Consider the following 121,896-nt stretch of genomic DNA (forward strand, 5'->3'; position numbering starts at 1 on the left):
GATATAGAAGTCATTTGCAGAATTGCGAGAAGAGTTTATGCTGCCTCAATAATTTTTTCATCGTTATCTACAATTACGACATGCCCTTGATGCGCAGTCTCAGGCTTGTGACTTGACTGTTGGCTCATCTGTGGTAGTTGATTAACTGTTCACTCAGATTTCTACTAAGGGTGTGATATCTATGTTGTATAGGGATCTACTGTCCTCTTATCATGAGGCCTATCCATTGAATATTAAAGATAAATGGGAGTCTGATGTGGGTCCCAAGTCGGATGAGCAGTGGGCACAGATTGTATCTATGACCCCGCGGCTTGCAGTGTCGGAAGCTCACTGGGTGTCCCAACTATTTTTGCTGCATGGGGTGTATCGTACTCCAGCATTTTTGCACAGGATTGGGGTGTGGTCGGATTCCTGCTGCCCCCGTTGTTCCTTGTCCAATGCTCACTTGCTTCATGTGATGTGGGACTGTACTCATCTCGCACACTTCTGGAACGAAGTGGGACTGCTGATTAGACGAGTGTATGGTTGTCGGGTTTAGTCTGTCTGCTTTGACATGTGTGCTGGGATACCTGGAGGTGTTAGGTGCTGGGATACTGGGATATGTATTGGAATCAGCAGGATTTTATACCAAGCTCGTAAGTTGATTGCCCAGCATTGGTTGCAGGTTTCACCGCCTACTATTTCTGAATTGATAACAAAATTAAATCCTATTATTAGACTGGAAGAAGGGGTAGATCTTAAGAGAAAAGCCATACGAGTCCATATGGGCAGGGGCGTACCTAGAGCATTTGGCACCCGGGGCGGACCCTTCGTTTGGCACCCCCCCCCTTAATTACACCCCCTCTTTATTTACCCCCTCCTCCCCCCCCCCTTAATTAAACCCCCTCCCAGGAGCGGACTGACAACACTCAGGGCCCACGGACCAAAAAAAAGCAAGGGCCCCTACTAGGCTCTGCAGCTCGTCAATCTTCTGCCACGCCCCTATTCCACCTAAATCCCACACACAATAAACTAAAATTTATATATATAAGAAACACTTTAACATAGGTAAATTTCCATGACCAATAATACTGGTATACAAGGAGTAAATATATACCACCACACAATAACTGGATAATACCGCCATATTGTACTGAATAAAACCACTATACACAGACCACTATACTATAAAGGATCTGTATAAGTGATTATATACAGGACCATATGGCGGTAGATATCAGCTATACACAGGATCTGTATACCATATAAGTGATTACAGTTACATTTCGGGACTCACAATTACGTATTTTCTGATCAGTGGCGTCCTCTTTCCTTTTCTTCTCCGTCCGGATAAGACCGCCATGTGAATCTTTCCAGTGGCCTCCCCTCCTCTACACAATCTTTCCATCTATAGACCCACAAACTGTAATAATGCCCTCCTTGGTGTCCTGCACAGTAAAAGTGCAGGTAGGTAGGTAGCCAGGTAAATAGGTAACTAGGTAGGTAGATCAGGAAGCCAGATATGTAGGTAGGTGACATGTTAGGTAGGTAGAGGGCTAGCTAGGTAGTTAGGCAGCCATGTATGAAGGCCAGGTATGTACATAGTTAGGTAGCTGGGTATGTAGGTAAGTAGTTAGGCATCCAGGTATAAAGTTAGGTAGCCCCCCTTCCCTGTAAGTATAGGCAGCAGAGTTAAACCCCCTTCGCAATAGGTATAGGAACAAAGTTAACCCCCCCTTTCTCCTTAGGTATAGGCAGCAGAGTCCCCCCCCTTTCCCCGTAGGTATAGGCAGAGTTAAAAAAAAAAAAAAAACTCCCCCCGTTTCCCATAGGTATAGGCAGAGTTAAACCCCTTTTTCCCATAGGTATAGGCAGATTCCCCCCCCCCCTTCCCAATTGGTGTAGGCAGAGTTACCCCCCTCTTCCCCATTGGTATAGGCAGAGTTACCCCCATCTTCCCCATTGGTATAGGCAGAGTTACCCCCCTCTTCCCCATTGGTATAGGCAGTTACCCCCTCCCCTTTCCTCCCCTTTCCCCATAGGTATAGGCAGAGTTACCTTCCCCCCTCCCTCTTCCCCATAGGTATAAGCAGGTACACCCCCCCTCTTTCCCATAGGTATATGCAGTTACACCCCCCCCTCTTTCCCATAGGTATATGCAGTTACACCTTCCCCCTCATTCCCATAGGTATATGCAGTTACACCCACCCTTTCCCATAGGTATATGCAGTTACACCCCCTCTTTCCCATATGTATATGCAGCTACACCCCCCCTCTTCCCCATAGGTATATGTAGAGTAACCCCCCTCCCCTTCGGTATATGCAGTTACACACACCCCCTTTCCCATAGGTATATGCAGTTACACCCCCCTCTTTCCCATATGTATATGCAGCTACACCCCCCCCCCCTCTTCCCCATAGGTACATGTAGAGTAAGCCCCCTCCCCTTCCCCATAGGTATGTGTAGAGTAACCCCCCCTTTCCCATAGGTATATGCAGTTACACCCCCCTCTTTCCCATATGTATATGCAGCTACACCCGCCCCCTCTTCCCCATAGGTATATGTAGAGTAACCCCCCTCCCCTTCCCCATAGGTATATGTAGAGTAACCCCCCCTCCCCCATAGGTATATGTAGAGTAACCCACCCTCCCCTATAGGTATATGTAGAGTAACCCCCCCTCCCCTTCCCCATAGGTATATGCAGAGTAACCCCCCCTCCCCTTCCCCATAGGTATATGTAGAGTAACCCCCCTCCCCTTCCCCATAGCTATATGTAAAGTAACCCCCCTCCCCTTCCCCATAGGTATATGCAGAGTAACCCCCCCTCTCCCCTTCCCCATAGGTATATGTAGAGTAACCCCCCCTCCCCTTCCCCATAGCTATATGTAAAGTAACCCCCCTCCCCTTCCCCATAGGTATATGTATAGTAACCCCCCCCCCTCCCCTTCCCCATAGGTATATGTAGAGAGTAACCCCCCCTCCGCTATAGGTATATGTAGAGTAACCCCCCCCTCCCCTTAGGTATATGTAGAGTACCCCCCCTCCCCCATAGGTATATGTAGAGTAACCCCTCCCCTTACCCATAGGTATAGGCAGAGTTGAGAAAAAAAAATAAAACGGGGATGCTCACCTGATATCCCACGCAGCGATCTCCTCAGCTGCAGGGCCTGCGTCTTCTCCCTCCACAGTACAGGCGCCGATGAGTGACGTCACCGGTGCCTGTACTGCGTGCTGCGTGGGGGCGGAGGTCACGTTGCCTCTGTGTAGCTGCAGATGCGGCTCACACAGAGGGGACGCCTTCTCCTGTATGTACGTGTATCGCGCATACAGGAGAAGGCACCGCTGTCTGCTGGGGATCTGGGACGAGTGTCCCGGATCCTCAGTAGTGGTGGTGGCGGCGGCGGGTCAGTCCGCCCCTGGCAACCCCCTTGTGAGCGGCACCCGGGGCGGGCCTCCCCCCCCCCCCCCCTTAGTACGCCACTGCATATGGGGTCCATGGATAGATACCCCTGGTTTGCCCTCCACCTATTTGCCGAGGAATCCAATGGACGTGTTTTTTGGGAGGGGTTGGGAGGGGGGTCTAACCCTTGATTTTGTCTGTGTTTTGCTCAATGATTGTTCTCACCTTGTCTGTGCCCCTATTTTGTATTTGTCTTGGTATGTTGCTCACTGTCTGAGTCCCTGTTCTCAGTGTTGGGGTTCTGTGTGCTTCTTGTTGCTGCCCCCTCTCCCATACTGTTTGATGTTGTACTTTCTTCTCATATGATGTTCCTTCCTTATATTTGATTTTGTATGTTGACATGCTTTTGCCTTTTGTCTGGGGGATGATCTTTTATACTGCACTGTATTGTTTCAAACATGATTCTTTTTGTTTAATCTGCTGTGAAGGATGGACACTGGGATGTGGGGGGTTGGGATGGAGTTTCTGCGTCGGTGGGGTTTTCTGGGTGTATGTTTTTCTTTATTTTTGCGTGATGTATATTTTATAAAATGTTTAATAAAAATTTCTAATTTAAAGTGGTACTCCCATGGAAAACTTTTTTTTTTTATTAGATCAACTGGTGCCAGAAAGTTAAACAGATTTGTAAATTACTTCTATTAAAAAAAATCTTAATCCTTCCAGTACTTTTTAAGGGGCTGTATACTACAGAGGAAATGTTTTTCTTTTTGGATTTCTTTTATGTCACGACCACGGTGCTGACCTCTGCTGTCCATTTTAGGAACTGTCCAGAGCAGGACAAAAATCCCCATAGCAAACATATGCTGCTCTGGACAGTTCCTAAAATGGACAGCAGAGGTCAGTAGAGAGCACTGTGGTCATGATGTAAGAGAAATCCAAAAAGAAAAACATTTCCTCTGTAGTATACAGCCCCTAAAAAGTACTGGAAGGATTAAGATTTTATAATAGAAGTAATTTACCAACCTGTTTAACTTTCTGGCACCAGTTGATTAAAGAACAAAAAAGTTTTCCACGGGAGTACCCCCTTTAACGACGCAGGACGTATATTTACGTCCTGCGCCGGCTCCCGCGATATGAAGCGGGATCGCGCCGCGATCCCGCATCATATCGCGTCGGTCCCGGCGCTCATCAACGGCTGGGACCCGCGGCTAATACCACACATCGCCGATCGCGGCGATGTGCGGTATTAACCCTTTGGAAGCGGCGGTCAAAGCTGACCGCCGCTTCTAAAGTGAAAGTGACCCGGCTGCTCAGTCGGGCTGTTCGGGACCGCCGCGGTGAAATCGCGGCGTCCCGAACAGCTTGCAGGACACCGGGAGGGCCCTTACCTGCCTCCTCGGTGTCCGATCAGCGAATCCAAGATCCTGAGATCCAGGCAGGAGCAGTCAAGCGCCGATAACACTGATCACAGGCGTGTTAATACACGCCTGTGATCTGTGTAAAAGATCAGTGTGTGCAGTGATATAGGTCCCTATGGGACCTATAACACTGCAAAAAAATTTTTTAAAAAAAGTGTTAATAAAGGTAATTTAACCCCTTCCCTAATAAAAGTTTGACTCACCCCCCTTTTCCCATAAAAAAAAATAAAACAGTGTAATAAAAATAAACATATGTGGTATCGCCGCGTGCGTAAATGTCCGAACTATAAAAATATATCATTAATTAAACCGCACGGTCAATGGCGTACGCGCAAAAAAATTCCAAAATCAATCGATCAAAACAAAAATCATACCGATAAAAACATCAGATCACGGCGCAAAGAATGAGTCCCCATACCACCCTGTACATGGAAAAATAAAAAAGTTATAGGGGTCAGAAGATGACATTTTTAAACGTATAAATTTTCCTGCATGTAGTTATGATTTTTACCAGAAGTGCGACAAAATCAAACCTATATAAGTAGGGTATCATTTTAACCGTATGGACCTACAGAATAATAATAAGGTGTAATTTTTACCGAAATATGCACTGCGTAGAAACGGAAGCCCCCAAAAGTTACAAAATGGCATTTTTTCGTCGATTTTGTCGCACAATGATTTTTTTTTCCTTTCCCCGTGCATTTTTGGGTAAAATTACTAATGTCACTGCAAAGTAGAATTGGTGATGCAAAAAATAAGCCATAATATGGATTTTTAGGTGGAAAATTGAAAGGGTTATGATTTTTAAAAGGTAAGGAGTCCTTAAGGGGTTAAAGAAAAGGTGGTGGTTCCTTTGAATTAAGTTTGCCCAGTTGTTTAGTTTATTTATTTTTTATATATATATATGCTAATAAATTATATGCAAAATATGTTCTTCCTGTAGCCTACAATTTGACAACCATTTAAGGCTGGGTTTACACACTACAGCCATGAGGTGATAGTGTACCACAGGTTCAAGAAAAGTGCTGCAATGCTGTTTACATTGAGTTTCTACAGTTTCATGTCAAATACAAGTAATGCACAGAGTTTTGCTGCATGGTTCTTCCCTCACAGCACAGTACCTCCCATGTCCACAATGTGTAAACCCAGCCCTATAATCTTCAATATAGTTGATGTCTGTCCTTACGGTTGGACCATGTTTTATCTCTTGTGTACCAATTCTACGTAACATCTTACAGTAATTGTGGACTGTGCCATTTCCTCTCAATGCAAATAGTTGATCTCCCTCTTCTGTGTAGAAAACTTTACATGTGTTTCCATGGCTGATCTCCCTGTTGTGTACCCAATTCTCCATTTCTCTGACCATTGTTTATCTCTTCTTTTGTCTACCAACCTCTGCATTTGGTTGATCTCTCTTTCCTGTGCACCAAACTCTACACACCACGTTACTATAGTTGTGAACTGTGTCATTGCCTCCCCCATTGGATTCTAGATATGTGAACCAGCATCATTACACCTATTTGGGTTTAGGAAATGCCATCAGTCTGCATTTATGGGGAATTTCCAAGCTTTATTTTTTTTTCTTCAAAGACCTACCTATTTTTATTTATTTTTTAGTCTTATATTTCCAAGTCCTTTCATGGGGACAAATACAAATTCAGACACATACAAAGCAACATCCTATCAAACTTAGGACTGTGGTTTATTTTGTGCTTTACTAACCTGAAAACATTAACTTTGTGCCCAACAAAGAGAACCTGCCCTTATAAATCATTTCCTTATGTGATTTGTCTGTGTTGTATACCAGGATCCCAAAAATATTATCATCATCTTTGGCTCTGTTATATACATCTTGGCAACAAATACTTTCTTGATGTTATGCTTCTGTCATTGTATACATTTTTATGGATTGACGTGGTTTACCCTTGTGTTTTGTATAGAATTACAGCCTGCCAAAGAGAACATGAGAGCTGTTTACTTAAAAGATGATGTCATATGAGGCTGTTTAGTGTTATTCATGCCTGATGTGTGTTCTTTCTGTACTTCCTCCCAACAGATCATAGCAGAGCAAGTCCATAAAATATCAGCTGGCAAAGTAAATATTACACCTATTATAGTGTGTCATCCTGATCTATTTGTTTTGTAAGGTAGTGAAGCATAAATAAAATTGAATAAAGCCACAATTCTCTGCCAACAAATAAATAAATATTACATTCTTGGGCACATCATTTGCTTTAGGCTAGGTGTACATCTGCAAGGCCTCCATTATAAATTCCATTTAACAGCTGTAAACATGGCTGGCCAGAGCCCAATGGACCCCATTGACTGTAATGGGGTTGGTGGGTTTTCGGTATGGTGTAAGTTAATTTGTCAGGATTTAAGCTGGCAAAAAAATACGGCATGCTGTCCAATGAGAGCCTCTAATGCAGATATGAACCTAGCTATAGTGCCCGAATAGTCTAATATTTACAAGAGTCCATCAAGACAAGAGTCCATCAAGTTCAGCTGAAACCCTACTGTGTTGATCCAAAGGAAGCAAGAAAAGTGGCACTCTGAAATCTCATAGTGTTAGGGCCCTTTTGATTTACACCTGTAAACTCGCTTATTGAGTCTTTACATGGTTCAACCAGTTGCAGGCCAGGCCACAAACGATCACTGGATTCTTTGTGCAGTCTGTTATATTCATCATTGTCAATTGTGCTTTCCCTGTTTACACAGGGCGATGTGCGACCGAAAACAATGATCTTCAGGACACAGGGCGTATGGATACGCCATGCATTCCGTGTCCTTAAGGACCGAGGGCGTATCCATACGCCCGTGGGAAATCCGGTCCCCACCGCAAGCCGGTTGGGGACCGGAGCCGGATGCCTGCTGAAATCATTCAGCAGGCACCCCGGCACATCTCCCAGGGGGGTCCTGAGTCCCCCCCATGTCGGCGATCGGAGAAAATCGCATGTCAATTCAGACATGCGATTTTCTCCAATTCCGGGTTGATCGGCTCTCTGGTGACCCGATCACCCGGAAAATAGGGCTGATCGGAGCTGTCAGCAACAGCCCCGATCAGCCTAAAGGATAGGAGTGAGGTCGCAAAGCTGTGATCTCCTCCTATCCCCTGGCATTAGTCAGAACGGAGTTCTGACCAATGGCAGCGCAGGACAGGGGGTTGCCATGGCAACCCCCCGTTCTGCCTGCCCCTGGATGTGGAGGGGATCTGGGAAGAAGATGGAGGCCGTACCTGCAGGAGAAGATGCCTGGGGACCCAGGATCTTCGCTGGAGCCTGCTGGATCTTTGCTCAGGTAGGGAATCGACAGTGGGGGGGGGGGGATCTTTACTGTGGCAACCACTAGGGGGGCCAAACTGCAACTCCCAGCATGCCCAGACAGCCAAAGGCTGTCTGGGCATGCTGGGAGTTGTAGTTTTGCAACATCTGGAGGGTCACAGTTTGGAGACCACTGTTACAGTGGTGCCCAAGCAGTAGCCCTCCAGATGTTGCCAAACTACAACTCTCAGCATGCCTCGACTGCCCAGGCATGCTGGGAGTTGTAGTTCTGTAACATCTGTCCCTTCAGATTTAGCAATTTTCATGAAGTTTTTGAAAATTGCTGCTCTACTTTGAAGCCCTCTAATTTTTTCAAAAAGTAAAAATATGTCCATTTTATGATGCCAACATAAAGTGGACATATTGTGTTTGTGAAGAAAAATAAAATGTATTTGGAATATCCATTTTCCTTACAAGTAGAGAGCTTCAAAGTTAGAAAAATGCAAAATGTTCAAAATTTTCATGAAATTTTGGGATTTTTCACCAAAAAAGGATGCAATTAACGCCAAAAATTTACCACCAAAATAAAGTAGAATATTTACTAGATCTATTCTCTTGGTAGGAGACATGCAGATCTGATTTATAACACAATCATGCTGGGAGGATTCTGACCTTCCCTGCCAGCTACACAATGTCAGTCTGGCTTTGAGTCCAGCCTAACTACTAGAAATACTTTGTAAAATACTCTTTTTCTTAAAGGGGTATTCCACCCTTAGACATCTTATCCCATATCCAAAGGATAGGGGATAAGATGTCTGATCGAAGTCTGATCTATCTCCGAGATGGAGACATGATGTCACGCCACACTCCCTTTATTCATGTCTATGGGATTGTCTCTTAGACATGAATGGAGGGTGTGTGGCTAGACGTCTTGTCTCTGTCTTGGAAACCCAGCATCTCTGAGACTGGAACAGCACAGAATGCCGGGTGCTGCACGGAAATTGTGGAGGGTCCCAGCGGCGGGACCTCCGCGATCAGACATCTTATCTCCTATCCAAAAGATGTCTAAGGGTGGAATACCAATTTAAATATAGTGTTTCTATGGTAGAGCATCCCTGTCTCAGATGTCTTATTTTTTTTACTCAAGGCTGAATGGGTACTGAACTAACAACGGAAAAGGCTTGCAGTATGCATAACATTTGTTTTCCTATCTCTTACCATTTTTTGTAATTATAGGATTCCATAGGAGAAACATTAGATCCATTTGGTTTAGCATATAACAGATATCTGACAATTTTAAATAAAAATGTTTAACACAAATATGACTTGTTTTGGCAGTACAGTAATAAACATTGTGACTCGTCCAGACTAATACATAACATATGTCTTATACCTTCATCTAGTTTTATGCAGTGCAGAGTTTTTGTGGTTATTTTAGGGGGTTTGGATAAAATAAAACTGATAATGTTATTCAGGGATCCAGGAAGAACTTTTGGTTTATTTGACTTTGTATATAACCCATATTTAACAATTTGACACTAGCAATAATATTTGTTTACACCAATATGACTTGTTTTGGGACTCATGCATACTAATACATAACATATGTCTTGTACCTTCATCTAGTTTTATACAGTGCAGGGTATTTGTGGTTCTTGGATGAAATAAAACTCATGATGTACTATCCAGGGATCCAGGATTCGCTTCTGTATAATATTTCTTGGGACTGTGAACTCTTTAGTGACAGCAGCACGTTGTTGCTTCCATTGGATTCCTGGAATTGTAATGTCTGGATCCATAGACTCTGGGGATAATTTGGCTCTGACTAGGGGGGTTACTAGCTGCCAACATAAGTGAACTGGGGACACGAGTTGTAGAAGTGGCTGGAATTCAACCTCCAGCATCTGGCTCTAGAGGGTCAGAACACCAAAGCTGTGTTTTCATGCTCTCCCTCAGCACGGACTGTCAACTTTCCATTGTCAAGTATTAGAGAGGCAACAATACCAACATAGTCCATGGGAATGTTTCCTCCTTCATGTGAATGAAGCACATTAAAGTTGGCATAAATTTAATAGCCCAAGAGATTATTGTTTCCGTCACTTATTAAAAAGCCCACAAACAGCATTAGTTTTTAAAATGAGTTCCTCATGTAGCAAAGTGTCTTATGAAAACTCAGCAGCAAACGATGACATCTATTTCTAGACATGCATGTCTTTAAATACAGCGCTGCTTGTATCCTGAAGCGAACCTGTGACTGTGACGGTGCTGTCTTTATTATAGCTTTATAAAATCTGATACATTATGTTAGTTTAATCAATATGCCAACTTTGCCCATAGTTTAAAGGGGTTGTCCAGTTTCATAGAAATGAAGCTTAATTATCTTATTGTAAAAAGGTATACAACTTTCTAATATAATTTAAGCCTTATGCATAAAAATCCAAAAACAAGTACGTTAGCGGATCAAAATATTATTTTATTAGTACAAAAGCAAGCATAAAAACTGCAAAAAACTTTTTAAAATCAGAGCAATAGTAAATAAAGATACTGTCGACAGTGGACAAGAACTAGCATGCCCTGAATGAAGCAGTGAGTGAAACGTCAGGTTCAGCGTGTGGCTAAGTATATTACTCTCCCACTGGGGATATATTTCTGTCTATTTATGTTAGATTTTTTGTTATTCTTTTACTATGTTTAAAGCACTTGCATGTATATTTCGGTCTTGATGTGGGGATCATAATGTTACGCCGAGCACTCCGGGTCCCTGCTCCTCCCCGGAGCGCTCGCGGCGTTCCTCTCTCTGCAGCGTCCCGGTCAGACCCGCTGACCGGGAGCGCTGCACTGACATTGCCGGCGGGGATGCGATTCGTATAGCGGGACGCGCCCGCTCGCGAATCGCATCCCAAGTCACTTACCTGTCCCGGGCCCCGGCTGTCATGTCCTGGCGCGCGCGGCTCTGCTCCTTAGGGCGCATGCGCGCCAGCTCTCTAAGATTTAAAGGGCCAGTGCACCAATGATTGGTGCCTGGCCCAATTAGCCTAATTAGCTTCCACCTGCTCCCTGGCTATAATACCTCACTTCCCCTGCACCCCCTTGCCGGATCTTGTTGCCTTGTGCCAGTGAAAGCGTTTAGTGTTGTCCAAAGCCTGTGTTTCCAGATCTTCTGCAATCCTCATTGACTACAAACCTAGCCGCCTGCCCCGACCTTCTGCTACGTCTGACCTTGCCTCTGCCTAGTCCTTCTGTCCCACGCCTTCTCAACAGTCAGCGAGGTTGAGCCGTTGCCAGTGGATACGACCTGGTTGCTACCGCCTCAGCAAGACCATCCTGCTTTGCGGCGGGCTCTGGTGAATACCAGTAGCATCTTAGAACCGATCCCCTACACGGTCCACGCCAATCCCTCGCTGACACAGAGGATCCACATCCAGCTAGCCGAATCGTGACAGTAGATCCGGCCATGGATCCCGCTGAGGTGCCGCTGCCAAGTCTCGCTGACCTACCCACGGTGGTCGCCCAGCAATCGCAGCAAATTGCCCAACAAGGACAGCAGCTGTCGCAGCTGATCGCCACGTTACAGCAACTTCTGCCACTGCTACAGCAGCAACCATCTCCTCCGCCAGCTCCTGCACCTCCTCCGCAGCGAGTGGCCACTCCTAGCCTCCGCTTGTCCCTGCCGGACAAGTTTGATGGGGACTCCCGACTCTGCCGTGGCTTCTTGTCTCAATGTTCCCTGCATATGGAGGTGTTGTCGGACCAATTTCCTTCAGAACGGTCTAAGGTGGCGTTCGTAGTGAGTCTTCTATCTGGAAAGGCCTTGTCTTAAGCCACATCGCTCTGGGACCGCAATGATCCTGCCACAGCCACAGTCCAGTCCTTCTTCGCTGAAGTCCGTAGTGTCTTCGAGGAACCAGCCCTAGCTTCTTCTGCCGAGACTGCCCTGCTGAACCTGGTCCAGGGTAATTCTTCAGTAGGCAAGTACGCCATCCAATTTCGTACTCTCTCTTCCGAATTATCTTGGAATAACGAAGCTCTGTGCGCGACCTTTAAAAAAGGCCTATCCAGTAACATCAAGGATGTGCTGGCCGCACGAGAGATTCCTGCCAACCTGCAAGAACTTATCCATTTGGCCACCCGCATTAACATGCGTTTTTCTGAGAGACACCAGGAGCTCCACCAGGAAAAAGACCTAGATCTCTGGACACCTCTCCCACAGTATCCTTTGCAATCTACGCCTGTGCCTCCCGCCGAGGAGGCTATGCAAGTGGATCGGTCTCGCCTGACCCAGGAAGAGAGGACTCGCCGTAAGGAAGAAAATCTTTGTCTGTACTGCGCCAGTACCGAACATTTCTTGGTGGATTGCCCTATTCGTCCTCCACGTCTGGGAAACGCACGCACGCACGCACCCAGCTCACGTGGGTATGGCGTCTCTTGGTACGAAGTCTGCTTCTCCACGTCTCACGGTGCCCGTGCGGATTTCTCCTTCTGCCAACTCCTCCCTCTCAGCCGTGGCCTGCTTGGACTCTGGTGCCTCTGGAAATTTTATTCTGGACTCTTTGGTGAATAAGTTCTGCATCCCGGTGACCCGTCTCGTCAAGCCGCTCTACATTTCCTCGGTCAACGGAGTTAAATAGGATTGCACCGTGCGTTACCGCACAAAACCCCTCTTAATGTGCATTGGACCCCATCACGAAAAGATTGAATTGTTCGTCCTTCCCAACTGTACCTCTGAAGTCCTCCTCCTGTGCCTGGTCTCCCCAAGGCCTATCGGGACTGTGCCGTGCCTCCTCTTAGCCCCCGTCCTGGTGACACCCTGTCCCGTGCCAAGCTTCACCCTCTGCCCTCCCTCCCCATTCCCACTCCTGCTGTACTGCCTGCCTTTGAGGAAACCCTACAATCGCTCCCAGTGTCCTCGTCCCAGGTGAAGCAATTGCCGGACAAAAAAAGGGGGAGACCTAAGGGGGGGGGGTATAGTTACGCCGAGCGCTCCGGGTCCCTGCTCCTCCCCGGAGCGCTCGCGGCGTTCCTCTCTCTGCAGCATCCCGGTCAGACCCGCTGACCGGGAGCGCTGCACTGACAATGCCGGCGGGGATGCGATTCGCATAGCGGGACGCGCCCGCTCGCGAATCGCATCCCAAGTCCCTTACCTGTCCTGGCCCCCGGCTGTCATGTCCTGGCGCACGGCTCCGCTCCTTAGGGCGTGCGCGTGTCAGCTCTCTAAGATTTAAAGGGCCAGTGCACCAATGATTGGTGCCTGGCCCAATTAGCCTAATTAGCTTCCACCTGCTCCCTGGCTATAATACCTCACTTCCCCTGCACTCCCTTGCCGGATCTTGTTGCCTTGTGCCAGTGAAAGCGTTTAGTGTTGTCCAAAGCCTGTGTTTCCAGATCTTCTGCAATCCTCATTGACTACAAACCTAGCCGCCTGCCCCGACCTTCTGCTACGTCTGACCTTGCCTCTGCCTAGTCCTTCTGTCCCACGCCTTCTCAGCAGTCAGCGAGGTTGAGCCGTTGCCAGTGGATACGACCTGGTTGCTACCGCCGCAGCAAGACCATCCCGCTTTGCAGCGGGCTCGGGTGAATACCAGTAGCATCTTAGAACCGGTCCACTGACACGGTCCACGCCAATCCCTCGCTGACACAGAGGATCCACATCCAGCTAGCCGAATCGTGACACATAACATGATCATAACATGACTTCCTATGTACATTACTTTGTTATGTGAATTCTTTAGCCACCGCATGTAGTTCTTGTCCACTGTCGACAGTATCTTTATATACCATTGCTCTGATTTTAACATTTTGTGCAGTTTATATGCTTGTTTTTGTACTAATAAAATAATATTTTGATCCACTAACGTATGTGTTTTGGGTGTTTAATTGACTTATCTTTACGTTGGATCATTTATTGTATTGGGGATTCCCTTATTGTTTATGCATAAAACTGTCAATTGTCTATATAGCAAATAATTTATATGTATGGGCTAACTTGACATTTTGTTCCTATGCAAGAGGCCATTGTATTTTAGTTCTCCACATCTTTAACATCTCAGCTTTTCGCCTTTGAACAGTGACATTCCTATTAATCCAGAGGCTAAAAAGTTGAACAAATGCTCACACATGGCAAATGCACTGGTGCCATTTTATACATGTCTACTAGTTTATATAAATGTGTCCCAATATACCCACCATATAAAGTATGTAAGCTAGATATATCGGCAGTACATTTCATCCATCCTCAGGAATGGGCACTCAACCATGTTGACAATAAACCATAAACTGTAGTAATGGAGATTGCTGCGTTACGTTTAGCAGCCATTAATGGATGAATAGTGGAGTCATACAGTATATCAAATATAAAAAAGAGGGATCCATATAGTGAATCTACATGAAGTAACCACCATGTTTATTAAGTGTATGTATTAACCTCAGAATTGATGGTCAAAGCAAAAGTAGAGTTTTTAACCCCTAGAGAATACATTATGTAAATGTACGATATGATGCCCTAGTACTTACATTTACGTCATGAACATGAAGCGAGCATAGAAGTTGCACTCACTTCATGCTTGGCGGGTCCAGGCTGCTATCAGCTGGGACCTCTTCGATAATGGCAGACATCAGGATCAGCTGATCAAGGCATCTTAAGCAGTTTGAATCTTAAATCAGACTGCAGAGCGACTGCAGGGCTTGATGACTTAAAATGGCAGCTGGAGGTCCCTTTACCTGCCCCGTGCCTCTCTGCTGCAATCCTCTTGTGTGGTCTGCCTTCTGGCAAGTTCTACAAGTGGACCATCAATCGCATAGCACTGAACAGTAATAGAAAACAAAAAAATCCCCTGTGAGAACTTAATTTAAAAAAAAGTAATAAAATGTTTTAAAAATGTGACTAAGCCCCTTTCCCAATAAAAAAAAAAAAAAAAAAAATCACCCCCTTTTCCTATTTAATAAATGAAAAAAAAAACATGAATAAATTGACATATTTGGTATCGCCATGTGTCAAAATGTCCAAACTATTCAAATATGATGTTAGCGATCCCACACGGTGAACTGTGAAAACCAAAAAAATACCAAAATTCAAAATTGCTGATTTTTGGTCATATCACATGCAAGAAAAAAATGTAATACAAATTCCTATTATTGTACTCCTTGAAAAAAAGGCAAACTTTTTTTTTTTAACAAAACCGCTATGCTTAAAATTGTCCATCATTAGCGGTTAGTGTCCAGCTACGCCCTGGTGCATTAAGTCCAAGACAGCAAGGGCTTACATTTCTTCCCAATGTCTTCCAGGGTTTAAAAGTCGAGGAGGAAAAAATTAAAACGCAAAAATGAAAATTGACTGTATCATCAATGCCAAAATTAAGTGTCATTAAGGGGTTTGGGTGGTTTACAACTTTGTTGGTGCCCACTTCAGTAACAGAAGGTGTGCATTCACATGTCTTTGTTTGGTAACAATGAGTGAAAGAAACTATTGGGAACTGTTGTGAACACTTCCATTTGAACTTTTTGTTGGGATAATTGTACAAAAGAACAGTGATGATGAAAGTGATAACTACAAATGTATAACATGCAGCATAAGATACGCTAATGCACTTCAAATTACCTGACTGTAAACATGCTCCTTAGGGTTCTTTCACACTACGTTTGTAGTGTACGGTTGCTGGATCCGGTTGGGAGGGGCGAAAACCGGCCGCTCCGATATCCCAGCCAGATCCGTCCCGAACCCCATTCATTTCAATGAGCCGACCGGAGTCAAACGCTGACGTAGTGTGAAAGCACCCTTAATCTGTTTTTAATTCTACAAGATGTGTCTAAATTCTACAGAAATATGCTGTATTTATAACTTTTCCCCACAAGGTAGAATACTGTTCATTTAGTGCCACATATAAATCAGTGCCCATCCATTTTAAAAGCTTACAAATATGATTTGGGTTTACAGCAAATACTCGGCCTTCTGGCTAATATCAAGTGTAGTACCTTTCCTGTAAGTTGGCGGCATGGGAGACCACCAAGGCAGGATGGGGAACCACACAGCGCGGCATATATACAAGGGATGGCTGTGGAGAGCAGCAGTTGTCCCTGAAGCGACCTGTTCCTGCTGGATCTGGCCTTTAAGGGGCTCTCTGCTGCTAGACATCTTATTCCCTATCCAAAGAGGGGAGGCATGGCCGTGATGTCACGATCACGCCAGCAGCGTTCTGAAGGGTGCTGGAGCACAGGAGTACCCCTTGATGGTCTGGGTAGAGTAAGAGCAGGGTGGCAGAATTTACTTGGGATTTGCAACTCCACCTCAAAGATCGCAGCACGCACTTTTTCTCTCACTCTTCTGGGCACTCACCTTTTATATACCGGCCTTCTGGCTAGGATCGGGTAATTTGTATAAATTCAGCCAGATGTCGGGACTGTATTACACTGGGCACATTCACTTTATTTTTTGTTACTGTGTCCACGTTTTGTGTTCTGTTTGAGTCACATGAATTGGTCAGGGTGCAGTAGCTCTTCTGGGTGTCCCTGCTGCCGGTCTAGGGGAAGTGTGTGTGACCATTAGGTTCCTCACCTCCCTGCCATACCCCGGGCATCCTTGCTTCGGCAGGAATGCCAAGCCAGTATTACTGGCTCCTCGATGACAACTTGGTCCTCACCCTGTTGTTCACCAGGAGAACTTTCAGTCCCTGAGTAGCTTCGGCAAAAGGGGACATTGTACCTGGAACCTTGCAGGTGCCTTTTGGCTGAGAAATGAAGGCTTTTGTTTATGGGGGGGGCTCTCTCCTTTCGGAGAAGGATTTGCGATGGACTGCATCCTAGTGCATGTTTTGCATTTTTTTCTGCACTTGGGTGACTTGAGAGCATGTATTTCAGTTCTTAAAAAAAAAAAATTCAGACAAAGACATCTGATTAGGTTATATTTACATCTGAGTTACTATTTCCCTTTTAATATCCCATTATAAGGACAGAAAAAAAAACAGAATAAGAGCAGTGCCAGATCCATCACAAGACTGATGATAATGTTACATCTTCAATGTAATTTCCACCATTTGTGATGCAAAGTTCCGTGCACTTTGCAAGATTTGCATAAAGCTGATGCAGTAACTCCACATATCTGTCAATTTTAGGGCATTCATTCATTCACTGTTGGAACATTTCAGGGAGTTCTTCACCTTGCCTTTCAGTTTGGGGTATTAATTGGTCTCTCGACATGGTGAGTATGTCTCAGCAATTACATGATCATCAAAGAAAAATAGTCCCAACACATGAGCTTTCAAAACATTAAAAGGGTTATCCAGGAAAAAACTTTTTTATATTTATCGACTAGCTCCAGAAAGTTAAACCGATTTGTAAATTACTTCTATTAAAAAATCTTCATCCTTTCAGTACTTATGAGCTTCTGAAATTGAGTTGTTGTTTTCTGTCTAAGTGCTCTCTGATGACACCTGTCTCGGGAACCGCCCAGTTTAAAAGGAAATCCCCATAGCAAACCTCTTCTACTCTGTGCAGTTCCCGAGACAAGCAGAGATGTCAGCAGAGAGCACTGTTGCCAGACAGAAAACAACAACTCAACTTCAGCAGCTGATGATAATTATTGAAAGGATTAAGATTTTTTTAATAGAAGTAATTTACACATCTGTTTAACTTTCTGGAGCCAATTGATATAAAAAAAAAAGTTTTTCCTGGAATACCCCTTTAAGTTAGTTATAGTTAGACACCATGGGGGAGATTCATCAAAACCTGTCCAGAGGAAAAGTTGCTAAGTTGCCCATGGCAACCAAATTTCTTCTCTCATTTTCAGTGGCCTTTTCAAAAATGAAAGAAGCGATCTGATTGGTTGCTATGGGCAACTTTTCCTCTGGACAGGTTTTGATAATTCTCCCCCCATGTACATTACTCCAATTGCTTAGTTGAAGGTAACCCAAAGCCACATATTACAGCCAGCGCTTACTGCTGATAGTAAAGGCAAAGCCCCTCTGCTTCTGTACCATCCATTACTATTGTGGCAAGAAAACCGCTATTAGGGCAAACATATAAATCCATTTTTGTGAAAGGGAATAATATATAACGCATTCGGAAAGTCTTCAGACCCTTTCACTTTTTTCACATTTTCTTATGTTTGTTAAATTTTGTAATTACAATTTCCCCCATCATTCAGCACTTAATACGCTATATTGAGAATGTGAAATTAGAATTTTAGAAGTTTTGCAACTTTAAAAAAAAGAAAAAATATTGCATAGACATAAGTATTCAGAACCCTGTGTGACAATGTACACCCGCCCCCCCCCCCCCCCATCCAAACTAAGTTATCAGTAAAGATCGTTGACAAAGAACCAAATGAAAAAACAATCACCTCCAAAGAAGGGTGGAACTCAGGCGCTGAAGGACCAGGCAAATCTCAGGACAACAATACATTTATTCCCAGTATACAACGCCTTTCGCGCATGTACGCTTCATCAGGCATATGGACAGGGGAACAAGAAGCACTTTTTATACACTCCAGACAAGATTAACCCCTCGTTGTCAGAAACAATCATCCAATGGGGGAGTGACAAAATACAACAAAAATTAACACTTCACTATGTCAGGTTAATCATCACTCAACCCGTAGCAGCAGAACATAAAGGTGCACTCTAACTTAAAGTGCCAACATGCGCTAGTGGTAAACCCCAAATATTTACAAAGTCCATAAGGTGCATACAATATAATAAAAACATATAATATATTAAAAAATATTATAAAAATACAGAAATTACAAGAATACAAAAAAAAATATACAAATAATGAATCAGCGAATATTCTCAATAGTTTCATTCAGTCCGTTAGGAAATAAGGTGCCTAGCTTGAAGATCCAAAATGATTCCCAATTTATGATTCCCGATTAATCATTTTGGATCTTCAAGCTAGGCACCTTATTTCCTAACGCACTGAATGAAACTATTGAGAATACTCGCTGATTCATTATTTGTATTTTTTGTATTCTTGTAATTTCTGTATTTTTATAATATTTTTTAATATATTATATGTTTTTATTATATTGTATGCACCTTATGGACCTTGTAAATATTTGGGGTTTACCACTAGCGCATGTTGGCACTTTAGGTTAGAGTGCACCTTTATGTTTTGCTGCCACGGGTTGAGTAATGGTTAACCTGACATGGTGAAGGGTTAATTTTTGTTGTATTTTGTCACTCCCCCATTGGATGATTGTTTCTGACAACGAGGGGTTAATCTTGTCTGGAGTGTATAAAAAGTGCTTCTTGTTCCCCTGTCCATATGCCTGATGAAGCGCACATGCGCGAAACGCGTTGCATACTGGGAATAAATGTATTGTTGTCCTGAGATTTGCCTGGTCCTTCAGCGCCTGAGTTCCACCCTTCTTTGGAGGTGACTGTTTTTCTTGTGCCAATTTTGTGGAGCGGCAGCAGTGGATCACTATTACACACCTTTATCCAGCGCTAATTTACATTGAGCGTCTTGCATGATTTGGCGTTATTACACTATGGAGCGCTCCTTCTTTGTCTTTTTTAAAGAACCAAATGGTCATTCTGGCTAAGCTCCAAATATCCTGTGTGCAGGTAGGAGAAAGTTCATATAGGTCAACCATTACTGCTGCACTCCACCAATCTGGGCTTATTAGCAATGGACAGGAAGAAGCTTCTCCTCCGTAAAAGCACATGAAAGCTAGGAGTTTGCAAAAAAGCAACTATAGGACTCTCACATTGTAAGAAACAAAATTCTCTGGTCTGATAATTCCAAGATTGAACTTTTTTGCCTCAAGTCTAACCGTCAAATCTGTAGGAAATCAGGCAATGCTTGTCATCTGCCCAATACATACCTAAAGTGAAGCACTGTGGTAGCAGCATCATGCTGTAGGGGTGTTTTTTAGCGGCTGGGACAAGGAGACTGGTCAAGGTTAAGCAAAAGCTGAATGGAGCAAAGTACAGACATATTCTTAATAAAAACCTCATCTAGAGTGCTCTGGACATCAGACTGGGCTGAAGGTTCCACTTTAACCCCTTAAGGACCCATCCATTTTACACCTTAGGACCCGGGCATTTTTTGCACATCTGACCACTGTCACTTTAAACATTAATAACTCTGGAATGCTTTTAGTTACATTCCGAGATTGTTTTTTCGTGACATATTTTACTTTAACATAGTGGTAAAATTTGGTGGTAACTTGGTTGGCATCCTTTCTTGGTGAAAAATCCATACATTTTATGAAAAATTAGAAAATTTTGCATTTTTCTAACTTTGAAGCTCTCTGCTTGTAAGGAAAATGGATATTCCAAATAATTTTTTTTTATTCACATATACAATATGTCTACTTTATGTTTGCATCATAAAATTGACGTTTTTTTTACTTTTGGAAGACACCAGAGGGCTTCAAAGTTCAGCAGCAATTTTCAAATTTTTCACAAAATTTTCAAACTCACTATTTTTCATGGACCAGTTCAGGTTTGAAGTGGATTTGAAGGGTCTTCATCTTAGAAATACCACATAAATGACCCCATTATAAAACCGGCACCCCCCAAAGTATTCAAAATGACATTCAGTCAGTGTTTTAACCCTTTTGGTGTTTCACAGGAATAGCAGCAAAGTGAAGGAGAAAATTCACAATCTTCATTTTTTACCCTTGCATGTTCTTGTAGACCCAATTTTTGAATTTTTACAAGGGTTAAAAGGAGAAAATGTATACTTATATTTGTATCCCACTTTCTCTCGAGTAAGCTCATATCTCATATGTCTATGTAAATTGTTCGGCGGGCGCAGTAGAGGCCTCAGAAGCGAAGGAGCGACAAGGGGATTTTGGAGAGTACGTTTTTCTGAAATGGTTTTGGGGGGGAATGTGGCATTTAGGAAGCCCCTATGGTGCCAGAACAGCAAAAAAAAACACATGCCATACCATTTTGGAAACTAGACCCCTTGAGGAACGTAACAAGGAATAGAGTGAGCCTTAATACCCCACAGGGGTTTCACGACTTTTGCATATGTAAAAAAAAAAAAAAAAATTCACTAAAATGTGTGTTTCCCCCCAAATGTCACATTTATGCAAGGGTTAATAGCAGAAAATACCCCCCAAAATTTGTAACCCCATCTCTTCTGAGTACGGAGGTACCCCATAAGTTGATCTGAAGCGCACTACGGGCGAACTACAAATTTTGCTCGGGGGGGCATGTCGCATTTAGGAAGCCTCTATGGTGCCGGGACAGCAAAAAAAAAAAAACCCACATGGCATACCATTTTGGAAACTAGACCCCTTGAGAAACCTAAGAAGGAATAAAGTGAGCCTTAATACCCCACAGGTGTTTCACGACTTTTGCCTATGTTAAAAAAAATATAAATTTTTTCACTAAAATGTGTGTTTCCCCCCCCAAATTTCACATTTTTGCAAGGGTTAATAGCAGAAGATACCCTCCAAAATTTGTAACCCCATCTCTTCTGAGTATGGAGGTACCCCATAAGTTGACCTGAAGCGCACTACGGGCGTACTACAATGCTCAGAAGAGAAGGAGCCCTATTTGGTTTTTTGAGAGCGAATTTTGCTCGGGGGGCATGTCGCATTTAGGAAGCCCCTATGGTGCCAGGACAGCAAAAAAAAAAAAAAAACACATGGCATACCATTTTGGAAACTAGGCCCCTTGAGGAACATAACAAGAAATAAAGTGAGCCTTAATACCCCACAGGTGTTTCACGACTTTTGCCTATGTTAAAAAAAATATATATTTTTTTCACTAAAATGTGTGTTTCCCCCAAATTTCACATTTCTGCAAGGGTTAATAGCAGAAAATACCCCCCAATATTAATTTGTAACCCCATCTCTTCTGAATATGGAGGTACCCCATAAGTTGACCTGAAGCGCACTACGGGCGAACTACAATGCTCAGAAGAGAAGGAGTCCTATTTGGCTTTTTGAGAGCAAATTTTGCTCGGGGGGCATGTTGCATTTAGGAAGCCCCTATGGTGCCAGGACAGCAAAAAAAAAAAAAAAACATGGCATACCATTTTGGAAACTAGACCCCTTGAGGGAAGTATGTACTGTGTGGTGCTTGGTGTAAAAAGTTTAACAGTAATAGGGGAAAAAAAAGCTGCGGCCCAAAAAAAAAAGGGGTGGCAAATGCAGCTCCCTGAACCCCCAATAGGACCCGGGGTAAGGGATAAGACCCTAATAGGACCCTGGGGACCTATTAGGGGGTCGGAGGGGGGGGGGTACTTTTAAAAAAAACTTTTTTAACTTTTATTTAACTTTTTTTAACTAATTTACTCCTACCTTTCCCTGCAAACCGCTGTCCCTATTCTAAGGCTCCTGAGGGGGCTCCGGAGCTCTGAGGGGGGATCCACGGCTTCTTCTCACTGCTGCACCCGCTGACTGAATGAAGAGAGCTGGTGCAGCAGCGGGAAGGAGCCATTAACCCCTCCTCTGCCGCTCTGCTATTGGCTGGACGATCGCCAGCCAATAGCAGCGTTGCTGGGGCGGTGACAGTATTGTCACCGCTCCCCAGCAACGGCAGGTGATTTACGGTGAATTGTACACCACCGATCACCATTTAGTTCTGGGTCATCGGGTCACAAGTGGCCCGAAAAACCCGAATCGCTGAAGATTGCTTGCGTGATTTCGCAAGCGATCTCCGGCGATCGCCGACATGCGGGGGGTCCCGGGACTCCCCTCGGCATTTGCACGGCATGCCTGCTGAAGGATATTAGCAGACATGCCGTTCCGATCTCTGCCCGATCTCTGCTCTGCTCAGGGACCGGAATACGCCAGGACGTCACAGGACGTCCTGTGTCCTTAAAGCCCAGGGTGTCAGGACGTCCCCTGACGTCCTGGGCCCTTAAGGGGTTAAACAAGACAATGATTCCAACCACACAACCAATAAAATAAGTGATTAAGGACAACTCAGTGAATGTCCTTTAGTGGCCCAGCCACAGCCCTGACCAATCAAGCATGGAGAAACCTGAAAACGGTTGTCCACTGACATTGTCCATAGCCCCAACCGATGTTGTCCATGAAACCAAGCTTTCACACTGCCGTTAGCAAAATTACTGCTTATGCCGTCTTTTTCTCCCGCAATTCCCGTCAAAAAATAACGGTGCCCGGCAGCCCCCATAATAGTAAATGGGAGCCGCCGGGACAAGTTGTTGTCCATCACGTGAATGGCCGTTAAAGTCACCAAAAAATAAAAATAAAGACACTTTAACAGCCGTTCTCGACGGGGAGCAATGTCAGTGTGAAAGGGGCCTTACAGAGAGGATCTGCAGAGAAAAATAACAGAAAGTCTCTAAATCCAGGAGTGAAGGTGTCCCGATGCTTACATAAGCCGCACCACACAATCTGCTATCCCACCCCTGTGGACACCATGGGGGAGATTCATCAAAACTTGTCGGCCAGTTGCCCATTTCAACAAACCAGATTGCTTCTTTCATTTTTAAAAAGGCCTCTGAAATATTAAAAAAAGCAATCTGATTAGTTGCTCTGAGCAACTGGTCAACTTTCCTCAGCCCAGGTCTTAATGAATCTCCAACCATGTCTCCTCCACTTCTGTACTATCGCAGGTGGCAACAGTTTCTGGCGCACCCCATAGGTTGCTCATGTGTACAGACTGTCTGTTTAAAGGGGTAATCCTTTCAGTAATTTTTAGCTGCTGTTTGCTTCAGAGGAAAATCTTTGTTTTTTTAATTTCTTGTACACATTTTGTTGTACACAGTGCTCTCTGCTGACACCTGATGCTCGAATCAGGAACTGTTCAGAGCAGTAGAAAATCCCCATAGCAAACCTATGCTACTCTGGACAGTTCCTGACACGGACAGAGGTGTCAGCAGAGAGCACTGTGGACAACACAAAAAAAGAAATTCAAAAAGTAAAGAAATTTCCTCTGTAGCTTACAGCTGCTAAAAAGTACTAGAAGGATTAAGATTTTTTTTAATAGAAGTAATTTACAAATCTGTTTAATTTTCTGGCACCAGTTCATTTAAAAAAAAAAAAGTTTTCCACCGGAGTACCCCTTTAAGGATCCGTGCACATCCCTGATTCTCGTCCCTCTCCAGTCTCTGCCAGGTAACTTCTATATTGTAATGTGCCTCCCTTTTTGTGGTGCCTGAGCAATATTGTAGTATGTACAAGCAACAGTGTCTATTCTATTTTTCCTGCATACCCGTGTCTGACCTTCAGCTGATCCCTCTTTCTCCTGCAGCCAACTCAGCTAAGGCCCCGTTCACAATACGGAATTCCTGCCGAATTTCCGGGCGGAATTCCGCGGTGTGAACTTTAACATTAGTGGGAACGGGTTTCCGCGAGACCCGTTCACACTGCGGAATTTCAGCGGCGGACATTTCTGCCGCTGAAAGTGTTCCGCGCAAAGAAAGAACATGTTCATTCTTTGCGCGGATTCCACAAGCACTGCATAGCCGTCAATGGTGACGGCTCAGTGCCCCGCGGCCCTAGCGCCGAAGTACATTCGTCGGCGGCAACCAGGCGGAAGCTCCGCTCGCAGAGTTCATCCGCGAGAATTCCGACGTGTGGACGCACCCAATATGCAACCATCTCAGCTCTGCTATGCAGCCTTACCATCTACAATATCAGTTCAACACGGTAAGCGAAACAGCAGGTCTACATTTGGGGCCTTACAAAAGGGTCTGAATACTTATGTCAATGCAATGGAAAAAATGTTTTCCAATAATCTAGCAAAGTTTTCTTTTTTATTATTCTCATTTTACTTTATCATTATGGGATATTTAGTGCAGAATGATGATGGGGAAAACGAAATTTTTTCTTGTTTTAGCACAAGGCCTCAACATAACAAACTGTTGAAAAAAAGTGAAAGGGTCTGAAGAGTTTCTGAATTCATTGTATATATATGTAAGGGTTAACAGAAGTTGTTAACCCAATTTGTGGGAGGGGTCTTGCCATATTTAAGCAGCAGCAGCTCTCTTCAGGATACTGCTGGCTGTTCCGTTCCCCCTCCCACCCTCCCCTTTTATTTACATTCTATACAGTGGGTATCCCCCTTCTTTTAGGATACCCTATACAGCCAGCCGGGCACACATCAGGCTAATAGGTCATAAAACTCTATCCTACATGTTATACGTAATGTAACCCGACCACAAATATATATATATATATATATATATATATATATATATATTTAAAGTTAATTTTCAGCATGTGTTTTGCATTAGACAGAGCATCCAGATGACATATAGATCTTCCTGTCATAGTCCGAGTTTAACTGGGGACATGTTGGACAGAACATAGATTGTGTTGTTAGAATGTTATACATCATTTAGATCTTACGTGAAACATCATTCTGCTTTCCCACATCAGAGACGAGGGATTCTCAGAATGCTGGTGACTCTGCTTAGTCATGGTTTGGAACTTTTGCCAAGGAGAGTTGTCCTTACGAATGTAAGGTAATAATTAGGTTTTTATAAGTCTCTTGTACCAAATGTGTGGGGAAATATATGGATAAAACACTATTTGCATCTTTACAAAGTATGCATACTGTATTGTCTGTTGGTTATGTTGTAATGGAGGCAGGGTGTGAGTTACAGGGCAGATGTTGTTACCCTAGGGGCAGATGGTATTAACGCCTTGTGTTCATGATGCCAGGGCATGGTTTAGCCTTCACCACCTGAAGGTATACTGCTGGATCCTGGTCTAGGCACGGGGGCAATGAAGACACTGACGCCAAGTTACGGACAAAGGTAGCTTTACTGAGGGTAGACAGTTGTTACAGTCTATGCAGTACAGCCAGGGCCCAAGGAGGTGACCAGTGACACAGAGACCTCGCAGGTTTTCTGGGACTTGTAGTAGGCAGGAGAATTTAGTGCAGGCCACGCTGAGTAGACAGAAGACTTGACTTGACTGACAGGACAGTGACTTCAGCTTACTTGCACTTGACTTGAGGCTGCAGGACTAGACTTGTGGCTGCAGAACTTAACTTGAGGCCTACAATGTTCTGGACACACACACTAAGACGACTTAACTGCACTGAACCTCAGGACAAAACAGAGAAAAGCTAGCTCCACCCAGGGTTTATATGGGGGAGACTAGCAGGGAGCCCATAGGTCACCTTTGGGGTCAGCTGGTCACTAGTACCTCCTGGGTAACAATCGCATGGTACATTAATTAAAGGGTCACTCCGCTCCCCAGCATCCGCAAAATTCCACCTCACACCGGAACATTGAGTTCCTGGACGCTGTTTGCGGGCTTCCGTGTTCAGGCCCGCCCCCTTGTGACGTCACGGCCTGCCCCATCAATGAAAGTCTATGGGAAGGGGGCATGATGGCCATCACGCCCCCTCCCATAGACTTGCATTGAGGGGGCGGGACGTGATGTCTCATGACGGGGCGTGGCGTAACTAGGGGGCGGGCGTGAACACGGAAGTCCGCACACAGCGTTCAGGAACTCAATGTTCTGGATTCTGGGGAGTGGAGTAACCCTTTAAAGATTCAACACACAATATAATACACAACATATTTTCATGGGGGAAACAACTGCAAGGAGCCCTGGGGACACTGAGGGACACTGCCTGACAGGGCAGGAAAGGTACGGGGAAACACCATCCCGTACTGGGCCACCACAGTTACACACACTTACATTGGTAGAAAATGTAAAAGTGCACTGTCAGATTCAAAAACTTTTTATATGTTGTACATCTTGGCAAAACAATCTTTCTAATATACTTCATAAGAGAATTTTATTTTATTTTTATAGAAATCATGGCTTGGACAAGGCATGGACAAAGTCCAGTAAGTCTGGGTGAGCTGGCACTCCTCTGTGCTCTCTCCTGTCTGATAGTACTCCTCTGTGCTCTCTCCTGTCTGATAGCACTCCTCTGTGCTCTCTCCTGTGTAATGGTACTCCTCTGTGCTCTCTCCTGTGTGATAGGACTCCTCTGTGTCCTCTCCTGTCTAATAGGACTCCTCTGTGCTCTCTCCTGTCTGATAGTACTCCTCTGTGCTCTCTACTGTCTGATAGCACTCCTCTATGCTCTCTCCTGTCTGATAAGACTCCTCTGTGCTCTCTCCTGTCTGGTAGCACTCCTCTGTGCTTTTTCCTGTGTAATAGTACTCCTCTGTGCTCTCTCCTGTCTGATAGTACTCCTCTGTGCTCTCTCCTGCCTGATAGTACTCCTCTGTACTCTCCCCTCTCTTATAGGATTCCTCTGTGCTCTCTCCTGTCCTATCAGACAGAGGAGTCCTATCAGACAGGAGAGAGCACAGGGGAGTCCTATCAGACAGGAGAGAGAGCACAGAGGAGTGCTATCAGACAGGAGAGAGCACAGAGGAGTGCTATCAGACAGGAGAGAGCACAGAGGAGTGCTATCAGACAGGAGAGAGCACAGAGGAGTCCTATCAGACAGGAGAGAGCACAGAGGGGTCCTATCAGACAGGAGAGAGCACAGAGGAGTACTGTCAGACAGGAGAGAGCCAAGAGGAGTGCTATCAGACAGAACAAAGCACAGAGGAGTGCTATCAGACAGGAGAGAGCACAGAGGAGTGCTATCAGAAAGGAAAGAGCACAGAGGAGCGCTATCAGACAGGAAAGAGCACAGGGGAGTACTATCAGACAGGAAAGAGCACAGAGGAGTACTATCAGACAGGAGAGAGCACAGAGGAGTCCTAACAGATAGGAGAGAGCACAGAGGAGTGCCATCAGACAGGAGAGAGCACAGAGGAGTCCTATTAGACAGGAGAGGACACAGAGGAGTCCTATAACACAGGAGAGAGCACAGAGGAGTGCTAGCCCACCCTCACTTACTGGACTTTGTCCATGCCTGTGCTTTAGCCTGGACAAAGCCATGATTTTTAGCTATCTCTGTATTAAATACATTTTTTTTCCATAAGAAAAATCTGTTTCCACAGCCTCTCATCATATATAGTACTAGCATTAGTACAGGCCAGGAAAATGTAATTTTTTGCATTTCAACCCCTTCAACATGTTAGCGCAACTGGACATATGCATACATCCTGGCGATATCCTGCTCAGCGCATTTTGCTGCAGGAAAATGCTGGCAGGACACGGCTGTCATAAGCCTGCAATCGCACAGTCAATGATGTATACGTAAAAAATCCAGTCCAGAATTGCATATTTTTGGTCATTTTGTATATTCTAAAGAAAATGTATAAAAAGAACCATAAAGTCCCATCAAAACAAAAATGGTACCAAGATGGTCAACTAGAGATCACGGCGCAAAAAAATGAGCCCTCACACATCCCCGTATGTAGTACGTATGCCCCACAAATAATATTTTTTTTGTTTCGCCATAGCTTTTGTGGTGAAATTATTGATTTCATTGTAAAGTAAAAATTGGTGGTGCAAAAAAACAAGTCCTCAGAGGCCAGGTCCTCACGGCGTTAAGGTAAAACAGGCAACATCCTTAAGGGGTTAATTGTTGCCTCCTCTGCTTCTAAGAAACACAACTCTTATTTTTTCATCTACAGAGCCATATGAGGGCTTATTTTTAGCAGGACCAATTTTACTTTGTGCAGACACCATACATTTCACCCTAAAATGTACTGCAAAACAGAATACAAATTGTATGTGAAATAACTAAAAAAAATGCTATTTTGCTAATTGTCTGGGGGGGTTGGATGTATTTTTACACCATTCACTGTGTGGTAAAATTAACATGTTATCTTTATTTGGTAGGTTGGCACAATTACAACAATGCCTAATTTGTATAGTTTTTTAAGATTTAAAAAGATAAAATTAAGTATGCTTTAAATTGCCCTGTTTTGTAACTTTTTTTTAATCTATGGAGCTGTTTGGGAAAATTTTAGTTCTGTAATCTGTAGTTTTCTTCCAGTACTGATTTAGCGAAGTTCACTTTACATTAGATTTTTTTGGGGGTGGATGTAATGTGACAAATGAAATTCTGGCATTTGTTATTTTTCCTTGACGCCATTTACTCTGCAGGGACAATATTGCCATTTTGCAATAGTTCAGATAATTCCACACTTGGTAATACCCCAATTTTTTTTTGTTTTTGCATATTTTTATGTGGAAAATGGAAAAAGGTTAGAATTTTAATTAAGGAAGGGGTTCATTTATATTTTTCAAAAACACTTTTTTAATACAATTTTTTAATCTCTCTAAAGAAAAATGTACCGCATCAAGCTCTATCAATAGCAGAGTTCCGGCAGCCTCAATGGCCTAGCAGAGGCCTCGCCTAAGGCGTTCTGAACAACTGCACCATCAATAACACACAAAAAATGCTGTTTAAATGGCGCTTTAGTGGCATGTAAATGGTTAATAGCCAGCACTGCAGATCGCTTCGCTCCAGCTATTAGTGGTGGCCCTGAGCTGCTCATGTTGCTGCTCATGGTGTTGAGTTTTGGGTCCCAGATGCAGGAAAAGGACTGCAATGGAGACCTTGACATCAATACCATGACACAGGCTAAACATTCAGAGGAGATGCTCTGCCTCCTCCTCATATCAGTGCTGTGTAAGACATAGGGAAATACCACCCATTGATTTAAAATGAGTATGGCAATTGCTGCCCCTGTCCCGTGCTTTAGGTTGGAATTCCAATCCCCCCGACCAAACTCCAATATTGTATGTTGTGCCAGCATACCATCCACACCCCTATTACTAGGCCTCATGTCAAAATCCCCCCCCTTCCCAATCTCCGCTGGGTGACTTACAGCCTCACTGCTGCTGCTATCATCTACCAACCCGACAGCAACCAGGACTCTTCCTATAGCTGTCCACCACACCATGTTCAATCTGGCTGAGCTACAAAGATTCTGTGTGCACCACTGATATACACTACATTTCCACTTTAGAAATAGTGGCCAAAGCTGCTGCACAATGGTGGATTTATTATAGGGCCAGTACCTGTCTTCAGCTCCCCGGCTCCTCCCTCTCTCCCAAGAAAACGCATCAACCTTTGCTGTCTCAGGAAGCTTGGCTGGAATTTGTCTCTCAGCCTCAGCCGAGCCCCTGAGTGATGTAATCACCTCTTACCAGGCCATATAGCAATAAAAGAAGAAAAAACTGTGGAGCGGCTGCAGTTTCAATTCTATGACCATACATTTCTCACTCGAGGAACAGAAAAAAAATAAAAAGAGAGAACTTACACTCAGTGAGTGGCCAAAAAACAGACCACTCACAACTTTATCTTGCGTTGAATTATTGTTTTAGAATAAGGAGAACTTCTGTGGTTGCCGCTCCACTCATCTCTGGTGGAATATTACCACCCGATCTATACACTGGAATGAAAGGAAAAAAACAGGAGCGGACACACCTATGTTCTTTATGTCTGCATACACACTTTGAATACTTTCACCGGTAGAACTTACTTCACCGAGGGGAGCTGAGTCCGTCCTGCTCTTCTTGTGCCGGTGAACTTGTGGAATATGCCCGCCTACAGGTGAACTTTAGAAAAGAAGGAAGAAACCTGAAGCTCACCTGTATGCGGGCATATTCCACAAGTTCACCGGCACGAGGGGAGCAGGACGGACTGTCGTGGAAATATTAAGTTGTCACATTGCCTTCATATTGTGCGATATGGCATAGGTTCATGTGTTGTCGACTGGTTGCCATAGCTGCAGATGTGGCGATTTGTTGATGGCACATAGAGGTGTGTCATATCTTCAGTAGGCTGAATCATGTGTAACCTAATGCTGACTGTATGTATGGGTGTGGCTCTGTACTGTATGTGGGAGTGGCTTTGTAAACCCTCCCTTTTGTTAGGCATAAATAAACTGGACACTGAGCTCCCCCAGGGATTTTCTCTCTATGCTGGAGGAGAAATCAGTTGTAGGACCACTGACTTCTGTCTGTGTTTTTCCAACTACTGCAAATTCGCTATCCGGGGAAGACACCACGGACATTGAATCTTATTACAAGTCTGGATTTTCTACAACATTTTGGCGAGCCAGGTAAGAGATGCCGGACTCAGCTCCCCTCGGTGAAGTAAGTTCCACTGGTGAAAGTATTCAAAGTGTGTATGCAGACATAAAGAACATAGGTGTGTCCGCTCCTCATTGTGTTTTTTTCCTTTCATTCCAGTACCAGGCCATATAGAAAGCTGCTATTGTATTCCATTAATCTATGTGTTCGGCTTTCTAGAGCCACAAAAGATGCCTGAGGCCATGTTAAGGCCTCAGGCTGCCCTAGAAACCCATCAGCTGATTGGGCCACTAGACTCCAGGGATGAACAGAATTTACTGTCCCCACTTGCTATTCATTGCAGTATCGGCATGGGCGCCTATATTACTATATTATGCTTCCTTAATTATTATGTGGGCATACTCACTTCTCTATACAGCTGTGGTGCTCACAATCATAATAGCCGATAGCAGGAATCATATGGCAGGCCACTTTTGGCAGTAACACTAAGTATTATTCCCATACCACCACAAGAATCCACAGAGCAAGCAGCTGTCATTGAGAGAAAACATCTGGATAACCAGACTGTAGCTTATTTAGTCATAAACAATTCACATATAATAATATTCATATGATCAAGTCAGCTGAAGTTGGACTACAGCCCATTTGTCTGACTGCAGACAGATATTGCTTTCTGTAATAGAGGGAAACGTTACAAGGACATGTAAATGGTTTCAATCCCGCTAAAATGTCATTGTGAGAAAAAATTACAATGAAATGAAACCCAACCATAAAAGCACTCAGTGTAAATCCTCTTACAAGTAGGATCTGCTTATGAAAAGAACCTTATATTGTATCCAGCTGCGTGATTTTTGTGTACAGCACTGTGTATTGCATTGTGTACAAAGTAATCAAAACCTTGGAGAGAAAACACATAGGGTAAATCTAGTTTGACAGTAAGGTACAAGATCAGAAAAATATAGCTGCTTTCTTCCAGAAATAATGGCACTTCTGCCCACAAAATGGTCCTGATTTACTATTGTAAACCCAAATGGTCCTGATTTACTATGGTAAACCCGACATGTTTTGTCAGGTTGTGTGCCAGAAAAAAAAAACAGACTAACCCTCCATTTTACTGAGAAAACCCCAAAAAAGGGTGTGGCCATCTGGGAAAGGGGGCATGGCTACCGAAAAGGGGCGTGTCCCAAACATTTTCACAAAAACTCAACATATTCATTAAGGTTTCCACATAAAATGCGGGTTGCGACATCATATACGTTTTATACACTTAAAAAGTGTATACGCTAACGGATGCTAAAAGGAAATACACTTTCTGAAACTAGAGAGGGCAGGTGCCATATTGCAATGATCACGATATGGTATCTATTGTCTTAGAAGGCAAACTTTAGAGGGGAGGGTAGAAGTAGACAACCCCTTGCACCCCTCAATGCTCCATAATATATACAGTATGCATCAGTACATGGGTTACTTCATCCTCCATTATAGATATATGCATTGTACTAATCTCAGGAGTACTGCCGCTGTACCTGCAAGATTATGGAGGCAGGAGTATGGCTAGTAAATATGTATGGGTTCCTGGCACAACTGTTTGAATTAGTTAGAACTCAGATTCCATCAGTTTAACCTTTGAGATGCTAAGGTCAATAGCCACTGTGGCCTCTCAGAGTTTATACAGAGGGAGTTTCATTGGCACCCATAATGCATGATCTATGATGCGAACATCATGGGGTTGCATTCAGGGCAGTACAGGCAAGGTGGGATTCAGCCAGTTCTTCCTGGTTTCTCAGTGCTGGGCGTTATTAAAATAAAGCAGGTTTGGAGAATCTGGGAATAGCGGGATCCCCACACCAGTTCCCCCTGTATTCAATTTGTTGTTGGCAATGTACACTGCTCCAAAAAATAAAGGAAACACTTAAACAACACAATGTAACTCCAAGTCACTCACACTTCTGTGAAATCACACTGTCCCCTCAGGAAGCAACACTGATTGACAATCAATTTCACATGCTGTTGTGCAAATGGAACAGACAACAGGCAGAAATTATAGGCAATTAGCAAGACCCCCGTCCCAATAAAGGAGTGGTTCTGCAGGTGGTGACCACAGACCACTTCTCAGTTCCTATGCTTCCTGGCTGAAGTTTTGGTCACTTTTGAATGCTGGCGCACCACTCTAGTGGTAGCATGAGACGGAGTCTACAACCCACACAAGTGGCTCAGGTAGTGCAGCTCATCCAGGATGGCACATCAGTGCGAGCTGTGGCAAGAAGGTTTGCTGTGTCTGTCAGCGTAGTGTCCAGAGCATGGAGGCTACCAAGAGAAAGGCCAGTACATCAGGAGACGTGGAGGCGGCCATAGGAGGGCAACAACCCAGCAGCACAACCGCTACCTCCACCTTTGTGCAAGGAGGAGCACTGCCTGAGCCCTGCAAAATGACCTCCAGCAGGCCACAAATGTACATGTGTCCACTCAAACGGTCAGAAACAGACTCCATGATGGTGGTACGAGGGCCCAACTTCCACAGGTGGGGGTTGTGCTTACAGCCCAACACCGTGCATGAAAACACTAAGATTGGCAAATTCGCCACTGCACCCTGTGCTCTTCACAGATGAAAGCAGGTTCATGCAGAGCACATGTGATAGATGTGACACAGTCTGGAGACGCCGTGGAGAACATTCTGCTGCCTGCAACATCCTACAGCATGACTGGTTTGGCGGTGGGTCAGTAATGGTGTGGGGTGGCATCTCCATGTGCTTGCCAGAGGTAGCCTGACTGCCATTAGGTACTGAGATCCTCAGACCCCATGTGAGACCATATGCTGGTGCGATTGGCCCTGGGGTTCTCCTAATGCAAGACCTCATGTGGCTGGAGTGTGTCAGCAGTTCCTGCAAGAGGAAGGCATTGATGCTATGGACTGGCCTGCCCGTTCCCCAGACCTGAATCCGATTGAGCACATCTGGGACATCATGTCTTGCTCCATTCACCAACGCCACGTTGCACCATAGACTGTCCAGGAGTTGGCAGATGCTTTAGTCCAGGCCTAGGAGGACATCCCTCAGGAGACCATACACTACTGAGCCTCATTTTGACTTGTTTTAAGGACATTACATCAATGTTGTTTCAGCCTGTAGTGTGGGTTTCCACTTTGATTTTGAGTGCGACTCCATATCCAGACCTCCATGGGTTGATAAAATTGATTTCCATTGCTAATTTGTGTGTGATTTTGTAGTCACCACATTCAACTATGTAAAGACGAAAGTATTTAATACGATTAGTTCATTTGTTCAGATCTAGGATGTGTTATCTTAGTGTTCCCTTTATTTTTTTTGAGCAGTGTATAAAAGCCCCTGGCTCCCGAACCCCTTGCTTAGTGCTGGCTTTAAGATGTGGACAGTGTGATTACATAATGATGCTGCCTAAATCCCTATCAAGTTGCAATGCCTGGCTAGCTGAGACCAGATCCTGCATCTAGTGAGAACAGCACAGGAACAAAATAGGATGGTTGAGTGCCCTGGGTGGGCTTATGCCACGTCGGCGTTTCGTGTGCGGTTTCTATGTTTTTTTTCTTGTAATATGGTCCATTTTGTGAAACAAAAATTACATTTTTCTTATGGGAGCTGGAAGTACCCATTGTATTTTTTCTGCCCGGTGTGTACATGAGAAGCAGCACTATTTCTGCCAGTTATATAACTTGTTTATGGTATTTTTCTGAAGATTTCTGTTTTTACAGACTTCATCTCTCTCTAACTTTCAGTTCTCCCAGAGCTGGTGGGCAGGGCTCCCTCTCCCCCCTCTATTGACTTGTAGGGGGAGATTCATGAAAACCTGTCTAGAGGGAAAAGTTGCCCATAGCAACCAACCAGATCACTTCTTTAATTTTTCACAAGGCCTCTGCAAAATGAAAGCAGCAATCTGGTTGCTATGGGCAACTTTTCCTTTGCACCGGTTTTGATAAATCTCTCCCGTATTGCTTGTCTTGCAGACAGAGGACAAAGGGGGGGGGGGGGTTATTAACAGCAATTTTGTCTAAATATATATTACAAGTTTTCTCATATTAATTTGTTCTATTGATCTATGTAAAGTTTTTTTTTTTTAATCATGCCTGCAGCACAGTACCAATAAAAACACAATTGTAATTTACAATTGTGAGAGTGTGAGGGAAATATATTGGTAAGGAAGTCAGAGTTAGGGATCGACCGATTATCGGTTTGGCTGATATTAGCGGATGATATTCACGATTTTCTAAGTTATCGGGAATTACCTTCCCGATAATGCGGGCGCTTTAAATCAGTCAACTGCAGCGGCTTTTGCAGAGCTAGAGATAGTCGCTGCCGCCCACTTCTCTCCCCCTGCCTGTCCTGGGGTTCTGAGTCCAACCACCGATGCTGCCCGATTGCCTCCCCCTGCCTATCCTCTGGCCAGAGACCGCAATGAGGCTACTGCTCCCCCATCTCCAATTTTATAATTACTTGTTCACAGGGTCTGCACTACTTCTGGCTCCTGCGGCGTCCTGCGCTGTTGATGACGAATGACATTCTCAACGCAATGTCACCGTCAGTGGCCCGGCGCACAGTGACAGCTCAGGACGCCGCAGGAGCCAGAAGTAGCCTGGACCCCGGGAACAGGTAATTATAAAACCGGGATGGGGGAGGCAATGGGGCAGCGGCGGTCTCTGGCCAGAGGATAGGCAGGGGGAGAGAAGCGGGTGGGGGCGGCGGCGGTCTCTGGCCCCGCAAAAGCCACTGCAGTTCATTGATTTAAAGTGCCCGCTTTAAATCATTGATCTGCAGCGGCTTCTGCGGGGCCAGAAACTGTTTATCAGGGTATACCCGCACAGACGCACCCTCATTTTACCAAGGATATTTGTGGGGGGGGGGGGGAATTAAAATGCATGGAATATCGGTATAAGTGATCAGTTATCAGCCTGAAAGTTCACAGGTTATCAGTATCGGCTCTAAAAAATCTATGGCCCAGATTTATCAAACTGTGTGAGGGAAAAAGTGGAGTGACTTTCCCACAGTAACCAATCACAGCTCAGCTAAGGAGCTGAGGTAAAGTGAAAGCCGAGCTGTGATTGGTTGCTGTGGGAAAATCTCTCCACTTTTTCCCTCACACAGTTTGATAAATCTGGGCCTATATCGGTTGATCCCTAGTCAGAGTTGTGTTTACATATTCAAATTTTTTCGTGTTTTTACAAACTTTTATTTTATTTTTTACATACAGTAAATAATTATAAGAAGTTCCCCTTTTCTCACTTGAACGGCCCCCTCACAAAAAAAGTCTATACTAGTCCTCGGAGCTGCTAGTCCATCTTGTAAAGACACAGCATAAATGAGCTATTTTTCAGAGGGAATGAAATGATGAGTTTGGCATGGAAAGAAGCATTGTTTTATGATAAGATATATTGCAAAATATCTTCTATTCTGTTGAACTATTGATTTATGCAAAGTTTGTTAAAATTACATGAACCATTTATAGTTATCTCTTAACTGTTAATGTATTGGCATATACAAATATGCCAGTATATATGTGAATATTATATTAGCATAAATACCTACAGGAAATTGTTATATTCAAGGCAGTGGTAGTTTGACTCCTGACAAAGGCAAACAGAATGACGATAAAACTGTGAAAGATTCTTGGAGACTGACTTCTAATCCAATAATTAAAGAGGTACTCCGGTGGAAAACTGGTGCCAGAAAGTTAAAGAGTTGTAAATTACTTCTATTAAAAAATCTTAATCCTTCCAGTACTTATTAGCTGCTGGAAACTACAGAGGAAATTATTTTCCTTTTGGAACACAGTGCTCTCTGCTGACATGACCACAGTGCTCTCTGCTGACAGATGTCAGAGAGCACTGTGCTCGTGATGTCAGCAGAGAGCACTGTGTTCCAAAAAAAAAAAAAAAAAGTTGCAACAATATTAAGCAGCAATATAAAACAAATTCAGTATAAAAAAAAAAAAATAGAATATAATTGGGTTGATCACACTGGAACAATGACAAATAAATTACTACATGTTGTAACAAGTATTTACGAAATCATAAATATTATTCTTGTGGAATGTCATCCTCTTCCATTTGGGTTTGTTCCTGTGTCTCAGCTTCTGGGTCCCCAGGAAGGATACCAGTAATTGTCTGAATGAGCTCCTCAATCTGCTCTTCTGTCAGCCTTTCTTCACTCTCCTCCACCATCTACATAGAAATAGAAATGGGCAGAGATTATTGAAATTTGTTTGTAGTACCCAGGAAGACAGGAATCTGGTAAAGCTGGGTAACAATCCCTGGCGGAGCCACAATGCCAGTCATTTTGGTTGCCATTAAAATTTGCCAGAAGCATAATAAAAAATAAAAATAAAAAATAAAAACACAAGAAGGACACAATGACCTATATTTATGTATATAGTCTTGATCTATTTGGAGAATGTTTTATAAATTAAAAGGGAACATTTGCCTCTTGAATCAATAACCACAGTTTTTCTTATTTCAAAGCTCAGACTCAAGATTAATCCCTTAAAGACACAGGCAATTTACATTTTTTCATCTTTGCTTTCACGTACTGCCAGGTGGAATGGTAAAGAAAACCTCCACAATCCAATTTTTGGAGGTTTCATTTGTAGCGTTTACCGTGCATTAAAATGTTAGCTTGATTTTGTAAGTCAGTGAGTACAGTGCTAAAAAGCGATATCATTTTTTTTTTTTTTTTTTTTTTTTTTTTAGAAGTAGTTTTTTTTTTTTACCATATTCTAACAGCCATAACATTAGTTTTTTTTTAAAAAAAAAAGAGCTATGAGAAGCATGGCAGGCACTATTGCATAAAATAGGTTGACAAAATCTTGCATGCGGATGGGGTCTAAAGGATGCAGATAGGTGTGTGCAAGTGACCACTGGGAATGCATATCTATGAGGCAGTTCCGTACAAAATACACTACACAAGTAAAGAAAAACAGCACTCACACAGGAAAGTGTAAGGTCCTCTTTTATTGAGGGGACATACCCAAAATTCTTCCCGGCTGTGGTAGGGAGACGCGGTCACCAACAGCTGACTGACCTGTTTGAGGCGAGGCAAAGTTACGGTTACTGACCGCGTCGCCCTACCACAGCAGGGAAGAATTTGGTTGTCACGTCAATAACAGAGTGCACGGTGCAGCAGAATCCCACTGAAAACAATTGGAGTCTGCTGCAACGGAAATTCAGAGCAGAATTTTTCCGCCAGATTCTGCTCGGAAATTCCATAGTGTACATAAGGCCTTTTACAGACACAAAAATTCAGGCATAATTTGTGTGGGGACCCTTATTCTGAACTCACACATGTCTGCTGATACCCCTCCCTATATGGAGAATGCCAGCTGTTACACAGCTAAGTAGATTACAACAGTTTTGTACGTACCAGTTGAATTTCTACAGCTGTCATAGGTCGGTGGTTAAGTAGCTGCAGTTTTTCTGCTCTGTGGAAGCAGGAGAATCATTATTTCTTGACGCTGTTTTCATTAGGTGCTGCAGTTTTACAAATGGCATGAAAAACAACAAACTGTCTGTCTACAACTTCCCTTACAACTCTATCCATATATTTATACACCTTAGTCAATAACTACTACCTGCTTTGGCCACATTTTAAACTATTAAAACACATATATACAAGATGTGAATTCGAGATTTACTTCTTTAAAGCTGATAATTGAATAAAGAGCATGTAGCGGCATTATTTGCAGTCCTATAAACAACCACAGATATGTAGCACTAGGCTCAATAAACTCAGCTTTGCTAAATCTGGCAAACTCTACTCGCTACAACTGTGTAAAGCCCAAACAACCCTCATATTATTATTAGCGTAGATCACGGTTTCCCCGTTTTACTATTTCTAAATTGGAAAGAACTGATTCTTTCAGGGGAGATCCATTTGGTGTAAGTATGCAAAATAATAAAATAACTGTCTAATGACCTCTATAGGTAGCTACCCTGTATGCAAATATCAAGCCCACTAAAGAACCTTGAAACTTGACTACAGATGTCAGACCAGAGGCAGACATCAGCAGACAGCACGGCTCAGCATTGTTACTCCTCATAAGCACAGATCAGGGTACTTGATGGCTGGGGAACTCTTGTAAGGTACCAATTCTCCTTGCAGAATTACAGCTCGTGTAGGGAGTCTTACAGTCACTGATCCATGGAAAAAAGTATGCAAACTAGCTATCTTCTGCACTGTCTACAGATTGTTTGCCCATTATCGCCTTTCAGGGCCCACATATAAACAGTTTTTCCACAAATTGGTATTTAAAATGTATTTACTCCATCCCGACCCATGACATACACTTACAGCATGGGTTGGACGAGGGAGAACTCTGTATACACTTTCTGGCAATAACAGACATTGTAGACTACTCCAGTGCCGATCATTTAACTCTTTGACTGTTATTATAGATTGTGACTATATTAAACGGTGCTTGACATGCATTCCTGGTCTCTAGTAGCCAGATTGGCATCCGGTGATTTAATCATAGTGCTTGCCTTGAGTTGCTAAAGTGGCAGGGTGTAACAGTAGACCCCCGAGCTAAAAGATCAATTTAATGCGTATTAGGGATCGACCGATATAGTTTTTTACCGATAACTTATATCGATATTCCGGTATAAGTTAACAGCTATTTATCCCCCCGGCGACACCGCTGCAGATCATAGATTTAAAGCGGGCGCTTTAAATCAATGAACTGCAGCGGCTTTTGCGGTGCCAGAGACCACCGCCGCCACCCGCTTTTCTCTCCCTGCCTGTCCTGGGGTCCCGAGTCCTATCACCTCCACACCCCGCCCGCACCGCATCCCCCCCCCCCCACCGCTCCGGCCAGAGACCGCCGCCGCTGCCTCATTGCCTCCCCCATTCCCGGTTTTATAATTACCTGTTCCCGGGGTCTGCTCTACTTTTGTCTCCAGCGCCATCCTCCTGAGCTGTCACTGTGCGCAATGACGGTGACGTCGCGTTGAGGACGTCACTCGTCATTGCGCTGCGCACAGCGTAACACAGGATGGCGCAGGAGCCAGAAATAGCGTGGACCCTGGGCCCCGGGAACAGGTAATTATAAAACTGGGGATGGGGGAGGCAATGGGGCAGCGGCCGGGGCGGTGCGGTGGTGCAGCGCGGCGCGGTGGTGGAGGGTGCGGCGCGGTGCATTATTGGATTATCGGCAAGGTAATTGCAGATACCGATAACGCCCAAAATCGTGAATATCGGCCGATAATACCAGCCAAACCGATAATCGGTCGATCCCTCATGCGTATGCATTAAACTGACCTAGAAACATAGAATGTATCGGCAAATAAGAACCATTTGGCCCGTCTAGTTTTCCCAATATATGTTGAATACTATCAATAGTCCCTGGCCCTATCTTATATGAAGGATAACCTATGCCTGTCCTATGCATGCTTAAAGTGGTGGTAAAAAAACAACATATCCCATATTCACAGGATAAGTGTCTGATTACGGGGGTCAGACTGCTATGACCCCTCGCAATCTCCTAAAGGGACCCAGCTTGCTGAGAGGTGTGTGCTGCAGACGCCACATGCTGTATTCATTCTCTATGGGAGTGCCGAAGAGACCCAAGTGCTGTACTCCGGTATCTCCAGCACTCCTATAGAAATGAGTGGAGTGTATGCAGTCTGCAGCACACACTTATCTTAGGGAGCCGGGTTTCCTCAGGAGTTCAGACACTAATCCTCTATCCTGTGGATGAGTTGTTTTTCACAGGACCACCCTTTTAAACTTTGTCCTTGTATTTACAACAATCACTTCGGCAGAAAGGCTACTCTATGTATTCATTACTCTCTCAGTAAAGCAATACGTCCTGACATTACTGCTATTACTCCCTTACATAAAACTATGTGCATTGTGGTATTTTATTTTTTTTTTTTAAATATACTCTCCTCTGTTAACGTGTTGGATCCCTTTATGTATTTAAAAGTTTCTATGATATTCATCGCTCTCATCTTTCCTCCATTCCAAACATATTGAGATTCTTTAACCTTATCTGCAACCCATGTGTTAGTTTAGTAGCTCTTCCCTGAACTCTCTCTAGAGTATCTATATCCTTCTGGAGATACGGCCTCCAGTACTGCGCACAATACTCCAAGTGAGGTCTCACCAGTGTTCTGTACAACAACATTAGCACTTCTCTCTTTCTACTGCTAATCCCTCTCCCTGTAGTGGATGTGATGTAAATATAATATAATATAATATATATATGACAAAGCCCACCCCCATGCTACTCTGCTCCTTGCTTTCCCTCCTCCCGTCAAGTAGAGGAATTTCCTGTTCTAGCCAATGCCTAAAACCTTCTTAAATATCTGAGACAGAGGGCATACCTTATATGGTATGCCAAGGCTAAAAACATCTCCCTAGTGAGGGCGGGAACTTATGCTAATTGCAATGTCTATATAAACTGGATGAGTGCCAAATAAATTGGAAGAAGTATGTCACTAACAATGTAGGTCTGTGTGATTTACTTATTGTGCATGCACTTAATCTAATAAAGAAAATAACCGATTTGGCCAGGAGTTAGATATTTACTGGGTCACTGATAAAATCCATATCATCCCTATACAACCAAGCATTCTGCTAGCATTTCCTATAAGCAATCGAATGGTTGCTTATAAAAGGCACTCAATTCTACATGGTCAACAGGGTAAACAATTTCAAAATCCAAATTTGCTGATGTTTGTTAACATCACAAACCAGAAAAAAAAAATCGGAATTAAAAGTCATCAAATAGTGGTCAGAACATGGCAATAAAGATATCGGCGAGTACTTAAGAAAAAGTATCGGTGCTCGTACTCAGTCTTAAAAAAATGGTATCGGGACAATATATATTAGGGATGTCCAGATACCATTTTTTTAAGACCAAGTACGAGTACTGATACTTTTTCTTAAGTACTCACCGATACTTTTTCAATGTCATGTGACATTTTTTTTCCCTTAAGGGTCTGTTCACATGGGCAGAACCACAGCGTATTTTACGCTGCGGATCCGCCGCTGATGGACCACTATGTGTTACCTTTAGATGTGCCTGCTTGGAGCGGCAATACGCCGCAACGAGCAGAAACACTGCAACGTGCGAGTCGCAGCACGCATGCGCAGTGTACTTGCACATTGCGGCTGCTCTCGGCCTAGCTCATGGAGCAGGGGGAGCGGCCACAACGTTTACGAGTACACCACTCATATGTGCGGCGACTCGCACATTGTTTCAATGTGTCTGCTCCTAGCTACGTATTGCCGCTCCAAGAAGGCACATCCAAAGGCAGCATGTAGTAGTCCTTCAGCGGCAGATCAGCAGGGTAAAATACACTGTGGATCCGCCCCGGTAAACTTACCCTTAATGGGGAAAAAGGGGTGTTTTTTTTTTTTTTTTTTATAAGAGAAAGGGCTTTTTTATATTAAAAATATATATATTCAATTTTTTTTATTGGGAAAAGGGTTAATTCACAAGAATTTTTTTAAATTTTTTGTCCCCATAGGGGACAACTACATGCAATATCTAGATTGCATACTGATCAATGCTATGCCATAGCATAGCAGTGATCAGTGTTATCGACGATTGAACGCACGGAGCAGGGTAAGGGACCTTGTGCAAATAAAAATAAAAGTACAAGTACTTGTGCAAATGTCTAGTATCTGTCCCAATAACCTGTATTGGGACATCCCTAATATATATATATTTTTTTATAGCAAAACAAAACAAAGGTTATCCAAACTTGGTATAGTTAGAATTGTACTGAGCTGTAGAATAAACTTGGCATGTCAGTTTTACTGTACAGAAATGCCCTTACAAAACTGCACAGATCCAGTTTTTTCATGTCGCAGATGCAGTGTGCCAGGAGTCAAAAAACCCAGCCAATCTAATACGGACGTCCTATCTAGGCAAAAGGCCACCAATATTCACAAACTAAACAAAGAGTAATGAAAAGGGATTTTAGCAGAGGTAAACAAAAGATTTGAACTCTACCTAACAATGGCCTAGTTATCTAGTCATAAATATCAATAATTGTATAAATATTAAAAAGGGAATCTTACACCAGGATCACCCACACTAACCGGTGATATCGGACGGATCGGGCGGGGGAAAGTATTGCACATACAGCACCTGGCCCCATTGCGCAGAACAAGGAGTTGACATTATGAGCAATAAGAAGGATATCTCCTGTATGGCTGCACTGATTTTTGCCCAGTATGACGCATTATGAAGAGGATCACCCACACTACCTATATATTCAGGTATGTGCGGGTGACCCTGCTTTCAGATTCCTTTAAAGAGGTCTTAATGAACAGCATCCATTCTGAGAGTACCTACAAAACCTGCTGTATTTCCTTTTACTCCTTTATTTCCTTGTATACAATCTATGGTCTGTACAAATTTAGTACAACAGCTAAAACATTAGGGATTTCACATTTAGATTAATATAATAGAAGGAATATAGTTAGGACAATTTTTTATATTTCATATTTATTGCTAGTTTCGACTGCAAGGAAGTCACATGCTGCATTATGGGATTTACGGCATCGCTGAAGTACGGTCTACTTAGCTGGGCACTTGCCATGCACTAGATGTGTGGGTTATTAATGTGATAAGACAAATTCTTTTAAGCACAGTGAAGGAAAAGAGTTATGCAAGAAAAACTAAAAAGGGTGAAAGATTTAGAATTTAACAGACAACCTTTCATTCTGCAAGACATAAAGCGAACACAAATGTGTTTCTTAATGTCATTCATTCATGTTTATATGGCATAACAGATGACTAACTGCCCTGATATCTGTTCCATATCACAGCACACTACATGACATGTCAAAAGCCAGAGCTTTTGACAGCGTCGAATAGAACTTTTTGTGGAGTGTTATGCGCCATATGGGATTTGGCCCAATATTTTTGAACTGGGTTCACATATTATATGCTGCCCCGCGTGCCAGGGTTAGAGCTAATGGACTGTTGTCCCACTCCTTCCCGTTGGGGCGTAGTACTCGTCAGGGGTGCCCTCTATCCCCCCTGCAATAGAACCACTGGCGGCATTGGTCAGGGCCTCCCCCGATATCTGGGGGTTTTGTTATGGGACTCTGGAAGAGCGTATTGCTCTTTATGTGGACGACATGCTCCTCTTTTTGAGCAATGCTCCGCAATCGCTACCTCCTCTAATTAGTCTTATTGAATCATCTGGTTGTTATTCCGGCCTGGCTATTAATTGGGATAAGTCCACACTACTTCCCCTAGACCCTCTCCCTTCGATACCCGTGGTTGCTAGGGTTGGGCTCCCCATAGTTTCTAGGTTTAAGTATTCAGGTGTGTTTGTTACAACTACTCCCTCTAACTATGTCTCTCTGAATCTGCTACCATTATTAGACCGTCGTTGCCAAAAAGGTAGCTCCATGGCGCAAGCTCCCCCTTTCTATAATAGGCAGATCTAATCTGGTTAAAATGGTTCTTATGCCCTAGTTTCTGTATGTTCTGTATAATACCCGTGTCTGGATCCCTATACATTTTTTTCATAGAATTCAGTCTTTATTTAGAGAACTTATCTGGAATGGTAAGTTGGCTAGGATCCGCCTAGAAACTTTACAGCGTGGTAAGGAGGCGGGTGGTTTGTCTATTCCTAACCCATGGTTATATTTTCTGGCATCGCAGATCCAACAATTGAAGGGTTGGGCACGGTTGGACACTATGGGGCGTACAGGGGCTTTAATCTCGCAACGTATTGGTGGAGTGACTCCCCTCTCTCTCTTAGAAATAGCGGTTCAGACGCGTCCCCCAGACTTTCCTCCTACTTTTCTACCCCTCCGTAAAGTATGGTTGAAATTTAAGACTCTCCTACATTATCCTGTTTTTGTGACATACTCACCGTTGTGGTAGAATCCGAGTCTTCCTGAGTTGACTTCCCTGCCTGATATCGCTCTGTGGCTCTCCTATGGGATCCTGTACCGCTCCCAGCTGTATGATGGGCCAACGCTGAAGTCATTTGCTCAGCTGCAGGTAGACTTCTCTACCACATTCTTTTTTTCTTTCGTTACCTGCAGTTGAGACATGCACTTGATGTGCAGTAACGGGCGAGTGACCTGACTGTCGGCCCCTCATTGGTGGTTAACGAATTGTTCACCCGGGTCTCTACTAAAGGAATTATATCGGTATTGTATAAGGAACTATTATTCTCTTATCATGAAGCCTTCCCTTTACTTGTTAGGGAAAAGTGGGAGACAGATGTGGGTCCCCTGTAGGATGAACAATGGGCACAGATTTTAACTATGACCCCGCGTCTGGCTGTGTTGGAAGCTCACCGTGTGTTCCAAATTTTCTTGTTGCACCGGGTGTACCGCACCCCTGCATTTCTACACAGAATTGTGGTGCGCCTGGACTCCTGTTGTCCTAGATGCTCTAGGCCTGATGCCCATTTGCTTCATATGATATGGGACTGCGCTTCTCTTGCACAGTTTTGGGCTGATGTGGGTCAGTTGCTCAAAAGAGTAGTCGGGTGTCCAACTACTTTGTCTGCTAAGTCGTGTATTTTGGGGTGTATAGATGGTTTGGATGAGGACAGTGGCCTATGTATTGTTATCAATAGAATTTTATATCAAGCCCGCAAGTTAATTGCACAGCATTGGTTAAGAGCCTCTCCGCCTACTGTGTCCGAAATCATAACAAAATTAAACCATATTATTAGGTTAGAGAAGGTGTGTATCTTAAGCGGAAGGCTTTGCATAAATTTGAGCTTATATGGGGACTAGAGATGAGCGAACTTACAGTAAATTCGATTCGTCACGAACTTCTCGGCTCGGCACTGGATGACTAATCCTGCGTAAATTAGTTCAGCCTTCAGGTGCTCCGGTGGGCTGGAAAAGGTGGATACATTCCTAGGAAAGAGTCTCCTAGGACTGTATCCACCTTTTTCAGCCCACTGGAGCACCTGAAGGCTGAACTAATTTATGCAGGAAAAGTCATCAACTGCCGAGCCGAGAAGTTCGTGACGAATCGAATTTACTGTAAGTTCGCTCATCTCTAATGGGGACCTTGGATTGATACTCCAGGTCTGCCGTCGATATACTTACGGAGGAACCCTATGGGTATTGTTGGGGGGAGTGAGATGAGCTACCTGTCTTTCTTTTCTACCGTGTTGCTCTTGTTTCATGTGTCTTGTTCTCCTGTGTCAGTCTCGTACTGTTGTATGTTTTATGATAGTGGCGCTCTCTTTGAGCTTCTGAGTGGGACCCCACTTATACTTTTTCTGTGGTCCCTTGTAGATGTCCTCACCTACACCCTTTGCTGACTGTCTAGAGTGGTGACGCTCCTTTTTATACCTTTGTAGATAACTTATTATTGGTTAGTATATCATGGTTGTATTTTATCTATGCATGCATTCTATGGCACTATTTTTCTATGTTGCAGTTTTCCCTCCATCCTGTGGCTTTGGTTTATTTTGTGGTTTGTTTATAAAAAAAACTAAAATGTTCAATAAACATTTTCTGATAAAAAAAAAAAAAATCATGACATGCCAAAAGTCTTTAGCAAGCATGCGATATACCCATATGGACCACTGGCTCAATCCCTTACTGTCCATGTTAAAGTGTACCTGTTTACAAAACACTTATATAAATGTAGATAATACCATTATATGTATATTTGCAATATACATGGGTTATGAATGTGTATATTTTTGTCCCTACAGCTATTGCCTGTGAGTCCCTGAGAATACAGGTGGTGTGGGTGGACAAGCAGGGGTCTGTTCACTGAGGCTCTTTGACAGGGTCCCTGCTCACACAGCAGGATGATTGACAAGCTATGAGCCTGCACAGAGCCCTGCTTGTCCTGCCCTCACTTCCAGTATTTGGATTCCTCAAAGACATACAGGCAAAAGCTGCAGTTACAGTATTTTTTTCACCCAAAAATATAATTTTTTTAAATCAATGTGTATTACCAATATGCATATAATGGTATTCTCTACATTATACAAAAAGTTTTTGTTAATGACAGGTACACTTTAACCCCTTGGGGACAAAGCCCATTTTGACCTTAAGGACCAGGCCAATTTTATTTTTGCGTTTTCTTTTTTTCCTCCTTGCCTTCTAAAATCCAGAACTCCTTTATATTTCCATCTACAGACCCTGTGTGTGATAGTTTTCTCACTATTCTTATGTGATTTTCCCCCCAATATTTATTTTTACCAGCATAAAAAATGACTGGTCTCAGATTTTTCCCAGGTTGCAATGCGGCCGAGACCTGACTCACTAGTCAGCTGATGACAGGGAGCCTGTCTGCTTCAATGGGTGGAGCATCCAAAAAAACATGCAAGATATAATGCACCTAAGAGAACAGGGATTAGAGTAAAGAATTATATAGGATATTTGGTGTAAAGAAATTTGGGGAGGTGCCCAGAGTGTGGCTACCTATAATTTATATAAGGTACCACAAAAAACCATATATGAACCCCGTGGCATCCTAACTGTTCTCCCCCCTTTCTCCCTGTTGTGTCTTTGCCCTCTGTTGTTTAGTGTTGTGGTTTCTAATACTCCCCCTGTCATCTGCCTACTTTTCCTTTCTTAGGTTCTCGCTTTTCTTACCGTTCTATTGTTGTGCTAGGTAGTGGTTGAGTCCACCCTTTCCCTTCTCTGTCTTTTCTAATGACAGGTGCTTACTCCTCTGTCATTTTTACAGTACTGACACATTTGTTGATAGCACCAATATCCTACTTCATGTGATACTATATTCGGCTTACTGTTCCTAAAGGCCGACCTGGTGATTATGGTTCTGTTATCATTACTTGAATTGAGATGTCGCTCTCTTTGCTATATTGATTCTTTTTGTTGTTGTTTATTTCTCTACTCAAAACGATTAAACTTTAAATTGGAAAAAAAAAAAAAACATATATGAATCCCAAATAATAAAGGTGCTGAGAAAAAGCCTATAATATAGACTTCAATTAGAATAAGAACCCAAAGAAAAAAGGAGCTATTTGCACAGATGTATATAACAAATATCTTTATTAATGCATAATGCAAGACATAATATAAAAATCATTAAACTAGACAGGGAGGAATACACAAGAAATTGGCACCTGGGACTATTGTACATGAGAATATGAAACTATGTGGATCTAGTAACAAAAAAGGATGGGGCTAAACTACTGATATTCACATAGCAGCAAAGTATACCATTACAGATATAATAGTGCACAGTAGTAATGAACCATTAAAGTGCCAGTGCAAGACGAGGTAGGTTGCTAAGGGTTTAGGCACATCAGAGCTGAAAGTGCAAAGATGTTACATGGATACCAACCACACTACAAGGAGAGTCCGAGCGTCCCAGGATGCTGACACCCCAACACATGTTTCGGTCCTAAGATCTTCGTCCGGGGGACAATGGCTCCACCCGTCAATGGGTTCAATGGGTGTAGCAATCGCTTGGTGGGAGAAAGATCAATCTGCAACTAATGCAACAGCTGTAGGCACCCTAATTGAAAACCACAGGTTTTTGAATGGATGCAGCTCATTTATGTTTCAACGGGTGGGGTGGCTGATGTGTGGGGAGGAGGAAAATTGAATTATGGGATTTGTAGGCAAAGAAGAAAACTCCAAAAGGAAATGCCAGTTCACAAAAAGCTAGCCACAATGTTCTGGTAATCTCACAACATAGCCATTTAACCCCAAGACAAGCGCAGATCCTTCCTAAGCATGTCCATTACTGTCTGCCAGGTATGTACTAAAATCACCTTATTGTGGATAGCCCCTTTAAGCACGAGGCCAATTTTATTTTTTGCACTCATTTTTTCCTCCTCTTTTTCTAAAAATCATAAAGCTAAAGACCCATATAAGGGCTTGTTTTTTGTGTCACCAATTGTACTTTGCAATAACATTACTTATTTTATAACAATTTGCGGCGGAACAAAAACAAAAAAATTAAAAAAACAAACGACATTTTGTAACTTTTGGGGACTTCCATTTCTACACAGTGCACTTTTTGGTAAAAATGACACCTTATCTTTATTCTGTAGGTCCATACGGTTACAAAGATACCTAATTTATGTAGGTTTTATTTTACTACTTAAAAAAAAAAAATTATAAACTACATGCACCAAAGTTAGTAGGTGTAAAATTGTCATCTTCTGACCCCTATAACTTTTTTATATTTCTGCATACAGGGCTATATGAGGGCTCATTTTTTGTGCCATGGTCTGTAGTTTTTATTGGTTCCATTTTTGTTTTGATAGGACTGTTTGATCGCTTTTAATAAAAAAAAGATTTTATGGTATATGACGTGATCAAAAAGGCACAATTTTGGACTAGTATTTTCTTACGTAGACGCCATCGACTGTGTGGTTAAACTACGCTTATATTTTAATATTTCGGAAATTTACGCAAGCAGCGGTACCACATGATTTTTTTTATTTTATTTAAAAAATGGGAAAGGGGGGGGGGTTTAAACTTATTAGGAAGAAAGAAAAAATTCACTTTTCTAAACTTTTTTTTTTTTTTACATTGCATGTTATAGCCTTTATGGGGGCTAAAAAAATATATTTTCTGATTGCATATACTGATCAATGCTATGCCAAAGCATAGCATTGATCAGTGTTTCCGGTGCTCTTCTGCTCCAGTCTGCATAGCAGGCTAGGAGCAGCAGATCACTGATCGGACGTCGAGGAGGCAGGTGAGGACCCTCCCCCGCTGTCCTCTCAGCCGATCGGGACATGACGGTTTCACCCCAATGGTCCCGATCAGCTCCGCTGAGCTGCCGGGATACTTTTACTTTCGGTTTAGACGCCACAATTAAACTTTGATGGTGGTGTTTAAAGGGTTTATGCTAGGCATCGGTCCGATAGGCATTGCCCAGCATTAACCCTGGGTCCTGGCTGCTGATAGCAGTCGGGACCCACCTGGTTTGAAGGGTGCTCAGCTCATGACCACGCTTCAAACCCCGGGAACAGGATGAGGGTGTACAGGTATGCCCTCCATCCTTAAGTACCGGGATGTGCATACTTATTCCAAAATCACCATTCCTGGTCTTCTAATTTGCTAAATCGTAGGTAGTGAACCTTTTATCTTCATTACTTTTTTCATTTGGACCCATACCCTACCTACCAAGGCACAAAAATCTTAACACTATTCCATTCTCTTTCAATCACTAGGAATGTAATTTTAGTATAGTACACACATACCACTAGTCAATGACATGTTGTAACAGCGCTGTCTGCTTATCTCTCTGTTCTGAGATCAAGTCTTAGATATGTGTAGGTGATGGTAGCGAGTAGACTGGTCACAGGAAAGAGAAACACAGCACAGATCCATGAAACTTGGAGCAGAGCTATTTGAGGGAAAAAATTGCCAACCACCACTGACCACCCCACAGCGAGTCCATTACACTTCAGCTCCATATGGGTCTCCAGATGATTTTTATGGTCTCCAGAGAAAAGTTTAGCAGACGAGTGACCGTGGGGTTATTCCTTCAAGGCGCAGGGTTCAAACTGTGGCACCTTTGTTTACTGAACTATGATTGTTTGCATACAAATGCCACCCCTCACCCCACCTATCTTACAACATTTTTCATTAAAAAAAATTAAAATAAAGTCAGATAAGCCTTCAGATAACCGGTGAGCACTTACTTGGTTAGTTTATGCCCTTTTAGGGCAGTTAGGAACTCCTGCACTATTTCAGGACTTTGCCGTTGACAGGGACTGTTCGATAAGTATTTTAGCGTCTAGAAAAAAGATCAAAAATGTTATACAAATGTATTTTACACATTTTAACATTCAAAATACCTAATACCCTTAGATATAATAAATATTCAGAGTAGTCAAGGGCAATGATCAGGCCTCTAATGTCAAGTGCAGCACTAACCTTTAGCCCCACTGGTAGAAAATGCTATATATTGCCTGTTCTTGTAAAAGTGAATCACGAATGGCATGCTAGGTTAGAATTCAGGAGGTGCACCACAAAGTCTTTATGCAGTCAACCTAATTTATATGTATAAAACGCCTCTTCCTCCTAGATTTTGGGCTAACTTCAGTGCTGTTTAGTGACTGAGCTGTCATACCGATCATTGTCATTATTAATACCAAGGATCTACCTAGTATTCATACTGTGTGTTGTGTTGTGAACTGACTCACTATTATTGGGGCATTCAATAGGTCTGTTTTACATTTAATCTAGCCCTGTGGTTTTGTGGTTTCCAAGAGGGTGTGCTATAGCTTATACCTTTTGCTTGTTGTATTTGTAATAAAGATTATTTAATTTTTACATGTATACTCGTGTGCTTTTTTTTCCCTTGCTGTCAAAAGTTTTCATCAATCAAGGCCTCAGTGCCGAGGTCCCACTGACAGCTGATTATCTCCCTGCTCGTTCTGCTGATTGGTGAGGGTCTCAGCACTAAGACCCTGATTGATAAAAACTTTAGAAAAGTTTTTTTTTTTTTTTTTTTTTTAAATGGACTATGGAACTCTCTGCCAGACAAACTTGTCATGGTGAACTCACTAAGAGTCCAAAAGGGGCCTAGATTACTTTTTTTTAAAGTAAAAATATTACAGGTTATAGTCACTAGACTGTGGAGAAGGATTATTGATCCTGAAATTTATTCTGATGCAGTAGCCTGTAGTCAACAATTGGTGGCCCAATGCATATACAGATTTAATAAGGTGGCCTTAATCAAATATAATTTATGTTTTTCGGACACAGACCAAAGATGGATATCTGTGAACAACTCTTGAACAGCTCAAACATTCTCTGGGTTTATATGCATCTGAGGACATATCCTGCAGCTGTACATATCCTGTCATTACTTTTGTCAGTTCATGTCCCCACTAACCCTCAAATTGGTGTAGTGAACCCACAAAAACAGAAGAGAACATACAAACTTCACATGGATGTTGCCCATGGTCCCATTCATACCCCAGGGCAACCTGGGCCATTGTACTTAAAGGGTACTTCCATGGAAAACAATTTTTTGGAAGGTCTTTCCTTTTTGAGTTTCCTTTCTGTCTAACCACAGTGCTCTCTGCTGACACTTCATTCCATTTTAGGAACTGTCCGGAGCAGGAGAGGTTTTCTATGGGGATTTGCTCCTACTCTGGACAGTTCCTAAAATGGACAGAGGTGTCAGCAGAGAGCACTGTGGTCAGACAAAGGAAATTCGAAAAGAACTTCCTGTGGAACATACAGCAGCTGATAAGTACTGGAAGGATTAAGATTTTTTTAAATAGAAGTAATTTACAAATCTGTTTAACTTTCTGGCACCAGTTGATTTAAAGTTAATTAATTAATTAAGTTTTCCACTGGAGCACCACTTTAAAGGGGTACTACCATGCTGACAACTTATCCCCGATCTAAAGGATAAGGGATAAGTTGCCTGATCGCGCGGGGTCCCACCGCTGGGGACCCCCACGATCTCGCACGCAGCACACTGCTCTCATCAGGCCCCAGAGCAAACATCCGCTCCGGGTCTGATGACTGCTGATTACAGGGGCCGGAGTATCGTGACGTCACGCTCCGCCCCCTCAATGTAAGTCTATGGCAGGGGGCGAGACAGCTGTCTCGCCCCCTGCCATAGACTTACATTGAGGTGGCGGAGTGCGACGTCACACGGGGGCGGAGCTGTGACGTCACGATCACTGGCCCCATCATCAGACCCAGAGCGGATGTTCGCTCTGGGGCCTGATGAGAGCGGAGTGCTGCATGCGAGATCGCGGGGGTCCCCAGTGGCAGGACCCCGTGCGATCAGGCAACTTATGCCCTATGTTTTAGATGGGGATAAGTTGTCAGCACGGTAGTACCCCTTTAACATTGTACTTAGGAAATACTACATCCATGTAAATACATGCAGTCATTTTTTTCTGTATAGACAGTCTTTATGTGACTAGAGAGACTTTACAAAATGCTGATGTCTAATAACCTGCTGCAGATGTAGATTCTCCTACTCCGATTACTACCTCTGGACAAGAGATCGCCCACCACAATGCAGCTGCAATACAAGCTAAAGTTCCAAAGGCGTCTAAAGGATATTCCAATTACAACCAGAGCTAAACACACAATATCTAATAACATCTTCTCCCCACAAGCTTTGCTGCAGCAAACCAAAACCTTTACCCTATACGGTAATCTTTTAGCTTGTTTTACTTGGAAAGATAAGTAAATGCTTGTTTTCCAATGGAGAATGGAGGTAGTCTGTAATTCATGTACCTCTAGCAGACCTTATTACACCATACCTGTATGGTAGATACTGTCAAGATATCACGGGGCATTGATCCAACAATAGCCCTAAAAGCAGCAGGATCCCCCTGAGGTGCTGGTGCTACTTGTTTACAGCTACCAATAACATTTGGCTCCCCCCAAGAGAGATCTGTGACAATTATTCCATGTCCAATCGTCACTTTCTCCAAGTGCTCTCATTTTGCAAAAGTAGATTGGCAGACCCGAGCTCAGAAATTTAGCCTCATAGCGCGAGGTCCTGATTTGGTGACTAAGAGCCCTTTTCTCATTTTAGTTATTTTACCTCTCCTTCCCCTTAAAGGGGTACTCCGCCCCTGGCATCATAAGATGTTCGATCGCCGCGGTCCCGCTGCTGGGAACCCCGGGGATCGCCGCTGCGGCACCCCGCCATCATTACTGCACAGAGAGAGTTCGCTCTGTGCGTAATGACGGGCGTTACAGGGGCCGGAGAAGCGTGACGTCATGGCTCCACCCCTCATGACATCACGGCCTGTCCCCATAATGCAAGTCTATGGCAGGGGGCGTGACGACAGCCACGCCCTCCCATCGCATAGACTTGTATTGACGGGGGCAGGCCGTGATGTCACGAGGGGCGGAGCCGTGACGTAACGATGCTCCGGCCCCTGTATCGCCCGTCATTACGTGCAGAGCGATCTCGCTCTGTGCAGTAATGATAGCGGGGTGCAACAGAAGCGATCCCCGGGGTCCCCAGCAGCGGGTCCCCGGCGATCTGACATCTTATCCCCTATCCTTTGGATAGGGGATAAGATGTCTAGGGGCGGAGTACCCCTTTAATTTCCTGGGTCTCTTTTCCTTCTCCTTCCTCTTTATTTGATTGGGTGAAAGCTATTTCTTCTGCCCCTGCACTGTTCTTGATAGCATTTATTTATTAGGTGTCCCTTAATGTTAAATTAGTAGTCCAGTATAACAAAAAACGTATCCCCTATTTGCGCAGTGGATCGGGGATAGGTTTTGTTATACTGATAACCTCTTTAACCCCTTGAGAACCAGGCTAATTATATTTTTGCATTTTCGTTTTTTCCTCCTCGCCTTCTAAAAATCGTAACATTTTTATAATTTCCTCCACAGACTAGTATGAGGGCTTGTTTTTTGCATGACCAGTTGTCCTTTGTAATGACATCATTCATTTTACCATAAAATGTATGGCGCAACCCAAAACATACTATTTGTGTGGGGAAATTAAAAAGAAAAACGCAATTTTGCTAATTTTGAAAGGTTTCGTTTTCGCGCCATACCATTTACGGTAAAAATGACATGTTCTTTATTCTATGGGTCAAAACAATTAAAATGATACCCATGATTATATAGTTTTCTATTATTGTTGCGCTTAAAAATAAAATCGCAAACTTTTTAACAAAATTAGTACGTTTAAAATTCCTCTATTTTGACGACCTATAACTTTTTCATTTTTCCGTATAAGCGGTGGTATGAGGGCTCATTTTTTGCGCCGTGATACCACATTTGTGCATATAAAACTTTTATAATAATTTTATTTTTATTTTTTATAAAATGTGACAAAAAAGCAGCAATTTGACTTTTTTTTTTGTTTACGTTCACCGTATGGGTCAATAACATTATATTTTAATAGTTTGGACATTTACGCACGCAGTGATACCAAATATGTTTATTAATTATATATATATATATATATATATATATATATATATATATATATATCAATTTTGTTTAATTTTTTTTACACTTTTTGGGGGTAAAATGGAAAAAAGGGACATTTTAAATTTTTATTGAGGGAGGGGATTTTTCTAAATTTTTTTATTTTTTATTTTTTTTACACTTTAATAGTCCCCATAGGGAACTTTTTATAGCAATCAGTTGATTGCTAATACTGTTCAGTGCTATGCATGGAGCATAGCACTGTTCAGTGTTACCGGTGCATTGCCGTAGAATGAGATTTGCCATAGAATGAGATGGTCCGCCTCCATCACATCCTATTGGCTCTCTCTTGTCACGTGACATATTTAAACGTCACGCATCGATGCGCACAGTAGTGTCAGTTTGGCTATCACAGGGAGAGGATCTCCTCTCCCTGTGATAGCTGAAGCTGTACGGAGCTCTCATGGCCTCTGTGGCCCGACAGAAGTTCACACATGTACGCAGCTCATACGGCTGGCTCATATACATTTACTGTTGATCCACAGCGCTATCGGGATCCCGATGCCCGATGGCGCTGTCATCAGTGTGCGTCCCCGCGAGCGCCCCACGCCCGCAGCTCTACTCCCTGTCCCCCGCAGCTCTACTCCCCGTCCCCCGCAGCTCTACTCCCCGTCCTGTTAACGCTCAGGGAGCGGGGAACAGAAAGTAGAGCATCGGGCGCAGGTAAAGTTATTCGCGTAGTGCTGCACATGCGCAGTACTACTTTACCTGCGCCCGATGCTCTACTTTCTGTTCCCCGCTCCCTGAGCGTTAACAGGACGGGGAGTAGAGCTGCGGGGGACGGGGAGTAGAGCTGCGGGGGACAGGGAGTAGAGCTGCGGGCGTGGGGCGCTCGCGGGGACGCACACTGATGACAGCGCCATCGGGCATAGGGATCCCGATAGCGCTGTGGATCAACAGTACATGTAATAATAGAGTAAGTGTATATGAGGCAGCCGTATGAGCTGCGTAAATTTGTGAGCTTCTGTCGGGCCACAGAGGCCATGAGAGCTCCGTACAGCTTCAGCTATCACAGGGAGAGGAGATCCTCTCCCTGTGATAGCCAAACTGACACTACTGTGCGCATCGATGCGTGACGTTTAAATATGTCACGTGACAAGAGTGAGCCATTAGGATGTGATGGAGGCGGACCATCTCATTCTATGGCAAATCTCATTCTATGGCAATGCACCGGTTATCTTCTGCTCTGGTCTTCTGGTCTGCTCGATCTCCGACCAGAGCAAAAGAAGCCGGAAAGGCGGCAGAGGCAGGTGAGGGGACCTCCCATGCCATGGGCGATCATATCAGCATAAAATGTAGTCACGCTGCTGCAGATGCCGTGATCTGTATTGATCATGGAATCACAAGGGTTAATGGCAGACATCCACGCGATCACAGATGTCGGCCATTACCAGCGGGTCCCTGGCTGCTATCAGCAGCCGGGACCTGCCGCACATATCCCAATCATCACTCCGATGCTAGCGGTCATATACAGGCCGTAAATGTACGTCCTGGTGCGCGAAGTAACGCCGCACCAGGACGTGTATTTACGTCCGTGGTCGTTAAGGGGTTAATATTACATGTTTTTACTATTGTTTCACACGTGGCAGTAGTGTTGCAGCAGAGCCATATCATACCATTTACAGAGCTTTCTGAATATAGCCACTGATGAGAAAGGCCACATGGTGGAGCGCCTTTATGGCAGCGCTTTCTAACCAGTGTGCATGCAGCTGTTGCCGGGAGCATGCTGGGAGTTGTGGTCTTTAAACAGCTATCGGCATACTGATTGGGGAACACTGCTCTATGCTATCCATAATAAGGTAGTGCAGACTTTGCTGCGTTTTTGTAAAACTTTTCAGCTGATGTTCTGCATCTGTTTGTATGGACAAACACGGCTGCTGAAAAATATCTAACAAATGACCTCCGTGCCAATATGTAAAAGCAGATAATATAACAGCAATGGTCATCTGCTTACCCTCCTATTGTCAAAGCATAAATTATTTCCATCTGGATAACGGGGGAGGAGGTAAAGATCTGACTGCAATAAAGCCATCATCTAAAATGCTCTACCTTTTGGGACTAGCTAATGCTAGAATTTATTTCCACACTGATTACATATATACGATGAGCAAAAACAAACATGGGACGCGTATGAATACCATACATATTCTATTGTTCAGGGAAAACCAGTAAAATAATTAGTGACATGGCGCCCTCTACTGGGTTTGAATACAACATCAAGAAGAAAGAAAGCATTAAAGGGGTTATCCAGGAAAAAACTTTTTTATATATATATCAACTGGCTCCAGAAAGTTAAACAGATTTGTAAATTACTTCCCTTAAAAAATCTTAATCCTTTCAGTACTTATGAGCTTCTGAAGTTAAGGTTGTTCTTTTCTGTCTAAATCCTCTCTGATGACACCTGTCTCGGGAAACGCCCAGTTTAGAAGAGGTTTGCTATGGGGATTTGCTTCTAAACTGGGCGGTTCCAGAGACAGGTGTCATCAGAGAGCACTTAGACAGAAAAGAACAACCTTAACTTCAGAAGCTCATAAGTACTGAAAGGATTAAGATTTTTAAAGTAATTTACAAATCTGTTTAACTTTCTGGAGCCAGTGGATATATATATATATATATATATATATATATATATATATATATATATATATATATATAAAATTTTCCTGGATAACCCCTTTAATGAAAGAAGGATGTTACTACTTAAAAAGTCTTTGGGGCTATGAATGTATTGTTTGCTCATAGTGCAAAAACACCTGGGTTCTAAGGGTAAAGTGTAACTCTTCTTCCCATAGTGTGGACGCATGGCTATTCTAGGATTCCAGAGCTCACCTCATACATGATCGTATTCAGATTCTGCTGTCCAACGCTGTTCTTGTTTTTCCTTCCATCCCTTTGCTGTGCTTTTAGGTCAGTAAGTAACTGAAGTACCTTATATACAGGAAAACAATAGACCGAATGCAATAACTGTTACTATGTATTAGAATCCTGATTATTCAATAACAAAATGCCAAACAGATTTGGCTTGTAACAGAGCATAGCAGATCTTAAACTGTACCTGTCATCAGGGAAATCTTTTGACATGTCCAGTTGACGAAATTTGCTCGGCGGTGGTCCACGTGCTCCTCTCCCCGCCTGTGTCACATGATTGAGACAATCTCATACACTTAAAGGGGTACTCCACTGCCCTGCTTCTGGAGCTCCGCTCGCCAGCGTCCGGGAAATGTATTGTTCCAAACGGCTGTGTGCGGGCTTCCGTGTCCAGGGCCGCCACTCGTGATGTCACGCCCGCCCCCTCAACGAAAGCCTATGGGAAGGGGGCGCGACGGCCGTGGCGCCCCTTCCCATAGACTTTCGTTGAGGGGGCGGGCGTGACGTCACGAGGGGGCGGGAGTGACGTCATGATGGGCGGCCCTGAACACGGAAGCCCGCACCCAGCTGTTCAGAACAATAAACTTCCGAACGCTGGCGAGCAGAGTACCCCTTTAAATGAAGACTGTGTTTCGATCAGGTGACATGGAGCCGGGAGAAGAACGCGCTGAGCGCAAACTTCTGATCGGCGGAGGTGTGAACACTCAGATCCCTGCCAATCATAACTTTTGACACATTGCTAGGACACTTCAAAAGTTTTTCAGAATGACAGTGCCCATTTAAGGATCCCATTTTTTTCCCCTGAAAATTTAATGGATGTATTTTTTTATTATTTTTTGGGGGGGGGGGGGGGGGGGGGGGAGGGGGCATTGGTGGAGATTTATCAACACCTGTGCAGAGAAAAAGTGGAATAGTTGTCCATAATAACCAGATTGCTTCTTTAATTTTTTTTAAAGACGTCTGAATAATAAAATAAGCAATCTGATTGGTTGCCATCAGCCACCGCACCACTTTTCCTCTGTACAGGTTTAGATAAATCGACCCCATTATCATGGGGGATTTTGAAGATTACAACTTAGAACTCATCATTACGCACATATTTGCAATTCATAACAAAAATTAATTATGACATTTTGGACCAACCTGGACCTTCATCTGATACATCTCTGAGAAAATATATACAGTGCGAACAATCAGTAATGATGTCCAATAATATAGAACACTTATAGACATGACATGCAACATAATGTCAGATCTAATTGTCTGGAATGCATAAGCAGGCAGGGGTGTGGAAATTTTATTTAAAAAAAACTACTTGTCCACAGGACTAAAATGGAGCAAAATCTACTTGTCCCTCATGACGATCCACTTGTCCGGCCAATTTTCGCTTTAATGCTCTGATTTTTTCCTCCTCGCCCTATAATAGCCATAACTACCTACTATAATGATACCTTTTAATTTTTCAATAACATATTCTCCGAACCAAAAAAATATATAAAATTATATATATTTAGGGAAGTGAAATTCAAATAGTAAAAGATAATTTAGCAGATTTGGTGGTTTTTCTTTTCTGCGCCATTTACCTTGTGGTTGAGGTAACATGTTAGTTTTATACTTTAGGCGCCTGATTACAGCAATACCAGATTTGTATCGTTTACGTCATGTTTTACTAATTCTAAGCTTTTTCTAAGTTTTTAATTGCCATTTTTTAACCCCTGTAGCTTTATTTTTTACTGCATACCAGGCTGTATGAGGGCTCATTTTTGCGCCATAATCTGTTTTTTGTATCGGTACCATTTTGGTATTGATCTGACTTTTTAAATCGCTTTTTAAATTTTTTTTCTGCAATATTATAAAAATTGCAAATCTGTGGTTTGGTATTTTTTTACATTTACCGTACGGGATACATAATGTTATATTTTAATAGGTTGTACAATTACGCACGAAGCGATACCAAATATGTTTATTTTTATTATGTTTACATGTTTTTATATAGGAAAAGGGGGTGATTTGAACTTTTAACATGGAAGGGGTTAATGCAGCGGTCTTCAAACTGTGGCCCTCCAGATGTTGCAAAACTACAACTCCCAGCATGCCAGGACAGCCAACGGCTGTCCTGGCATGCTGGGAATTGTAGTTTTGTAACATCTGTAGGGCCACAGTTTGGAGACCACTGGGTTAATGTGTCTTTCAAACTTTTATAAAAAATTTTTTTTTGTTAACACTTTATTACACTTATAGGAGGAATCATTAGATTCCTCAGACAGATGAATAGATTCTATTGAACTCTATTAATCTGTGTGCTCTGTGATCTAGTCCAGCCAGGCTCTATCAATGACAGAGCGGGACAGCAGGGAACAGAGGTAAGCCCTCCGGCTACCTCCATAGTGGATCTCCCCCGCGATCGCGCTGCGGGGGGGCGATCCACCCCACTAGCCCACCAGGGAGTATTCACAGATCCCTTTAGACGCCGCTGTCAGCGGCGATCTAAAGGGTTAATAGCCAGCCGCAGCCTGCTGGCTATTAGCGCCGGCCCCCGGCTATTGAGAACAGCCGGGGGCTGCAGAGTATGGACCGGGCAGGAATGCAGAGCCCGCTCCATACATACTGCAGAGCGCCGCATGCATCTCCCCGTGCAGACGCGCCTCCTCCCCTCAGCTCTCTGAAGCTACAGCTGGGGGGAGTGAAGGCAGAGGACGCAGGTCTGCACGGGGAGAAATAAGCCACGCCCCCTCATTTCCCCCCGCACGTCTGCAGAGCAGGGGATAGAAGACAAATACACAGCTTCTCATCTCCCCTGCTCTGCTTCCGAGGACACAGGTTTTTACAGCCGGCGCTGCAGAGTATGGAGCGGGCAGGAGTCGGCAGCCCGCTTCATACAGACTGCAGAGGTCCAGGCCACTTGTCAGGTCCGGCCCTGCTTGCCTGAAGCCTGGCTAAGGGCTGGACAAATTCACCTGCCCGGCACCCAGAACTGCTTGTCCCGGGCGTCGGGCGATAGGAATTCCACATCCCTGGCAGGGCATAATGTATAGCATATTGTACAGCTTATATAGTTACACTGTGCAAAAATACTATGGAAAAAGAAAAAACAAATAAAAAACAAAAGGCAAAGCAAGAAACAAAAGGCAAAACAAGATTCATAGCATCACATCTCAAAAGGAAATATTATAAGACTTATAGTATTGCCTAATAGGAGCAAAATGAGATCAATTGTAATGGAGGGCAATGTGTATTTAAAAAAAAAAAAATGTGATTGACAACAGAATAACCATGTTGCATTGTGATCTCTGTACATAAGTATAAACCACTGTTATTGCTATATGTAATGTCTAACTTATTGTTCCCACTGTATATATTTTATCACAGAGATGTATCTGATGAAGGTCCAGGAACTTCAGATACATCTACAAATAAAACTCACATATTCTCCAATATTTGAGTGCCAAGGTTCTTCATCACTACATTATTAAGGATTGGGATCATACTTGAGCATCATATAGAAAATAAGAAGAGAGTGTTGTATTTATTGTCTATTACTTATCACCTATCCACAGGATTACTGAGGAGTATTTAAGTGGTGGTCGGTCATGGAATGTGGGAGCAGGACCTCCATTAGAATGGGTGTGGGGAAGTGAGGAAGGTAATGTTGTTTTCTATTAAGCAACTGCCAGAGCATAATTAAAGAGTACCTGTCACTAAATAAACTTTAGGCACCGCTTGTCCTCAGCGCACAGAGGCCTGTGGGGTATGCGTGTGAGCACAGCGCTCCCACCTGTCTGACTGATTGGCGTGGAGCTGGGCTGCCCATGAATATCCTAATCTCCCCAGCAGGCCCGCCTCCTGTGCGTAATTCAAGAAGAAAGAAGCGGACCTTCAGGGACACCGTTCCGGGCTGCAGGTACATATCTTGGTCAGAGACCCCGCATTTGTCTCCTTATCGCCCGCAGTATAACCCAGTCTATTGGGTTTAGTGTGGGTGAACAGGATTACTGTTTTCCTTTAAAGAAAAATGGCTCTTTAACTGGTCTTCCAACAATGATGGCATATCCCTATATGAAATTATAAAGCAGGATCCCTTTTTACGCAGGTTGATAAGTTCCTTTAGGTTTTAAGCAGGCAGAGTGTTACCAAACACAAAATAATAGCACATGCTAATGATAAATCGTGCTATAGGTTTAAAAAATAAAATAAACCACTTTTCCTAGAATCTGTATAGCACAACTTTTATTGATAGAGTCCTAAGCCTATTTCTATTTGTGGCCACGTGGCTGTGCTTTCACTTACATTCAAAAGGAGCTGGATGGTGTCATATCCACCTATTATGTGGTGAGCTATGCAAGGATATAATTCAGAAGTTCATCCTTGGACGTGTAGTTGCAGTATATAGCTGAAAATGAAACATTTTGCTCCTGCTGAAAGCTGCAAAGTGGCACAAGTTAAAGGGGTACTCCGGTAGAAAACTTATTTTTTTTTTTTTTTAATCAACTGGTGCCAGGAAGTTAAACAGATAAGTAAATGAATTATTTTAAAAAATCTTAATCTTTCCAGTAGTTATTAGCTGCTGAACACTACAGAGGAAATTATTTTCTTTTTTGGAACACAGAGCTCTCTGCTGACATCATGACCACAATGCTCTCTGCTGACATCTCTGTCCATTTTAGGAACTGTCCAGAGCAGCATATGTTTTCTATGGGGATTTTCTCCTACTCTGAACAGTTCCTAAAATGGACAGAGATGTCAGCAGAGAGCACTGTGGTCATGAAGTCAGCAGAGAGCACTGTGTTCCAAAAAGAAAATAATTTCCTCTGTAGTATTCAGCAGCTAATAAGTGCTAGAAGAATTAAGATTTTTTAATTGAAGTAATTTACAAATCTGTTAAACTTTCTGGCATCAGTTCATAAAAAAATAAATAAAGTTTTCCACCAGAGCACTCCTTTAAGGAATGGATATAATGGCTAAAAAGCTAAATTCTGTAAAAATTATTACATAATCAAGTGTACCTGTCATCAACACAAATTTTTTATAAAATGTAGATGATAATATTATATGTATATTTGTAATATACATTGGTTAAAAAATTTGTATATTTTTGTTCCTGCAGCTATTTGCCTGTGTCTCTATGAGGAGGGCAGGGCAGAACAAGGGCAGAACAAGCAGGGCTCTGTGCACTGAGGCTCTATAACAGGCTCACACAGCAGGCTGATTGACAAGCCAGGAGTCTGCTCAGAGCACTGCTTGTCCCGCCCTCACTTCCTGTATTTGGACTCCTCATAGAGACACACAGGAAATAGCTGCAGGGACAGCATTTTTTCACCCAAAAATATACACATTTTTTAACCAATGTATATTACAAATTATAAATTATATAAAACTACATTATATTAAAAGTTTTTGTTGACAACAGGTACACTTTCAGCATTGGCATTTTAGCATTTTTGAGGGGGCTGTAACACCCATATGGTTTAAGTTGTGCACCACTATTCTTCAACAAACTCAAGGGCAGTTCAAAAACAGATAATTCACTTGGCGCTGGTGACACTGTTCAAAGTCTGTATGGAGGGCAGAGCATCCCATCATAGGGGGACAAAAACACCTTGTTCAAATCCTCTGCACATAAGAGGGATTCATATATCAGCATAGAATAGTCACTAGAACCTCCTCTACAGTTCTGTCAGCAGTCCACCATTACTCACAGCAGATCAATAGCTACATAAATGACAAGTATATAGTCGAATGGCGCATAATGCATTTCTCATATTAAACCAAAAATAAAGGCTTATTAAAATGAAAACTATTAAGAGCAAGTAAATATACTCAGTGTTTGTACTTACCTCAAAATTGCTCAGCAAGGCGGCATTTGCATCTTTCCTACAAATGAACAAAAAAAATATGTAAGGAAGGAAATGTAATTCATTGTGTATGTCATAAGACTGAGGGGAGTGGGTTAAAGGGGTAGTCCAGTGGTGAACAACTTATTCCCTATCCTAAGGATAGGGGAGAAGTTGCAGATCGCGGGGTGACCGACCGCTGGGGCCCCCCACGATCTCCTGTACAGAGCCCCGACAGCCCGCGACTTCAGCACGAAGCGGCGGCCGACACGCCCCCTCAATACAACTCTATGGCAGAACCGAAGCGCTTCTTTCGGCAATCTCCAGCTCTGCCATAGCGATGTATTGAGGGGGAGAGTCGGCCGCCGCTTCGTGCGGTGGTCGACACCCGCTATCTGGCCGGAGAGCCTGGCCCCCGTACAGAGAGATCGCAGGGGGCCCCAGCGGTCGGACCCCCCGTGATCTCAAACTTATCCCCTATCCTTAGGATAGGGGATACGTTTTTTACCACTGGACTACCCCTTTAAGCATTAACTGGTTACGCCAAATGTATTATTGGCCATATATACAAACACACACATTATAATTTTTATTTTTACATATTGGCGATATCTGTCATATGCAGCTGCAGCAAAGAGTTGGGGAGAGAGCTGTTCCTGGCCATTTAACCCATTAGATTCTGCAGTCAATAGGGGTTATGGTGTCTAAACAGATAAAGGGGGGACTAGAATGCCCAGATGATAACAGATTGGGTGCAATAGTTAAACGTTACTGCGCTGCAACATGCTCAGTAGTTCTGTGATGATACTCTGGACTAGATAAGACTGGCCTTAATATACTAGAAATAAAATGGTTCCAGGCTGAACATTACTGTGACAGGAGTTAAAGGGGTATTCCAGGATTTTTTATTTGACTGTGCTACAGGGGCTGTAAAGTTAGGGTTGTTCATAATATAATGTCTGTACCTGTGTGTGACAGTTTTCTCACAATTCTTCTGTGATTTTCGCCCCAATATTTATTTTTAGCAGCATACAAAATTACTCATGTGTCAGGATTTCCCAGGTTGCAGTTCTTCGAGACTTGACATCACTAGTCAGGTGATCAGAGGGAGCCTGTCCTGCTTCAATTTAGCAACAGCTGTAGGCCCCCTGGTTAGAAAACACTGTATTTCAATGGGTGGGGTGGCTGATGTGTGGGGAGAAGGAGCCATAGGGGGCTATAACACTGCACACACATCTTTTACATTGATCAATGTTATTCCATAGAATAACATTGATCAATGAATCTGCCGCTTGACTGCTCCTGCCAGGATCTCAGGCACTGAGCAGTCATTCAGCGATCGGACACGCAGGAGCAAGGTAGGAGACCCTCCTCGTGTCCTCCAGCAGTTCGGGAAGCCGTGATTTTGACTTGGTGGTCCCGAACAGCCTACTGAGCTAACCGGCACTGATTAGCTTTCACTTTAGATGCAGCGATCAACTTTGAACGCCACGTCTAAAGGGTTAATAGTGCGTGGCACCGAGATCGGTGTCACGGGTCCCAGCAGTTGCTAGGTGTCGGGCCCGACCTGCTATGACGCAAGGGCCAAAGCGTAGAGCTGGGGCGGTATGACCAAAAATGTGTATCACGGTATTTTTGTAACTTATGGCGGTTCCACTGTATTTAACGGTATTTTCCACCCCCCAATCATGTGACCCGTGGGCACTGCTTCAAACCTGGCTCCTTACATGACAGTGCCCTCAGCCTATCACGACCCAGGCAGGACAACATCGCTGTGGCCGGTGATAGGCTGACGGTTCTGTGATGTTCCCATCCCCAGGAAGCAGCAAGGGGACTGTGAGCCCGGTACCGGAGCAACTGCAGAACGTGAGGTGAGTGAAAGTTTATTCTGTTTATTTTTGCAACCTGGGCACAGGATAGTACAGTACAGCGCAGCAGCTGATAATTATTTTTGAGGGGGGGGGGGGGGGTGAGAAGCAGTGCTTGCGGGTCACATACGATTAGTTCCCTGATGTGGGGGACAGCGCAGCACTGGGCCGATAATATCACCATATGGTGGATAACCCATAAACAACTGTTCCTTTAAGTTGAGTTTTCTATATCTCCAGTCCGGTATTGTTTCCCGCTGGTAGCGCTGCCATGGTGTCCCGTACAAGATACTGCAGCCAATCACTAGCCTCTGCACATACACATGACCTCTGAGGCTGTAGCAGCACATGCACAATGTACAGGATGTCACAGCAGCACGACTGCAGCAAACTGAGGAACGAATATAGGGTTTGTTTGTCTTTATGTTCTTTTTCTTCCCAGTTACACCTGTAGAGGAGTCGTCTTCAAACTTTGAACCTGCAGCTGTTGCTAAACTACGACTCCCAGCATGCCCGGACAGCCAATGGCATTCTGGGAGGTGTAGGTGTAGGTCCACAATTATCTAGACCACTGCTGGGAATTGTAGTTTTGCAACAGCTGGAGGTGCACAGTTTAGAGACCTAGGCTGTAGACCAGTGGTCTTTAACCTGCGGACCTCCAGATGTTGCAAAACTACAACTCCCAGCATGCCCGGACAGCCATCGGCGGTCCGGGCATGCTGGGAGTTGTAGTTTTGAAACATCTGGAGGTCTGCAGGTTGAAAACCACTGCTGTAGACCATACTAGAAACCCCTTTACAATAGTGGGATAAACTCTGACATGTTACTTTGTAACACACCATTTCTAGGAATATTTGTTTTTAAAGGAAAAAAAAATCCCCAACATAACATATTTTCATGCGGTGTGTAAATGCGGTACCGCAGCTTGTGAACCGGCCTTTACCCCTCATGGACTCGGTTATAAAGGAGTATTACGCCTATGACCAGTCACTGTAGAACAGAATTGTACCCAGAAGTATACACAGTAACACATCTTACACTTCCATGCTGCCCGGTCTCCGCGGTGTTACACTACATCCATTCCCCCCGGAAACTAGACTCTGTTACAACGTTCCGCCTCCTAAATAATGTCTGTTCCAGAGTGTGATTGACAGGAAACTAGAATGATCATAACAACAGACGGGCATAGAACAATGTGGCGTCTGTCTGGCGGGGGCCACACGTGACGTCACGTAATAAAAATCATCACCCAGCACAGGGGACAGCCGCCTCTCAACTGATTGGGTCTTGGAGACAGGAGGGGGCGGGACGCACGTGACGTCACTGCCCGGGGGGCGTCACCTGTCAGTCTCGGGTTGTGCGGCCGGAGGTGTGAGCTGATCACTTGCTGTAGGATTCCTCGTCAGGTGAGTGACCTGTACGGCTCTTCTTTCCTTCACTACTTGTGCTAATGTGATGAACACTCCACTCACTGGGGGAGATTTAGCAAAACCTGTGCAGAGGAAGAGGGGTGCAGTTGCCCATGGCAACCAATCAGATTGCTTCTTTCATTTTTCACAGGTCTCTTTAAAAATGAAAGAAGCAATCTGGTTGCCATGGGCAACTGCACCCCTCTTCCTCTGCACAGTTTTTGATATGTCCCCCACTGTGCCAAGGAGCTGTCAGACCTTATAGATAACTGATGGATAAATCCCATTAAATACCATTATTTTTAATGGCTTTTTGGGTCATTATTCTATTGAAATAATCATAATTTATTTTGCTGTCATCCATCCCTGACAATGTGCCCAATAGAGATGAGCGAACTTTCAGTAAATTCTATTCGTCACAAACTTCTCGGCTCGGCAGTTGATGACTTTTCCTGCATAAATTAGTTTAGCTTTCAGGTGCTCCGGTGGGCTGGAGACTCTTTCCTAGGACTGTATCCACCTTTTCCAGGCCACCGGAGCACCTGAAAGCTGAACTAATTTATGCAGGATAAGTCATCAACTACCGAGCCGAGAAGTTCGTGACGAATCGAATTTACTGTAAGTTCGCTCACAAATGTTAACTCTAAGTAAAAAAAATAATAAAAATATATATATGTATGAGATCATTTTCTTTAATCTTGTAGTTTCCTTAAAATGTAGGAAATGGTGATCACCAGTGTTGGGTAAATAGAAATCCTGCCTGTACTGTAGATAAGCTATTTCACTAGTGTCATGATCTGCTATTTTCACAATACAGCCAATACTAAGAACTATTACATCATAAGTGTCAAAATGTTGTGAAACAAATAAGGAAGAGTCATAAAAAATTGGCACATTTACATTTTTTTATTCTTGCTTTATACTTTTTTCAGACAAAAAAACCCAAAACACTTTCTCCGTAGATCTATATATAAAAAATGTGCTTCTCTCCTGCAGCCTTGAGAAAGTGAGGGAGGATTTAGAGGTCCTAGAGACTCTTTACTTTGCTCCAACCCATGACAAAGTAGGAGTACTTCGCCAAAGGATAGGGGATAAGATGTATGATCGTGGGGTTCCCGCCGCTGGGGACCCCCACAATCTCCCTGCTGCACCCGGCATTCGGGTGCAGCGCCGGAGGCTCATGACGTCATGGCTGTGCTCTGCTTGTGATGTCTTGGCCACGCCCCCTCAGTACAAGTCTATGGGAGGGGGCGTGGCAGCCATCACGCCCCCCTCCCATAGACTTGCATTGAGGGGACATAGCCGTGGCGTCACGAGCCTCTGTGGGACCTCTGTGATCAAACATCTTATCCCCTATCCTTTGGAAAGGGGATAAGATGTCTAGGTGCAGAGTACCCCTTTAAGGAGAGCTTCAGCACGTGACTGAACATAAAAACGTGACATGTCACTTTTTTGTTGCGTGGTTCTCCTGTCCCTATTGAAGTCAATAGAAGTGGTATTTGTGGTTTTTGGTGCGGAAATCAGTGTGGTTTTTGCACCGAAAACCACAGGGATTATGCCCATGTAAACATAGCCTTATACTTCTTCACATAGTGACCCAATGAGTTTGAAAAGAAATGGAATAATACAGCCTTTTATCAGCGGTACTGACAGCTTACACTAAGCAAATGTACATGTGCTTGCATCTTTATTATAAGGGCCTATTACTAGAGTATTGCATTGTACTCAGAAAATTGTTTTTCAGAAAATTTATTTGAACAATATTTTTTGATATTATGTTGAATCAATTGTATTTCCTTTCTTTTTTCAGGTTCATAAATCTCTGAAAATCCTAAACTTATCAAAATGGCAGCAGAGGTAATATAGAAATGAGAAAATAGCAACATTTAACATATAGTGTAAAAAAAACTGCATTATAACACAGCCTTACAAAAAGCTTAAAGGGGTTCTCCGGTGTTTACACATCATCTCCCCTATCCAAAGGATAGGGGATAAGATGCCTGATCGTGGGAGTCCCGCTGCTGGGGACCCCCGTGATCTTGCACGCGGCACCCCGTTTGTAATCAGTCCCCGAAGCGTGTTCGCTCTGGGTCTGATTACCGGCGACCACACGGCCGGCGGCGTGTGACGTCATGTTCCGCCCCTCAATGCACGCCTATGGGAGGGGGTGTGACAGCTATCACGCCCCCTCCCGTAGGCTTGCATAGAGGGGCGGAGCGTGACGTCACACGGGGGCGCTGGCGTGACGCCACACGCTGCCCGCCCTGTGGTTGCCCGTAATCAGACCCGGAGCGAACATGCTCCGGGGACTGATTACAAGCTGGGTGCTGCGTGCAAGATCACGGGGGTCCCCAGCGGCGGGACTCCCGCGATTAGGCATCTTATCCCCTATCCTTTGGATAGGGGATAAGATGTGTAAGCACCGGAGAACCCCTTTAAAGGAGTACTGCAGCCGTAGACACTTATCCCCTATAAGTGTCTGATCGCGGGGGGGTCTGACCGCTGGGCTCTGCGCGCCCCCTCCATTCAGCTCTATGGAAGAGGCGGGGAGGCACGAACACTGCATCTCCGCCTACCCCTTAGAGATACATGTAGGGTGTGTTGGCTGCGACGTCATGCTGCGGCCAACACGCCTCCTGCACGAGGAGAGCCACGGCAGAGTCAGGGTCCCAGCATCCAAACCCCCCGCGATCAGACACTTATCCCCTATCCTGCGGATATGGGATAAGCTATATTAGGCTGCAGTTTTCTTTTAAAGGGAACCTGACAGCAGCATCACCCACCCTAACCTGCTGGTACAGGCTAATAATGTGGGTGATGATGATTACAAGGGTCTGTACGCTTTTTATATGTTGCTCCTTTCTGGAGATATGTCTCAAAATCCTACTATGTAAATAAGCTATTTTAGTGCAAATAACTATAAAGAAAATAAAGAGCCAACACACAGTAAATATTAGTGCCCATTTATACCACTACATACTGTATGTCAGGTTAAGGTTTTCCTTGCTCACCAATAAGAACCTTCCTTTTTTTACATTCAGTAAATGGGTTGTCCCATCAGTAGATAGCTTAGTAATGGTATCTGCAGTTCTTTGTAAAACCATCGATACCACAATAAGTTTTACTAAGCAGCTCAGTTCTGATTCGTCTGTATAAACCATCTGCAAGGTAAAGTTAAAAGCATGGGTGGCTGCCCTATTGTCTTGTGACAAGGATTAAACCATTAACCTTTTCACCACTTAGCTTTGGCTACGCTAGTGATTGTGATTTCTGACAGCTTTAAAAGGAGAAACCAGTGTGGTCAGGGAGTATGGAAAGCAAGTTGACTGCTTAGTGGCATAGCTAAAGGGGTACTCCACCCCTAGGCATCTTATCCCCTATCCAAAGGACAGGGGATAAGATTTCAGATTGCGGGGGTCCCGCTGCTGGGGACCCCTGCAATATAGCAAGCAGCACCCACCTGTAACTGCTTTCGGAAGCGCTGGAGGTTCTCGGGCTAATTCCTCCCGACCACGGGGAGGGAAGTTTGTGACGTCACGACTCCGCCCCGTGTGATGTCACGCCCCACCCCCTCAATGCAAGTCTATGGGAGGGGCCGTGACGTCTATGTTGGTATCCTTCTGTTAAAGACAGAAAAACCCACAATGCTCCCTGAAATAACTAGGAACTGACAAAAGTAATAATGAATAAAAATTCACTGAAAATTACCTGATGGAAATAACACAAGACAAGGACAATTTTTTTCTGCGAACTCAGAATTTCCACTGTGTGCATAGTGCAGCAAAATCCATTGCAATCAATGGAATTCTGCTGCAGCGGAATTCCGGAGTTGAGCTTTATGAACATAGCCTCAATGAGACTTCTGCACTTCTGGTATCTTGGCCCACTCATCATAAGCAAACTGCTCCAGCTGTCTTGGGTTTGAAGGTTGCCTTCTCCAGACTAAGGGTACGTTCACACTACGGAATTGCCGCGGAATTTCCGGGCGGAATTCCGCAATTCTGCGAGACCCGTTCACACTGCGGAATTTCAGCGGCGGACATTTCCGCCGCTGAAAGTGTTCCGCGCAAAGAAAGAACATGTTCATTCTTTGTGCGGAATCCGCGAGCGGACCATAGCCATCAATGGTGACGGCTCAGTGCCCCGCGGCCCTAGCGCCGAAGTATTCGGCCAGGCGGAATCTCCGCTCGCTGAATTCAGCGAGCAGAGATTACGCAGTGTGAACGAGCCCATAGGCTGGGTTCCCACTACGTTTTCTCCCATACGGGAGCGCATATGGCAGGGGGGAGCTAGAACCTCGCGCTCCCGTATGCCTTCGTATGCGCTCCCGTATGTCATTCATTTCAATGAGCCGGCCGGAGTGAAACGTGAAACTGTGGTCAACCATGGTTTGAGGTCCGGTTGTAAAAGCGCATATGGCGCAAAAATGAGCCGACCGGACCGAACGTTTCACTCCGGCCGGCTCATTGAAATGAATTACATATGTGAGCGCATACGAAGGCATACGGGAGCGTGAGGTTTCAGCTCCCCCCTGCCGTATGCGCTCCCGTATGGGAGAAAATGTAGTGGGAACCCAGCCTTACCAAAAAGCTCCAGTTTTGTCTTATCTGTCAGCTCTATGTTAACAGATGTAACAATGTAAAAAGAACCCTGTACCTACTGTGAAGCATGGAGGAGGCTCAGTTACGCTTTGAGGCTGCTTTTTCTGCATCTGGCACAGAGTGGCTTGAATCTGTTCAGGGTATAATGACATCTCAAGACTATCAAGGCATTATGGTGCATGACTACTGAGGAAAGGGTCGTATTTGAGAACCCTGAAACGCGTCTAGTCTTGTTCACTGGCACATATGCTCTGTATGAACTGTGTCCATTACCCACGGAATAAGTTGATCACTTACCGTGGACTCTCTACGCATTAGCCGATTCAGGCTTGTGTCCGGTCCTGATTTTACATCTCCAGCTCCGGCTCAGCTGACGTCACACGCCACCTACACGAGACGAACTCCATCTACTCAGCGTGCCATCTCTGGCTTTCTCCAAGTCCAGCGGTGAGGAAACTGACATCACAAGCGCTTGCCAGCGCCAACGGTCTCCCGGCAACCATACCATCCGCGCCTGCCAGCGCCACCAGCCTGTGACGACCACCACCGCGTTCCATCTGGACTCTGTAAGCTAAAGCCACAGCACCATCTGAGACCGCTGACTGCAGTTCTTATATTTAGGCACAGGAACAACCTTAACTGCCTCAGCGAGAGCCGTCCGAGCTAATTCATCTATTCCATCACAGGACCGGTAACACAGTATTTAACTTGATACAAAACTGTTATATTTAAAAGGACACTCAAGCAATATATTGTATCATCCTAATACCGTGAGGATACATATAGGATCGAGTTATATGCCTATATAGAGCCATCTTATATGCCAGTGATATATATATATATATTTTAAAAATATTTAATAAAAAAAAAAAAATAATCATTTTTTTTAAGATTGTCTGTATTTGTATATACATTATATGTGTTCTTCTCACATGGGCCCTGTGAGGAGTAATGCACTGTATTAGAATATATTTTAAATAAATAACTGTTTTGAATTATCATTGGAACACGACCCAGTAATCCATTTTCTATATACAATTGATCACACTACCTTGGAAGGTCCGGGCAACATTTTTTCTATATACATATTTTCTAGTTTTTGCAACTGTGGTATAGTTGCATGCCCTGTTGACCTCGGTTAGTGCTATTTATTAATTATGAGCTGCACTTACACTTTTTCTTTAGATTTGTAAATTACTTCTATTAAAAAATCTTAATCCTTCCTGTACTTATTAGCTGCTGAATACTACAGTGGAAATTATTTTCTGTTTGAAACACAGAGCTCTCTGCTGACATCATGAGCACAGTGCTCTCTGCTGACATCTCTGTCCATTTTAGGAACTGTCCAGAGTAGGAGAAAATTCCCATAGCAAACATATGCTGCTCAGTCAGCAGAGAGCACTGTGCTCATGATGTCAGCAGAGAGCTCTGTGCTCCAAAAAGGAAAAGAATTTCCGCTGTAGTATTCACCAGCTAATAAGTACTGGAAGGATTAAGATTTTTTAATAGAACTAATTTACAAATCTGTTTAACTTTCTGGCACCAGTTAATTAAAAAAAAAAAAAAATAAATAAAGTTTTCCACCGGAGTACTGCTATAAGGAAAGTTTATTTATTTTTAAATAGCTGCAGGTTTTGTGGCAATTTTTAATTCAGTTTTTTAACCAAAGCTAAAAGTGGATTCAAAAGAAATGAGAAAGAAAGGACTTTTCCTTTCTATAGGACCCAATTCAAAATTTTGCCCAAACACCTGGGTTAACTGCACCCATCATTTGTAGTTTGTTCTATGCTAACATGTCAAAACACCAGTAGGTGAATGTATCTTATCAGTTCAATGTATGTTGGGAAAATTTCTCAATGACACTATGTAGTGCCCAGTTAGTCCTGTGACCAGTCTAATGCAATAGATACCAGTCACATGCCCAACTTTGTTGTTTTAAATCCATTCTGAGAGGACTGTTTTTTCATTGAGATGAAAAAGGGATGTCACACAAATGTTGAAATAGCACATGATGTTCTGGCAGTGTATAATGCTGTACAAACTCCAATGCTGGATTGAGTCGTCCTTTAATAGCTGATGTTGCAAAAGCGTAATAGCACCAAGTACATTATATTTTGTAAAAAAAAAAATTAGTCTCTTGCATAAATTGTGTCATAAATGGACAATGGACCCCATTGAAAAGCATTTTTTAAATTCTTGCTTTCTACTTATTATGGTACAAAAAGCATTTTTTTCCACATGTTTATATTTAAAAAAACAAAACAAAAAAAAACAGCCTCTGCAGCTCTTTATTTCTCTACATACTTGTATTCTCGTCTGACAACTGCCTTATATCTGCTCTCCTCTCCCAGCCTGTGTGAGCTGTCCTCCACGGTTTCTCCCTCCTTGTCCACTGTCTAACATGATGTGTAACTTTGTTCCCCTCCTTGCTGCTATCTCTTTTTACTTCATTTTTCACACATTAGACTTCATTTTGACTGTTTTTGCTGCAATATTCCAAAATAGCTTGAAAATTTTTTTTTTGTTTGTACAGTGATCCCTCAACTTACAATGGCCTCAACATACAATAGTTTCAACATACAATGATCTATTCTGGACCATTGTAGGCTGAAACAGACTCAACATACAATGTACAGACAGTCCAGATCTGTGAAACGTGTCAATGGCCGGAATAACTGACCAATCGGAACAGGAATTCACTGGTAAAACACCTGTATTACTGAAACATATGTACTGACTGATGTCTGGTAGCGCCCCCTACAGTACAGGGAGGTATTACATGTTCTGTACACTTTACCTGTACCTATGTTACTTTTTTAGGACATTGCCTATGTACAGGATCCCGAAGAAGCTCCTGTCCTCTACAGAGACCAGTGTTTCCCAAGCAGGGGGCCTCCAGCTTTTGCAAAACTACAACTCCCAGCATGCCCGGACAGCCTTTGGCTGTCCGGGCATGCTGGGAGTTGTAGTTTTGCAACAGCTGGCGGCTCCCTGCTTGGGAAACACTGACATAGACAGTGATTTACAGCTCCCAGCAGATCTTTCTTACTTTTATATGTAAGAACTTGCTTTATCTGTATTAGTTATCTACCTTATTTTTCTTTAATCCTCACTTTTTTCCAATTTTGGATGACATTTTGGTGGCTTCAGAACCAATTACCAGGTTTCCTTAGAGTTATGGTCTCAACATACAATGGTTTCAACATACAATGGTCGTCCTGGAACCGATTAATATTGTAACTTGAGGGACCACTGTATTGTATTTGCACAATTGTGGTAACATGGCACAATTTTTTTTTTGGGGGGGGGGGGGGGGGGGTAAACAGAAAAAAACATGCTAACAGTAATGTTTCTGCATCATTACCTATGATCATGAGAAGTATTGGATATGACAAAAAAAAACAGCATTAGGCTGCTTTCACACTTCAAAATCCTCCGTTTTTAAACATCCGTAGGAAGATCCGTGTGAAAATCAGCTGAAAACAGCAGTAACAAAATCCTATACGTCCGTTAGAAAATCCCATTATAATTTATGTGATTTTCTAATATCCGTATTAATCCGTTATAGTCCGTTATAGTTTGTTACGGAAGATAGTTATGGAAGAAATAGCTCATGAACTATTTCTTCCGTAACTATCTTCCGTAACAGACTAATGTCCGTTATCAATAACGGATTAATACGGATATTAGAAAATCCCATAGACTATAATGGGATTTTCTAACGGTCGTATAGGATTTTGTTACTGCCGTTTTCAGCTGATTTTCACACGGATCTTCCTACGGATGTTTAAAAATGGAGGATTTTGTAGTGTGAAAGAGGCCTTAGCCAGATTTGTGGAATTGTGGTTTTTAGTACTTATATTACACTCCATATATTATGATGCATTCTTTTATGATATTTTGTAATTTAAAGTATAATAATTCTAATATTACATTAATTTGATTCAGTTGCCGGTTTATTCACAGCTTATTGTTCATTTGCTTCTTTTCAGGGCGATAAGTTGTGGGGTGGAAGATTTGTTGGCAGCATAGACCCCATTATGGAAATGTTCAATTCATCAGTGTCATATGACCAGAGGATGTGGTCAGCTGACATCAGAGGCAGCCAAGCATATGTGAAAGCATTGGAAAAAGCTGGACTAGTGAGCAAATCTGAAATGGAACAGATTGTCACTGGCCTTGATCAGGTAATAAATAACTATGATTTACTCTGGACCTGGAGATGCAGTTGTGTTTAAAAGTTTGCATACCCTGGCAGAAATTCTGAAATGTTGGCATTGAGAGTGCTTTCATATCCAGTAAGTTGTTTTCAGTAGCCGGGACTTATCGTTAATGCCGGAATTCTGCAAAATTGATCTCGGCATCTAAAATGTTAAAAATAATTGGTGGTTAGCTCAATGGGCTGATCACCACCTTTGTCGCTCGATCATGGGGTCTCAATCAGCTGTGAGGATGGCTGGAGGGTTCCTACTTGCCTCTTATCTGCCTCCATGCTGTCAAATCGGCACTGGGTAAATTCAGGCAGCCTGTATAAGCAGAGCACCAATAACACTGATCAGTGCTATGCTATGGCTTAGAGGAAATGCTTTCTACTTTCACACATTTTTAACCATACTTAAAGTAATTGTTTGTTTCTTCCAAGATCCATGAAGAGTGGTCTCAAGGCACATTTATACTGACGAAAGCAGATGAAGATATACACACTGCTAATGAGCGTCGACTCAAGGTAAATCATGGAAAACTTTTCTTCATTTTCCACATTTTCTTAAAGGGCTACTCCACTGCTCAGTGTTTGGAACAAACTTCCGAACGCTGGAGCCGGGAGCTCGTGATGTCATAGCCTCACCCCCTCATGACATCACGCCCCCTCAATGCAAGTCTATGGGAGGGGGTGGGACAGCTGTCACGCCCCCTCCCATAGACTTGCATTGAGAGGGGCGGGGCGTGATGTCATGAGGGGGCAGGGCTATGACATCACGAGCTTCCGGCTCCAGCGTTCGGAACAGTTTGTTCCAAACGCTGAGCAGCAGAGTACCCCTTTAAAGCTAATTTCCAGATTTATCAATCTGCTTGACACAAACACTGTCTGCTTTGCCCTTTGCCCATCACAGCTTAGCTTTTATTTTATCAGAACCATTTGAAAAAATGAAAGCTGAGCTGTGATCGGTTGTTATGGTTATTTGGCCATATAATCAATAATCATCTACCACAAAAAGATATACTTTTCACTAGAAAATGAATATGATTCATAGTGCAAGTTATTTCCCCACTTTCCAAAAAAAAGCAAAACATTTTCCTGTAATAACCTTTTTTTTTTATTTTTTATTGTTGTCTAGGAACTCATAGGAGAGCCTGCAGGGAAGCTTCATACTGGACGAAGCAGAAATGATCAGGTATTGATGGTTTTGTGGAATAGTATTTCTTTCACAAAGAAATATATACTCATTATATACTCGTTTTTAGGAGTCAGTCCGGAGTAGGAAGTTGCCATACGGGAGCTCCGGTACAGATGCAAATAATGGTGGTGGACAGTACCTTGTAACAGTAAATAAAAATTTCTGTTGACGATTTTTTTTGTCATTTTAGGTGGTGACTGACATGAGGTTATGGCTGCGGGATTCCTGCTCTGTTTTATACCTGCACTTGACCCGTCTTGTCCGGACAATGGTTGACAGGGCAGCCATGTAAGTGAAGCTTGAAAGGCTTCTGCTGTCATTACATTTTATTTAGTGTGGGGTTGCCCATACAGATAAATTGTCAATTTTGACTTTATTACCAAGAATCCTATGTGTATGGAATCCTACAAATCCCGCTGCATGTTAACTCACAGGACAAAAGATGCTTAGTCGTGTTGGATATTTTCATACGTTTTGTTCTCCTTTGGGATGTGGAGCTCTAGAGTTGTATGGTAGACGTTCAATTCTTTTCCCTTTATAGGCATGGGATCCATATGGACAAGCACGTTACTGGTAGTATCTGAGCTAAAGACTGTTGGGGAAACAATATTCTGATTTTAGGATTTAAGATTATTAATAAGTTAGACATTTTTTAAGCTAAAGTCTTTTTCCTAATGTTTGTCACTTAAGTCATTTTTATATCTGTCTTTGTATTTAGGCAGTAAATGTGAAACATGATAGTGTATACTAACAAAATTTGCAAGGGAGTCTTAAATAGAATGCTAAGCCAAGCATTTGTAATGACCGCCTTGTTGTGATGTAAATCGTGAGGATATGCCATCAATTATTGGGATCTGGAACCCCTTTAACCCCTCTGTACAAGAGGCAATTACTGAGGAAGACCCTAGCAAAGAAGAGCTGGATCCCTGCAGTAATGAATTAGTAACATTTGAAAGCATTAGTACCTGACTGTAGAGTCCGGGATATGCATGGCAAGGCTCGCTATGTATTTAGCTTATTCTGGCTACAGGCAGCAAGTACCAAGAAGTAGTAACATTGCAACTCCCAACAGGTAGTGCTCATCTCACTGCACCTACCTGCACCTAGCCTGCTGGATGGTGAGATACTGTCAAGAAAGCCAAACAAACGGTGTCATTAGGACTTAGTACAGAGGTAAATCCAGCAGGAGCAGACTAAGCTGTGGAGCAACTACTCCAAGCAGTCAGCAGTTGGGAGTCATCCTGACAAAGGTTTTACTGGCATTTTGTGTCATGTAGATGCCATGCAAAGCAGAGGAAGTCTCCACTGGCTGTGAGGAATTAGTTGCACTCCAAGGAGCAAAGCTGCATTGCAGGGAACTAAAAGGTAGAGTAGGCAAGAAAAGAACAAAGCGGCGTTAGTATGGTGATCGGAACCAGTGAGCCCCCCAATGCTTATAGGCCTGGTTGCTAGTGCAACTGCTGTGACCCCTATAGCGTTATCACTGACTATGGAGTAACCAAGCATTGTCTATTAAAAAAAAAAAATCTAACATTTTAATATACCTTATTTTGGAATCCTAACTTAAAAGGGTTATCCATAATTAGAAAAATGTTGCTTGTTTCTTGATTTTCCAAAAATAACGCCACATCTGTGTGGTATTACAACTTGGCCCCATTCACTTCAATGGAGCTGAAATAACACACACAAACTGAAGACCGGTGTGGTGCTGTTTCTGGAAAGACCTAGCTATGTTTTTCTAATCCTGGAACCTTCCCTTAATAGAGTGAGTCCTCTGTTCAGGATCCTTATATCTTGCCCAGAGTAAAGAACATTAGTAGGTGCAAACTCTGTTAGGGTGCAATTACATCACGTTTTTGCAAATGGTTGCCGTATACATTTTCTATTTAAAACATCTTAAAGGGGTACTCCGTATAGCAAACTGTATTCATTGAACACCCATACAAATCCAGTTGAGTACGTTTTTGTACATTAAAATTTTTTAGCATTTTTTGCTGTGCACAGTTCTGTACTTTTTTTTTTTTTTTTTTACTTTACTCTGCAGCTGTCCGGGACTCCTGCAGTGCTGCAATACTACTCCTACTCCCATCATGGAACAAATCCTATTGCATGATGGAAGTAGTAGAACTGCAGCACTTAGGGATGGCTTGTGCACATCCACCAGGTTAGTCTGCGGGCGGCTGTGGTGATTCTGCTGTGTACGCTTTTACTACTACTCTCATCATGGAACAGTCTGTTCATGTTGGGGGTAGTAGTACAGGGGCTGAGGGACCGATCTCACCAGGTCTCGCTCCTGAGATCCGCAGTGATCCAAACTTATTAACCAGAGAAGCAAGGCAGTATGCTCCACTCCCCCAACCGGCCGGTGATATAAAGAATAGACCGTCTCTGAGCTGTAACTTCATGTTCCCCCTGCGAGCCCTAATTGGCCGGAACCGACTGGCTAATCACGGCCCTCGGTAGGGAATTTGAAACTACAGTGATACTATTTCATTTTACTGGGAGCCAGACGGCCAGGGAAGGGCGCGCAATACCACCCACTTAACTGGCAGGAGCCGTCCCTCCTCCTACTACTCCCATCATGAAACAGAGCCTGTAGAATGGCTTTTTCACTATTTACAGTTTTTATAATATACCATTTTGCAACAGGGTTTTGCAATACGGTTTTGTATCCGATTTTTCCCCAAAAAAAACGGACGCAAAACCGTATTGCTAAATTATCATGTGACTGTAGCCTTACAAATTTGATATTATAGCCCATGAGCTTAATTCTATACGAACTGTAGTTTTGCAGCGTTTATTTTAACTTAAAGGAGTACTCCGGTGGAATTATTATTTTTTTTTTCAAATCAACTGTTGCCAGAAAGATTAACAGATTTGTAAATTACTTGTACTAAAAAATCTTAATCCTTCCAGTATTTATCAGCTGCTGTATACTACAGAGGAAGTTGAGTTGTTCTTTTCTATCTGACCACAGTGCTCTCTGCTGACACCTCTGTCCATGTCAGGAACTGTCCAGAGCAGGATAGGTTTGCTATATGGATTTGCTCCTGCTCTGGACAGTTCCTGACATGGACAGAGATGTCAGCAGAGAGCACTGTGGTCAGACCGAAAAGAACAATTCAACTTCCCCTGTAGTATACAGCAACTGATAAATACTGGAAGGGTTAAGATTTTTTAATACAAGTAATTTACAAATCTGTTTAACTTTCTGGAGCCAGGTGATATGAAAAAAATAGTTTTTCACCGGAGTACTCCTAAACTGGTTTTACAGGCCAGATGTATCATCTTACACCTCATCTGTTTCAACCAACAACTTGGTATTAAAAGAATATATTGTATATTACAGTTTTGTAAACATGAGGGGAAAAAATAAGCTTCTCTTCAGGACAGACAAATGTTAGGTGATCACATCCCTTGCTCAACATAACACCTGCCATCACATGACAAGATTGTGAAATGAAGGACCACTGTGTAATAGTAGGGTTAGTGACCGTGCTCTTGCAACACCATTCATGGCTCATTGACTCTTTATTCCAGCAGTGTCCTTGTACTCTGTAAAACTATTTCTCCATTGATGTCACGTGTATGGCTGGGTTCACCATCAGCATACATCTCCGTTGCTCATATGCTTTTTTTTAGAAATGAGCAACAGAGATGAAAAACGAAGATAACGCATCCCATTCATGTCAACGGGCATGCAGGTTTTTTTTTCTGTCATAAATAACGGATGTAATAACGGATGCAGTAATTTAACATTGAAGTCTATGGTGACGCAAGCAACTCATTTATTTTTATCTGTTATTTCATCAGTCATTGCCAGTGAGCGTACTAAGAAAAAAATGGTGAAAAAATAACAGATATTAAGAGATAAACTGATGTTTTAACAGCTAATAACGGATGTTAATGCTTCATTATTTTTTATGCAAGTTTTACATGCAAGATTATCACTTTTTATGGCTTTGAGTGTGTGGACAGTCAGATTTGTCTGATCAGCTGAGCATATGGCAGTATGAAAAGGAATACAAAGTTGTTAGTGCTGGGCCATCAGTGATGAAGGAAACCAATGGATCACCATGGGCAACATAAACCATGAGCTATGATAGAGGAGTAGAAAGTACTGGTCAACCAATGATTAAAATAAACATCTAGGCCACCAGGGAAGAAAGAAGAGATAAAATTCACAGAAAAAAACACTAAAAAAATTCAATTTTAATCAATATCCAATTTAAAAAGGATCCATTAAAGATCCAATGGCCAACACACAAAAAAACTGAAAAAATAGAAAAGTTGTTTTCTCTTGCTGCATACAATCCCAATATTGGGTGATAAATACAGTCTTAACAAAAAATAAAATAAAAATACACACAGAGTGATACTCAATCAGAATATGTGTGTGTATATATATATATATATACATATATATATATAGGCAACTACCTAAAGGTGGGTTAAAGGTAGGGTAGGGTGCTATAGGGAGATGTATACACGGCCAATTGATGAGTACAGCCACTACCTAGCACTCACCCTATAGTCACCCTATAGCTACTCCTGCCGCTAGGCGGAGTAGACGCCCTGATAAGGGCGGCCCCGCTCCAAAACCTAAATCTGAATCGTCCCTGGAGTACCCTGATCTAGCACAAAGAGGATAAGATCTCACTATCTCACTGGGGAGCCCTGTCTGGCTATAGGATAGCGATTGGATACCCTAAAACTATTTGTATACCAGTGGGAGAATAGTGAATAATCAGATCAGGGATATGTGGGGTTACCACCTAGATAACTTCTACAATGTGGGTTACTTATTCAATGTGGATGCATCCTGTAGCCTGATACTCCGTATGGAGAATGGAAACCTCATACACAAAGATTAGTAAGGGATTATAGATAGAGTTGGTTATTAATGTATATATGTAAGTTCACCAAAATTTATAAAAAATCATGCAGAAAATCAATGTTGATGGTCAAAAGTCAATCACAGATGCCAGGCTATCAATATGGCAGACCACCTAAAGTCAACAGATATCCTGATATCACTTATAAAGTATCCGCCTATATATATATCAAATATGAATCAACTCGCATATATCCATCCTTGTATATAAATAGCCTCAGGCTTGATATATGACACAGGATGCTTAAACCCATATGCTCAGCTGAGAAAAAACAATAGGTCTCACAGAATGTACAAAGAATCTTATACTTATCACGTTCTGATTGAGGATATACTCTGGTGTATAGTCCCAAAGCTTCCCCCCCCCCCACCCCCTCCTTTCATCAGGGGACAATCTGGGGGCAGTCAGGGTGGGAGACAATCCTGGATGGCCGATGGAGAGCAGGATGTATGTGGACTGCTTGTGGCAGAGATAGACAGAACGTTAAGGTCATCAGGGAGAAATAGGGACCATTGATTCATCAAGAATCATTTTACATTTCTTCTGTATTTTTTTTTATATATAGAGAGGTTGATATACTGTTTCCTGGATATACTCACATGCAGAGAGCACAGCCTATTCGATGGAGTCATTGGATACTAAGGTACCTGAATATGCCTTTGCTAACAGAGTTTATCGTTATGTTATACAAACCAAATAGACATTTGTATCTATTTTTCTTCTTTGTATCTTGCAGCCATGCAGTTGCATTGTGTAGGGATGCTGAGAGACTTGGAGAGATAAAGAAAAGGATCAATGTTCTACCACTAGGAAGGTAAGGATTCTTCTTATTATTACTAGCAGAGTACCTGGCATTGCCCGGTCTTTCTACCTAAAGCTTGTGGGAGAGGAAAGGCAACATATTAGGAGGCTCTTGTCCTCATATCGCATCCTCATATCTTGTCTTCATACCCCGACCTCATATCCTGTTAAGGTACCATGTATAAGAAAAAAGCTCACCTGTTTGAAGTTTAATCTCTGCACAACGTGAGGAAGCACATATTAGGGCTGGGCCAGATCCAAGGAAACAGCATAACATTAAAAAATGTGGTTCCAGCTCCCATTAAAAAAATCTAACTTTATCTATTTAAAAATAGTACAAAAGTGAACAGAGAATACAATCCAAATGAAATGCCAACGCATTTAGGTTTATCGATGAACATTAATCATATCTAAAAAAAAAATAGAGAAAAAGAAACACAGCCGCACATCCACAGTTTGTATATTGATCTACTTGCTTCTCAGCATAATTTCAAACACTAACAGGTTGTTAGTATACATTTTGATAAAAAATTACAAGCCTATTCGCCACGTCAAGGCCACCTATTTAGAGTGGGTCCCTAACCCAATATTGGCGTAGTACCGGGTGGCGGCCAACACCACCGCAACACCATGCCCACAGGGGGAGCGACCCAGTGGCCAGACAGCCCCACTGCTGCCCGATCAAGCCCCTGGCTCTGGGCCACACCACCCCACAGACAAAGCATCACAATAACTATGACCACCGCAGTGCAACCACACCAATGTGAATACCTACCATGTGCTCCCTACCAGAGAGCTGGGGGAATGTAAGGAGGAAACCCTTATGCAGTCTCCTGCTAATTGAAAAACGCCTGGGCCGAATGGGTGGAGCAGAGTGCTGGCTATGAAAGAGGGGACAGACCACAATTGTAGTCTCTACCTCCTTCTATGGCCACCACTCCACTCCACCTATTCGGTCCAGGTGTTTTTATTTAGCAGGAGACTTCATAAGGGTTTCCTCCTTACATTCTCCCAGCCCTCTGGCAGGGAGCACTTGGTAGATGTTCACACTGGTGTGGTTCTCTGCTTTGTCTGGGGTGGTGCGGCCCAGAGCCAGGGGCTTGGTCGGGCAGCAGTGGGGCTGCTTGGCCACTGGGTCATTCCCCCCGGTGGGCTGGTGTCTCAGAGGCAGTGGGGTCGCCACCCGGCACTACACCAGTGTCAGGTTAGGGACCCACTCTGACTAGGTGGCCTTGATGTGGCGAGTGGGCTTGTACTTTTTGATCAAAATGTATACTAACAACCTGTTAGTTTTTGAAATTATGCTGAGAAGCAAGTAGATCAAAATACAAATGGTGGATGTGTGGCTATGTTTCTCTATTTTTGTTGTACCATAATCATATCTGGTAGAAATGCTGGAAGAAAATTAGGGAGCAAACTAACACAGTGCATAATCACAAGCACACAGAGTAATGAATCAAAGTATTAACACCTGACAGTGCAGGACCAGATATGTACTATAAGCATATAGATACAAGAAAAGTAAAGAAACGATAAATACAGAGACACATGAGTGTGAGAAGAAAACCTGGTAATTCAATAAATATAAAAATGATCGTTTCTATAGTTAAGGTCATGAGGGTATCTCGTGTCCAGATGGAGGATCCAAAATGCCTCCCATCTGAACACTGTCTTATTTCAGTCCCCACCTCGACTCAGGGGTTTAACACGCAGAAGCAGATGTTCCATTATCCTAGTTTTAAGGTTTCTGGATGTACATCCTATGCATATAGCTGAATAGATGACCAGAAGTCCTATACACTTGCACAGGACTTTACACAAAACCCCCATCCTAGTTGGCATATAAGTAACATGTGTATATACCATGCCATTCTCCAGCCATTTGGAAGTGATGCTGTCACCTGCACTATTCTCTGCACCTGCCTGCCGGACAGTCGTCAAGATGTTTAAAAGTTTTTTTGAAGTCTCTCAAGCCTGAGAGTAATGTGATCAGGAGATATACTGGAAGTCACATAGGCTTGTCAGGGACTTCAGAGAAATTAGGGCAAATTTACTGTAACTGTATTTTGTTTTTATTTGACATATAAATAAAATGTTATCAAGTTTACATGACAGGCTGTTCACCCACACTAATACACTGGGTTATAGTGCGGGTGAACAGAAGTAAAATAAGGTATTACTTACTGAAATTGGTCCCTGCGTTGTGAAGATATGGCTCCTGTTGCTAGAATGGTAATTCTGTTTAGTGCTCACCAATCGTATTCATGTTCATTATTCTTTCCTCTCATGTCCAAGTGACGTTAGAGTGAAGAAAAATATATATGCAGGAAGTTGTCGTTTTTTTCCGTTTCAATGTGGTGGTGTCTCAACAGCTTCTGGCTCCTTCATTTCTTCCACATCATCCTCTGCTGTCTCAGGAGCTTTGGTTTGATCTGGTCTCAGAGCTCAAGCCCCCCGAGTGATGTCACCACCTCTGACCTACCCTTACAGCCTGCATTACCATCTCCTTGTCATATTTACTTATACATACAGTCATGGCCGTAAATGTTGGCACCCCTGAAATTTTTCAAGAAAATGAAGTATTTCTCACAGAAAAGGATTGCAGTAACACATGTTTTGCTATACACATGTTTATTCCCTTTGTGTGTATTGGAACTAAACCAAAAAAGGGAGGAAAAAAAGCTAATTGGACATAATGTCACACCAAACTCCAAAAATGGGCTGGACAAAATTATTGGCACCCTTTCAAAATTGTGGAAAAATAAGAGTGTTTCAAGCATGTGATGCTCCTTTAAACTCACCTGGAGCAAGTAACAGGTGTTGTCAATAATAAAATCACACCTGAAAGCAGATAAAAAGGAGAGAAGTTCACTTAGTCTTTGCATTGTGTGCCTATGTATGCCACACTAAGCATTGACAACAGAAAGAGGAAAAGAGAACTGTCTGAGGACTTGAGAACCAAAATTGTGGAAAAATATAAACAATCTCAAGGTTACAAGTCCATCTCCAGAGATCTAGATTTGCCTTTGTCCACAGTTCGCAACATTATCAAGAAGTTTGCAACCCATGGCACTGTAGCTAATCTCCCTGGGTGTGGACGGAAGAGAAAAATTGGTGAAAGGTGTCAACGCAGGATAGTCCGGATGGTGGATAAGCAGCCCCAAACAAATCCCAAAGATAATCAAGCTGTCCTGCAGGCTCAGGGAGCATCAGTCTCACTATCCGTCGACATTTAAATGGTATGAAACGCTATGGCAAGAGACCCAGGAGGACCCCACTGCTGACACAGACATAAAAAGCAAGACTACATTTTGCCAAAATGAACTGGAGCAAAATCCTTCTGGAAAAACGTCTTGTGGACAGATGAGACCAAGATAGAGCTTTTTGGTAAAGCACATCATTCTACTGTTTACCGAAAATGGAATGAGGCCTACAAAGAAAAGAACACAGCACCTACAGTGAATTATGGTGGAGGTTCAAAGATGTTTTGGGGCTGCCTTGCTGCCTCTGGCACTGGGTGCCTTGAATGTGTGCAAGCATCATGAAATCTGATGATTCCCAATGGATTTGGGTCGCATTGTACAGCCCAGTGTCAGAAAGCTGGGTTTGCGTCCGAGATCTTGGGTCTTCCAGCAGGACAATGACCCCAAATATACGTCGGAAAGCACCCAGAAATGGATGGCAACAAAGCGCTGAAGAGTTCTGAAGTGGCCAGTAATGAGTCCAGATCTAAATCCCATTGAACACCTGTGGAGAGATCTTAAAATTGCTATTGGGAAAAGGTGCCCTTCCAATAAGAGAGACCTGGAGCAGTTTGCAAACAAAGAGTTGTCTAATATTCTGGCTGAGAGGTGTAAGAAGCTTATTAATGGTTATAGGAAGCGACTGATTTCAGTTATTTTTTCCAAAGGGTGTGCAACCAAATATTAAGTTAAGAGTGCCAATAATTTTGTCCAGCCCATTTTTGGAGTTTGGTGTGACATTATGTCCAATTTGCTTTTTTTCATCCCTTTTTTGGTTTAATTCCAATACACACAAAGGGAATAAACATGTGTATAGCAAAACATGTGTTACTGCAATCCTTTTCTGTGAGAAATACTTTATTGTCTTGAAAAATTTCAGGGGTGCTAACATTTACGGCCATGACTGTATAAATATCTTTTGGGGCATTTAGGGAAGAATTAACTGTGTTTATAGCATGTTGCCTAATGCCCAACAATGCCACTAGCAGAGGAGCAGACAGGCAATGAATACAGCAGGTGCAACCTTTCTGCTGTAAAATGAGGTGTTCTGCAACAGCTCTGGGTGGGAAACTGGCAGTAGTGCTGTGGAAGAGGAATAGGCAGGGTGGGTGAACTGTGATGAAATGCTGACGGAAAGCAATGTATTCTGGGAATTGTAGTACTGGGCAATTGCTCTACTAGAAGGTGCAGGACTAAGACCCCTAAAACAAAACAAATTTTTGGTGGTTTCAGAACTAGGGCAGACATGTAAGCAATGCAATATGCTTCTGTAGCCTTTGTTGTTTTATTTTTTTTTACCTGATGTTGGAGTACCCTTTAAACAGAAATTTTCTATGGGTCAAGCTTATGATCACATGACCCAGTTACAGGATTACATGGATGCAGCTGTGCTAAAATAAAATAAAAACAACAACCTGGAGTGCTTCTTTAAAAGGGTAATGCATTCATCCACTGGCATGGGCCACCATTTTTTTTTATTTTCTCTGCATCTATTGTATCAAGGCACTCCATTGTGACATTTATCATCACCTGTGACATTACAGTCACAATCTGCTAGAACAGCAAGATTTCTTTTTCATTCCAGCACATTCTTTCCTCTCCCCCTGCACCCTTTTCTCCACTTACCACAGCTCATTATCCTCTAACCCTTAGAACCGTCAGCCATATATCCAACCATTCTTTCCATAAGAAGCACCATTTTTTATTGAGCCTGCTTATCTCCATGTTCTCTTTTTCTGTTTTACCATCCAGAGCCACAGGTGTACCCTCAGTAGTAGCATATTGTTGTTCTGTTAGACTCAAATACTTATTTAAATCTTTCCTTACCGCACATAACGCCCTTAATCTCCCTTTAGCTGCTGTTTAGGGCCTTTACTTCCTCTCCTGATCACTCTATAGGGATGAATGCACATCACGCTTTTTGCAATTGGCACCCGGATCTGGCAGGAGAATTTCAAATCCGCTTGCTATCTTATCAATGTCATGCCCTATTTAATTCAATGAGCCAAACAGAGTCAGCTAATGCAGTCTTCTCATGCTGACCATTACCAGCTTTTGATCCAGACTGAAAACCATGGGCGGCTTTGGGTTTCAGTCCATGTCAAAAGCCAGAAATGGTCGGAAAATCCTTGTTTATGTAATCCCTTTAAAAATATGCAAACAGCCAAACATGACAGCAGAAGTCGGGGTAACCCTCTAAATCACGGTTCCATGTAACATGTAGGGGTCATATACAAGAATTTGTGATTGCAGGATCAGTCTGTAGGAACTGTAGGACATTCCTAATTGTGTAGGACATTTGCAAATGTGTTTATTTTATACTTTGTATGATTTGGAGTAATAACAAAAAACTTAATTTTTTCCCCCTGTTTTTACAGTGGAGCAATAGCTGGGAATCCCTTAGGTATAGACAGAGAACTTCTTCGAAAAGGTAAATTTTTATCATCTTCTGTACAGTGGAGATTTTTTGGAGTTCCCTTATTTTGTTATCTTGTTAGAAAGTTGGCAGGCATAGAACAATAAGAATCATATTAATCTAGAATGTATAATTCAACAGATTATAATGTGAGTAAAATGTATCTCTTTTCATTGAAGGCTTATATCAATCCTGAGTGAATATTTATCACAGCACAGTATTTACACTTCCCCCCAAAAAATAAAAATAATAATAATTGTTTTAATTTATAATAATATATATTTATATATTAAGATGATTTTACAATTTTTTGCCACCTTAAGGATTCTTATTGTGTCTGGATTCCTTTGTCCCCATAATGGGCCCTTTGTAATATTCTAAATAACCAACAATCTACCATATTTTCTGCTCACCATACATGCCTTTTATTTATATGGGCAGCTGCCACCCGTAAAGGTATTTTACCCATGTGGGCACAGGGTGATGCTCCTTCATTTAACCTGATTGCTAGTAAGGTAGAATACCTTTTCAGAATGGACTGGGTCCAGACTCTTCTTAATAAAAAAAAAAAATGACAAAGTGATTCTTTTCTCGGACGCCTCATTGGGGGACACAGAGACCATGGGTTTTATGCTGCTGTCCACTAGGAGGCTGACGCTAGGCAAAAAAAAAAAGTATTCTCCTTTCAGCAGGATATACCCACCTACAGGCACTGAGCTAATCAGTTTTAGCTTAGTGTCAGTAGGAGGCAGACACAGGACTGGAGTTCTCTCCAAACCTGGTCTTTTCTGTTTGTTATTTTCTAGCTAGGGATGTCTAGTTAGAGTTTTTTTTCTAGGTTGGGCGACAGGAGCATGGCGCTACCTGATCGCCCACATGCGACAAAGGGGCACGGTGCACAGAAGTATGGGCCGTCAACCCCTTCTCACCAATGGTCATCACCTGGCGTTAGCACCCTGGGTCTGGGTCCTCCACTTGCCCCTGCCCACCTTGCTATGGAGGCTTGGCATGATGCAGTGCAGCCTTAGCGAAGACTTCTGGATAAGTATAGGAAGATGGAGTCCGTGGATGAGTAAGAACTTCATACTCTCTCCCCCCCCCCCCCCCCCCCCTCCCTCTCTCCCTTGTGCTCATCCCAGGGGCCCCCTTCCCTATGGTGCACAGCCGCCATTGCACGTTGCCCCTCATGGCCTCTGTCGCCACATGGAGGGCACGGTCTGGTGGATCTTTTTTTTGCTTCAGTCGCCCTTGGCGGGTGACTGATAGCCCTGTTTCTGCGGGTTGAGCACACACTGCAGGTGTGTTACACGGAAGTCCAAGCATTCGTCCAATAGGACATTAATATTCAAAAAGAATACAGTGATTGTGATGCTGGGTTTTTAATTCACTCATTATTTTCATTTTCAGTTAATAAAAGTTAAGTTTTAATCTTTAGTGAGGGCCAACAAGTGGACCTTTTTACTCAGTCCTGATGGGCTGAGTTGTAGTATATATAAAACGTGTGTTTAGTCCACCCCTCACTTGGGTCATTGATCCTTGGGCTCTATAATTTGAGCCTTCTTGTACCATCAGGCAAACATAAGCCGCAGACTTAGAGTCCACACTAGGTGCTTCTATAGAGCCCCTGTTCCAGAGTGACCTTTTTTTGTTTTTTTTCCGGGCTTTCCCTTGCCATTGGTCACCTTTGCTGAGGTATGCAGTTTTGCTGAAGGTTCAGTCTTTGGTACAGTATCCTGCGTTGCTCACCAGGGGCTGCACAGTGGCTCAGTGGTTAACGCTGTTGCCTTGCAACGCTGGGGCCTGGGGTTTAGATCCCACCAAGGACAACATCTGCATAGATGTTCTCTGCATGTTTGCATGGGGAATAACATTAAGCCTGTTCCCTTCTCCACCGGCCACCCTTACTGCGTCTGCCGCGTCTGCGACTGCAGTCCCAGTGTTCCACTTCCTGAGTGAAGTGACTGACTGGGTGCCCCTGTGTGGGCAATGGACTTTTTGAGAACTCCTCATGGGTGGTTGTGGTCCCCTCCAACGCCCATGGAGGACGTGCCGTCTGCCGCAGCTGCTATTACGGTACTCCACTGTGTGTGAGAGTAGACCGCTGTACAAGGGCCCCTCTACACCATCCATGGAGGTTGGGTCATCTGCCACAGCTGCAGCTCCGGTACTCCCACTCTGAGTGAGAGTTGACCATTGTACCATGGACCCTCTACACCATCCATAGAGGTTGGTTCGTTTGCCGCAGTTACTATTCCGGTACTCTACTGTGAGTAAGAGTTGATATCGTACCATGGACCCTCTACACCATCCTTAGGTTGCGACGTCTGCTGCATCCGTGGAGGCAGCTTTGGTACCCTGCTATATATCAGAGTTGACTGTTCTTCCTAAACCCTCTGCACTGCCAACAGAGAATGTGATATCTGTCGAATCCACGGCTGCAGTCCTGGTGCACCTCGGCATGCTGGTGTTGTCAGGAGGGTGTCCCTCCATACTCCCAGGTTTCCCCAACATGGAGCGTGCTTTCCACCACATCTGTGGCTGCATTCCGTATCCTGTTTCCGGTGGGAGACAACCAAACTTGTGTCCCTGTAGGTGCAATGGATCTTCTATGGCAGCAGAATCCGCTTACACGGGTGACATCCCATTGGTTTGTGGTAGCATTGGCTTCTAGTACAAGGAATCCAGTGGGTGACCTTGCATATAACTAGGGCGCTCTGACATGGCATCCTCTCCCCCCCCCCCCCCACGGCGCTTTAGTGGGTTAGGTAGGCCTTCCATATCCGTCTCATTTTTCCTTCTATGGACAGGGTGGTATTAGTGGTCTGGCTACGCACTACTATTGCCTCCTATGGGATGCCTCTTGTTGCTCATACCATCTTGGCGCCCGGAGTTTGAGTGGAGTTTCTTGGGTTCCGCTATTTCACGGGTGGTCTTTGCATTTCTCCTCCTCTTCTAGACTAAGTGCTGTCAGTCTTCTGTACTTCCTCCTGTGACTGGCTCCGCCGTCTCACTGAACCCTTCCGCTAACGCCTTGGGTGTAGCTTAGTGGGTGTCTACTATTGACATTCATCCTTCGCGCCTCCCCTTCTTCTAAGGGGTTTTATGGCCCTTGTACGGTTACTGCTCTGGCTTTTGCAGCCATTGCCCTCCGACCTCCCAGTATCGGAGGGTTTCTTTCTTTCGCTCCTGCCTTCATTCTCCCTTTTTTAGGCAGAGTTCTGCTGGATATGGCATAGTTGCAGCAGTTGCTGTCCTATCTTTCACATTGACCCTCTTTGGGGAACTTGTTGATCCTGCCAGGGCAGTTCCTGTTTTCTCCCCTCTTCCTCTGGGCGGGGTTCTGTCGGTCCTTGCCAAGTCCATACCCTGGCTTCTCCAGCCCATCGCGCTGCGCTCTCTCCCTGTCTGGGTATGTCTTGCACGGAAGCCATTGTGGTGGTCCTTGTGCTTCCCTCTGGATGTGGGGGCTCTGTTGTTCTCTGCTTGTACTCCAGTGATCTTTCTGCTTAGAGCGTCTCTAGGTTTTCCTCTTGTGGCAAGTCCCTCCTCCTTTTTGGAGTGTGTCGATTGTATTATGCTGGCCCACCAGCCTGGGTGGGTGCCCTCCTGCTCCCTGGTCATGTCTTCTTTACCTTACCTTGCTGCTTCGGTTAGGTTGACCTCTCACTGGGTCCCCTCTGTCTTCCTCTCTGTGACTGTCCTTCTGGGATGTTATTCTCTCGGTCATCCAGACCATCCCGCCATTGGAATCCCCTGACTGATCGGCCTTGTCTGTATCCTAATCTCTTGTGCCTGCGAGTGCCGGGTGACATGGTGGCCTCAGGGGCTGCAGTGCCTTTTTCTCATGGCCACGTTTTTTTCATAGGGTATGTCACTCTTCCCTGGTGGCCCCAGAGTCATTCTGGTCCCTCTCCCTTGGTGTTTTGCCCTTTCAGGCTCTCTTTGCCTTGAGTTCTCTTCCAGGTGGCCTTTCCATGCCTTGCGCTCCGGAGTGGTTGTTCCTGAGGCTTACACCATTCCAGGGGTTCGTCCTTGGCGGGGTTCCAGTCCCACTCTTCTCCACTGTTTCTCTGCAGAGGCGGTCTTTGTTCGCCGCTCCATGTCCTTCCCCAGCCTGGGTGCTCATCGGCCGGAGTGTTTACTCTGGCTTCAGGTTCTCTGCATCTCCTGGTTTGGGTCTCCAGGATCCCTCCATTTTTTTCATGGATCTGGGATACTCTGTTTCTCTGGGCGGTGGCTCCAGTGTTCCGGACGGCTCTGCTACTTTCCTCCGGTCTATCTGCGTTCCTCCTTCTCCCTTCGGAGTAGGATGGGTGCGGATAGTAGGGTCTCGGGTGCTTCTGGTCGTTCAGGTTGCCCATTCTGGCCATTTCACACATCTTAAACGGGCGTAGTCCGCCTTGTCGCATGTTGTTTCCCGCTCTCTTGGCTGTGCGGTGTACTATTGGGTTATCTTCCACCCAGTTTTTTCACGGGGTGGCCTCGGGAGTGAGGATTTATGTCTGGACCTCTCGGTTTGGGTGGTCGGCGGGTGCAGCTTGCCCTGGCCGCCTTCCTGGCTCGTTTCTTCATGCCCTCGGGACTTTACATGTGTTTTGCTTTATTTCTCTCTTCGTCCCATTCTAGCGGCTCTGGTATCCGCCTTCTGAGTCTTGTCTTCTTGCTGAGCGTGCTCAGCTGCTTTTCTATTGTCATTCTCTTTCATCAGCCTCCTGTCGGGACTCTCCCTTCATGCCTCCCCTGCATGTTTCTCTTCTGGAAGTGGCGTTTACTCACCATGTTTGCCTTGCTTACATAAATCTCTGCATTAGGGGTTCTCTTCTCTCTCTTCCGTGCTTGGGCTAGGTCTCGGTGGTCCTGTGTCTTATATCTTTTTGTCGGAAGGGTTTTCTGCTCTCCTGCCAGGATCGGTTCGGCCCGGCAGGCCTCCAGGACGACCATTTGTTTTCTTATTGGGTCGGTTGTCGGACCCCAGTCTCTGCACAGCTCCTTCCTTTTTGGTCCTGCCTTGCCCCTCATATTTTGCGGGAGTTTCAGGGTGGTATATGGTAAATACATATGGTATATGCCTGATGAAGTGGAGTTACCGCAAAAAGCTTTGCATTATGGGTTATAAAATCTTTTAGCCTGTCAAGAGTTCCTGCTTGATCCTGACATCACTGTGGAAGTGTGCTTGTTGGATTCTTGTTACCCAGCGACAGCCCCAAAACATCACTGCTCTAGAGGAGATCTGCATGGAGGAATGGGCCAAAATACCAGCAACAGTGTGTGAAAACCTTGTAAAGACTTACAGAAAATGTTTGATCTGTCATTGCCTACAAAGGATATATAACAAAGTATTGAGATGAACTTTTGTTATTGACCAAATACTTATTTTCCACCATAATTTGCTAATAGATTCTTAAAAAAATCAGACAATGTGGTTTCATGGATTTTTTTTTTCTTATGTCCCTCATAGTTGAAGTATACCTATGATGAAAATTACAGGCCTCTCTCATCTTTTTAAGTGGGAGAACGTGCACAAATGGTGGCTGACTAAATACTTTTTTGGCCCACTGTACATGGTGGCTGAGTGTTTGGGGGCTATGAAGCAAGCTCAGGAGTTGAGCTCGCTTCATACCTAATGAGTACTCATTGCTATCAGCATCCGGGACTCCTCACTAATGACGGACATCAGTGATGCAGATGTTTGTTATTAACCCCTTAGGTGCCACGATCAATGTCGCTCACGGCACCTAAAAGTGAAAAATTACAGGTTCCAGGGCTGGTGATCGGGACCTCCGCAGTGCAGTGAGGTGGTCCCGATAAACTGACATGGCTGCCAGAGGGCTTCTCCATACCTCCGTTCCACCCAATCGCTTATCTTCTTAAACAGGTTGCCTAGGCAGCTTTTACAAGTTGATCCCCTATAGTACTGATCAGTGCTATGTGCTTGCATAGCACTGAACAGTAAAAGCAACCAAATTATTGCTATTAAGTCTATTTTAAGCGACTTAAAGGTAAATTAAAATCTTTTTTTATTTTTTTATTTAAATAAGCTTCTCCCCATAACAATTTAAATCACCCCTTTTTCCCATTTTATAAATAAAAACATGTAAACATACAAATTATAATATACAGTGGTCCCTCAACATACAATGGTAATCCATTCCAAACGGACCATCGTTTGTTGAAACCATCGCATGTTGAGGGATCCGTGCAATGTACAGTATAGGACAGTGGTCTACAACCTCAGGACCTCCAGATGTTGCAAAACTACAACACCCAGCATGGCCGGACAGACAACGACTGTCCGGGCATGTTAGGAGTTGTAGTTTTGCAACATCTGGAGGTCCGCAGGTTGAAGACCACACTGTTAGAGGAAGTTGTACTCACCTGTCCCCGCCGCTCTGGACCGTCACTGCTGCCCGGGATGTCGCCGTCCATCGCTGTCACCGCGTCCCCGAGGTGTCCCCGACGCTCTGGCAAGGTCTCTGCTTCCCCGGCATCCGCGCTCTGTCGCCGCCATCAATAGAAAGTGGCAATTTTAGGCACACTTTTTTTTTTGTCATTTTTACCATATACTGCACTGCGTAGAAAAAAAACTTTAAACCCCCCCACCCCCCCCCAAAAAAAATGCATGTTTTTTTTTTTTCACCCCTCAAATATTTTTTTTTAGTTTTTTTTTTTTTTTTGTTTTGCTGTAATTTCATGATAAAATAAGTGATGCCTTTACAAAATGCAGTTGGTGCCATATTGTAGAACAAGCTCTTACATGGCTTTGTAGATGGAAAAATAATAGACCTATAGCTATTAGAATACCAGGAGGAAAGAAAAAAATTGTTCTGGTCACTTACAAGTTAACGTCCAACCACAATGAACATGTTTAGCTTCAACACAGTTGTTTCCAGTTCACTGACTGGTATAGGAAACAACTTGCCGATAGAGCACTTGTACTGTTAACTTGTTATGTTCTGATTCTAGACATTGTGGGAGATTTATCAATCAGCCTGAAACCCTAATTGTCTGTTTTTTCCCACAGCAACCAATCACAGATCAACTTTTGAATCTTAACAAGCTCTTGTAAAGTGAAAGTTGAGCTGTGATTGGTTGCTATGAGAAAAAACAGACAATTAGGGTTTCAGGCTGATTGATAAATCAGGGCCATTATCTTGCTTGGTCCTTGTTATTGGTTGATTGGTTATTTGGTTGATGTCGCAAATCAGGGGAGAGGGTGAAAGGGGGGGTTATCTACTGTGGATGTTCAATTCAGGATTTTGCTCGCCTCCTGGAGCCTGCACCCAAATGCTCTTTAACAGTGCTGCCCTACTCTTGTGTGGATACATTTTAGCTGTACCTGCCATTGGGGCTCATTCAATTCACTTTAGTAGGGAGCGGCTGTGTCATGTCCTCCTACTGCCTTTATTCAGAGTACATGCAGTAGAAGGCTGTTCCTGGTGCTGTCTATTTGTTAAAAACTTTAGCCATGCCATACCCAATGCGATCTCTGTCGTATTGCTATTTAGAAATGGACAGCACCAGGAACAGAAAGGGACAGGGCAGCTATGCTACTCCCCTACACAGCTACTTTATACCAGTGCAGCATAGCAACAGCGGTTGAAGATTGGAGGGCAGCCTTGTTTAGCAGTTTTCTCACAGAAGAGTACCAAATAGGTTAAATACAACTTGTTCTAAAAAAAAAAAAAAAAAAAGTTATCATATGGCCCTTGGAATATCTTTCAGAAGATGAAGAGGGGAAAACAACGATGCAAAAATGAAAATCAGTGGTTTCCTTTAAAGCGTACCCATCAGATCCAACCAATACATTTTTTTTAAAAATATATCCCTCAGTTGCGTGTTGTAGTATAGCTAACCCTAGGGGAGATGTGAGCGGGCAGGCAGACGGACAGCGAGTGGCGGGGGGAGGGGGGCGGGGGGAGTGCCAGCGGCGCCGGAGGCTTAAAGTGAGTGGCTGAACGGGCAAAGTGAAAGTAACCTGTCACCTGGCGGCAGAACGATGTATCCCCGCTGGGGATACATGTCAGCTATCTCGGCAAGAAATACTATGAGCTGTGCAGTTAGTGCTTATGATGAAATGTACAGACACTCACTGTTAGATGCTTGGCAGCTGTTTTTTTCTTCGATCATTTTCATAAAAATTCAAGGCTGTAACATTTCAAAGCTTGTAGGTGTTATACATTCGGCATACAACCGTCCCAGCAGAGGTGTAATACACTAGTCGGGAGCCATCAGGGTCTGATGTGACGTTTCGGGGGAACGCCCCCTTAAACATTCGCATTCCCCCGAAACGTTGCGTCAGACCCTTATGGCTCCCGACTAGTGTATTACACCTCTGCTGGGACGGTTGTATGCCGAATGTATAACACCTACAAGCTTTGAAATGTTACAGGCTTGAATTTTTATGAAAATGATCGAATAAAGAAAAAACAGCTGCCAAGCATCTAACAGTGAGTGTCTGTACATTTCATCATAAGCACTAACTGCACAGCTCATGGTATTTCTTGGCTAGATTTGTATGGTGGGATTAGGTGAATACCCACACCTAAGCACAACATTGGAGTCTGCACAGGCCTTTTTTTTTTTTTTTACTATGTCAGCTATCTCCCCCGCAGCGCAGCACTTCTGCCTCACGATCCCTAAGAGTGGAGATCGGGGGTGCAGAAGTGAAAGTAACCTGTCACCCGGCCACAGGGGATACATTTCAGTTATCTCCCCCGCAGCGCTTCTGTCCCCCGATCCCCGAGTGTGGAGATCGGTGGTACAGAAGCAGAGAAATGTTACCTGCAGAAGCAACTTGTGTGACCGAGCAAAGTGCGCTCACAGCAGGAAGACAGTGTGCTTCCTCCCGTTGTGAGCGTACGGATAGCGGGACACAAGCTGACAGTGGGAGGATTTTTCCTCCAGCTGTGAGCCCTGCGCTCACAGCTGTCAATCAAGGAAGTGTGTCCATGACATAGGTGATGATGCATGGACACAGCAGGACTAGTAAGTGCCCAAGCAGGCATGGGGGGCAGTTGTTTGACTTTTTCAGTATGAAATACTGAAAATGTTCTAATGAAAGCAATTGCAAAACCTATTGGTTATACATGCTTTACAACATATCAAAAGTTTTTGTATCTGAGAGTTCCCATTTAAGGGGCTAATGGCATGTCTTACCGATCAACCAACTGTATTAAAGTTCTGAAAAATCCCCTTAAAGGGAAACTGACATCCTATTAACCTGCACTAAACCCAATACACTGGGTTAGAGTGCGGGTGAACAGCAGTAAAAAGAGGGGTTACTTACTTACATAATTCTCTCCGACAGATGAAAAGTTATCCCTCATGGCAGCATTTCTATAACGCTGCTTTGCGCGATGTAAGTGGGGAGCCGGCTTGCCAAGCTCCCTTGCCTCCTCTATATGTAGTGCTATGCCTGTCCATCTGATAACTATTCAAATTTCTTCATGTCCTAGTGATGTGAGAGTGAAGAAATTAGAATATTCATATACGGGTAATGCCGCTAATGGGGGGGATAACTTTTTAAATGCTGGAGAGAATTATGTAAGTGACCCCTCTTTTTAGTGCTGTTTACCGGCACTATTACCTAGTTTATTGGGTTTAGTGCGGGTGAACAGAATGTCCGTTTCCCTTTGAAGCATTTTGTAAATAGCTGTTCATTTCATCAGTTACATTACCTTTCCTTTAAAAGGTTATTCAATGATGGCTTATAAAGGCTGCTTTATTACAAGGACAATTCAGTATTAACTTATCTCACCAGTTACACCAAAGTGTTAATATTATCATGTGCCTGCCATAATTAACCACATTTTACCATCTAAATTCTCTACATTTCTTACTAACAGAACTTAAGTTTGACTCGGTAAGCTTGAATAGCATGGATGCTACCAGTGAGCGGGACTTTATAGGTAAAAGGAACATCATTTTCTCAAACTATTTTGTTTAAAGATCCACCTAGATGTATATAAATGTACAGAAATGTGTCTAATTCCTGTTTGCCCACTAGAGGCAGTAGAAAATGTATTTACCGTATATACTCGAATATAAGTCGACCCGAATATAAGCCGAGGCCCCTAATTTCACCCCAAAAACCCAGGAAAAGTTATTGACTCGACTATAAGCCTAGGGTGGGAAATACATCATCCCCCCCCATGTCATCATCCAGACCCCCGTCATCATCCAGACCCCCGTCATCACCTCCCCTTCATCATCACGTCAAGGCAACGTCCCTAGTCCGGGGCAGGCCCAGAGCACGGAGAAGAGGGACCCCCTCCCGCTGAAAATGGACAGCCCGGAACGACTAACCCTCCCCACCGGACGGTCCCTGCAGCATAGATGGCCCGGACCAGCTCACCCTTCCTTCCCACTGAGGGGAGGTGAGTAGAAAACTAAAGGGGGGGTCTGGATGATGACGAAGGCCACAGTGGTCTTCAACCTGCAGACCTCCAGAGGTTTCAAAACTACAACTCCCAGCATGCCCGGACAGCCGATGGCTGTCCGGGCATGCTGGGAGTTGTAGTTTTGCAACATCTGGAGGTTCGCAGGTTGAAGACCACTGAGAAGGGATTGACAGGCGGAGAGTTCACTCGAGTATAAGCCGAGGGGGGGCGTTTTCAGCACGAAAATCCGTGCTGAAAAACTCTGCTTATGCTTGAGTATATACGGTAAGTATGCTTTATAGCTATTTTAATGCTGTTTTAGGTAACTAATTTTTCCAGCATGCTCTGGGAGAATTACCATTGCATAGTATTACAAGTTTGCCTATTCCTTGGAGTAGATGCTGCATGGATTGGTGCACAATTCTTCTCAAAAGGAACCTGACACCATTTTCAAGCTGTTTTGTGAGGGCAGGGAATAAGTAAAACAATAAATAAAAATGTGTGCTTCCGAATTGTGGCAGGGTTTGTGCCAAAAACCTCGCACATGTGATATTTTAAACCAAATTTAATAAAGAAATTTAGATTTGCTCCACGCTTGACACGGTAGCATGGCTTAGGGAGAAATGGGTGTGACTTAAATGCAAAAACGTTTGCCAAATAAGACAATAGATTTTGGAGCACACTTTTGGCTTCAATGTAAACCAACTCAAAAATGATCTAAACTTTCAAACAGGTTTTCAAACAGTCTACGTTGGCAATTTGGCAGCAGGAATATGGTAACAGATTCCCATTGAATGTTTTGGGGTGTTTTATAAGATTAGAAAAGGCATAGCTGTAATATTCAGCAAATTTACCATAGGATGTATTCAAAATGTTTCAACTTCAAAACTTATTGTGGAAACTGTTTATTGTGTTGTTGTCTGCATTGTGTTTTGTATAGTTTGGCATCATTCACATAAAAACATTTTTACATTTGGTTTTAGCGGAATTTCTTTTCTGGGCATCTCTGTGCACTACTCATCTAAGTAAGATGTCGGAAGATCTTATTATTTACAGCACCAAGGAATTCAACTTTATTACCCTCTCTGACTCTTACAGGTTTGTGGTGGATATAGTTTTCTACATCATCAACATTTTATTTATTTTTTATTACCACCACATATTACAAAAAAAAGAATAATGCAATATTTTATACAGGCCATCGTATGTCGATTTGATCATATGTCGGGGCCATCGTAGGTCGGGGGGTCACTGTGTGTGTGTGTGTGTATATGTGTGTATATATATATATATATATATATATATATATATATATATATATATGAAGGAAAAGGTCAAAAATGTCTTAACCGACCCCGTGGCTCAGCTTTTTGGTTCTCTATATCTCAATTCTATATTCCCTCCTCAACCCCTCCCTCCATTGATGCACACTCGGGCCTGTTACAGATATCCACTGTTTTACTATAATTAATCTGGCATAAAAAAGTGAGCTTTGAATTTTTTTTCCCCAATGCCTTTTTATTTCTGTCCCAATATCACCTCCCAGGATCGCATTTATTGGTGTTAATTTTATTCTAATCTTCCAACTTTTCTCAACTAATTGTATAACTTCTCCCCAAAATTTCTTTATTTCTGGACATGTCCAAAGCATATGCAACAATCCTGCCTCTTCCTGCCCACATTTTAAGCAGGCACTCGAGTTCTTTTTACCTATTTTATACAAAAAGAGAGGTGTATAGTACAGCCTATAAACTATATTAAACTGTATCACCCTATGATTCGCATTTAATGGAATAACATTAATTCTTTGGTGTATTTTTCCCCACTGTGCTTCTTCTATCTCACCCAATTCTTTTTGCCATATTTTTCTACTGTGATGATTTCTCTTTAATATAGAAAATGTATTAAGTGCTCTATATATCTTTGACAACTCTTTTTTTCCCATCTCTGTATTCACCATCTTATCAAAAAAACGACCTTTTACTATTTCTACTTTCTTCCACTTATCTACCGTGTCTTTTACTATACCTCTTAATCTCATATATTCAAACCATGTCCCAACCCCAACTTCTCTACCCTTTTTTAACTCTTTCCATGTTTTAATCTTCCAATCCTTATATATATCCCCTATTTTATTCACCCCCCATTGTTCTAGTGTTCGAAATTCTAATCTATTTATTTCCTCTAATGTGTTTTTATTATTCCAAATGAGGGCTATATCCAATATCCCAGTTATTCCCACCTCCCTTTTTACCATTTTCCACGTTCTTTTCAAGACAGCTATTGTTATACGTTTTTTCCATCCTTTCTCTTCTAATTGCCCTGAATCCAAGTAACTGGTAAATATCATCATATGATCCTCTACATTGTTCCATCAAATACTCAATCATATGAGATCTCCTCCAGTCCCTAATAAAGTATAATTGGGCGGCTAAAAAATACTTTTTTACGTCTGGAAACGCCATTCCCCCTTCTCTTCTGGGTAGACATAAATATTGTATCTTAATCCTCACCCTTCTTCGGCCCCATATCAAAGCATTGAAGATTTACAGCATTCTTTTAAAAAAAAAAATGTCATCACACCAAATGGGTGAAGCACTAAATACGTATAATATTTTCGGCAACATAATAGTTTTAATTAGGGATCGACCGATATCGTTTTTTTAGGGCCGATACCGATAATCGGTGCAGGTTAGGGCCGATAGCCGATAACGTATACCGATATTCCGGTATAAGTTATCGGCTATTTAACCCCCTGCGACACCGCTGCAGATCATTGATTTAAAGCGGGCGCTTTAAATCAATGATCTGCAGTGGCTATTGCGGGGCCATAGGCCGCCGCCACCCGCTTCTCTCCCCCTACCTGTCAGGGTTGTCCGGGCCATCCATCCTTCCTTCCTGTAGTGTCCGGGGGCGTTCCGGGTGAAGAGTGAACCGGTCCGGGCTGTCCTTCTCCGGCGGTCATCTTCTCCACTCCGGGCAGGCTCCAGCCTAGGACGCTTCATAGACGCCGCTGCGCAGTGACGCCCGTGCGCAGCGACGCACCTGACGTCACGGCGTAGCTGTGTCTATGCAGCGCACTAGGCCGGAGCCTGCCCAGAGTGGAGAAGATGACCGCCGGAGAAGAAGGACAGCCCGGACCAGTTCACTCTTCACCCGGAATGCCCCCGGACACTACAGGAAGGAAGGATGGATGGCCAGGACCACCGCCATTACGGGTAAGTTTAATTTTTTTATTGACTCGGAGGGTGGGGGAGGGGCCCGACCGGTATAGCGGTATGGGCAAAATTCCATACTGGTATACCGCCCAGCATCACGGTGGGGGGGGGGCGACGCGGTGCGGTGGGTTGGGGGTGGTGGTCACGGTGCCGTGGGGGCGGTGCGGGGGGGCGGGGCATTATCGGCTTATCTGCAAGGTAATTGCCGATACCGATAATGCCCAAAATCGTGATTATCGGCCGATAATATTGGCCATACCGATAATCGGTCGATCCCTAGTTTTAATTAATATCATTCTGTCTGCTTTAGAAATTTTGAAGTCGCTCCATATTTAAATTTTCTTTTCCATGTTCTTTATTAAGGGTTCTAGGTTTAATTTATAATGATCTTCTAATTTACCTGAGATTTGTATACCTAAGTATTTAAAGTGCTCGTCTTTTTTTAATACTTTTATTTCGTTTTCTATGAATATATTATTCTCCCCCAATGGAAGGAGTACTGATTTCGACCAGTTTATTTCTAACCCTGAGAAACTCCCATATTCCTTGATAATCGCCATCACTCCGGTCAGATCAGACTGTTTTAAAAAAAAAAAAAGCAGGATATCGTCTGCATATAAGGATATTTTGTCCTCTCTCCCCCTTGCACCAAACCTGCCAATCTCCTTCTCCTCTCTGATCTTAACAGCCAAAGGTTCCATGCTCATAGCAAACAGCAAGGGGGAGAGAAGTCATCCCTGTCTGGTGCCTCTTGAGAGCGAAAATTGCTCCGATAATTTCCCATTGATCGACACTCTTGCCTTAGGTTCGGAGTGTAGCAGTCGGATCATGTCTATATATGTTTTCCCAAAGCAGCATTTTCCTAATACTGCCCACAAGAACTCCCACTCCACCCTGTCAAAAGCCTTAGTGGCATCTAAAGACAGGATGGAGTGGGATTCCCCGCCCTGTAATTTTCCCATATCTATATTCGTAAGGACTATCTATATATATATATATATATATATATATATATATATATATATATATATATATATATATATATATATAGTCGGGCTATTCTTCCCGGGATAAACCCGCACTGATCTTCCTGAATTAACTCTGTGATATTACTCTGTAATCTAATGGCTAATGCTTTGGCGAAAATCTTGATATCCGTATTTATTAACGATATGGGTCTATACGACCCCATATCCTCTTTATCTTTCCCCTCTTTCAGGATCAATATTATAACCGCTTCCCGCATTGAATCCGGTAATTTCCCTGTCACCATGCTGGTCTCAATCACTCTATGTAATGCCGGGATCAAAATTCCGCCAAACCTTCTATATACCTCAAAGGGTAGTCCATCGCTTCCAGGTGTTGTATTACCCCTAATCTGATCTAGCGCTTTATTCAGTTCTATTCTAGTTAATGGAGCATCTAAGGTTTGTTTTTCCATTTCGGGGAGTCTAGGGAGTTCCATTTGGTCCAAATAATTTTGCGTTTCCTTTATTTCCTTATAATATTCAGATCTATATAATAACTCATAATATTCTCAAAATTCCCTTGTTATTTCCTTTTTTTCTATACACCAATCTCCTTCTTTATTCCTTATCCCAGAAATTCTTTGCTTAGTGTGTTGATTTGAGACAATTGCCATCAAAATTACTCTTAGGTAAGCTTTACAGGTCTCCCAGACAACCGGGTCACTTGCTGTGCCCCAGTTGTTTGCAAAAAACTCCCTCAAGTTTTTTTCTATTGTGGCATTCTCTATCAAATTTAACCAGTTTGGGTTAATTTTCTGGAACCCATCTTTTACCTCTTCCTCTGTTTTTATCAGTACTTCTAGAGCCGCGTGGTCCGACAGACATCTAACCATCTAGTCATTTCCCAGACATATATCTATTCTGGACATAGTTTGACAGGTCTTGTTCCAACATGAATATTCTTTCTTTTGAGGGTTGTAAATCCTCCAAATATCGCTGAGTCCCAGTTCATTACATACTTTTGCCAGGGGAGTGCAACCCACCACTCCTTTACTCCCGCTTGCCCTCCATCTATCTAACCTCTCATCTAGGACGCAGTTCATATCCCCCATGGCAAACACAGGGCATTCTCCGCAACTCACACAAAAATCAAATAATTTAAGAAGGACCGCGGATGAGAAAGGCATTTATATACAAATGCTAATACACATCTTAAATTTTCTAGTCTCCCATATAAAAAAACAAACCTCCCCTCATCATCTACCCTTTTTCTAATTAATTCCCAATTTAAGTTTCTACGGATTAACACCGAACACCCCCCCCCCGTGAATATGCTGTATGAAGAGAATGGAAATAATGTCCCCAAACATTGCGATTCAAAACAATTACTGTTTCTCTCGTTAAATGTGTCTCAACTAACCCGACTATACCTGGTGCGTGCTTCATAATAACTCCCATTACCGCTGATCTTTTAAATTTATCCCCAAGTCCTCGTACATTCCATACCACAGCCTTAACAGTCATCCGCGGTCATTCTCTTACAGTCCAGTTGAACACAATAAACACCGTAGTGAGAAGGAAGGGAAAAGGAGAATAAATAAAAATAAATGTAAACAAAAAAATAAATTTAAAAAAAGGTGAAAAAAAACAACTTCCCCATACTGTGACAACACTGATGTGTATGATCGCTGTGCATAAGGAAGACCAAAATAATCACAAGCTTTTCATGTTCTGAACTTGCTTCTGAAGGTGGCCATGGTGGGGTGAATCCCAAATACTAGTCTTATTAGTAATACTACACCCCAATCTGGCAGAGTAAACATGACCATATATTACACAGTCACCCATTCATTTAAACAGTCATAAAGTAATATTACATTTCCTGCAATGAAAACTAGCCCCATGCTGCTTTCATGCTCCATTTCAGCTGCTAACTAAGGTTTGGGACCCACCATGTTTACCTAGTTGCCTGGGTGGCTTCATTCTAGGTTATCGGCCTGAAAGGATTTCTTCCTCAGAAATGAGTTTTTAATTTTTAGTAAAGCTAAATCAAATTCTTAAAGAAGTTCTCCGAAATATATTTCCATAGAAACAGGAGAATTAGATTTTCAGACTGCTTAAATCTATACATTTTGGAGGGAAAAATCTTTTTTTTATCCAATAAGATACATTACAAAGTTTCTTCTATTTCACTTTTAATATTAATGTATGCAAAGTTGGTTAAAACAGGTACGCTTTAAAGGGGTACTTTGGGGTACTTTTTTATATCAATGGCTCCAGAAAGTTACATCACTTTTATTTAAAAAAAAATCTTAATCCTTCCAGTACTTATCAGCTGCTTCCAGTACTTATCAGCTGCTTACCAGAGGAAGTTGGGTTGTTCTTTTTTTGACTGACCAGTGCTCTCTGCTGACACCTCTGTCTGTGTCAGGATCTGTCCAGAGAAGGAGCAAATCCCCATAGCACATCTATCCTGTTCCGGACAGTTCCTGACATGGACAGAGGTGTCAGCAGAGAGCACTGTAGTCAGACTGAAAAGAACAACTCAACTTCCTCTGGAGCATACAGCAGCTGATAAGTACTGGAAGGATTAAGATTTTTTTAATATAATAGAAGTAATTTACAAATCTGTTTTAACTTTCTGGCACCAGTTGCTTTGAAAAAAAAAATAGTTTTCCACCGGCGTACCCCTTTCAGACCCCTACACACTATCAGATGTGTTCAGTAACAGCATGCCTTTCTCTTGTAGATGTGCACAACTGCCTCCTCTTCTATGCTGCAGGCAGATATTTCTACTGCCACCATAATGTGCAGTCTTTTCCGTTGATAATAATTGACCACTTAAAAAAGTATGTTATATCACAGAATAATATTGAAATCGTTATCTCTTCTTCAGTACTGGAAGTAGTTTAATGCCTCAGAAGAAGAACCCCGACAGTTTGGAACTAATCCGAAGCAAAGCTGGACGTGTCTTTGGAAGGGTATGGGAAAAATAATTGTCATACAATGGGCCTGATTTACTAAGAATGGAGTGTAGTTGTATTGGTAGGGTTTTTCTTTTCTTGACAGGTATTTTTCCACGGTATTCAAAAATTTTCCCTACGTTTTGCTTTTTTAACAATTGCTCTGAGCTGTCTGATTTTTTTTTTTTAGCGCAAATCCCCCACATTTTATGTGGGAACATAAAACTGTAGGGACACACCCCATTCCCCAGTAACCACGCCCCGTTTTCTTAGTAAAATGAAGAGTTTGATGGGTTTTGGGGATTTTGGTCGCAAATTCTGGCACACGAAGCATTCAACACAATTTGAACACAAAACCCGAGAAAAAAAGTCGGGATTACATAAGTAAATGACCGCCATTATGTTAATGTATAGCCATTATCTTGTTGTAACTGTGAATCATATTCCAGATGCAGACAGCATGGGTTAAGCTCTGCTCACATTTTCATGTAGTACAATTCTTCCCATCAAATCAACAGACACCATAGCATAACCCATTGGACTTTATAAGTCAGATAAATGGGATCTGTTGGTCACTGCTGGTAACTAGAAGACAGATCCAACACTGTTTAAGGTCATTATGACAGAAACAACCTCAGTAGTGTAAATTGTAGTGTAAATTAAGCATAAAGTAATGCAAATAAACATCTTTGTGTTAAACGTTTCCCCACCGCCAGTGACATTATTTAGATATCCTTCTATCTAAACGAATAACTAGATATATGTATAACATTTTTACCAAATAAACTAACCAATATTTTTTTTTTTTTTTTATGCCAACTTTTAAACCCATCTTTTTCTATAATTATGCCAATTGGAAATGCCAGTGACAAAGTTTGTTTGCTCGCACATATGTTTTGTTGGGTTTATATATATATATATCTTTATAAGTGCAATAACTTACAATTTTCCAACCGTGCATTAGTAAAAAATGTTCTCTAAATATGTTGCAAATTTATTTCCTCTCAAGTGCTCTGGTTTTCTGATGACACTAAAAGGTCTTCCAAGCACATACAACAAGGACCTGCAGGTGAGTATAACTGGTACCCACTTAGCTAACCTTGACACTTAAAATTCCCCAGTCTTTTTTAAAATAATACTCTATTTCTGTTGAAGAAAGTAGATATTCAAATTGTTGGAAGTTTTGTGTTTTTCTTTAAGAAGCACTTTGGCAATTTATTTATTTATTTATTTTTTGCTTATATAGAACAGCAGAGGCTATATTTAAGAATAAAGTAGAATTTCTCGTGTATGCATTTTTCTTGCCTCTTTTTGTTGATGTGGCAGGCATAAGATAGATCCCATTTTGGTTTAGAAATTCAGAATGATGTGGGTTCTGTAATGCAGCCTACATTTGCCATGAATCATCTGGCTTTGGCTGGGGCATTTGATTATTGCAGCGGGCCATCTCATCAGGGTGAAGTGAACTCATTAGACTCATAAGTGGCTTGGAACTTACTTAGGCAAGTCCGGCAGAATAATCGCAGTTGGCGCCAAGTAACCGCAGGATACCCACATCTCCCACCCAGGATCGGCAGCTAGAAACACTATGTGTGCAGACAGCCTCAGCGGGAGATGTATAACTAATATATATATCCTGATCTCATAGAGATAGCAAATGGAGTTGGGAGGGGAAAGGTCTTAGAGCTTATAGGAGGGATTTAGTAGGTGAAGATCTCAGCCTGTAGTCCAAGAGAAGTCGGAGTCTGACATCCTGTTGTAACCATTAGGTACTGGGAGATTTGGAGAGTCAGAATTGAGATCATATGACCAAGGTAGAGTAGGGAAATGCATAGATGCAGCTGCGCTTGAATAAAAGAAATGGCGCTGTAGGACTAGTATGAATAAAAAGTTTGGAGTGCTTCTCTAAAGGGGTTTTTATGTTTCATAAATATACAGTATTTATCGGCGTATAACATGCACCCCCATTTTAATAGGGAAATTTAAGTAAAAAAAAAATACATATAAGATAAATGACAGACTAAATGCCATATCATCCCTCTAACTTTGATTTTGCCTGAACTTCAGTTTGGTCCCCCCTTCCAGTGCCACATAATTCCTCCCCTTTTATCAGCCCCTGTGCCAGATTTACACCCATTCCCCCACCCCTTTCTCATCATGCCCCCCCTCTCATCATGCCCCCCTCTCATCATGCCCCCCTCTCATCATGCCCCCTTCTCATCATGCCCCCTTCTCATCATGCCCCCCTCTCATCATGCCCCCCTCTCATCATGCCCCCCTCTCAGCATCCCCTTCCCCCCCCCCCCCCTGTTTTTATATATATATTTTTTCCCATCTTCTTTACCTAGCCGCGCTCAGTGTCGGCTCTTGCGAGCTGCGGTCAGTGAAGCAGGATGAGTAACGTCCTCTGCCGGCTGCACAGCATCAGGGACGTCACTCATCATTCGCTGCAGCCGCCGCTGGTCAGTATGTCCGCAGCGCCGACAGCTTGTTTAAGCAGCCCAACCGCAGCAACCTTAGAATAGTCACAGCGGCAGCATCATTGAATGAGTGACGTCCCTGATTCTGTGCAGCGGAGCTAGCAGAGGACGTCACTCATCCTGCTTCACTGACCGCAGCCGACACTGGACCTGGCCTGCCGAGCGCGGCTAGGTAAGGAAGATAAAAAAAAACAATACAATAAAAAGCAGGGGGGAAAGGGAGGAAAATTTAAAAAAAAATTTAAATGTATAATATATGTATATAAGTACCGTATTTATCGGCATATAACACGCACTTTTAAAACTTAAATTAGAGGCAATAAATCTTTATGTCACTGATTTAAAGTGGCCGCAGCAGCGGCTGCTTGTTAAGGATTAGCAGCCTGGCCGCAGACACTTTAAATCAGTGACAAAAAGATTTATCGGCGTATAACACGCAGGCAGACTTTTTGCCTCTAATTTAAGTTTTAAGTGTGTGTTATACGCCGATAAATACGGTACTTATATACATATATTAAATAAAATTGTTTATTAGGTCTATGGCAATTGTTTATGTTGGGATTACATCACTTTCTCATATAATCATGACCATAATGTTCATCTTCTGTGTGGTTAGCATTATGTTGGCCATACAAAGGCAAATGATCACCTTTTCTGATATTTCATACATGAATTACTGCCACTTGCACTGTGTCCTCTTTAACAAACTCATCTTCTTGCCCAGATGTTTAAAAAGTTGTCTTAGGCTAAGTTCAAATTTCCGTTTGCATTCATCCTGTTCAGGGTCCGTTCGTCTTTATTTTTTTTTCTTGTGCAGAACGGACTCTAAAAACAGGTCAGAGCACAATAAACACATTTACTTGAATGGGGTCCGTCGGGGATCTGATAGTTTAGCGTAAAAAAAATAAAATTGTGCATGCACTATTTTTTTTCACCTCTAAACTCCTGTCGTTCTGACGGCATTGCAGATGGAACTCCGAATTACAGAGTATGACAGCAATGTGAACTTACGGTAGTCTTAGTTCACCGCAATGGCATAGAAACATCAGGTATTATTTATTTAAACAAATGTATTTTTGCATATAGGAAGACAAAGAGGCCATGTTTGACGTTTATGACACCATATGTGCTGTGCTTCAGGTGGCATCTGGAGTAATTTCCACATTACAGGTATTCATCTCTTAGTTTTGTCTTTACTTTCTTGATATTCTTTAACCCCTTCCCTCCCCAAGGTGTATGGGTATGTTCTAGGAAGAGTGGATCAGCTACGGAGCAGGATTGTGACATCATCCCGCTCCGTACAACGTACCCCCCCGGATGGAATCAACAGCTAATATCCTGCCGCTGTGAGGATATTAACCTTTTAGATCCCACGATCAAAGCTGATTGTGGGACCTAAAGACGGCAACTCCATGTTGTTGCCTGGTTGCTATAGGTGATCGGGACCACCACGGGGCAATCGTGCTGTCCCGATCCCCTTAACTGATGGCCGGAGAGTCACTACCTTCCTCTATTCCGTCCGCTTGTCTTTGTGTAGCTCTAGCCTGCTTTAACAGGCTAGAGCAACAGAGCGCAGATAACACTGATCAATGCTGTGTATTAGCACAGTATTGATCAGTGTTAGGAATCGAGAGATTCCATGTAATAACGTAAATGTTTGAATTATCAAAATAAAATGTTAATTAAACCACACGGTATATGGTGTAAATGTAAAAAAAATACCAAAATCCAGAATTGTGCATTTTTGCTCCCTTCCTATAGCATAAAAAAAATCTATAAAAGTTAACAAAAAGTCCATTAAAAACAAAAGTGGTACCATTAAAAACTACAGATCACTACAAAAATGAGCCCTAATACAGCCCTGTATACAGAAAAATGATAAAGTTATAGGGGTCTGAAGGGGACAATTTTAAGCCTACTAATTTTCTTACAAAAAGTTATATATTTTTTTTCATTAGCAAAATAAAACAAAACCTATATTGGGTATCGTTGTAATCGTATGGACCTACAGAATAAAGATAATGTGTCGGTAAAAATAATTTGCATATTTAATAATAGTAGTCAACTGTGTCCCACAAATAAAAAAAATTTTGCCTCACCATATATTTTGTGGTAAAATGAGTGATGTCATTACAGAGTACAATAAGTCTTGCAAACAACAAGCTCTATAGATGAAAAATTTAAAGTTTTTAGTAAGTACCTGGCAGACAGTAATGGACATGCTTAGGAAGGATCTGCGCTTGTCTTGGGGCTAAATGGCTATGTTGTGAGATTACATAACACTGTGGCTAGCTTTTTGTGAACTGGCATTTCCTGTTTTGAGTTCTCTTTTGCCTACAAATCCCATAATTCCATTTTCCTCCCTCCCACACATCAGCCACCCCACCAATTGAAACATAAATGAGCTGCATACATTCAAAAGACCTGTGGTTTACAATCAAGGTGCCTACAGCTGTTGCATTAGTTGCTTATTGATCTCTCTCCCACCAAGCAATCCCTCCACCCATTGAAGCAGACAGGCTCCCTGTCATCAGCTGACTAGTGAGTCCGGTCTCTGCCGCATTGCAACCTGGGAAAAATCTGAGACAACAGTCATTTTGTATGCTGTTAAAAATAAATATTGGTGAAAATCACATAAGAATTGTGAGAAAACCGTCACACACAGGTACAGACACTATATTATGAACTACACTAACTTTACAGCCCCTGTAGCATAGTCAAATAAAAAAAATTCCTAGAATACCCCTTTTACTACATGAGAGTATGCATGTTGTTGCTGTTGAAGAGATAATACCGCATCACAGAACCCTGTTTAAAGATCCCATTACAGTATATTAAGCAAATTAAGTTTGTGAAGCAAAAAAGACAACAATATTTCACTTTTTTAATTGTGACTTTTTCATATGTGTGCAGTATTGACAACAGAAAACTCACAATAGATGTCATGATTAAATTTCCTGATAGAGCTTAGTGCTTCTGCAGGAAATGATGTTTGGAATGACATAGTGATGGGATTTTGTATTCCAGATTAACAAAGAAGCTATGGAAAAAGCTCTGAGTCCAGATATGTTGGCCACAGACATTGCTTATTATTTGGTCAGGAAAGGGGTAAGTGGTGCTTAACACTTGATCTTGATATGGATTGTTTATCACATGGTGCAAGGCTTAAAAACATTTAAAGGATTCCAATCACGATCTCCAGCGGCAGGATATGTTTAACGTTCCCGGACAATCTTGTAGACGCAACTTGCTCTGAGACTGATGCAAATTACTGGAGTGCATACATTATACTCTGAGTACATCAGTCTTGGATGCCCGTTGCTTTAAAGCATATCCAAAGGATAGGGGATAAGCTGTCTGATCGCAGGGGTCCTGCCGCTGGGATGCCCACAAACTCCCTGCAGCACCCAGCCTTAGTTTAGAACGCCGGGTGCGGTTCCGGAGGCTCGTGACGTCACATCCACGCCCCTTGTGATGTCATGCCCCCTCAATGCAAGTCTATGGGAGGGGGCGTGGTGGCGTCACAAGCCTCCGGGGCTGCATTGCTTGTCATCCGGCGTGGAGCGAAGTTCGCTCCGTGCACCGGATAACTGGGGTGCCGCAGCAGAGATCACGGAGGGTCCCAGCGGCAGGACCTCCGCGTTCAGACATCTTATCCCCTATCCTTTGGATAGGGGATAAGATGTCTAGGGGCAGAGTACCCCTTTAAGCCTTTTTAACTCCTAAGTTTAAATATTTAAAATCTAAATTATATTTGTTCAAACCAAATAAAAAAATAAACATTATTGTATGGAAGGTAATAAAAAACATTTACACCAGACTAAGGACAGACCACCTTCTGCATGAACAGTAGACTGCCACTGCAGACTGATTGACGAGCATTTTCATTAGTTCTACCTTCCTGCACTACCACTAGAGGGGGCACAGCTGCTTACTGCATGCTGTTTTACATTGAACTCAATGTTAAAAGGGTTACCCCGCCACTAAATATATTATATTGTGTAGACCAAAGAAGATGTCTCTAATTATGACTGAACCTGGGCAGTTTTTTTTTCATTTAGGAGATCGGGGGGCAGCGGTTGGACCCCCGTGTTCTAAAACCCATCCCCTATCCTTTAAATAGGGGATACATTTTTTTCTCCATAAGACTACTCCTTTTAAATGTTACCTCACAGCAATTGTATATTTATAGGAAACCTGCCTCACGCAAGATAAATTGGATTAATGTGGTTATTTTATTTATTTTTTTGTGTTTTTTTTTTCATCAATTTTGTAATGATCCCCCTATATGTCACCCCAGCCTAAAATAGCAGTTTTGTTTCCTGTAATTGGATGTTTTTTGATGACAGATGCCCTTCAGACAAGCACATGGAATCTCTGGAAAAACTGTTCAGCTCGCAGAAACCAAGGGCATCGCACTCAATAAACTCTCTCTCGAAGACTTAAAGAGCATCAGGTATGTGACACTATGCTTACCCTTCCTGTAATTTTGTAAAGGCAAACCCTTTTCTAACCCCATTTGGATAACCCCTATTCAATTTGAAGGTCTGTCTACAGCAGCGAATGGTGGGTTGTGCAGATCATCTGTTAAATGCTTAGAGACACTGCCTATTTTGCCTTTAGGACCTTCCAAGAGCCATAACCGTTTTTATTTTCCAGTCGATGTAGTCATATTAGGGCTTGTTTATTTTCAGGACTACCACAGAGTTTGCCATCCATTGGCTCTCTTCTGCTTAGGCTGGCTCTGCTCCTCATGGCCCTAACTCAATTATAGCTTACTAGGTTGCATTCTTTTATATAGTTAAAATATATTTGATGGTGTCAGGGCTTCTGATTGCATGCCCCTCTTTGTCAGGAGTTTTTTTATTTTTATTTTTTGGCTTCTATAACCTTTCTAGTAATGATCGTTACACTTAAGATTAAGGTTAATTAGGTTTCTTCCTTGTGTTTATATGTATCTTTCCCAATCTTTGTTATCCAATATTCTATACACTGTAGAAATGCCTTGTAGTTAAGTGTAGTTCAATGTTACGCTCCACGTGTTCTCCGCTGCCTGGATGTTGTGAGGGGCTTCCTGGTTGTGGAGATATTGGGCGCTGGGAGACTGCCGGAATAGAGCGTAGTGGCCGGCTGCAGCCTGGCGTGACGTCACGCCTGAAAAAGGACCGATGCGGCCGGGCATCGGTCCTTTTTCATTCAGCCTGCGCTCGCTCCCTGCCTGTCAATCAGACAGGTGGGAGCGAGCGCATTGGCTCCCCGGCCACTGGCTGGGAGGCCACTCCTCCCGCACATCGCCGCCTCCACCTCTGTGAGGTGGTTGGACCTGCCGTGGAGATTTACGTCTTCAGGGAGGGGAGATGAGGGAGGGGACCTGCCGTGGCGATCTATGTCCTCTGCCGTAGAGATCTGCGTCCAGCCGAGCTCAGGGAGGGGAGATGAGGGAGGGGGTGTAAACCTCCTCCCTCCCCAGCTCTAGCTTCGGAAATCTTCGGAGAGCTGGGGGAGGAGCGGACGCATGGATCTACGGGGGCGCAAAAAACCACCTCACACTGCCGCCTCGTCGCCGCCGCTGCTGTCCCTGCACGCCCGCTGCCGGACTCTGCAGTAAGTGTAGGGGGGGGGGGGGTTGTGATGGAGGGAACGGGGCATGGGGGGGGGGAGAGACGGAGGGGACGGGCTAACGCTGCATGTAACTAATAGTTTATCTACACAGGGTGCCTCCAGCTGTTTCAATACTACAACTCCCAGCATGCCCTGACAGCCAATAGATGTCAGGGCAAGCTGGGAGTTGTAGTGATGAAACAGCTGGAGGCACCCTGTGTAGATGAACTAAGGGCGGAGGTGCCGGCCCCAGCAGGCATCAGTGACGTGGTGCGTGCTGGGGAAGTCTGCCTGGTAGTGAGCACACTGCCAGGCAGACAAAAATCCATTTTTTATATAGTAAAAATAAAAATTTAAAGCAGGGAGGGGGTTAGGGATAGATGTGCAATAGGCAGGGACAGAAAAAAAAAATAGGATGGTGGGAGCTACCCTTTAACGTGCATTATTTCCTTTCCTAGTGCAGACCTAATATTCTGTTTTTAAGTCCGTTTATTGTGGTCAGCAGCTTTTTCATGATCTGTGTCCCATTGCATTTTATTCTTTCCAGATCGGGTAGACAATATTTTAGATTTTCCTATAGTTAGGCAGTGGAATGGTAAATTTTTCCACAATCCCTCTTCCGAGTAGATTATTAGATCTGGAGAACCGTAAGTTGTGCTATCATAAATCACATTGTTTGAATTGTATTTTATTTAATTTTCCTTTTTTTTCCCCTCTAGTCCTTATTTACTTTAGGAAGGCAAATAATTCAAAGTCCACATTAAGACCCTGTGGAACCAAAGTATCCAGCTCAAATATCCACCTACTTTCTGTTTGCGACATTTGAGATATAAAATCACCTCTTCTCCAATGCTTTTTTATTTCTTTGATCCCAAAGAATTTGGATCCTTTTATATAGTAATGTACTAGGCTGCATTCTTCTGTATAATGGTATGTGGGTTTGGTGTTGGTGTGCAGTGTTTTTTTTTTTTTTTTTCTCTCCAAACATAGCACTGTGAATCTGTTCTAAAACCTTCCACCTTGTCTCATCTGTCCATAAAACCTTTCCCTAAAAGTATTGTGGAACATCCAAGTGATCTTAAGCAAAGTTAAGAGGATGTACATTTTTTGGGGCAGCAATGACTTCCTTTTAGTGTAATTATATTCTTGTTAAGTGTGTTTCAACAGTGGACGTATGAACAGAGGTTTAGCCCTTTTGCTATTACACTTGGGTTTTTTCTTTTTAATTATTTCTTGCACGTTGGAGTGACATTAACACTCCTAGAGAGAGAAGTAATAGTACAAAATGTTCTCCTTTTCCACTTTTATTGTGACCTACAGTCATGGCCGTAAATGTTAGCATTTTTCAAGAAAATAAAGTATTTCTCACAGAAAAGGATTGCAGTAACACATGTTTTGCTATACACATGTTTATTCCCTTTGTGTGTATTGGAACTAAACCAAAAAAGAGGAAAAAAAGCAAATTGGACATAATGTCACTCCAAAAATTGGCTGGACAAAATTATTGGCACCCTTAATATTTGGTTGCACACCCTTTGGAAAAACAACTGTCATGCCCCCTCCATAGGCTTGCATTGAGGGGGCGGAGCATCACATGGGGGCGGAGCCATGATGTCACTATGCTCCGTCCCACGTGATCGCCAGTAATCAGACCCGGAGCAAGCAAGCTCCGGGGGCTGATTCTAACTGGGTGCGGCGTGCAAGATCACGGGGTCCCCAGTGGCGGGCCCCCTGCGATCAGGCATCTTATCTCCTATCCTTTGGATAGGGGATAAGATGTCTTAGCGCCGGAGTACCCCTTTAATGTTTTGGAATGGCCCAGCCAGGGTCCAGACCTTAATCCAATTGAACATCTGTGGGGTAACCGGAAGAGGGTTGTGCACAGGAGATGTCCCCGCAATCTAACAGATTTGGAGCACTTTTTGCAAAGAAGAGTGGGCAAATAATGCCATGTCAAAATGTGTCATGCTAATAGACTCCTGCACAAAAGACTGATTGATGTAATGAAAGCAAAAGGTGATCTAACTAAATATTAGTTTAAGTGTGTGCACACTTGCTACCAGGTTATAGTATGTTCTTTTTATTTTTTTCTTTCCCCCTCCAATTTTTTTAGTTTGGTTTACTATTGAATTGATCATGTTATAGGTCACATTAATAATGGAAAACATTCTTACATGATTTATCTCTGTCTTATTCTTTAACATCACAAGAACCTGGTATTTTAAAATGGTGTGTAGACTTTTTTTTATATCGATTATAATTGTTTATGAATAGTTCTGTAGCCTTTTTAGTCTCCATGGGGGACATGTATGATTTCCAGTGTATAATAGAAGTTTTTTACCCCTCTGCCTGTTGAGTAAATTTGGCGCTGCTGCGTTAAATTTATCATTCTTGCGTAGCTACTTTCTTGAATTGCGGTTAAATTTAGAACTCTCCTCAGAGCATAAATTTACACCGCAGCTCTATTTAGTAGGAGCTTTGTCTGCAGCGTATCTGCACCTAAACAGTAATTGTGTCCTCGTTATTAGTTTTAGAATTTTTTTTCTTCATTATGTAGAGTTTTAATCTCACAATAATACCACTTTTTGCACCCAATTACAACACATCAATTATACCAATGTCCTTATTCTTCATTTAACATCTGTGACACCCCTGTGCAAATCACCTCAAATGTACATGGTGCACTCTACCTTATGGGCCTTGTTGTGCGCCCGCAGAGCACTTTGCGCCCACATATGTGGTATCTCCGTACTCTGGCTAAATTGTGTCCCAAAAATTCACAGCGAGTTTGCTGCATCTCAATCTTGCAGCACTCCCTGTAAACCTCCGCCCATGTGAGTGTACCCTGTCCATTCACATTGGGGGGAGGGGGGGGGAAACATCCAGCTGTTGCAAAACTACAACTCCGAGCATGCCCTTTGGCTGTCCGTGCATGCTGGGAGTTGTAGTTTTGCAACAGCTGGAGGCACACTGGTTGCGAAACACGGAAACAGACTCAGTGTTTCGCAACCAGTGTGCCTTCAGCTGTTGCAAAAACTTCAAATGTCAGCATGCAGTGACAGCAGAAGGACATGCTGGAACTTGTAGTTATGCAACAGCTTGAGGCATACTGCTACAACTCCCAGCATGCCCTTTGGCAGTCCGTGCATGCTGAGGGTTGTAGTTATGCAACAGCTGAAGGCACACTGGTTGCAAAACACTTGAAAGTTTTTTACTTAACTTAGTGTTTCCAAACCAGTGTGCCTCCAGCTGTTGCACAACTTCAATTCCCAGCATGCATGGTCTGTCAGTGCATGCTGGGCGTTATAGTTTGGAGGCACAGCTGGAGGCACACGGGTTGGGAAAAAGAGTTAGGAAACGAACAATGTTTCCCAACTAGTGTGCCTCCAGCTGTTGCAAAACTATAATTCCCAGCATGGCCAGACATGCTGGAAGTTGTATTTCGGCAATATCTGAAGGGTCAGATGTTGACGAACTACAACTCCCAGCATGCTTGGGCAGTCTGGGCATGCTGGGAGTTGTAGTTTTGCAACAGCTGGAGGTCCACAGTTTGTAGACCACTGTATAATGGTCTCCAATCTGTGGTCTTCCAGATGTTACAGAACTACAACTCCCAGCATGCCTCGACAGAGTGGGCATGCTGAGATTTGTAATTTTGGAACATCTGGATGAGCACAGATTGGAGACCATTATACAGTGGTCTACAAACTGTGGACCTCCAGCTGTTGCAAAACTACAACTCCCAGCATGCCCAGAAAGCCAAAGTTTGCAGTTTTGAAACTCCCAGAGGCAGCAGTGAGATCGCTTTTCGGCGATCTCACTGCTGCCAATGAAGATGCCGCCCTGCTGCTGCAAACTCACCGCGGGGACGCACCACCTCCGGGACCGCCTGGAGGACGCTGCTCGCACCGGGACTGCTCAGGACACCGCATGGCCGGGTAAGTGACGCTGGGGGACGGGTAAGGGACACTTAGCAGAGCGGTGTGTGTCCCGATCCCCGTGATCTGGACTCACACACCGCGCTGCTAAGTATTCTGATAGTGAAAAACGCTGCTATCAGCTAGTCAGATTTGACTAGCTGATAGCAGCGATCGCTGGGGGGGAATGAAACCCCCCGTGGTCACATGGTAAGATGGCTGGCTATCAGTGATAGCCACCATCTTACCAGGCGCTGGGGAAAAGTATAACGGAAAGCGGTAAATTTTAAAAATAAAAGGAGAATGATCTACAGTGTTAAGTGGATTACAAAGCTATTTTAATGTGACGGAGCTTGTTCAATGATAAGTTATCAAATATTTCCTATGTAAATGTATTAAATTGTTGGATCATAAAATACCAATATACAAGTCATCTAATGAATAACTGAACTGTAAACAAATATTCTATATGCAAATTATTTTAAAAGTGCTTTGGAATAACCAAGGAGTAAAAAGCAATATAAAGCAAACCAAATGAGGAATTGAGATGGGGAAGTGAAAACATTCTGGTGGTTCCTTAGTAGAACTTTCCTTCAGAAATAGAAAGGATTTCGCTACGTGCAGTTAAAGTTGGCTTATATTTACTGGGAAAAAGACGCTCTTGCATCAAAATTTTGGGTGCAAAGGAAAAGTACGCAGGTAATAAATCCATGTGTACTATATATGCAGCTCCAAGGTACCCTGATTCGGCCACATCTGGACGACATGCTCTACCAAAACGTGCGCAAAAAAATGCGCAAAAAAAAAGGGCTTGCGCAAAATTTTGCGCAAAAAAATACCCACAAAACAGGGGTAAAATCTTTGATACATGTCCCCCCATGTGTGTATCTTACACATCCTTTTGAGGTCTTCTTCTTTTCATGGAGGCATAATCCTCATTAACCAGTTGTTTTCTAAAACTAGGCTTTGTGTGCCATTATTAAATAGGCAAATGCCCTGTGGAAGCCATATTTCTAGTCTCCTCTCTTTAATGGAAGCTCCTTTTGCCAGTTTAAGTCACATATTCACTTTTTCTTCTTGCCCCGTGGATGTTTAATTGGGGTGCTCAATAAAAGACATGAACTGTACAGCTGTTATTTGTTACCTTGTCTATAACTAATACTTATTAGACTACATTTTATTAATACTGGAACAGTGTATCGCACAGTAAACAATATAAATATGCTGCAGTCGCACATTTATTGTACAGACTTTCCTCCATACCAACTTTCACACAAATCACAGCCATACATGCACCATATTTTTTCACCTAATGTCTTTCTTAGTGCTAAACTCTAAAATAACAGATACATAATTAATTGTATCCCTATGGACTGCAGTAGTCACACATAGGGATCGACCGATTATCGGTTTGGCCGATATTATCGGACGATAATCGCGATTTCGGGCATTATCGGTATCTGCAATTACCTTGCCGATAATGTCCCACCCCCTGCCCCACCGCACCGCGACCGCCCCTACCCCCCCACGGACCCGCCGCCCCGCGTCGCACCGCCCCGGCCCCATTGCCTCCCCCATCCCCGGTTTTATAATTACCTGTTCCTGGGGTCCACTCTACATCTGGCTCCTGCTGCGTCCTGCATTACGCTGTGCGCAGTGATGTGACATCACCGCGCACAGTGACAGCTCAGGAGGACGCCACCGGAGCCAGATGTAGAGTGGGCCCCAGGAACAGGTAATTATAAAACCGGGGATGGGGGAGGCAATGGGGCCGGGGCAGTGCGGTGGGAGGTGAGGCGTGGGGTGGTAGAGGCCTCGGAGCGGAGCGGTGGGGGCGGTAGCGGAGGCGGTGATAGGACTCAGGACCCCCAGACAGGCAGGGGGATAGAAGCGGGTGGCGGCGGTGGTCTATGGCACCGCAAAAGCTGCTGCAGTTCATTGATTTAAAGCGCCCGTGAGATTGAAGCAGGGATAAATATTCATGATGAATTAACATCAGCCGGAGTGGGCTGGGGAAAGTGTTGCACATAACTCAGCGGCTCGCTTTCATTGCGCATAACAAAGAATTAGCGTTGGAACAGCTGCACGTATTTTCCCCCAGTAAGCAATGCTAGGAACAGGGTCACCCACACCTCTACCTATATATTCAGGTAAGTCTGGGTGACCCAGGTGTAAGAGTCCCTTTCAAAGTGGCTACTTGGAACTTGGAATGTCCTCAACATAATGGCTTTTAATATCTTCTGTATTCTTCATTATAATAAACTAAATATATAGCTTGTTTGTATTTTTTGTCTTTACAGTCCTCTCTTTGCTAGTGATGTTTCCAAATTGTGGAACTATACAAACAGTGTGGAGCAGTACACGGCAGCAGGTGGAACAGCGAAGAGCTGTGTGGTTGCACAGGTTGAACAGATCAGAAACTGGATGAAAAATCACAAGGACCATTAACATTATGAATTATCTGTATTAAGATGTAAGCATATCAGAAGATACTTCATACCCTCAGGTAGTTAATTGTATAAAAAGTAATTACATAATATAACATTAAATGTCAGATATGCTATCTAGCATAGTAGGACTGTCAGCAGATGACCTTATCCTTTGCCTGGAATGCTTTGAGAGGATACATGCTAATATAAGCAGGGGCTCATATCCCTCAATTTCTAGTAATAATTCTACATTAGAGCATTACAAACTGTGTCAAGCTTCTGCAAACCACTTCAGACCACAGCTTCTTTGTTTCCTCCACCTAAAATAAAAAAAGGTTTCGAGAAACCATGATGAAAATAGTTGCTCTTTAATTTTGCCTTTCTCTCCTGTGAATTATATTTTTTCAATAGATTTTTTGAAGAATTTGTAAACTTTAACTATTTAGCACTACTGAGAAAAAGTAGGGTTGTCACACTTGTTGTCCTGTCAATATGCTAGATATTTGCACCAATTACTTGGGCACACACCCTTGTATAGGATTTTCTAAATAGGAAAATTAATTTGTCAATGTAAAAATTTATAATAAAAACAATAAAATGTATTGTGTGTTATGTTCTATTCAGTTCTTACAATGTTTTTTAAAGCCTTTTTAAAGTGCAGGGATAATACACACAGTGGCCCTCATTTACTTAGATGTCGGGATGTAAGTCTATCTTGCTTTCTTACCCGACCGCTTTTTTCCCCTGGTATTTATTATTATGTCGCATCCTGTTTGTCGCACGTGGGTTTTGTTGGTTTTGGTTTCCAACTCCTTTGAGTTGTCGGGAAAAAATCCACAACAATTCAACAAATTCGGGTTGGAAACCTTTATAAATACGTGGGAAAGCTCAGAAATGTCGGGTTACGCCCCTTTTTCGGGTTTGGGAGAATCCACATCGGGTCCATCGGGAAAAAATGTTGCATCGTGTCGCAGACTGGCGCACGATGTCTGCGACATGTCGCAGACAAAGATGCGCCAAAAAAAAACGACAAAAGAAGTCGGGTTTAGAATAGTAAATGAGGGCCAGTGATGTCACAATACAGGAATAATACACAGTGATGTCACAGTACAGGGATATTACACACAGTGATGTCACAGTACAGGGATAATACACAGTGATGTCACAGTACAGGGATAATACACACAGTGATGTCACAGGACAGGGATAATACACAGTGATGTCACAGTACAGGGATAATACACACAGTGATGTCACAATACAGGTGTTACGCCGAGCGCTCCGGGTTCCCGCTCCTCCCCGGAGCGCTCGCTTCACCTCCTCCGCTGCAGCGCCCCGGTCACGTCCTCTGACCCGGGGCGCTGCGATCCTGCTGCTAGCCGGGATGCGATTCGCGATGCGGGTAGCGCCCGCTCGCGATGCGCACCCCGGCTCTCCTACCTGACTCGCTCCCCGTCTGTTCTGTCCCGGCGCGCGCGGCCCCGCTCCCTAGGGCGCGCGCGCGCCGGGTCTCTGCGATTTAAAGGGCCACTGCGCCGCTGATTGGCGCAGTGGTTCCAATTAGAGTTATCACCTGTGCACTCCCTATATTACCTCACTTCCCTTGCACTCCCTTGCCGGATCTTGTTGCCTTAGTGCCAGTGAAAGCGTTCCTTGTGTGTCCCTTGCCAGTGTTTCCAGACCTTCTGCCGTTGCCCCTGACTACGATCCTTGCTGCCTGCCCCGACCTTCTGCTACGTCCGACCTTGCTTCTGCCTACTCCCTTGTACCGCGCCTATCTTCAGCAGCCAGAGAGGTGAGCCGTTGCTAGTGGATA

The 121,896-nt window shown here is 43.3% G+C and overlaps 2 protein-coding genes across 2 annotated transcripts; one reads left to right on the forward strand and one right to left on the reverse strand.

Moving 5' to 3' along the window:
* Positions 1-36,041: 36,041 nt before the first annotated feature.
* On the reverse strand, positions 36,042-66,566 carry CRCP (CGRP receptor component). Its single transcript, XM_056556530.1, has 6 exons — positions 66,404-66,566; positions 63,501-63,537; positions 57,628-57,726; positions 50,505-50,599; positions 38,281-38,338; positions 36,042-37,085 (listed from the first exon to the last, which is right to left on the reverse strand). The coding sequence occupies exons 1-6, from the start codon at positions 66,409-66,411 to the stop codon at positions 36,942-36,944; spliced, it is 441 nt and encodes a 146-aa protein (XP_056412505.1). The 5' UTR covers positions 66,412-66,566; the 3' UTR covers positions 36,042-36,941.
* A 75-nt stretch (positions 66,567-66,641) lies between these two features.
* On the forward strand, positions 66,642-120,727 carry ASL (argininosuccinate lyase). Its single transcript, XM_056556529.1, has 17 exons — positions 66,642-66,771; positions 68,585-68,631; positions 75,368-75,562; positions 76,018-76,101; positions 76,712-76,768; positions 76,962-77,059; positions 82,232-82,309; positions 82,403-82,480; positions 88,088-88,140; positions 97,971-98,033; positions 99,488-99,602; positions 105,587-105,671; positions 106,663-106,722; positions 109,220-109,303; positions 111,161-111,241; positions 112,483-112,589; positions 119,952-120,727. The coding sequence occupies exons 2-17, from the start codon at positions 68,620-68,622 to the stop codon at positions 120,097-120,099; spliced, it is 1,398 nt and encodes a 465-aa protein (XP_056412504.1). The 5' UTR covers positions 66,642-66,771; positions 68,585-68,619; the 3' UTR covers positions 120,100-120,727.
* The last annotated feature ends 1,169 nt before the right edge of the window (positions 120,728-121,896 follow it).

Source organism: Hyla sarda, chromosome 2 (genome assembly GCF_029499605.1).
Source record: "Hyla sarda isolate aHylSar1 chromosome 2, aHylSar1.hap1, whole genome shotgun sequence".
Classification (NCBI taxonomy): Eukaryota; Metazoa; Chordata; class Amphibia; order Anura; family Hylidae; genus Hyla; species Hyla sarda.

Bases quoted from the DNA above. Each gene is read 5' to 3' on its own strand.
- CRCP (XM_056556530.1), bottom strand. The intron at 50,600-57,627 runs GTGAGCTCTGGA...TCTTTTTTCTAG, and splicing joins TGAATACGATCATGTATGAG to ACGCTAAAATACTTATCGAA. The intron at 38,339-50,504 runs GTAAGTGCTCAC...CTGCTTCCACAG, and splicing joins AAAGGGCATAAACTAACCAA to AGCAGAAAAACTGCAGCTAC.
- ASL (XM_056556529.1), top strand. The intron at 76,769-76,961 runs GTATTGATGGTT...TTGTCATTTTAG, and splicing joins GACGAAGCAGAAATGATCAG to GTGGTGACTGACATGAGGTT. The intron at 112,590-119,951 runs GTATGTGACACT...TTGTCTTTACAG, and splicing joins GAAGACTTAAAGAGCATCAG to TCCTCTCTTTGCTAGTGATG.